This window comes from Gavia stellata, chromosome 6, assembly GCF_030936135.1.
Source record: "Gavia stellata isolate bGavSte3 chromosome 6, bGavSte3.hap2, whole genome shotgun sequence".
NCBI lineage: Eukaryota > Metazoa > Chordata > Aves > Gaviiformes > Gaviidae > Gavia > Gavia stellata.
The window spans coordinates 33,352,295-33,496,473 of NC_082599.1; the positions used below are offsets into that span (position 1 = coordinate 33,352,295).

The 144,179-nt window shown below is 38.6% G+C and overlaps 1 protein-coding gene across 1 annotated transcript; it reads left to right on the forward strand.

Moving 5' to 3' along the window:
* The first annotated feature begins 35,447 nt into the window (after positions 1 to 35,447).
* Positions 35,448 to 103,148, forward strand: AHR (aryl hydrocarbon receptor). The gene is made up of 11 exons (XM_059819055.1): positions 35,448 to 35,503; positions 43,362 to 43,549; positions 78,496 to 78,611; positions 82,339 to 82,428; positions 84,221 to 84,344; positions 89,268 to 89,398; positions 90,250 to 90,452; positions 92,134 to 92,243; positions 93,719 to 93,860; positions 94,651 to 95,917; positions 100,042 to 103,148. Exons 1-11 carry the CDS (start codon positions 35,448 to 35,450, stop codon positions 100,195 to 100,197), a joined length of 2,583 nt encoding a protein of 860 aa, XP_059675038.1. The 3' UTR covers positions 100,198 to 103,148.
* The last annotated feature ends 41,031 nt before the right edge of the window (positions 103,149 to 144,179 follow it).

Here is a 144,179-nt window from a genome sequence, read left to right on the forward strand (position 1 = left end):
CAGCCCGGCAGAAAAGGACCTGGGGGTGTTGATTGACAGCCGGCTGAAGATGAGCCAGCAGTGTGCCCAGGTGGCCAAGAAGGCCAACGGCATCCTGGCCTGTAGCAGAAATGGTGTGGCCAGCAGGAGCAGGGAGGGGATCGTGCCCCTGTACTCGGCGCTGGTGAGGCCACACCTCGAATCCTGTGTTCAGTTTTGGGCCCCTCACTACAAGAAGGACATTGAGGTGCTGGAGCGTGTCCAGAGAAGGGCAACAAAGCTGGTGAGGGGTCTGGAGCACAAGTCTTATGAGGAGCGGCTGAGGGAACTGGGGTTGTTCAGCCTGGAGAAGAGGAGGCTGAGGGGAGACCTTATCGCTCTCTACAATTACCTGGAAGGAGGTTGCAGAGAGGTGGGTGTTGGTCTCTTCTCCCAGGTGACTAGCGATAGGAGAAGAGGAAAAGTCCTCAAGTTGCACCAGGGGAGGTTTAGATTGGATATTAGGAAAACTTTCTTTACTAAGAGAGTGGTGAGACACTGGAACAGGCTGCTGAGGGAAGTGGTGGCGTCACCCATACTGGAGGTGTTCAAGGAACATGTGTATGTGGCATTGTGGGACATGGTTTAGTGGGCATGGTGGTGTTAGTTGATGGTTGGACTTGATGATCTTACAGGTCTTTTCCAACCTTAGTGATTCTGTGATTCTGTGATCTACGAGGTGCCCTTCCTCTCCGTACTTGACATTTTATGGAAAATCAAAGAGGAGTGTGTAGCAGAGTGCCCAACTTTCAGACATATCCATGAAAACCAAATCAGTTGCTTTGCCATTCAGATAATGTTCCTGGATTTGGTTACACTTACTCTGACTGACTCTTTACCATCCTGGTTTTTCCTCAGCTTCATTTTATACTTTGATTGTTACCGTCTTTCCTTCCACATCCTTCCATACTCTTTTTTTCCATTTACTTTAGTCCTTTCTCGTCAGTAAGGATGTTAACATGAAAGTGCTGCCTTCACACAGCTCAAATATATAATTATTTTACCACTTCCTCTACCTTGGGTCTTCCCTTTCTATTTACTTGATAAGCTTTACAGGAAACCTATGTCTCTATTTATATAACTGCTAGACAGAACAATGCAGGGCTGTGTTCTTTATTGGCCCTCAGGCACTGCCGAAGAGTATCATAATATATGTTCTTAAATTAAGACCTATACTTTGATGACAGAGAAACTCACCTGCAGAAGAGTTTCTTTCTGCTTTCTGCTTTCTACTTTCCTCCCAGATCAACATGCAAACTTTTAAACTAAGACTATTCATCTGAAATCACGGCGTTACATGTTTCACAGGCTGATCCTTAAACCTTCATTTTGAAGCTGGTTTACTTTGTCCTGTTAATGACCATATGAGAGTTGGGCACACAGTGTAATTACACCAGCATGTCAAAGTACTGCATAGCAGCAGAGGCAAAGCAGGTCTTTGTAGGAGAGCCTTTAGCCTGTGACGTGCATAAAGGAAAGCAACCTGCTGTAATTCTGTCAATGTCATATTGTACTTGCGAGTATTTAGTCTCATCTTTTATATGCTCGATGATAGTAGATTCTGATTTTTTGGGGGGGCAAAGGCTGTTTTAGATCACTCATGTAATAAATCAAAGCAGAGGTCATCTGCCTTACCCTCATTTTTTATTATTCACCGAAGAAAGAAGACAAGTATGCTTAGCCAACACTTTTTGAAGTATGCTTATGTTTTGAAAAGTCATTAATGTAATAGATCAACCCAGATGTCTGAGACAACCTTATTTCACATACCAGCCACAGGATTTATCTGGGAAATAGCTAATAAGGGTTAGTTTTGTGAGCCTTTGAAAAACTGTAGGGTATGCTGGCAGCAGTGAGAGTTTAGGGTGTAAGAAGAGAGACTGGGGAAGGAGACATGGCTGGAAGAAGAGCTGCGGGAAAGGGTGGAGGTGATGTCTGAGAAGTCACCTGTTGATTATACTGTGCAGATGTTATGTTGCCTGGCAAGCTAAAATTAAAAGAAATGACAGAGGGGGGAAAAAAAAAAAAAAAGAGGAATAATGGCATTTCCTTCAGTCCTGTGAAACAGAATAAGCACAGTTATCTAGGCCATGCTTTAATCTGAGTTATTTCAATGTGAACAGAATTACCTGCATTGACTGGTTGTCTCTGGAGCACAAAGGCAAAAAGAGGTGGGCAGCAGCTGGGCCCTGCTGGTGCCTGCACTGAGCTGTCAGTGGGAAAATTCTGGGCTTCACCAGGAGCTCCGCTGAGTCTCAGACTGGTTTGCATAGTGAAACGGTAAATTCTAGTTTCTGTTAATTTTCTTTTTACCTAACTGTTGAGTTATACCTCAGGTTCCCTTCTGAGATATGAAAGAAAACAGAGGAACTGGAAAGATTTTTCTTAAGTCAGAGGGGTTTGTGGGTTTGTTGGGGGGGAGACTAAGGTAAAACGATGTCACATTTTACTGAGAGACTGTCATTGATGATAATTTAGAAATATCTGGAAATAATTGATTCTTTTTTTCATTTCCCCCCTGAGGCACTCTGCACTTGTGTCCCTTGGATACATTTGTAAAGCTTGTTGTCTTTTGTTATCAGTTCCCATTCTTTATGTTTCCCCTTCAGGGAAAAAAAACTTCTCTTCAAGTGAAGAGTCAGTCTTAAAACAACAGAAACAAAAAGCAGGTGGACCACTTATTGTAGATAAAAGGATATATTCTTGAAAGTAATTTGGTTTGTCTGTTTCTGTTGCTCATGTCAGGACCTATTTACTTCACCTGGAGGAGTAATCCGACTTCAGTTACTTCCACACTTTGGGCTGAAATTCTATCAAAAGACAAAAGCACAGGTGTGTCTACTACAACTTGCACCACAAACTTTGTAACAGGCTCAATAAAGCAGTGTGTGGATGTATTCAGCTTTCAAAAAGTAAATGTTTATCTCTTTAAGGACAAGTGTTTCAAAGTTTCTTCCTAATTAGGAAGACAGTATTTGCAAAATAGCTAAGTAAATCAATATATACTCATAAAGCTTGCTCTTAAGCATGAGGATTGATTACTTTTATTCTGGAAGATTGTGAAGACATGATCGTTATTGTTGGGTTCTTATTCCCAAGCAAAATAAAACATTTTGCTATTTTTTTACCTTCAGTAGAAACATTATCCTTTAATGTAAAATACAGACTGTTACTTTCTCATCGCAATACCTTAAATATATGGCCTGATCAATGACGTGTTCCAAATAGTATTTGTGTCACTGAGAAACACATTTCTGTGATGTTTTCTTTAGTTGTGTGTGCACAGAACTTCGTCTGGGCACACAATCTCCTGCTTCTCATCATGCTGGGGGCTCTGCAGATAAATTACCTGACTTTCATCTTTCTGCTAGAGAGGGGGGAAAAAGATTACTAGGAGAAAAAAAAAGGCTTAGTAAGAGTATTTGTGTAATAGTTGGAATGTGAGACAAAGATAACCATTTTAGGAAAAAAGACTTTTAAAAGAGCAGAATGGAAAAGGAAGATGAGAAGATAAGTTATGCCTTCTTTTACGTTTACCTTTGAACTTTCTCCCCTACCTTATAAAATTCTTTAGGTTTTATTTCATAAAATGTACCATTTTTTACATGTACATTTATTAAATGTACTATTGTTACTATTAACCTTCTGATGGATAAACAAGTCTTAGAGAAGAATTTCAATTTGGCTGGAGAAGAAGGAAGGGAATATACTAATCTGTTTTTCCTTTCTTTTGAAGCAATGTTAGGAAGTAATGCTCAAGTAAATTAGAGAAGTGTGAAAATATGGCATAGGATCTAGTTCCTCTTCCTTGATATAAACAGGACTAGCCTTCTTATCAGACATGATTATATAAGGCATTTCATAATAAAGTAGAGCAGAATCTGCCCAAATGATGCCCAAAAGAAGATCTGGAAAATTCTATTTTACTTCATCTATTTCAGGGACTGCCAGACCTTGAATATGATGTTCTTAGACTAAAAGTTTCAGAACATTTCAGAATTTTCAGATCTTCCCCCCTCCAACATTTTCAGCATTTCAGAACATTTGCTTACAGTGGCTGTCGTGGAGAGAGAGGGATACTGACCTCCTCTTCAGCTTTCCTGTGGGTGGAAAGCTGCTTCATCAAAGTTTTGCAGGAAAATCTGAGAAGTCTGATACACTCAAGTGCGCAGTTAAGTCTGATGGAGGTTGATACTGCCATAGGAAGTGGGTAGTACTGGACGCTTCAAACTGGAGAGAATTGAACCTGAGGTCCAATATCTGTGTCCTAACCACAAGGCTGAGTAGTAGCCTGAGTGAGATGCCGTTCTGGCAGTTGAAGCTGATTCATCTGTGATGCCGAGAATGGAGGTGTTGTGGGGTAAAAAGGAAAGCAGGTGAAAGAGAGCCTAGTCTAGCAGTTGGACTATCCTGCTAAGGGACACAACTAAAATGCCATGGCTAGGATTATGTATGCACTTATATTAGATCATCACTGAATAAAATCAAAACCAGTCCTGGAAGTAGGGGCTAAAACCCCAACCTTTTGCTGAAGCTACATCTGAAATAAGCATATGAATTAGACAGAGTTATTTCCATCACTGTCAATTTCTTAACAACTGTGTTATTTGAAATCTTAAACAAATGCTATAAACATACCTAAATATACATAAAAACACGAATGAATATAAAAGTAGTAATTTTTTAGCCAGTATCACCTGCTAAACTGTTAAGTCTTCATTGGTTAAAACAGGAGACAATCTAATCACTCTGTACTTTGTATTTCTGTAACTACTCCCAAGTTTTCTTGAGAAAACACTTGCCAGAAACCTGTGGTTTGCTTATATCTCAGAACTGTATTGCCAGTTACTTGTATTATGTGGTGATGTTCATTTTGACTGTTAGATTCCAGCATCCCTTACTTCTGTGATGCATATTTACTAAAAGAAGTCATCAACCCCCTCCAAAGTTCTTCAAATCGCTTGCCTGGATTATTAAGAAATGTAGTTCCACAATATCACAGGACTTCCCAAATTCTCTTTCTTCAAATACTATGTCCTGAAGTTCCTTTAATGCTGTTCCCAGAAAGTCACTAACGATTCTCCATTAATTATGAAAGATGCTAACTTCATGACTGCACTAAAAATGTGTTTTTCTCTTCTCACCATAGCTTGAAGGAAATATCATTGCCAAGGCCCTATCTCTAACACTGATCTCGTACTAGTAGTGTACATGTAACCTTTTCATGATTGACTCTTTAAAGCCTAGCCAAATGGGTTTTTTTAATATATTAATGCAGACCTTATTTAATTTCAATAGACTACATATTTAACTGCATGAATAATTGTAGACATTTAAGGTTAAATATTAATGTCATTAAAAATGAAGACAAAAACTCTCTGACTGTAGGGTGGACAGCATTTTCCTCTGTTCATGCACAAATTTATTGCTGATACAGCACATGGGGCTTTTTATTATTATTGTTTTTTGCACTGTAATTATCTGAATACTATTACACTGGAAGTAACCTGTTTTTGTGAGTTTGATGGATAGGTTATCCCAGTGTCAGGAAGTAAATGGGAATATTCCAGTGTTAGCTTCAGATACATTCTCCTGGTATCACCAAGGGCATGTCTGGAGAAAAATCTTGTGTTTGTATAGAGATGGTAAGTGGAGCAGTTCATATTCTTAGTTATGTTATGCCCTCTGGCAAGCCTGCCAGGAGAGTGCTGTGCTTGTTTTGTGAAGAGAAACCTCCTCCACATTCCAGCTTGAGCATATCTGTTGTTTTCAGACATAAACAGATGTGTTCCTTACCTAAGGGAAGCTCTCAAAAATATGGAAGTAAACCAGAAGAAACTGATGTGAAACCACAACAGTATTTGACCTGTCTGCATGCATTAATAATCCCAACTTTAGCTGAAGGCAGAGGTCGGTTGCATTCAATTTTATTTATTTGCTTGTTTTCTGCCCTGCAGTATGTAAGAACAAGAAAGGATATAAGTATTAACTTCATGTTTTTAATTTTGATTAGGATTTTGTTAAATACATACATGCTTACTACGTCATTCCTAATCGTTAAATGCAGGATAATTCAGATTTACTTAACAAGAGCTGGGGAAAGGAGGGTAAACATATTCTTTGTTCTGCCAAACCACCCTCTATTCCTCAGGCCAAAATCCCAAAACTTGTGATGAGACCAAACTATAGATCCAGAACAGAGCTTTTTCTAATAATTCTGATAGGATGGATGAATTTTATTTGCATGCATCTCTGCTGATTGCTAACAAAAAATATGTGTCTGTCAAGGCTTGGATTTTTTTACTTCTATACATTTACTTTCTGCAACATGCTGATCTGTCTTTTCTAACCTTAAACCAATGTCTGTAGGACGTTCAGACGTGATAGACTTTAGCTGTCCGTGGGAGGTAAAATGATAACCCACAAGTGGGTCAGGTTTATAACTCCTTCATGAAGGCAAGGCACGGCAAACTTGTGTAACTACTGGGTGTGCACCTTCTCCCTTGCATGTTACGTCTCTCTCCTCTCTCTCATCACCCATCTATGCCACAGTTACAACACAGACTGTATGATGAAATTAGAAAATGCTAATATTGAGTAACTACTACAAGTACTGAGAAAAAGTACCGTGTGTTGGAGAAGGACAGCAGGATGACCTTATCAGCAAAGGGGAAGAAAGGGAAGTGTTGAACACAATGCAAGTACAAAAGAAGGGGAGAAATACTGGAGAAGGTGCAGTACCCCCAGCACAGCACTGTACTGGAGCCATCTCTAGGCACACTGGGAAAGCAACACGTCACAGCACAGCACTGGCCGATACAGCATCTCTGCAGCACACCATCTCTGCAGCACACCATGCTGCGCTGATGCTGGTGCCGCCTTCACTAACTGTGTTGTATTGCAGAGCAGGTGCAGCTGGCCTGTGTTAAAGACCTCCCTGCAAGGTTACATCTGTCTGCAGAATTAGCAGCTTGGATGTACCAAACCTTATTTAAAAGCAAAGATGCCCAGAACTCAGATTTTTAAATTATTATTTTTTAATCCACAGACACCAGACAGTCAGAATAGAAGCTGGCTGTGACTCCTCAGCCCTGGAATGGTGAAACTGTAGCGCTACAAGAAGAAAAGTACAAGAATCTAGAAAAAGGTATGGCAAAAAGAGATTGAAGGATTCAAGAAGTAGAAATTACCTTTATTTTTAGATCTTGTAAATTCCAAAGTATTCAATTTTAAAATTTAAGTGCAAGTAGCATCTCACTTCCATAAAATTCAGTGAGACATAATTTAAAATAGAAGGCTAAAGATAAACTAGAGCTACCTGAAAAAAAGGATAATTAATGGTTCAAAACCCTTTTACTCAGAGACAGAAGAATTTAATGAGTCTCATTCATAAGTAAACGGTAAAGTTTAACTTGTTCATAGAGCAAGCAAGATTTCCTGTAGAAATTCTTAAGAATTATAGTTATCATGATAGACTGCTATCTTTGTTCTTTACTTGTTATTTCTGAATGTGCATCATATTAAAACCTTGGTTTCCATGCTACTGCAGTGTGATTCATATCTTGTGGTTAAAAAGACTGGCTTTTGTTTCCATAATTTCTGCTGTGAGAAAACATCTGCTGAAATGTAGATAGTTTGTGATGTGTGGATGAAATATATATTCTTTACAACCTCCTCCAGTAAGAATAGACTCATCACAAGACATGTGACAACACTATTCACACAGTTGCAGTTGAGTTGGCACATCACCCACTAATTGTATGATCAAACTTTTTTTCTATTTAGAAAGAAAGGTTTCACGTAATATTTGCACATGCATGATTTGCATAATTTCCAGGTTGTAGATGTATACATTACTTCTGTTGCAGGACAGACTATTTCTATCAGTTAAAATTATATAATCAAAATTATTATTCCATAAAATATAATAATTTCTATTACATAGAGCAAAGGCTCCTTACAATACCAAGAAACACTTGTTCAACTGGAAATCCAGCTTTAAGTGCTAAGAGCACAGAGTTTTTCTTACTCAGTTGCAGTTTATTGGGCTGTAATGGGAGCTGTTTAACATGTTACAACATGAGTACTCATTGACAGGAGGTACCTATTGCTGGTGGCATCTCCCAAGCTTCCAAACAGAGTTCATATATCTAGACCAGAAATACACACTTGTGCATCCCTATACTTCTCTACCCCCTTTCTCAACTGAGGACAACTCCCAGAAGGAGTAGAAGATCCCCAACCTTTCTGTTACATGCTCCATGATGTCTACCAAGTAGCCACCTTACCCTCTTCAATACTTGATGCTCAGGCAATTGTCTTAGATAAGAAATGCAACCTCTTTCTCACCAAACTGGAGCCCCACCTTGTATTTCCAATCCCAAAGCAGCCCAGGCCTGCACCATTTGCAGATTGCCTAGAAGCGCACCCATGCCACCTGGAGAAAGACAGAAACAGCTCTTCCTTGCTCTGTACATACATAAAAATGAATTGTTTCCTTTGCAACCAGTAGAATTAGTATCACAGTTCAACACCATCTTTCTGGAGAAATGGTATTACTGTTCACACTACAGAGTGGTGGATACAGACAGGCTTCCTAGAATCCCTCTTGGCCGAGACAACGTTGTCATTGTGTCTTGTAAGGTGGAAGGGAACTGGAATTCCACAAAGTTTTAGTGTGAGAATTTTCATAGAATCAGAGAATCATTTAGGTTGGAAAAGGCCTTTAAGATCATTGAGTCCAACCATAAACCTGACACTGCCACGTCCACCACTAAACCATGTCCCTAAAAAACCCTAATATATTGTGATGGACAGGCAACTTATGAGGATTTTTAAATTCAGGCTGCCTTAATTGGATCACTGTATATTTGCATATCTTCAGCAACTTCAAAATGTTTGTATCGAGTGCGAACATAGGTAATGAAATCATTAATACACTGTTATCTAGCATTTTTTAGCAGTCGTGAGGAAGAATTTTAAAAAGACAAAACTTGTGCCTTTTTTATTTGTGTCACAGTATTTGATATCATCAGCTGCTCAAACAGCTTCTATTACTTTCTCAGTTAAGGGCTTTGCCAGACTGTACTATTCTGAAATACCTCCAAAATGTTTTTATTCTCTACTTCAGTACTAATTTTGAGTTGGCAGAAAAATTTTGCCTAAAAATTGCTATCACATTGCTCTAACAGGTTATATTTCACTCCTGTTTTCAGTGGATGAACACTGCAGTAGACCACTGACAGACCTACAGATAAAACTACCCCTCCAATGGTTTTTTTTAGCTGTCATGTCAGTAGGCAAATGTGGATGAACAGGGAAGAATGAGCTATCCGTTCACCCACAAAAAGTGCAAGCATCATGTAGGAGCTTGTACTGCCACTTTGCGTGGAACACCTGTTTTACAGAGAAAGATGAGCCTCCAGCTTTCACCATGGTCAAGGGGTACTGCTGGAGTGCACTCATTCTGCTAGAAATCGTGATTGCACTTGTGCTGAAGAGGATTGTTACTCTGGCAAAGGGAAAACTGGAAACTCATTACAGAATGCCAGTGTGACTATAATACTTCTTACCAATAGATTTCTTCTTCTACATACACATACAGTCTTTGGGGATGTACATTGCTTCCTCTAAATTATTGATACTTTATTTTAATGGCACAGATATAAATGGATTGCTTGGCTATCACAGGGGAGAGTAGAAAGCATAATGAATTGCTTTAAGATTGTAATTTGTTCCAATGAAACCTGAGTGTTGTGGTTTTGATTATATGTTTAACTGCATTAGGGAAAGCACCAGGTATGCAGACTGGTGATGAGGGAAGGGAGAGATTTGCTTCTCTGAAGTGGTTACAGTCTACAAAAATCTGTCAGAGTTTTCTGGTATTATATACCTTTATTGGCTGTAGTTATTCAAGCTGTTAAATTGCTGTTAGGCTATTTAGCTTACTTATTTAATCAAAGGGCATATAACGAAAAAGAAATGTGCTTCTTGCATAGTGAAAGTGAAAAGAAAGACAGGGGAAAAGTGAAAATTTGTATTTAAAGACAATTATCTTCCTGCCACAAATTCTTCATTAGAAAACCAGCTGGCAGATGCTTAACCATTTCCCAACCATCTCTAAGGGTAAAATACCTCTTTGCAGCTTTGAACAAAGACAATAACAAGATGAGCTATTTACAGGAGATTGTGGTATTCCCAGTCAGTAAACAGTCAGTACTTTATAAATCAACTCTTCTGCTGTGTCTACCCATTTTCTAAGTTTAAACAATACAAAGGCAGATGTCTGTGAAATCCATCCTTGTATTTAAGTGGCCCCCTTCAAATTCTTCACGTGTTCTAGCCTGAGTGAATTCTCAGAAGAAAATAGTGTGCCAGCTCCTAGCACAGTTACAAATTTCCCTGTGTGTAAGTATTCCTCAGGCGTCACTAAGGCAAACTTTTCATCTACTTTGTTAGGTATCCCAAGCAACTCCACTGCAATTGTCAAGAACAGAGGGATAATGCCACAATGTTTGCAATAGACTTCACTCTAGATAAGTACGTACTCATCCAGTCAATGTACATAATTTCATACTTAGCTTTCTTTTTCCTGTTTCTTCAGCCTCACACATTTAACAGAAATTTCACGGATCCTCTTCACAATCCCCTCCAAAAAAACCCAGATGCACATGCTCCCTTCTCCATATACCATATAAAATACAATTGAAAAGAAAGTTTTCCCCAATATCATGTTAATGTTTTGCAACACAGGCAGAAGTTACACAAGAAAGGAGACAAAAATAGAGGGGCTGAAAATACCCCTTTACTCATATTTAAATAAGTTCTTAAAATCAATGTTACACATAGGGATAACACATAGTACGCTCACTTCTCCCTAGGAAAGCTCATCTTCATTTCTTAATGATTAAAATTAAACTGCAAACTGCAGTCTAGATTTTAGAGAATACGGGGAATAAAATATGTGGTCATATATCCTGGATAGTCCTTTAAAACATGTGAAAATGTATTCCCACAGCTAAATATTTAATGGAACAGATGTCTTCTCTCATCCTAGACTGATTTTTTTAATTTGGCTGCTTCCTACTACTGAAAAGCAGAAATATGTATTATGTTTGGTAAGCAGAGTGCTATTCAAAGACTGATGTATTCAGCTATGACCCTTAGAAAGATTCTTTCATCATTGGTTACAACTTTCCCTAGTGGTGGTGTGCCATGATTTTCTCTAACTATTTGTCTTTGGATTTCTTTCTTTTTTACAGTTTGAAATGGAGTTCACTTTTGCACAGTTTGTAGGAGTATCATATATGTTTTCTTGATAATAGCCAGCACTAAAAGAACGCTTTTGGTTTGAGATGCTTGAAGAAAGCAGTCATGGAGTGAAGTGGGTGTTCCCCTGTTCTCTGACATTTTAATAAGCTGAGCTAAACTTTACAATCATATATGCCTGTTACCTCAATGGGATTGCTCTTGCGTGGAAGTGATCAGATGCTCTTAAGAGGGAGCCTCCCTTGGATAGGGAACTGACAGTCTGATCAGCAGAACATATGCTGCCTCTATATGTAACTGTGACCTCATTCAAAGCCCTTTGTGGAACTTATGGTATTGGTGACATTTTGAGAAGTCATGTTTCCTTGACTGTCTCTCACTTTTATACACATGACTGCTAACAGTCTGCTTATTCAATTTTAAAAGAGGCTTTTTTTTTTTTTGGTAGACACGGGGGAAGTCATGGAGGAAAATGATTCATTTAGTTGCTCTGTGTGGGTGTGTGAGCCTATGGATTTAAAAAGCCACAGGAGTACAGAAAGATATAGTGGGAGGAGAAATTGCTCTGAAGATTTTGTCAGCTTCAGAAGCAACAGGTGTAGTTTCAGATCTATATTTCTCTATTTCACTATATCAGTGAGAACTTGGTATTAGAACAAAAACATGATTTTTCAGTCATGGTTGGATTTCCATCATTTTATCTGAATAAAAGATATAGTAATGTCTTGTCTATCAAGTGATTTAACTTCTCTGTGGTATAAGGGTCAAGAAATGGCAGAAATTTTCACTTCTGAGCTGATATGCCTGAGAATTCAACTCTGCCAAAAATGGTAAGGGTACAACCCCTGTCTAAATTAGATGGATGAACAGATCAGAAGAGTAAGCCTTAAAGCATTACTAGGCTGCTTTGGTCTGAAATATATCCAGGCAAATGCACACTGTGCCATGGCGGGGGTTGTATGAAAGGGAGAGGTGTGTGGGGGTGTCAGCTACCCTTTTAGGGACTTTTTAGAGCCTACCAAGAATGCCAAATTGAAATGCCAACACCAAAACAGAAATGCTTTGCTGCAGTATAGCAGACCTCAGTGTCAACATGGCAGCACTGAATGCAAATCTGCCTTAAAAGACTAGTGTTTTCTGCTCACTATACATCCACTCAAGTATAATTTTAAAATTAACAATAATAATCACCCTGCCCCGAACACTGGCAGCACATGTGTTTTTCAAACATAGCTTTAAAGAAAGACATTTTAGAGACAAGTGCTGCTCTTTCTTGCCAAGTCTGCCTAAACTGGGAGTAATGGGAACTATTCCTGATCCCTGGCTCTGTCAAGAGACAAGGGAAGCATGCCTTCAATACTGAGGTAGCCTTCTGGCTTACAAAGCGAGGTCTGAACTTCTCCCCCGCGAAGCCGATGATGTTCCCAGCAGAGGGAGCTTGCCTGGGTGCTGCGGGAGATAAACCGGGTTTCTGGACTATGAAGGATTCTGGCTGCAGGAAACACCTCACAAACATCAGCTAAGGGTCGTTCCTTCTCTCTGGGAAGCGTAAAGAGCCTCTTAACTTTCACCGAGGGCCACAGTGGCTTTTGGTGGAAGCTTAATCTGACAGCTTGAAAGTAGCAAAAAGCTCTGCTTTCTCAATCCTTTGACCTGGCTCTTACACTGCAATGTCCCAAGGCAGAATTAATTATTTCTTTGACACTAGTAAATGTTTACATTTCAAAGGTATCTTGGAGGCCCTTCAACTTGTACAGAAGTTGTGGCTTTGAAGAATGGCTGAAGACTGTCTCCCCACACTTGCCTTTTGTTTTGATTTCTTCTTGTATATGTGAAGCCACCGACTTGTAGTCTGACAAAATAGAAATACCACCTTCTCTTTTTGTCAGATAGGTGGACTTCTGAGATGAATATTAACACCTTTTTTGTACGAACATGCAGGAAAATGTTAGTGTGCTAATATTCAGTGCCTCCTGATGACTGTACTAGGCCTTTCCATGAGAAGCTAACCGGACAAAGAAAACCTGAGTGATCATTTGGTTAAAAGGCTAACGCTAAAGTCAAAGGCTAAGCTGAAGAAAGAACTGGAAGGCAAGAGGGTAGAGAACTTGCTCTTGTTAAAGGCCAAAGGAGCCTTGCAGACTCATTTGGTAGGCCATAGTTACATGTGCATCACCCTGTACAGTGCGGCAGAGGAAGAAACCCAAACCCAATGTGGCCACAGGATTCACAAAAGGGAATCGTGGACCTAGACTGGTGCCCCAGGTCAAAGGTTCTCTAACAGATTTAGGAGCCTACAATTAAAAGCAGGTCAGGCTCTGTAAATTTTCAGTGCCTGCAATTAGGGAAAATATAAGGTCATGTTTTCAATTTACAATTTGTTCCTTGCAGTCTGGCATTGCTGATGATACTTAAGTAATGGTTCTTTGAATAATTTACTCATCATGCTCAGATCTGGCTCAAGACTTCTTTCGTATTTGTATACATTTAGAGTCGCCCATGTCCAGTGTTTGTTAATTACAGCTTTTGAATCTGTTGTCCTCAGCATTGCAGAGATCCTTTTATTTAAAATAACAGTAGGAACATAATAAACAAAGAGAGAAAAATAATCAAACACAACTGCCTTTAAGCTGATCCAAATCATGTTATGTTGGATAACCCATCAAAATAAAAAACACTTAGAAAAGAGTGATTCTTTTACACCAGTGAAAACCAAATGTGTTGAACTTCTTATTGGAATTAATCAAATTGCATCATGTTGCTGCCTTAATCCCATTAGGGCTTAAAGAACATTAGTTTATTCACAGCCTTCTTTCATCTAACACTAGACAAAGCCCTGTATTAAATCATTATTCAGAGTCCCTTTAACATTGTAGATCCCAGTTCCATGTTTCTCACTCGCAGTGAAAATGGCTCATTTTAAGAACTGACAGATTAACATTCATACTTCTAGCAAAGTAGAAATAACTTTTTTCCCTACTTGTCATGTAATTAATAATGTATTAATAAACTCAGTTGTTGTCTTTACTAAGAGAGATGTGTTTTTAGCTTATCTGCACACTAAGGCTTTGGAAAATCACACCTACTTCTGTTCAGTCATATTCCTAGCAATGCCTCTTCTGTGGTTCACCCTTTTCCCAGAAGACTCATGGTTTAGCTGTTCCATATTGTTACCAACACAGAATCTTTCTCAGTCCCCAGAAGGCTTGGTTTTAAGCCACTTGTTTCCAGTTTGTTTCAAATTTTTGCCCACAATATCATTCTGTGCCATACAGAGCAGCTATTCACCAGATGCCAGATGCATAAAGTGCTCCTCAGTTGGCTCCTTTCCTCAAAATTACTGATTTCTGTGCCAAACTAATTTCTAATTTTTGGACTTCATAGCTGCTGATTGTGCTGTTTCCTCAGGGTAGTTGTTACTGGAAATAGTCCCAGACGTCAGTGACTACTGTCACAAAACTTTTGAAGAAGTCTTAATATATATTCTCTTTCTCATGTATTTTTCCCAGAACTTCTAAAGGTGAGCAACCAGACCTCAGTAGCAGTAGGTAATTGTGGAACCCAGAACTTGCTGCAGAGCCTAAGTGTCACTTTCATAATCTACGAGAGCTACATTTCAACAGCTGCTTTTACATCCTAAATAACGTTCTTTTAGCATTTTTTCCCAGACATTATTTAAACATATATGATGTTGTAGGTATATTCCCTGGGAATTAGTTTTTCTTGCCTATCCTATTAGGCCTCTTGGCATTTTTTTCAGAAGACGAAAACATGCATAAAGCTACATCACAATTGCAAAGTTGCTCCGTAGCTGAGGTGTTTTACAGCTGACAGTTTGAGGGCTATCCGAAGTTTTATGAGTTATAGAACTGAAATATATGAAGATAGGACTGCTTAGTGTAAAATGCTACACACTACTGAGTCTAGAAGACAGGCTTTATAGTGCAGGAAAAGATACCAGTAGTGTTATGCTGCATTTGTATATACCAATTACAATACTGCATTCAATTACATGATCACATGCTATCTTATTCCACAGCACTCTATGTTTAGTCTGACCTCCCAAGAATTACATAAGAAGGAAGATTTAAGTTTTCTCATACTATTGTAAATCCTAGAATTTTTACTTTCTTGCTTTGCAGTAAGCTAAATTTTATTATATTTTTGTATGTAATAATGGCAGATATGACAGAAGTATCTTTGGTAGTTTACAAAACTACATTCAAGCAGCATGTTAATACTGCTTATACATTTTCTAGGATTTGTCTTCTCCCTCATTCTTCTTTAGGCCTATCAAAAGCCTCTTTTTCTAAGTAAGCACTTCATACCCTACAGCAGGTGTTTTGGTCATCCTTTTCTCAGAGAAAGAAGAGAACATAAAAGAAACTACTCCCCGGGAGCACAATCTGATCCCTTTAAGGGTTTACATTAAGCCTCCCATCTGAAGGATTTTGTGGGAAAGCACCTGAGCGGAGTGAATACTTCTGATTTGCAGGGAGCTGCTTTTTCTGGAGAAGTGAAGATTACAGCCAGACGCTGGGAAGTCTGTTGTTCCTCCCACTGTTCCAGTCACAGGAACAACACAGAAGCACAAAATAAAGGTCAGAATATCATATTTGACAATATTTACGTAGTGAAAAGCACACACAGAAGCCCCATAGGTGATTGACATACACACCTGTGTTGGGTAAATCATTGAATAATCCCTAAAATACGCATCAAGGTACAGGATGCCGAAACAACAGTTGTTCATTTTCCTTTCTGCATTTCAATTCATTTTACAGGAGATACTCTTCCTGTATTAAATATATTTTAGAGTATCTCTGATATCTCATTTTTTAACTGCTACAACCTCTGTCTGGTGACTATACCATACATTAGCATAGGGTTGGATTCTCTAATCTATAATCAGCCCTTCCTGTTTCGAACTACTATGATCAAATAAAGTTAATTTAGTTTATATGCTGGCTATTCTGCTTTAGGGCCTGCCTTCCTCAATGCTAATGGGATGGTTACAGCTGTCCAGTCTTCTCACTGCCAGCCCTGCAAGATCAACTGCATCCAATTGTTTTGGACAGAGATGAGGAGAAAGAGAATTCAGCTTCCTCTTTGTATTGTTTCTTATCAAAAGATAGAATGCTCTTGCCTGGTGGTTAAAGAAATAATGTTGCCTGTTTTACACATTCCCTGGCATGACAGACAAGTTAAATGACACACTAAGAGACATTGCATCTGCTGGAGAAACTTCCGAGAGTCTTCTGAAATCCATCCCCATTTGGGAAAGCATAGGTCCAAATGTCAGTGTTGGGGCTTTTTTATTATTTTTCTTTTTTCCCAAAGGTAAATGTGCATATGATCAGTATTCCTGAGCAGAGGTGCTGTCCTCATTCAGAGCTTTAGAAGGGTCTCCTGCAAAACAAAATGGTTAATGTTTTAGATTCTCAAAACTATAATAAAAATCATTAAATACAGATAGGCCTTAGCCATCAGTTTTTGGTTTGCATATCAGCCTCTTTGCTGTGAGTGTTTAGGTTAGGGTCAGTAGACATACAGGGATTTTCATATCTGGACTTGAATGTGCAGAGATCCTAAGAGCGTTTGAATAGCAGGTTTGGATCTCAGTCTTCTCTCTTTTCCCTTCTTTCTAAATAGCTGTTTCATATTGCTGCACCAAAAAAAAAAGGCCTTCTTGAACTACTTAAGCTATAGTAGAAATCTTTTCAAAGTTAGGAAAAGACTATGACTATAATTTAAAAGTGTATACAGTGTAAAAAGCTCACTTTTTATTTTGTACACACTAGCCACAGATATTTGATGAATCTCTTGTGAAACTAGTGGACTGGAACATCTTTGTTATTGTTGTTACCATTTTTATTATGTTAAAGGAAAAAGAGAAGTAAACCTGAATTGAGTGGACTTGTCAGCACTGCCAGTGTGTTTCTGTGTGGATTCTGTGTGAAAAAAGACAAAGACATTCTGAGAAAAAAGAAGTCTGACAAAGTCCAGGAAACACTCTACCTCACTATTCTTCCTCTTTTTTTTTTTTTTTTTTTAATCTTTGCTTGGTTTCCCTTGTTTTGGTAAAAATAATAAAATGAGCAAATGTATCCAGTTGAATGAAGGAATGACTATTTATAGTCACCTTCTTTTTTTTTTTTTTCCATTCTCCCTTGCTAAGTAAAGCAGCTAAGAGACCTGAAGTCTTGCAACAATTAGCAGCATTTGTTTGACATTACAGTCTCTTTAGATGAAATACAAAAGTATTATGATGGATACTAAAGTGGGACAGGCAAAATTTTCCCTTTGAAGAAGAGGTAACTCCCCAGCATGGTGGAAGCCTTTTCTTCTTGTGCTTTAATCCTCAAAAGGGCTGACACCCTTACCCAAGACATTGCCCTCACACCCTCACATTGGCCTTAGGACTGTATTTTCCCAACTGCCTAACGCAAAGAGGGATCCATCTCTCCGCTGCTCTGTCTGGAACAAGCTTTAGGCTCAATATTTCCCCTGTTTGCTAGATTTAGTGTCCAGTTGCTATAAAGGCAGTAAAAGGAGAGACAACTGGTGTCTTGTTTGGAGATGGGAAGTGGTTGAACCTGGTCACACAGCCCAGTCAACTCAAAAGGTCTGCATAGGCTTATTCACTTGTGAACTGTGAGGCTCCACAAGTTTTCCCCAAAATAGGAGTCAAATGTATTTTTCAAATGTCAGTTCAGCAAGTTGCATAACCATGAAAACCACACAAATGAGTTTCACTTTTCTGCAGAATAATTCACACACACACACAAAACTATACAATTACATCATGACACAAAATCCTACAATGTTCAGATCTGTTCACAACCCTGGTATTTTCTATTGTATAAGACAAAGAATGCAGTCTTTAAAAAAAAAAAAAAGAAAAAAGAAAGCAAATACTGCAGAAAGTGCACTGGAATGCAAAATATACCTTCAGTTCTAATAATTCAAAGTACTATGGCTACCTCGCATAGGCAGCAAATTTTGTTATTGATATATGAAATAGTCCTACTAGAACTGATCTTTTATAGTAGGAGAGAAGATGGGACTCACATTTTAAGGAAATTTAAGAAAACCTTTTAGGAAAAGAAATCCAGATTCAAAAGATATTGTGAATGTATCTTAATAATAGTAGCTACGCTCCAAAATAAATGGCTAATTTAACCATAGGATGTCCATGCAAATATTGAACCTTATGGTTAAACAAGGTTTTAAGAATATATTTATACATACAAGATCTTTCTGTCTTTTGAATAAAAGGCTGGCTGCTTTTTCACAGGAGATTTGTCGATATACTCAGAAGTCACCTTGGGTTTAAAAAAAGGATAAACAGACCTACTGATACTTTGTCTTTTTATATACTGCATACCAGCTACAGACACAGCCTTCAACATTATTATAAGAAGTATCTATGAGCTGTCTTCTTTCCCCCATCTCCCTCCCAGAAAGCATTATTACTGAGAAATTTTTACAGGTGGGAAGAGAGTAAGGAACTGTTTGAGGGTTTTTATTTTCAAGTCACTGATAACTTATTTTAATTAAAATATTTCTGAAACTGCATTTGAGCATTTAGTGTGTGTAGAGTGCAGTACATACTGTGCTACGCTGTGGAGTGTTGCAAAAGGAAAAAAAATGTATCCATGCTTTGTAAATGATTTTTAGTGCCTGGAAAGTTCTCTTGCACAAATAGTTTTGTGTCATGCCATGTGCTGACACCTTTGAAATCTTGCTTTAAGTAGTTTATAGCTTTTTCTAAATTGGGGTATTTGCACATGATGGTTTATACGACGACGAATTACTCTTCGCATGTACAGGACTGCGTATAGTTGTTAGGTTTAGCTCTGCTATATAAAGCATTAAGCTTATTAAGCCCAAAAGAATTAAATTATGCTGAGGCAATGTGATGAGTTGTGTCCAAAGGAAGACACAACTGTAATGAGCTAAAAGCTTGACGTGAACATTGTTAACAGTAATACATGGTAATCAAAGACAAGTATTTGCTTAACTATTTTCATTAAATCTATTTTCCCTTTTATTTGGTCTATTTGCTGTTCTTGTAAAAATGTTATTTGAATTCCAGATGATTCAAAGCATGAAAGTTGATTGAGCTTTCTAACCTTATTTCAGTGTTTATACACACTATACACCATCTTGTGTTCACAATCTGTATCAGAAATTCTGGATTGTTGGACTTCTTTCAAAATGTTAAATTATAGGCATCTTCATTTAAATTTTATTGAAACATCCAGGTCTGTGTATGAATTGTGATACGAAAATTAAATAGCACCTACTCATTTCAGTCTGGCAAACTTAGACCAGTCATGAATGGAAGCTGGTTGATATTTCATTAGCATTATTTTTAGTTGAAGCAAATGGAAAACCTTGTGGTGGTCTGCTAAATGCTGAAGAAGAGAGAAGACTACTGAAGCAGTGAGGAAACACACTAGGCAAATCAATAGATTCCTGCAGAAACAGGTTATTCAAAATCAGCATCTTACCTTCAGAAGTGGGTAGTGATGCAGTGATGGCAAGTGATGTCTCATGGGCAGCCTTCACAGCAGAGCTGTTTTCAGTAAGATATAATTTAACAAGCATTTTCATCTCAGCACAATTTAGCATATTTTTTCCTTCATAAGTTTTAATTCCTTTTAAGAGGTATGATCCTATCAACATAAAGGGGTCATAAGGATTGCTGCATGATCAGATTAACCTGTCTTCTACTCCATTGCCTCCAAGCTTTAGATCAGTTCTGCTTGATTTTGGAAACAGTTTGTGTGCTGTTTCCAGGCTACTCTTTCCATTTTATTGTCATGATACTATATTTATTTATTACTATCTATTACCTTATTTATATTAATATTTATTGACCCATTTCTATTATATAGCCTGATTCTATGACAATTACATATCAGCATTATATTTTAGGACTTTTCTATCTCTTAATTTTTGTAACTTTTTTTATAACTATCTAGTTGTACTATACATATAACATGGATTTACACTGATAGATGACCACTGATAGGTGAACAAGCACCTGTTAATAATAGGGCTGTTTGCAGTATTTATGCTGAAATCTCAGAGCCATTGGAACTTCACCTTAAGACTAATGCTATATGGATTTATGAATTTTAGCTCACTCATATAGAAGTTTTTAAATGCTTGCTACAGTGGTTGGTGGGATAGATTTGGATTTCGTACCGTGGTTGCCCCATGAAGTTCCTTACAACAACCCCTAAAATCCCATGCTTTCTCACTGTCTCTGTTGAGCTTGAAACACCTGATTCCTGGAGGTCCTATGGGGAGAACTGAGGGAAGAGATTGGCTTTGTTTCCCTCCAAGGTGAAAATATGGAAAGAAAGCGAATGGGTATGACTTAGTGTTTTGCCTAGTCAGGGTTGGTGCAGTATGTTTATGGTTCAGGAACTATTTATTAGTTATTTAAACTACTGTTGTTGTTATTACCCATATGCTTGCTTGTGGCATAAGCACTTGAGAGCAACCATTCCTTAAAAGCAACATTTCCCTGGGAACTCTTCTCCTGCTTTGTATTGTTTTCCACCCAGTAACAATAGCCCTTCAGGAGCAGTTTGGCAACTGGGCATCAATATATTGCTACTGGGGTTTGGTTTTGGTTATGTTATTACCTGTATTGTGTGTTAATTGTGTTATTTGTATTTGTAATATGGTATGTTAAGGAATGTAAGGTATTCCATATTTGTTAGATTTCAGGCAGGATGTTCAGTTTAATTCTGACTTTTCGAGACTCAATTTCTCAGGATAATTCAAAGCTATTTATTAATTATTATGCAGAATATAAACTGATGCCTATTTATTTCAGCTTGATAGCTTCAAATGGAATAGGTAACACATGGAAAGTGTGCCTGAGAGTCCATTCAAAATATGAGCCTGAATTGTGTTGGATTCATTTTGCATGGTACTGCATAAACCTATAGCAAAAAGCAAATTTGCATCCATTTGGAGTAGAGCCGGATCCAAGTGGTTTATTTATTATGTGTATGAGATTCACTTATTTCAGCAAATCCACTGAGCACTAATCCTGACTTTGTTTCAAATGACATTGAAAAAAAAAAAGATGGCCATGCTTTTTAAAGTATTTACTCCAAAGGCTGGAACCTTAACCCATGCCTAAATGAAGGAATTTTCTTTTGGAAAAGAAACTTGGAGATAAGGAAGTGTTCATTTTTCTAGCAAGTCGGGATTATTGCTGTTTCAATTCAACACAGATCAATCATTTTCCTGATTCTCTCCCACTTTTCTTTTTCCCTCTAGAGAAAACATGAGCCTAGATTATAAGAATAAGTCTCAACTTACGCACTACACCTGTAATTTTCCATTGTGTTTATGAGTCAGTATTATTGATATCTTCTAATTTCAGCTTCTGTATTTGTTTGCTAACACAATAAGAGTCACAGCAGGTAAAACTGCATGTAAGCATTGCCATAAGAACTATTAAAAAATAAAAGTATTTATTTTAATTACATCTAATATCACTTTCCCTGTATTTTAGACACCTTAAGCATTCATGCTTGAAGAATACAGTTTAATTTCAGTAAGAAAGCAATTAAAGAGGATATTTCTGCTCCTGGCTTTTTCACTTGTTTTGCTCTTGTTGCTTGTTTTCCCCATGCCTTCAAAATAACCAGAGTTGTGTGTGGTTTCATGAATGTGTCTTTGTGCAATGCGCAGCTGCAGAATAAAAAAAACACATTCTGATGAAGGGTGATGGAGGTACTTTCAATGACTAATGTGTGTAGCTTTGTATTGTTGCGTGCCTGTTCAACATCTAAGAGTTAGATAAAAGAAAGCAATAAAAGAAGAGTTAAAAAAGTGAGAAAGAAAGGTAAAATAATGGTACTGGTAAAACCTCCCCATACCTCTTCAAAGTTATAGAGAAAAGTGCTTGTACATTGGGTATATTGGGACAAGAGAGCTTGGGAGGAATACAACATACATAAGTCAGTAATCCTGGGATCAAGGGGAACAAAAAATCTGAAGAATCCTTCAAATAGGAGGAAGCTTGAAAAGAAAGGAGAAGCTATCAAAAATGTGCCATTGATATCTGTTCACAAAAACAAGGTGATTTTTTATTTGTTTTCTTTGCAGTGGTGGGATTTGCTCACAAAGAAGGTTTATTTATTTATTACTTTTCCTAAAGGCTTTTTACCTTGCAAGAAGTAATATAAATTACTCTCTTTCTAAAGGCCTCTGTCAGCACAAACATGCCATGACAAGTTCCCCCAAGGAAAGTCCTGTAGGGTCCAAATCGCAGCTGAAATTCCTGAGTGAGCCACGCTGAATGTTTGAGACTGTTACCCGATTGCTGGTCGGAGTGACTGGATTGCAGAATACAGATTTGAAAGGTACAAAAGCCCGAGGATCTGTACATCTGGCAGTACAGGTGGCTGCTCATCAAACCAAAGAGCACCAGTGGGGGTTTTTTTTCTGAATCCTATCACTCCTCAGAAAAGTATGATGAAATTGTAAAAGTACTCATCGTTGGTTAGCTTCTGCTAACTTTAGATTCAGCCATATGTCTTCCTGGATTGCATTTAGACTACTGACCTGGAGTAGTTTGTAATTGATCCTGCAGTTCAGCTACCCTGATGCACAGTGCACACTGGCTTTCCTTCCTATTGGTGTTTCTTCTTCCAGTGGAAGCTGGAGCATAGGAAATAAGGGAAGAGAAAGAGAGAAAATTATATTCAATGGCAGCTCACCTCGTCCCACCACAGGATGCAGCCAGCACCTGCACCCAGGATCAGGGACTAACAGCACCTGCTGTTTGGATGAGCCATTTCAACAGAAGCCCTTGTAAAGCAGCATGCTGCTCAGAGTTGATGAAGAGAGCCACTTCTCTTAAATTGCAGTGATTTCTGAGAACAAGATAGGCTGGATATTAGATAACCCCCATGGAATCCATAGTTCTTCAGAAATTAGTATGATTTTCCTTCCTGTATCACCATTGCAATAGTTTCTGTTACAAGAGAGGACAGGAATAGTGTCACCAGATTGCTGTCTTGATTATTCTCTTAAACAGCAAGCTTGAAAAGGACTGACTTGTTTCCCTCTGTGTGCCTCTGTACATCTGTTATGCTAAAAGGATTGAAGGGATTGGGAAATACTACTGGACTAAACACTGTGATTTCTGTGCTTTTTATAGATGGAAATGACCTAGCTACTCAAAAATAATGTTTTATTTCATAAAGAAGACATGGGTGAGTTAGAATATGGAGTACTGTTCAAAGTTTATTCTGTAAGTTATGTCATTCTTATCAAGTATTTCTGAGAATAAGGAGTATCTCTGCTGTTCAGATACATGTGAATATATTATGAGTGTGAAAGAGGCTCAATTAAATGAGCACAATATATCAAATACTACCAATATTGGCTGTTCTTACACCATGTGAATATCAAGAAACTCCATTAAATGCCTAGTGTTTAATAATAATAATAATAATAATAATAATAATAATAATAATTCAACAGCAAAAAGGATATCATATTCTTTCCTTTCCCTCCCCCGTGACACATTGTGGCTTAAACCAGAATTGCTTGTTCATTTGTAGAAAATTCTGCTCTAAGTCTGCATATAGCTTGATATTAGAAACTATTGTTTTTCTGACTGTATGTTAGGCATATATGAATCTTTGTCGGATACTTTGATGCATATGTATATATATTTGTCATGCAGCTTGCATGGCTTATGGACTGCAGTTGTAATAAACTTGGAGATGATCACAGTAGGTTGTTCTAGCCACCACAAACCTAAGCTATCTACAGCGTCATCACCAAGTTTAATGTCATTAATTGTGTCTGTGTGAAATTACCTTATGGTAGCAACTATTCAGCCACTTATGGGAAGACAATACATAGATGCTGAAGGAACAAACTCAGCAAAGTCAGAGCATCAATATCCATAACAGGTATAGAATAGCATAAACACATCTGAAATTCTTGTACTTAATGTTATTTTCATCTAACACCAGCAGTTCAGGTGACCCACAGCCATGATTTTAATGTAACCATATTTCCAACCATCAGGAACTGTAACGTTTTCGGCCAAAAATCCTAAACTGGCAGTTGTCTTTATTCTACTCTGTCTACAATAGAAAAATTTGAGATGAAGGGCAAAAAAAACACTGAGCTGTGTTTCTTCCATCTGTGTAGCTACAAAGGGAAAGAAAACAAGGGGAAAACACACACAAGGTAACTACCAGGTTCTGCCCTGATCAAGATAACTGCCTCATTGTGTCCATTATAAATGTTGTCATGACTTTAGTTCAAACTTCGGCCTTAAACAATGGAGACCACAAAATACGTATTTGCTACATATTGAGAATGTTATGGGAATGACCTAAATATTTTATACAAGGGTAGCAATACATCTTGAACAAACATTATCTAGCCATAACATTCTGGAACATGGACTGCTGAAACAATTGTGGCTGGGGAGAGGTTCCTACAGGAAGACTAATATCCCAAAGTAAATTTGTTTTCAGGTCTCCATTTTTAGAAAGGCTTTCTTCTTACAGTTTACTGCAGGAATCTGTGGTGGGGGAGGTGGAGGTTTCCCTGTGTATGCCTTTCCCTGAGGGCTTCACTGAGGAAGAATTATTGTAAATTCACAAGATGTTCTATGGAGCCAAAAGGCCACCAGAAGACTCTACGGGAACAAGCTGAAGATTATTCCCATATCTTTCCCTTTATTTGTCCATTTTTTGGACTGTTTGGTTCTAGAACGTGGGCATAAAAGGCAACGTCTATCTAGGAAATTAAGTAGAGCCTAGATGTTGGCAATGACCCAGACACTGCAGCTCAGACATACATACACCTTTAAATTTGTAGAATTCCTTGTATGGCTCTCTGCCACTGTAAGTACTGCCATGAAAAACTCTGAGAAAGGTCGTTTTAATGTAACAACATACTGATCACTAGATCCTACAGTGACTTTCCTGAATGAACTATTAGGGACTAATAGCTTCCATGGTTCTATAAGCTACTAGTGGAACTTTGTGATTTTCTCTTTTGTCTCCTTTTTCCAGACTTTTTTTTATGTCTCTATTTGGTCACAAGTTTCTCCTTAGCCATTGCCAGTTTTCTCTTCAATAACCACCTCTTTTAACTATTGACTTATTGTTCTTTACAGATTTCCTTGTCTGCTGTGCTTATTCCCTTTCCTTTTCTCCAGTTTCATCTTCCTGTTCAATTCTGGTTGCATTTCTAGGAATGTACTATATGAATCCCACTTTTAGAGAGTAAGACTTTAAAAGGTCTGTGACTTTGATAAAATGCCACAAGACTTTTTTGTTATTAAACATCTCAAGATTGTATAGAGTCGCTTAATTACTTTAGTAGATAACAAATGTATAATTGCACCAAGAACAACATGGTCTTCTCTTACTACTTAGCATGACAAGACTATTTGCCAGATTTTCTGATCTGATTGAATTAGGGAACTGGTTGAAATATAGACTCAATTCACTGCATATTGTTATAACTATTTATTTTTTTTAGTAGGGATACTAGATTCTGTTCACTAGAAAACAGAAAAAAGAAAATGTAACATAGTTGTTGCATTTCATTCAATAAGATAACTGCAATAACCAAAGTAACTTTCAGCTGTAACTCTTGATTCTTTTAGGGTCGAGGTAGCAACAAGGTCAGAAGTTATTTCTTCCATCTTTGGCAACACACTTAAAACAAATCACACCGATCTTGGGCCATTATGCAGACCACAGCCCACCTTAAGCCAAGCCTGAAGGTTGGCTGAAAGGTTCAGACAGACCAACTTGCAGCTGTTTGTTTCTTTCTCAACACGGATGAGAGCACCTCACCCAACTTCTGTACTTATTGTTTGGTTTCTTTTCAAATTCCCCTCTACTTCAAAATATTGTCATGTGTTCCTTGAAAGGATTACCAACTACTTTTGAAGGACCATCTATCATGCTGCCCATTATTAGAGAAACCTCACCCTTAATTTTGTAACCTGAAAGAGCCCATATCCAAACTTACCAAGTGTAGAGTCAGGCAATTGTTATAAGATAAATCCTGGATGAAAAATTCATGCTTGTTGAGTCTTGCTGCCTCTGGGACATCTCTTTTAGTAAGCCTTCCTTATGAAAGAAGCTGCAAACTGGCTCCAGATATAAGCCCTCAGAAATAAACCAGCAATATTTTATACCTCTGAAATGAGCAACTTTTAATCTCTGGCAGATAGACTAGATAGCAGCTCCAGTGACTATTTAGGGGAAATGATAAACTTCTAAAGCTTTGTGGTATTGTGGTGACGCAATCTATTGTAGCTATAGGGACGCACTAAGAATATTTGTGTGAAACACTGAAGAAACAGTTCTGAACACTATTGTGCTGAGATCACTGGAATTGCTAAGAGCACTGACAGTCATAAAAACGGGCATTGTGCAGATTTGGAAGCTGTTTTTATCTACTGTTTTCTAGAAGATTAAAGACATACACTAAAAATAAGCACTTCTTTTTAAAAGATCTTTTATTACAAAGAATGCCCAAGATAGCTTTTTTCCCCACTTCGGTATTTTATTTGTCAGGGACATTACAAAGTTACATATATAATATAGAATACAAATTATACATAAGGCAACTTCCTTTAGAAGAAACAGAACAGCTTTATCACCAGACAGATAGTTTTGTAATTCAGAATCTTCAATGATATTAGTGTAAACAGAAAAATATTTAAAGAACATTCTGAACTACAAAAGAACACTCTAGACATTGGTCTGTTTTTTTGTACATCTATAATATACAAACATTTAAGAGACAGCTTCTACATAGCTGAGATGATTGTTAAAACCTTACTTTTCAGGCAGCACCTGAGGCTCTACGTTGAAACTGATGCTGCATAGCTAGTTGTGAAAATTAACAAGCAAGTCACTATAATTGAGGAGCTAAACATTTATCTTGCATGCAGGGCACATTGATTAGAAGGTTTTCAGAAGACTCATCACCAGCTAGTGTTAAATACTACAAGTTATTCTGTGGGCTAGACTGAATTCAGAGAACTGAATGGGACTATAAAGATGATATGTAGCTAGCAACAGTTGTGGCTTGCTTAGGAATACATGTAAACACAGTCTGGTTAGGACACTTAACAACAGCATAAATGTGGAAAAAAAGAAAGGATAAAGCAAACAATATATCAAATGGTTTGTGGGCAATTTTCAGTACATGCACATTCTGTAATGCTGAGAAATAACATGCCATGACTACTATTTGTAGAATAAAAGTGTTCAAGTGTTTCCATAGCAAAGATACCTGCTCCTGTTACCAGTTCTCCAGTGTTATTGTTTGCTTTATGTAATGTGGTAGCTCTCTGGATTCATGCTGGCTTTAATTCTCCAGAGGCAGTTGTTTCCCTACTTTCCCTAACAGACTCACTGTCCTCTCTCATCTCTTCATTTCCTCAGGTGTCTCAGTCACAGCTGAAATCAAAGAAAATTTATTGTCAGAATGCTGGAAAATTGTAGTCACTCTGGATGGGAAAAGATGTTACCAGTCTAAACTACAAAACCTACAAATACTACAATTGCTCATTAAGAAACAGTCTCTGAGAATAAGCCCTGGACAGGAGGCTGTAGTCTCCTTGTGACAGAAGGCTGTAAATGATGGGCAGGGCAATTAGCTGTCAGGCGTGACACAAGTGCGTCTCACTATGCTTTCAAAGAACTATGGACTCAGTGAATGACTTTATTTTGTATCCCGTCAATGAAAATAGTTTGAATAGAACTAACACATAGCACATTTTTGTTCTCAGGCGGGCAATTTCCTGAGTAGGTATTAAAATCACTGTGTTTGGGCTTTCCTGTTTGTTTATTTGTTTGTCCTTGTTTATTATTAATTACGCAGTACATTCATGGAAATCTCTCTGTGTGGTTATACAGATTTTGTATTGGTTTAGCCTTGGCCTTTGGCCTTCAGACATCTGTGTATCTATTTGCTATTTTTTCATATTCTTCTCTATGCATACCTACTAGATTTGATAGGGAGGCTCACTAAAAGGAGAGAGAATACAATTGCCATTCATAGCAAATAATTGCCTGTAGCTTGTCTTAGTCACAAAAAGGTTTTATAAGGCTAAATTAAAATTCATGACAACTAGCCATATTTATTAAAATTAGCTCAGGTTTGTTGGTACAGAAATTAAATTCTGGCTTGGCAACTGCATTGTCACTTCTAATTTAGATCTTTTTTTTTACTTATTGGTCTCACTTTGTGTATACCCTTTCCTCTTAATGAGAGCAGAAAGAGAATTTGCAGCCTACTGAGTTAGACATCATAATTGTAAGCTTGTTTCAGGCCCTCTCAAACCACAGGTTTTGCTAATATTTTAAGCCAATTTAGTGACATAGCCCTGTTAATAAATATAGTTCAGTAGTGTTGTCAAAGCAGAAGTGAAATGATCAGCTCTTTATGTATTTGTTCTGCATATAACAGCACAGAAGTTCTTGGTGCAGCAAGATCATACGTTAGTGCAGCTGGATCATATGCTGCCCACATTTGCTGATTGTCATGGTGATTTACTGTTGTGACCAAAACTTTCCTGCTTCTGCATACTAATAATTGTAGGCTATTTGTTTCATTTATGGCCAAACATGTTGGAAATATACTCTGAGGTTATATCTGTACTAGCAAATTTAATGAGTGCCATGGAACTTCCTGGACATTAAAACTCAATCATCGGTAGTTTTAAATGGTTAGAATCGTCCTTTACACAGTTTTGGCATGTTCCCACATCATTCCCAGGGGCAGTTCAGGGCTTAGCACAGGCCAGTGGCCATTTGCAGTTTGCATGCAGCCCCCTTAGTTTGGAAACTAAGAAAATACAATAGTATGGATCTGATTCATTCTATGCCAGTGAGCCTCGGTGCCAGGGAAGGATCCTGGGAACAGAAGGTATTTGCTGATCCTGATTTGACTGTCAAAAACATCATACAATGTATGCAGAAACAGTATTTTTCTTTAAATGGGTTTGTAGTTGCAGACATAACTCTTTGTATATTGACGTAACAAACATAAACTTACTCCTTCAACAAGCAAGGAAGAGACAAGGAAGAAGTGGTGGTTGGTCATACAGGTGTCTAACTGCTGGTGTCTTCGTTAAGAGGCTCTATGAGGTCCTCCTGACTCGCCCTTGGGAAGGGATGACTTGTTACCGCTGATTACTTTATGGCTCTCAGTACCTGACAGGGAGTGGATTACATAGGATTAAAATAATGAGTGGCTCTTTACTTTTCAAGACAAAAACATGAAGCTCATTGGGAATGATAATGTAAGACTATTTTAGCCATATAATAAAATTTAATGCTTGTGGGAGAAGAGAGTTGCTGAGTGTTTTAGGCAGGCAAGGTTAATTAAGTTGCTTGCTATATCCGTATAGCTCTTCAGAAATTTTTTGGTTTGGATTAAAAAAAGAGAGTTCTCTTGAACTGGCAGTTTCTGTATAAACTTGTTCTCTTCTGCTCATTTCTGTACATGAGAGAAAAACCTGAGAATAATAAGCAATGTACTGATTTTTATACTTACTCTATGATGATATTGTTCCTTTATTCCTGTGGTTACAGGTGAAACATGCTTTTCATTTTACATATCACAGGATCTGAGCAGAATCATGATCCTGCCTCACAGATGATGTTTATTAATCTCTCAAATTTTCTCCAAGTGGGAAACTCTTGAACACTGTCTCTGAATGTGGTTTTTGTCTTCTCAGGATTTTTTTCCGACCCCTGTTGGAACAATTAAGACTATAGATTTCATTGGATGAGTGCAGTTCAATGAATTTAAAATAACTGAAATACCTTTATTAACAAAGACTTTTCAGCACTAACCATTATGTGCGGATCATAGTCTACTTGCCCAAATATCAATTATGTTTCATATTTTTCACCTTTATATGGCTCTTCAACTTCTGGAAATGCTCTCCAAGTTAAATACTCAAGAGAAAATTGGGTGTAATTTTAAACACTGGCATATCAGAAGCTCCTGCAAGGGTCGTGGGAGTGGGAAGCCAGGTGTGGGGGCAGGAGAAGAGAATAAGAATGTGCTGGTTCTGTCCTATATTGACAAAAATACAAATAGCAGGAAGAAAAAAGTTTCTTGTCAATCTAATTCTCATTAGAACTGTATACAGTTCAACTGGTACCTGCAAATGAGGCTTCTGTAAGAAAAGACAACATAAAGAGTGTACTATTAGTCCCATTACCGAGTTTCTTTTTTCTAGATATAATTATTTCTGTTTAAGTTTTAAAAAAGTGGGACAGAATTTCCCTCGATATTCTTGGTTCCTTTTTCCACTTTTTCCTCACAGTAAAATGTTTGTGTGACCTTCCCAGTCACTAAAGAATCAGTATATAGGCTATTCACTGACTCTTAATTCAAATCCCCTAGGTGATTAGTTCCCTGAATTGAGTATGAAGAGAGTCATTTGAGTTACTGTAGATATTCTTTCTTAGCAGAACAAAGGTGCTGTGGAAAATAACACCAAAATCAGTGGTAGTTCTATATATGCCCAAAATTTGAGCAGCATAAATCACAATTTGAGATCACAATCCTCTTTCCTCATCTCCAGGGAGGCAGAAAAGAAATTACAGATAACCAAACCAGTTTTCTTCTGTGTTATTTGCACCAGAAACAGCTAGAACAAGTCAGCACACAGAATTAAGCTGAGGGAAGTAATATTTTGGCCATGGACAAAAAGAGTAGGATAAAGGCTAGAAATGAGTCACAGATGACCCTAAGATAACAAGCAGTGTTTATAATTCTTACAAATTCCTCTCAAATGACAAGATTTTTGTTGGTCCCATGGTCATCCCATGAAACCGTAGCCCACCCAGGAATTTCTGTCTGTTTAGTAAAAGTTCCCTCTTCCAAACAGCTCCCACCTTGTGAAATGAGTGAGGGGCCAGGAGACAGAGCTGAGGAGGGGACTGTGCAGGGCAGGAGAAGCAGAAATGGGGCATAATGGATGCATGGAGCAAAAGAATATCGCTCATTTTGGACTCAGAGCAGCAGATGTGACTGCTGACAAGCGAGAGTTCTGGAAGCTTCAGAGGATGATAACCACAAAGCATACTGGATACAGAAGAATGTGTTCATTAACGTGGCACCTCACACATGCTGCGGGTAGGGAAAGGCACGGTTCACTAGATGCACAGAGACATTTTTCTTAAAAATCTCATCATTGGGTAGCATCACGATTCATGACTGTAAAGGCAAAAATGCTGGATTTGAGCAATGAGGAAAAAAGTGATCGCTAATGGTTTGAGAGAATTTGTTAAGGGAAGATATGATCTTTAGCTTAGACCTAGTAAGCCAGCTGGGTAGTAGCCGAAAGATAAAATGAGCAGCAACTAGTTAGAGCTGTACAATACACTTGAAAGTGATCCGCATAGGAATTAAATCCTTTTAATTGTCCACATGACATCAGCCACAGTCATCTTTTGCAAGACCAAACATGTTGTTAAACCTGACAAAATACTACTTTAAAAAAGAATAACAATAAAAAGAAAAGCCCAACAAAAAACTTGTGCTGTAAAGAAGGCTCTAAGATTGCTGAATCATGGTTATATAGTTTTTGCTTGTTTTAGATTGAATATGAGGCAAGATCTCTACTGTACCCAAATTATCAAATAGAAAAGAAAATACTGAGACAATGGATTAGGCAAAGAGACAGCAAGAACGTCAGGAGAGGACAGATTTGCAAAAGCTGCGGGTAATGTGATATAGAAATTTTTAGGTAACTGTGTCTAAAAGGCCCCAGTGACACATAAGGAAATTCCCCATGCATTCTGTGACTCTCTGTGTTCTGAACATCTGAAATCTCCTATTTGTGGTTAAATAGGTGGCTGACCCATAGAAGTGGACTTCCAATAGCAGGCAGCGGATTGCAAATGTACAGAAGATGTGGTTTCTGCCTAGCAGCGTGAGTTTTCCTTACTCTCTATTTCCAAATTAGGGAGCTGAAGAGTAACCACAGTACCTCACTGGCACCATGCAAGTTCCTATGGCCCCAGAAGGGAACTGGGAGACAAAGTCCATCATGGGAGGCTAAAGCCTACTTTCTTTTTCATGTAGCCCCCGGTAGATTTGGAGCTGGCAGACGAGACAGAGTAAGTATGTGTGTCTCTGACAGTATCTAAGTAGCATAAAAGGTCAAGAAACAGAGGTCCAGTGGACCTCCAGAGGTCCTGAGGTCCAGTGAAGTATAAGAAGTTGTTAGAGACTTTGTTCAATCTCAGTGAGGAAGTGAAAGACAGACTGGAAGCAATTAAATTAAAAATTAGAAGAAGAGGAGCCTTAAACAATGCCTGCAAGCTTTCAACACAAAGATAATGTAGCTGAAGAGAAGAATGAAAGCAGAGCAGCAATTTATGTTGTGTATGGAGTGATCACAGCACATTTGTGTTGACAGAGGAAGAAACCAGTGAGCAGGGAGAGGCTAGGGGTGAAAAGAGTACTGAAAGGGACTGGGAAGTTTAGGCTGGAAGAAACTGAGTGCTTGGATAGATGGGTGGGTTTGGAGTGAAGAAAATGCGTTCATTGCCAGTTTCAGCCCTAAAATTGAAAGAAGAAAGGAACTGGAGAAGAGAAGGAAGTAAGACATGGCGTACAGTATTGCCCACCTTTTTTTCCAGGATGCTGGTAAGATCTTGTGAAGAGAGTGAAGAGGAAAGGGAGTGAGGAGAGACAGAAGCTAGCGAAAGGTTGATGTCCTCTGCAAAGGTGTTTGGCCAGGAATGTGACTGCAAGGCACTGACCTCGTAAGGTGTAGTGATCTGTTACTATATTTTTTCAAAAAATTTGTTTGCTGAAGACATATTTTTCAAAACATCATGTCATCAACTCCTGGCGTACTAGCAAGCACACTAGCGTCGTGAAGGTTTAGTCAAATTAATTTTATCTGCATATTGTGTCTTCGGCAGACTTTGCATGTGGGATGGCTTCCCAGGCAATTAAACCCGAGCAATTAAGCTGGTAAACAAGCGCGCGTTATGCTGCCTAATGCCAGCTGTGAGCGCCCGAGGAGGAGGAGGCCCGGGCGGCGGGACGCCCCGTCCCGCGGGACGCAGCGGCTGCCGGCGCCGGAGCGCTGCCGCGGCCGCGGCCCCGGGGGAAGCCGCTGCGCTGCGGGGCAGGCGCCGCTCCCAGCCGCCGGTTGGCTGGGGCCGGGCTTTGCGCAATCCCAGGTTTTTACCGTGCGGGAATACCTGGGCCACGGCTAATCACCTCCGTCAGCAGAGCGGAGCAGAAGCGCGTGCGTAACCGGGGCTCCAGTAACCGGCGAGGGAAGGTGCGAGCTGGCGGCCGCTGGTGCGATGTGCACAGCACGGCCAGCCCCCGCGGGCGGGCGGGCGGGCAGACACCAGCACCACGGACACTGCCTCAGGCTCCCGGCAGCCGAGCGCGGGCAGCTGCGGGCGGACCGAGCCGCAGGGGCCGGGGCGGAGCCCGCAGCTGCGGTCGCTCTCCGGCGGCTGTGCTCGGCCGTCCCCCGCGGGACGCGGGTGCGTTTGAAGGGGAGAGAGGGGAGCTCTTCCCGGCTGTCGTCTCAGCCGTGACCGCGCACAACTTGTGTTTACACAGGGCGACTGCCAGGCTCCCAAGTTTAGCGTCGAGATAAAATTTATTGCGGTTATGCCGGGGAAAGGGCTCTGCTGCTGCGGAAGGAAAGAGAAGAAGAAAATGGACGGGAGAAGCGGCGGCGGGTCAGAAAGGCACGGGGGCTCTTCGTGGATGGTTGTATTTGTCAGCAGTTTGGCAGCACCTCTTACTTTTTGCGACGCTGCTCCTCACTTTAAAATAAGTGTTTAGCTTAAAATGTCTGTGTGATAACTCCGAGGTTTATCCCCCAATGAGATATGAACCTCGTCCAGTAAGCCCCGTCGGTCCTCTCGGTGCTTAGCGAGCGGCAACCTCGCCCCCAGGGACTTCCTTTCGGCCCCCAGCTGCCCCTGTCCCGGGTTGAGCCTGGCGCCTTTCCACTCCTCCCCCCGCGGGTACTCCTACCCAGGGCTCCCCCCACCCCTATTTCGGGCGGTCGCGTATTATTCCTGGTTTCTCTGCTAGGCGGTCTGCGGCCGTGACGGTTTCAGCCCGGGGGAGGTGGCAGGCCTGGGGGGGGGGGGGGGGGGGTGACAGGCACAGGCCTCATCTTGCCGCTGAGGTAGTGTCATCTTTCTTTCAAAACTGAACGCTGTGATTCCCCCCCACCCCGGTAGTTTTTGTTATTATGGCTACACGGGCCCTTGGAGCTGACCTTCCTTCCCACTTGCCGCGGGAGCACCCCGCGCACCCCTCCCCGGCCACCACAGGCTCGGGGGTTTTCCCTCTCCGGCCCCATCCCCGAGCCCCTCCGTCGCGGTCCCCGCGAGCCGCCGGGCTGCCGCGCCGCGCCGATCCTCCCTCTCCTCGCGTGACCTTCCCAACATGGCGGCCCGGCCGCCCCCTCCTCCCTCCGCCGCGAGGGGCCTCCTTGGCGAAGGGGCGGGGGCGGCTGTCAGCCGGGCGGGGCGGGACCCGGCCGGGGGAGCTCGGCGGCGGCGGGAGGAGCGGGCGCGGGGCTGGGCCGGGCCGGGCTGGGCTGGGCCGGGCGGGGCTGCGCGGCGCGGCGCGGCCCGGCCCGGCGCCGCGCACACTGACAGGCGCTCGGCCAGCAGACGGCGGCCGCGCCGGGGTGCAGAGGCCGCCGCGCACCCTCCCGCCGCCGCAGAAGGAGCCGGCCGGGAGACGGCGTCGCCTCGGTGGGGAGACGTGGGGCGAGCGGCGCTGGAAAGCCCCGGCCGCCCCCACACCTGTGCCCTCCGGGGGCGGTGAGTGGGTGTAGCCCCCGCCGATCACCTGGGATCCCCGCCCCGTAGCGCCTCCGCCTCCCGTCCTCGCCCGGCCAGGGAAGGCGCCACCGCCGCTGCGAGCGAGCGAGCGCGCGCGGTCCGGGCGGCCGCGGGCAGCAGGGCCGGGGCCCGCGGGCGAAGCGAGGCGAGGGCTGCGGCGCCGGTGGGGCTCGGCCCCTCCCGACAACCGGGGCGAGGCGGGCGGGAGGGCGGCCGCCCCCGGCCGGCGGAGCCTGCGGCGCGGGGCGCTGGAGCCGCGGGAGGATGAACCCCAATGTCACCTACGCCAGTCGCAAGCGGCGGAAACCTGTGCAGAAAATGTAAGCGGCCCCGCGGGCGGGAGGGGAGAGAGGCAAGGAGGGAGAGACCGGCTGCCCGGCGGCTGCCGTCCTGCCGCGCACCGCGCCGTGGAGGCCCGGCGGGGGCGGCCGGTGGCGCCGTGCGGTGGAGGGGCGCCCGGCGGAGGTGGTGCCTCGGGGTGCCGCAGGACTTGTGTTGGGTTTAGCTTTTTTTTCCCCTTACTAAAGAAGGGAGTGTCGGGGCGCGGGGGGTCGAGGCGGTGGAAGGAGGGAGCGGTTGCCGGCAGCGCGGCGCAGCCGGCTGACCTAGATTGGGAGGCATCTGAGGTGACGGCTCCCGAGCGCTGGCTGCGCGCACCCCGCCGGACCGGGTCCCGCCGGTGGGTGCGGCGGGTGGGTGCCGCGCCGTCCCGGGCGGGCCCCCGCGCGATGGCTGCCGCGCTCCCGCCGCCCCCGCCCCGCGCTGCGGCGCGCCCGGGCCGCTCCGCACCGCTGCGCGGCTGCCTGGCGCTCAGGTGACTCTGCGGGGAGTGCGGGGTCGGAGCCGGGAAAGGCTCGGCCGGTTCCCACCGTTTAGGGCTATTTTTAGCCTATCTGGGAGGGCTGAACCAGCTTTAACCCTCCGGTATTACATTAGATGTTCTTATTTGTTCAGCTCCAAACAAACCCAAGTGCTGCAGAGCGGTCGAAAGAGGCAAAAAAAAAAAAAAAAAAAAATCTGGCCGTATGGTGGCTTTTTGTTTACTAATTTGTCTTTTTGAAACTCTGGGAACAGCTTAGTACCTGAGTAATTTCATATTATGCACCTGCTGTAGGTTTGATTCATAGGCTTTGCATGCTCCGCTAAAAGGCTGGTCTCATGAGAGTGATTTTTCAGGCTAGAGGAGATGCTTAACTTGCACTTTCAACTGAAAGTCAAGAATCTATAGGTCATAAAAAGTAGAAAAGCTAAACTACCGAGTTGCAAGAAAAATAAGCTAACTGTGATGCAAAGCTCAAAAAATCCCTGTGTATTTCTGCAGGGTACCTTTGTAGTCTTGGCAGTTATTTTACATCTACAGAAGCATTAAAGGATAGGATGACAAATATTTAATGAAATTCTATTGTGAATGATATATTTTTAGATTTATAGCAGACAACTGTCTTGGGGACAGGGGAATTAGCTTGAGTGCTCGTTTCTTTATGGTTGGAGTTGTTAGAATGAATGCACGTACATGGGTTTTCACCCTTCAAATAGAAAGTCTAAAAATGCTTTTTTTTTTAAAAAAAAATTACCTTGCTAGAAGATGCATTCATTCTGAAAATAGCAGTGTTTGCTTTTTTGACCATGCGTTTCCAAACAAAAATGTAGAGATACTGAATTAAACTGACGTTGTAGAGCTGGATTTTAAGAATTAAATGAGTGGGTTTTTGTGAAGAAATAAAAATGTATGGGTGGCATTTGTAGACTAATAATAATTGAAGGCAAATCATAAGTTCTGATTGTGAAAGGGTGAGGTGTTCTGCCTTGCTGGTAAGATCGCTTAATGTCTGGCTTACTATTAAATTCTGGTTAGTCTCAGAGGATGTGAAACTCTCTCTTTTATGTCACTGTAGTATCTATGTAAGTAATCCTTTTCCATGTATCTCCTTTTTAAGTTGGCTGAGCGTCTCTGATTAGTTGAACTTGAAGGCTTTTTTATTACTAATGGAAATCATTTAGCTATTGAGGGACTTTGACCTTTAGGACCAAAGGGAGAAGTAAGTGTTTCTTCTTAAAATAAAAATACTTGTATTAAAATAGTTTGCTGACCCATAAATAGAAGAGGAGGCTGATTATTAACCCACCTTGCTTCGGTTACTAGAAATTATTTTAATGCAAGATTAATTTATCTTTCATGTATCACTTATTCGTTTCTTTCCTCCTTGTAATGGCTGTGCACTTTGATTGCTTCTTCTGTTAGACCAACCTTACTCAACATTGCTAGTGGGTCAGAGGGCTCTGATTTCTCGCATAACTAATTACAGTCCATACCTTTAGGCCAAAAAAAAGTGAGAGAAGCAATAAGCTTTCGTAACTGATTGGGGGAGGGAGGGAAGATGTACTTGCTCCTAGTTAATAAAGATTTTAAACTTTATGAACAGTCCCAGTGTTGTGTTTTCTTATCCTACAGTTTGACACTACCATGATTTTAATCTGTTTGAAGTTGATTATTTCCTCCTGCTGGTAGAATTCACAGCTCTTAAAAAAAAAACAAAAACAAAAACAACCCACCCAAAAAAAAGGTGATACATTGTTGGGACTAGTATCTTTCATAGAAGAGACTGTTTCTGTAGATAGTTCTTCTAATGTTTTATTTGCCATATATGTAACTTGAGTGGAGATGATAATTGGTAACCTGTGGCAATAGGCAGCTAGTTTATAGATGTGGAAGAAGCTATGCATATAATGCCATAGTTGCCATGGAAAAAACTGAAATAGAAGAAATACTTCTTGCTTCAGGTGCAAATAACTCATTAAAGCCATGGTGGTAACTCAAAACCAGTTTAGGAAGCTTCCCCCTGCAACTCCCCGATTTTGTTATGTGCTGTGTAAAGGACTGAACTTGAGAGGGAATCTCGGACTACTGCTTGACAGTGCCGAGTGTTGAAATGTGCGGGTATTTTTTTTTTAACTCAGTAAGGAATTACAGTATCACAGCTGAAAAAGAAAAGCAATCATGGGGGAACTTAATAGGCAACTGTTCCTGCAGTTCATTTTGTTATCTTGTCATCTGCAAAAAGGAAAAAAAAAAAAAAAAGCCCGCTAAACCATGTGCACTCCAATTGCATGTAATATGCTACAGAAATCACTTTCTTAAAACCCTGGAGCTTTTAAATTTCCTCTTCATTTACTGTTTGAACACTGCGAGTCCTCCTGGTGGCAGCACGTCTGTGGGGTGTTTGACACTGAAACCTGGGGAGCAATGGGTGGCCCCTGCTTTTTCTTTTTTTTTTGTTTTTAAGTCTTGAATTCCTTTTCTCTAGTGATTAACTGAACTGCTGAATTAATACACTAGTATTGTAGTAGGAAGGATAAAATGCAAATTTTATGGAAGTGGGGTTTACTGTAGATAGATTCTAACATTAGGTGAAGGATATTATATAAATGTAGCTCCACCTTGTAGTTTTTATCTTTTTCTGCCTACTAGCTCTGATTTGCCTTGTTCTTTTTTTTCAGTGCTTGGATAGGAATTGTTTTGCATAACTGGATAAATGTAATGGACATGGAGTGAGGTGGGGAGGTCTAAATGTTTCACACTGTGCAGCTGCTAAAAGTGTAATGGCATGTTTCTTCAGCAGACTAAGTAAGAAATTATGATATGGTTTTGTTCTCTGTTAGCTTAAATGTATTTATGATATTAGGTACTCCAGAGAAAAATGTTTGACTGGTTGATCCTTAATTATGAGTAGACACAGTAATTTCAGAAAGCAGTGCAGAGATACTTCAATTTAAAAAATGAAACTATGTATTCTTTCAAGGCAAACAAACAAGAAGTGCCAGAACAAGCTTTCAAAATGGAAGTTCATCAGAAAAGAAAAATAATCATTAAGATTCCTTTGTGTAAAGCAGTATCTGCTACAAACAGCAGTTTGCACCTCTTACTTGAAGTGGAAGCAATAAAGTTGTTACCTTATGTAGAATAAACTTACTATATAGAAATGATAGCCTTGCCAGTCTTGGGGTACCTGTATGTTACATGTAGACTGCTGCTTAAATTTCACTGGTTTTTAAGGTTTGTCCTTTTTTTTGGTTGGTTGGTTTTCAGTCAATGCTTCTTGCAAAAGTATACTTTTTAGAGAATTTGCAGCAAATGGAGATAGACAAATGTAGATAGCATGGTCAGTAGATAGGAATATACTTTTTCTTTCCTCTTTCCAAATAGCCTTGGCCTGTCATCTTAAACAGTAATGAAATATGTTAAAACTGAGTGTGAAACTTTCATTCTTGGTTGGTGTTCTGGCTGTCTCTATCACTCTGGCAGAATCCTTCATACACCAAAACAACCTGAGCAAACTAAAACTCTGTTTGCTACTGGAGGACAAACAGTTGCCCGGCATTAACGAGTATCATGCTGCTGATTGAGGTTTTTTTAGTAAAAACAACTTTACCCCCTCAGAGGCCTAAATCTTTGCTGGTTTCATTGCCCCTTCAAGATAGGGGGCAACAACTTTTGATCCAAGAGGTTGATAGTCTGTGTCGTATCTGTTGCTTCCAAAGAAATAGTCAGCTGAATTTTCAGTAATCATAAATTCAGTGTGGGAAATAAAAGAGTAAGTTCTTAGAAGTATTTTTCAATTGCTAAAGTAAATAGAGAATTTTGGAGGATGTCACCTATTGTAATACTTGCTTAGTGGTAACGGATGCATTTCATATACCTGATCTACATTGAATTAAATAATATACATAAGAATAGCATGTGTTTTTGCATGGACTGCTAAATATGAGATGAAAAATATATATAGCTGAAAAGATTAAATGCATTACCTAGGTGACATGTACGTTCTTCCTTATGTCCTTTTTTCTAAGCAATAGAACAGTTCTGATGAACTTTGAAGTCTGTTTAAAAAAAAAACTAAATAGGTTTTTAACATGTCACTGTATCTTTAGTGCTCTTCTTGCACATTCTTCTATTTCCTGACTTCATTTCACATTTTGGTCTTGTTAATAAGGTATCTTTTTTTTCAGTGCTCGGCTGTTGAGTTTTTTCCTTCTTCACAAAATTTTTGTTTTCATCTTATAAATAAAATAAATTTGTGCTTTATTTTCATTTTCTCAATTGCTTCAATTTCCCTTTTAAAATATACAAATTAGTATATAAACATTGAAACTTATTTTGGCCTTTCAATAATAATTAAGACTCAGGTACTTGAGCACCTTCCTTTTAATAATTTAGTGTTGTTAATGTCTGTGAAGGAGCACATGGTAAGCATGTGTAATGAAAAATTCTGATTACGTAGTCTGTAGCAGACCTGTGAAAATAGTAGTCAGCTAATGTTATGATGGCAAATCCTTTAGAATTGTTAAAACAAGAATTAAGAGCGCTTGCTTGTCTTGCAGCTGTTGGATAATAAGAGTTGTAGCTCAGTTTGGAAGCACTGAGTGTACAGAGACCTCTGGCCTTTGATTAGGGAATTCAAATTTCCTGTGAAAGGTAAAAGATCAAGAACTGAAAGATCAGCTTAAAATCCATTCCCTCCTTTAGTCTTTTTTTTTTCTTTTAAATAAAACACATGCATGGATTTAATCTTGACATAGCACATAATTTTCCTTGAAGATAATTTTCTGCAACGCAGCTAGGGCTGTCTTTAGCATCAAGGGTTTACATAAGCGGATGGAAAATGATTTAGCTTCCTACTTATGCCTCCGGCATTTCTGCCTTTATTCCCTTCGTCAGTGAAGGCTCCATTTATATATAATGGATTTTAGTAGGGTTACAAAGGGGAAAATTAGGGAAAATCAATGTTTGATTTGGAAGGGGAGAGAACATGGTAAGATTTATGCTGCAGATACTGGTAACTTAATATTCAGAAATGTTGTACACTGCACTTAGAAAATCCTTATGATTTGAACTAGTTAGAAGAAAGAGATAATTCATTAGAAAGTAAAGCAAAAACAATTAGATGTAACTAACAACTTGAGGTAACTGCACAGTTGCATATACTTTCAACTAACTTGTCACATTGCTTATAGAAGTTTTAAGCAAAGTGGAGGACAGTTGTGAAAATAGAAAATCTGCTATTTAGTGCTGATTTATTTGGAAAAGATTGCCTGTTTTGAATGGTTTCCATGGGGACCTCCACTTTTCAGAAGCAGACCTGTTTGATTTGATAGTAGTGAGCTGTTCACTGATTGTTTTACAATTGTTATCTCCTTAAAGTTTGGAATTTATTATTCTGTCTCTACATTTATTGCAGTTTAATACATAAAAAATATTTATGAAGTAATTTTTAACGTTACTGGTAATGTTTGGTGATTTTTGAACTTTATTTTGTTAGGGTTATATTTAAATTGTGTTAATCATGTGGCTTGTACAAGTGAATATTCTGCCAGAATAAGAGAATGTGAAGAAAGCTTTACTAAATTATTTTAAGTTTAATATTCGCCTGGGGATATGGTGAGCTGCAGGTCTCGAAGTCAGGGCTTGTGACCAAAGTACACATCTAACCAAATATTTAGTTTGTCATCCATTGCAGTTGATGATGAACCGATGTTTATTTTCAAGAGATAATTTTCATATTTCTTGATTTATCTGTTTTCCCTGCTTTTCCAATGTTTTTAGGATAAAGCTGTACTAGAACTGTGTCCTAGACAATCGTTACTCTGCAGCAAGCTTAACTTCACCCATCTGGGAAGCAAGTGGTTGCTGCTGAGATATTATGTTTCTGTGTGTTAACAACATTTTGTATTACAGCATCTTCAAGTTTCCAGGCTCCACATAAGGAACATGCCTCCTTTAATGTGCAAAAGGGCAGCCATAGTGTTAGGGAACAGGCAGCCAGACTTGAAGTGCAAATTTTTGACAAGTGACACTTGAATAAACAATGCCTGTAAAAAGAAGGGCTTGAATTTAAACTAAGAAGTGTAATTGAAACATAAAGTAAAAACAAGCTAAAAATAGGAATATCCACTCTATCACTACTTATTTGACTGAAAATACAAGATGAAATTATTTTTCAATGTGGTTTACTTTCAGCAGTGGCAAGAATAACTATTAGAGCTTTTGCAACTTCTCATCGTAAAATTGATATAAGGATGAAGCTTGGAAGCAGGTTAAATGAAATACTGAAGAAATTAACTGCTGAAAGTCTTTATGCTCAGTGTTTTTGCGAGTGATACATCTTGCAGAACCAACATTCCTATGAGAGCAGCACAAATTGATAACTGCTGCAGATCTCAAGTAGAATTACATGCTGGAAAAGTGAGAATGAATCACTCCTTTAACTAGAAAACTGTTTAATAAATATAAAATCTACTATGCCTTGTGCAAATAAATTATTTGGTTTCATTATTGGCTTGTAATGACTAATTATAATTCAAATGAGGAGGGGTTTAAACCTGTTCCTAGACTTCTGCATATGTGTGAATGTGTGAGTATCCACGTATCTGGAATTGGAGCTTAGGGTGAATATGAATGGAAAATAGCAAGTTTACAGAAACTTTAGGTAATTCAAAACAGAAAGCTTTTTAAATTGTACTTTTTAAGGTACAAAGGCATACCTTCATCATGCCGTACTCAAATGAAATGCCTTCAGCTGAGAGGTGACTTAAAGGATGAGCTCAATAGTGTTTGCTACAAATATTTTACCTGCTGACTGAGCTGTATCTCTTGTTTTCTTGTGGAGTTTTGGATGGCTCGTTGTCTAGTAAGTTACTAAAACTTTTCCTATGTTCAGTTGACAATAGCCTGTTCCAAACATTGACAAAAACTAAGGACACCTGTGAAAAATTGTAATTGAATTGAAAAAGTGTACTGTCAAATGTATTTATACACAAATATTACTAAAAGTTATTGGATTATTTGTAATATGAACATTTGGAAGAATTCAAGTGACATTTGAGTGAGAGTGTAGGAAACTTTTTACAAAAAATGCTGAATCTCAAAGGTTTCAAATGTTCATTACATGTTCAAATAGCCATTGTAGCTCTAACTGCTTCATTTAACAGTATGTGTGTTGGAGGTGGGGTTAAACCATCTTAGATTTTTTTTTTTCCCAATGGGAAACAGAATTCACTTGGGAAAAACATTTTGTTTGTTGAAGTTTGAAAGACAATTTGTAACATTAGGTTTGGCAAATATTTACCTTCATTTTGGGAAGGAACTTACATTTATATTGCATTTGGTTTTTTTTGCCACAGAGTAAAGCCAACCCCAGCTGAAGGAGTCAAATCCAACCCATCCAAGAGACACAGGGACCGCTTGAATGCAGAGTTGGACCGCTTGGCTAGCCTTCTGCCTTTCCCTCAAGACGTTATCGCCAAATTGGATAAGCTGTCTGTGCTTAGGCTTAGTGTCAGTTACCTGAGAGCCAAAAGTTTTTTTGACGGTAAGGGTTGGGAATTTATTTGGTTTTGGACTGCTTGTAAGATTCTGTTCATACTGTATGTTGATTTCAGCTGTTTAAGTACTTAAAACTGTTAATTTATCCATATTTTAATGGAACATCCAGTTACATGAGTATGTGCAGTGTAACTGTATAAAGTAAGCTTTCCAGTTTCTTGAAAACCAAATGTAACTACTTACATTTCACTTAAATCACTAGTCTTCCAAAGCTTTGCATTTGGAAGTAATACTGCCCTTAAGTCTTCCAGTCCTTTTCCTTAGACTTTCAAAGACACTGAAGAGATTTCTTTTTCCCCCCTCTGAAAATCGCCTTCAGAAAACCATTACTGTTCAAAACATGTCAAATGAGTTCCCATCAGCTGTAGTTTTTGATGCATCATTAAGCAAAACAGACTTTGTTTTGATATAAAGTAATAGCTAGTGCCCCTTCCTACAGTTTCTTGCAAAGGTGACTTGTAAAGAAATAGAGGCAAAGTCTTTCCTGTGTTCAAGCCCTGATTAATGCAGGGCATGAAGCATTAAGATGACAGTTAAGGTTCTCCAGTTGTATGGGCAGGTTTTCCCTGGCCCCAGCCCTGGCAAGGGTAATACAGCAGCGCTCGGAGTAGTAATCAGACCAGAAGCACATGTTCACTTACACCATCTCAGAGCTGACCAAGGAGTCCTACCCCTCTCCTTCACTACTTGAGTTGTTCTGTAGGGTGAGATGTGACGGCTGGCTTCATGTCAGTTTCTTCAAAGGCAGAAATAGTCTGGTCCTTTTCATTGCTGGAATAAAGCAGGGAACTTGTATTTAAATAATTGTCCTTCTTTTATTAGTTAGTGAAGTTTTACAATATAATTCTATCTTCAGTATAATATTGATCAGCTGTAGCTAAGGACTCTTGCTTGCAATGGAGTTGATACTAAATTGCAAGGGGGTTCTTTACAAAGTTTTTTGGACATTAAAATAACCTCTGTCCTCATCACTTTAAGATTTAGTGTTTCGGCCTCTTGATAGTGACTCCACACCATGGATTAATGGACTGAAGAAACCTAACTGCCTAAGATAGCTTCGCTTTTTCCTGCAGGAATACAGAACATTTATTTTCATTTATTGTGTCTAGTGGCTTCAATTTAGTAATGCTTATAAATTTATATCCTGTCTTTCATTGCTTGAAGAATATATGCAAGTGTCTTGATTTCTATGCTTGTTCAGGACAATTCTTAGTATGGAATCTACTCAAGGCTAGAGTTGGTCAAATATTTCTAGCAGTGTTTTTCCAAATGAAAATATTTGCTCCCATGAAATGAAAGAGTTCTCTTGGCACATCAGTTTCATCAAAGTCTTTGTGAGATGTTCTTGGGTTGTCTGCTGTAAAACAAATGATTTGGCTTGTCTGTGCTGTCTTGGTGAATTGAAGAAGAAGTTCTAGTCTCAACTAAACTTTTTTTTTGGAAAAATTATATATTCTGAAACAAATATAAGATTGGAAGTTTTTGCCTTACTTGGGATGGAGTGATAATAGCAAATCTCAATTTCTCATGCAATGGAAGTGCTTGATTTTTGTTTCTTCCCCACACCCCCAACAACTTGCACTTGAAGGTCCTACAATAAAGGGGTTTAAGGCTATGATTTCTGTAGAGGAAAAAAATTCATGGCTTTAGCTGTAAAGAGACAGCCAGAATGACTTCACACCAAAATGTACATCAGTTGCTTGTTTCTAATTTGAACATGAAGGTAGCTTTCAGCCATTTAGAGTGGTGATGAATTAGATGTGTTTAGTGGCAGAGAAGTTAAAGTGCAACCTGAAATGCAAATATAACTACTGTGGATCCAGAATTCAAGCAAACTTAACCTGTGTTTTCAACTCAGTAGCGTACTATTAGGATGGTATCCACATCAGGCAAACGTATGCAGCTAATGCTACCATACTGGACCACAGCTGTAGCATATAGGGTATTTGTGTTATAATTAAGTAAGTAGCAGAATTTGATTTGCCTCATAGGAAAGGACTTTTCAAGCAACAAGTAAGTGCATATATTAGGTGCATTACAGCAGAATATTTTTCCTGTGCTCTCCATAAAATAAAAAAGCCTCGTAAATATGAAAAGATAAATAATTTGATGTTGCTTATCTTGTGCAAGACATTTTGAACAGTGTAAGATGAAGCAAGTTTAACTTATACCTTCAGATAGAATAGCTTCAGTAGAAGCTGTCTTAACCTTTTTTAGCAGAGAGAGGCTTTTTGCTACTTCTTTTCAGGCCTTTGAACTGTAGGACTACAAATAAGGTTAGTAATCAGTATCAGTCTGAAGGTGTTTAAAGGCTAACATCAATGACTAAAGTGAAGATAATCAAGAGTAACCAATCTATGACTATGACAGATCTACTATTGAAAATAAGATCTTTTATATTATTTTAATGTACTGAAATAACATGAATCTATTTCCATTGGAACTTACCCTCCAAAAGAGAAATTAGTGTTTTGAAGTACAGAATTAACAAAAATACCCTGAAAACCCCTAGGTTAGAGTTTCACAATCTGTCTATGCAGTGTTTCTCACAGAACTGCTTTTTTGAAGGAATGTTTTGTGTGGTTAAATACACACAGAAAGCCCTATAGAATAAATCTGACAAATGCAAGAGTGAGCACTGATTGTCACCTTGAGTGCCTAGACTGAGCTAACAGGTCCACTTTATTAATGCAGCATGCTGAAGTAAAGGGAAACGCTAAATGAATAACAGGATGCAAATGGGGGGGTGTGTAAATTCCTGCGGAAAGTAAAATATAAACGCGTAATCATATGATCTTGCTTGAAAGGAAACCCAAGTTTTTGCTGTAACAATAGATATTTTTTCAAAGAAAACACTTGCATTTTTCCAAGTTTAAATAATCCAGAATGAATGTCTGTTTTCTGAAGGCGGAAGTCTGGGGCGGGGAGGGGGAAGAACTGGTTTGTGAAAGACATCTCAAGAAGTTACATCAATTTGAATAAATGTCTACAGGGTTTTTTGTTGTTACTTTAAAAGCTAAGTGTAGATATAAAAAAAAAAAACCACAAAAAAAAAACAAACAAGAAAGCATCTTCCCCTGCCTCCCGTCATTAAGATGGTACAGAATTGTCTCCAGAGCTAAAGACAGATGAGTTTTTCCATAGTGTTGACTGAAACATGGTTAGACTTCTGCATGCTTACCATACTTCAGGTTGTAGGAAATAGGTGTACATTTTTTTTCCTCTTCCACAACCTCAAAACATTTTATGTTCTTCTGTTGGTGATTGTATTCTGTTAAGCGGTTCCTTTTGATTGTTGTAGTTTGTTAGTGAAGTTATAGTGCTGCTCAGTGATCCTTATGTATCACTACCCTTTAGATACACTAGTTCTGTGTGGTCAGGTTAGTCCCAAGTCCACATGGTGTCAGAAGGCTTTCTGTGCCCCCATGTCAAACACTCTGGCACGCTCTTACGTGTACGAATTTGACCTTGTAGTCAAGAAGAAAATTTCAGTAGGGGCTTAAAATAATGTGTCTCAAGCCTCTTTCTTTATAAAGTCAAAGTTCTTGCATGGTGAGTCAAAGCTAAGAAGTTATTTAGGGTGGTGTTGCTTCTTAGCTGTGGGGTGCTACCTGCCTGTACTGAAGTGGATTAGCAGTCCTCAGGTCAAGCAGGTTAGCTTAAATCACCACCTGAGTATTTATTTTCTGCATGTAAGATACTTTCTGAAAGTGGCTTAAGGCAAGCTTTTTATTTTTAAGGATAAATCAGGCAAGTGTCTGCTGACAGTCAGTAAAGAAAGACTTTTTATGTTGTCCCGGTATTATTTCACTCTGTTTTGATGCTAAGTGCCCATACATGTGTGCATTCAGCAATGAAAAATATAGAGTGGAATATGGGACAACAGCTCTTTGTATGGGTGCAGGTTAGTGTGAGTTCAGTATCTGGATGATCATTTAGGCATAGCCTCTGTTCCCCATGCATACTAAAGGAAAAAGCCCTTCTGCCTCTGGCTTTGGTCCTTATATGATGAACTGATCATTTAAATACTTTACTGCAGTAAGGAAGAACATTTATAATGAGTCGTCTTGGGGATTTGGTGAAGCAGTTAGATTAAAGGGACAAAAGTAGAGTTTGTATGATTGATCATTTTTTTTAAATGTTAGGGGAATGATCTTTCTTTATAAAGGTATACTGAGAATTAAGGAGAGGCTTGCAGAATATGAAGTAGCTGTGCTATGTGTGTATATTGATACATTAGAACCAAAATTTAACATGTTGCTTATTAATTATCCTTTCATCCATTTCACTAAGAATTCTTGTGGTTTAAAGTATGTGTTTTTTTCCCTCTTGCTTATTGGACATTATTCTGCAATTACAGAAGAAAGTTTCTGCTCAAAATTAGTTTAGAATTGTTTTCTTATGTTGTGTGCAAGTGATTCTGGCAAGCACAGCAATAACAAAATAATTAAGAATTTTTGCCAGTAAGTTTGCATTGCCTAATTTTACTTTGTAATATAATTAACACACGTTCCTTGGCATAACATGGCTTAAATTTGTAATGCACCCATTGTCATCACATAGTTTATATTAAAGAATATATTTTATTTTGCCTGTTGTTCTATCATACTGTGTATTGGAGAGGACAGACTGCATGTGGTTCCTGCTCTGGAGAGTATAGCCTAAGATAAGATGTACAGATGGGAAAAACAGGCAAAGTGGGAGACAATGTATTTATTCTGTCACATTGAGAAGAGCTGCAACATACCCACAGTCTAGTGGATACAGATAACACTTGGCAGAAAGGCTAGGTGGTGGTCTGAAACAGAAACCTGAAAGTGCAAAACAACTGATTAAAACTCAACCCATTTAGGCTGGGATAATACAGCAGACCTGGCCTGACTTGCTTTTATTTCAGACTGATACTGTATTTACCTGGCTTGTTTGTGTGCAGCTTTCCTCATGTATTTTTTGAAAGTGTGACTTCCCTTTCATGTCACCCTCTTTCCCCCCTTCTCCGGCTGCATACGTAAACACTCCTGACTCCCTGGTCCAAAAAGCCAAAGCCCTCCAGGGTAGAGCAGTGGAGTCAGGCTGTACTTACTGCTTTCAGGTGTTTATGTTGATGCTGTATAGGAATGTACTGTTGCTAGCAGCTTCTGGTGGGCTTGACTAGTTTTATCTGATTCATGACTCCGTCTTGAGCCATTTTTGTACTCCCAAGGTAGAAAACACCCCGTAGTTTGAGACAGATTGTTTCTGGTTTTTATAGAACACCATCTGATTTTGATGTGAAGAAGTTAAATGGAGAATCCACTACATCTCTTGGTGATTCTTCCAGCAGATATATCATCCTGTTAAATATTATTCAGATTTAAATTTACTTGGGTTTCCAGCCTTGGAAGTGATGTTCTCTGTCTAATTAGCTTTCTATATTTGATTTCTACCACGCATATGAATTCATTTTCACGCTTTTGAATGAGCTGCTTTGGGGAAAAAAAAAAAAATTTGAACATCCCCCCCCAAAAAAAAAGAACAAACCCAAACAACTAACTAGGTTTCCTTTTGTACTGTCTTCTCCCTGGCCCCAATCCAAAATTATTACAAAATGTGAACCTTGGAATGTATGGTTATTTCAGTATTAGATTATCGTACCATTCAAGTTATTTCCTAATCCATGCTTGTTTTTTCACACTGCTGTACTTGTCTCCCCCCCCCCCCCCCCCCAAACATTTCCCCCCATGCCCCCATCCCCTCGGATTCATACTGAGCATTTGTGGCTGTCTGCTACAGGCTATTTTAGCCTGTCTTTTACATAACAGAACATAAGTAGGGATTTAGGCTTTGAAGTCCTAAATTCTGATCCTCAAAAATGATGATTAGAGCCATGTAGCTGTGACATCACCTTAAATCTCAAAATGTGTGTTTTCATTGTTACATGTGCATTCTTAGCTTGCTCAGAAACATTTAATTTTTAGTCGTCCTGTGTCACTAGGAACGTCATGCAGCTCAGCATCCCTGTACCCCTCTGGATTGATATAATTGACATTTAATATACCCCAAACTGAACATCTAAAATTTAAAATTCTGTTTATATCACAAAGTAAGAGCTTAGTATGTCAATATATTTGTAGGATAAAAAGGAGAAACCGGGTACAAATACTGATGATTAATGTATTCTTCGGATTTTCTTTTCCTGTTGCACTGTAGTATTTCAGTGATTAATGTTAGTCATTGTTAGAACTCCCTTTGCAAGGAAGAGAAAGAAAAGGTTATCTCTTCTTCTCTGCCCTATATGTGTTATTTAATCAAAAGCATATGGAAAGTCAGTGTAGGAGCCTCTTATGTTCCACAAAGGTGTTGTAAAATTTCTTGAAAACCCTGTTCCAGTATGCAGACCACTTATCTTTTCTTTATAGCCCTTTTTAATAAGGAGATTAGTTTTAAGCATACTGTTCTGGGCTTTGCTCTGAATACCTGTTGCAGTGATTATTCTCTCGTTTGCAAGATCAGAGCCTAAAATATAATTTATCCTATGGGAGCCATATAACCGTTCTGGAGATTGACATTGTTAGGGTTAGTATGACATTCAAATCCAGAAAGGGTAGCAAGATAAAAAGCCTGGCCTCAGGAAGTACTGCTGCTTCTCTGACACTGTGTATTCCAAGTAATCTTTGTTAACACTTTTATTACTGTACTGTAGCACCTAAAGATAATGAAATTTGGAGCTTTTTGTTTTTGTTATACAAACCACAGTAACTGTTGATCCCTCCTCCAAAGACAGTCTGAGTGGAGAAGTATAATTAGAGGTAGCACCAGGCTCTCAACATCTGTCTTCCATGGGCTTCGTGATTCATCCGTTTGAATTCGTACAAGTAGTTTGCTTGACTACGACCTTAAAAATACACCCTGGTAATTTAAGACTTCAGTATGAATACACTTTAAAAATATGTACAAATAATCTATTAATACTGGAATAGCTTTTAATGCTCTGTGTACCTTTATGACTCAGCAGTTTTCCTCCTGTGTGTGCTTGTTGATAGGAGAAATGCCCTAGCTTTTCCTGTTTGACTTCATCTGTATTCTGATAAGGAAATAAGACTTGCTTGTATGATTGAGCTCTGTAGATGTTTACAGTTCTAGTCAGTTATAACACTGTTTATTTTTCCAGAGTAAACAAAAACTTTAGCTCTGTTAAAACAGTTTCTGCTCCATACATGCTTTGATAGAGCACCAACTAGTTAAAGAATGATCGCTTTGTGAATCGTTTTGGAAATCTAGTTAGATAACTAGAAGCTAATTCTAGTTACCAGAGCTCAGTTGTTGTAATGGATTAATTTATCCTATGGTGATTTCTTTTTAAGAGAATCTGAAAAAGGTTAAAGAACCAATTTCAAAAGTGCTTTTCAGAGTTTCAGATGATATATTGATAAATGTTTCCTGGGAAAAGCCTCCTGGGAGTTCCTGTATCGCAGTGCAGTGATGGGCTGTCCAAGCTGTATGTTTTAACAAGGCATTATGTTAATGATAAAACTTGCCATAGTTATTCTAGAAACTTAAATGAAGTAAACTGTAAGAACTACAATAGACTTATCTGAAACTGCCTTAAGAAAATGTAGGTTTGCTGTTTGCCAGCTGTGAACATTAAAGGGGACATACAAATAGGAATTAGTCGCCCTCAGTGATGCATACTAAGCTCTGTTTTTAATTGAACAAAGAGATGTTCATTTTTTTCCACTGAATAATTGCCTCTTGAAATTCAACCCATGTGCCTTTTGAATTGCTCAGTACTGCACACTTTATGCGTGGCATCATATAACATCTAATAAGCTGAAAGACATACATACTTGGCCCCTCAAGACAAATTGTAACTGATTGCATAAAGTAGGAATTCACTGGAGCAAGTCCATGGCCTGGCTGGTCAAATACTCTGACTCCCCCATCAGACTCCATTGTCACGTCTTCAGCGGTACAATCCCTGTGGGCCAGCACAAGACACTAGCTTTTTGTACTGAAGTATTCAGTTTCAGTGAATTAATTTTTGCCTCTTGGAGTCTACGTCAGAGTTACAAACTGAAGGATGATGTCTTTCCTTTATTGTTTGGGGTTTTTTTCCCAATGTGCCACCTTTTTTGGAGGAAAAGATAAGGGTAGCCCCCAGTCTCCTCCTTGCTTATACCATTTGTTGTTTGGTGTACTTTTATCAGACAATAAGAGGTGTGCCTAGAACAAACAATGCCAGTCTTTTCCTTCTTGTCCTCACAACTGCTCTTAATTTTGCTTTGATACCATCATGCTCTGTAGGGTGCTAATGTAGTATCTTACCAGAGACCAGGCTGTTGATTTGATAACAGAAAAGGATGTAAAAGTGCATCCGGTGTCATACGGCACACTGATACTGAAGGCTTTTGTTAATATGCTTTCTTGACCTATTTGATGGGAAACTGTGTAGACAGGTAGAGCCTAATATGTATGATTTTGTGTTTTGTAGCTGATCCTTCAGAAGGATAGCCATGCAAATATGAATTCCTGGTCAGTATGCTAATCAGGTGGCATAAATGCTGATAAGTTATACCTAGGGATGTGGAAAGAAAAAAAGTTGCCCTTCTTCATACACCCCATCAGCGTTTGAAGGTAGAATGCAAGGCTTATGCTCTCCTGCAGGAAGGGTTGAGACCTGTGGCTGTAAGAGTTTTTAGGAATGTATCAGCCTGTGTATTTCTGAAGTGTCCTCTGCTTGTCTCAAGCTGTATTAACTGACTGTGGGCCCTCTGCTGGAACGCTTGCAATTATCTTCAGTGTTAGAAGCGTCAGCTACCCTGATTCCCTCAGTGTTTCCTGTAATGTGGATGTACTACTCTGAAATGGTTACTGCCTTAGTTAAGTCAAGAAGTTCTTCCTCATCTTTTACCGTGTGAGAATACTAGTCTTATTTGTCTGTAGACTATGGGCAAATCATGCCTGACAAACCTGACTGCCTTTTATGAAGGATGCTTGGTTTTGTGGACCATGGAAGAGCAGTGGATATTGTTTCCCTTGAGTTTATCAAGGTCTTCAGTGTTGACTCTCATTGTTTTCGTGTCACCAAGCTGGTGAGTTAGGGTCTCTTCAGCGCACCCCTCCAGTTCTGTCCCAAGCAATCCATTCCTCTTCCCCTCTGTGTACTACAATTCAGATTTAACTGTGTCGACCTCAACAGCAACCTGTGAAGTGCAGGGGGTGATTAGAGGTTTCTGCAAGGGACAAGGAAGGACTCATCTTTCAGACTGAGGACATGCATGTGGCTTTAACAGGATACGTCCATGGGCCTTGACAGTGAAATAAACTGCGAATAAGTCCCATATCCCAAGTAGAGAAAAGACAGTCTTGGGCTGGAAAGGAAGCAACCCTCCAAAAGCCCCCTTGACTCCCTTGCCTATGCTTCAATCATTGCAGAAAGTCTTCTGTTAAATTGCTGAAAAGTTTTGAGTTGGCATAAAAAGACAACTTAATCTCTTTTGGTGGAGTGTATGTTTTCTTCCTCGATTTAAATAAGAGATATTTCTGTTAGAAAGTGTTTATTCATTAATACACGTGTATAGCAAGGGTTGGACTTGAATGGTCTTGTAAAGAAACCTCCCAAATGCACCTCCATACCCTTTTAATATAATAGAGGCAAAACTCAACATTGCATTTTACTAGTAGAGTAATTAAACTGTCCTGTTTCATACATGGAATTTAATTGTCTGTTTCCTTTTTTCAATTAAAATCATAGAGAAATTCCCCAGGCAAAAATTCTATGAAGTTGCTGTTGAGCCATCTGTTGGGTGAAGCCAAAGTTAAGGCATTGTTTCCATAGGGAAAAAAAAAATATATGGATTTGAGTTAACCATTGAGTACCAGGTCCAAGTTTGAGTGAGATGAGTTCCTCACTGAAACTGATAGGTAAGAAAATAGCTGTGAACTGTAAAGGGAATTTAAAAATCACTTTAGATTCCTAGGCTTTAAAATAAAAAATGACTACTGATATATATTTCTACAAATCAAAAGCATAACAAATGGATGATGATTTTTAAACTGTATGTAATGTGTGATTAGCTTTAGGCATATAAATGTTCTGCATTGTTCTAACATAAGGTAAAATTAAGTTACAGGAAAAGACAACTGTTTTAGGAACCAAAGGTTAAAAAACCCAAAAATATGATAGGTAGGCACCTCTGTGCATCTAGCCTCAACTTCCCATAGATCTCATTCCACAAGGAAGTAAATAACTTCACTTTCTTTTTTGACTTTTCATCCCTTACCTCAAAAAATCTAGCAAGCTTTTTACCTCCCCTTTTTGTGTCTAAAGCAGTATCATATTAATGGGTCTGATGGTAAGTTACAATTTACAAGCATGCACTTCTCGCTGACTTTTTTCTGTAGAAGCAAGGAAGATGCACCCAGACAAGCAATGGAAGGGGAAATACCTCAAAAGAAATGTGGGTGAGCCAGGATATGGTTTTGGTGATTCAGCAGGTGACTGTCATCTCTGTGATAGTTATGGAACAGGAGTTCATTGCCTCTAAGTCTGGAAACCACAAGCAGTATACAGTTTAGTATGTGGTTGTTAGGCTTCAAAGCCTAAGTGAGAGTTGACAACAGTTTCCTGAGATTTACTTTTCTGTTTTAAAGTAAATGATAAAAGCAAAAGTAAAGTTTTATACCCTATGTGTGTTTAAAAAAAATAAAATCCTGAACTAAAATTCTGGCATCAGGTGACTAGGTACAACTGGCTAGCCATAAAAGCACTGCACACTAATTGCTATTCTGCTGCATTATAGCTGTGTCATGTACAGTCATTCTTCAAGGTTGTTTTTTCTCAACTCCAGGCTCTACTTTTAAGTTGAGGAGAACTACCACTAATGCTCAGAAATTTCCAGACAGCATATAGATACCATTGACCCTCTTGGACAAAGACATAATAGTTCATTCCTGACCCTACACTTCATGGTACTGTAAGCTTCTGTCTACTTCTTGCTCTCAGAAATGGCTGTTTGCCTTTCAACTGCCATATAAATCTTGTTCTGTCTCCCTTTTACGTTCTCCCAATCTGGGAGCCTGATGAGGGTATTCTGAGCAAGAAGCACACACATGCTTGTAGGCTTTAAGGGCATGAGCTTTTATTGCATAGTGGTTGTGACAGCTTTTGACTCTATTTTTTTTCTTTTATTCTCTTTTTTTCTGCCCCACCCCAACTCAGGAGCAGTGGCTCCTAATGCCTACCATGCACATAAAATAACTTTGAAGTGTCTTCCATAGCACAGTTTGGGAACATCTGCTTTAGGTAGTGCAAGTGTTTGTGTGAACAAAGTCTCGAGTCTTCCAAATGCAAAGACTGAACTCTGAGTTTTGGAGGTAGGCACATGTTGACTTAGTGTGGTGTTTCTAGAGTGATTGATTAGCATGCTGTGAACTAAGTTCAGCATCACTCAGTCACTTCAGGAAAAAAAATACACAACTTGGTTGTTGGTTTTTCCTCCTACTTAAGAAAACATAGCAGTGTGTTAAGTACCACTTTGTGGCAACTGAAGATATGTCTTCCATTTAAGGGAAACTACTGCATAAACATTTAACATTCCACACTTAATAATGCTGTCACTCTTTCTTTAAAAAGCAACATTAAAAAGGATAAGAACATACAAAAAACCTGAGTTCAGCTGTCTTGTGTAGCAGAGCTTGAGTTGGTTTTAATCTGTGTTGTCAGCAATTCAGCGGTGTATAATGGTTTTTCAGATCTTTAACAGGAGATTTTTATATTTATTTTGATCTTTTAACAGTCTTAAAAGAAACACCTATCCGCTTCAACCAAACAGTTCAGGGCTTGCTGAGCTGCATTTTGGGAATGGGTCGAAAGAAAGTATCCTATGAAAGTTGAGGAAAATCTCATACACAATCTGGTTAAATTTCAAGTTCTTGGGTTATGTGAATGTTTTAAACAAGGTTTTTATACCTTTATGGTATATACATTAAGCAAATCTAGTCAAATCTAATGGTTTTTGTTCTGTAAAGTGCTTTTAAAACCAGTAAGTGTGTTTCTTCAATGTCATAACTTCAGCCATGTTTAAGAATGCCATAGCTACTGTTACTGCTTTTAAAAGAAACACTGGCTCTATGTGGGTGTGATATTGTAGGAAAAATAGTTCAATTACTCTGCAACTTAAATTTTGCAAAGGGTTTTGCTTTAAGCACGCAGCAGGTGTTTTTGTATAAGCCAGTAGGGTTGATTAACATCATCTGCCATATAACTAACTTGATAAACTGTCCCTCTTCTGATGTTTACATGGAGAATGAGAATATTATGCAAGGTATTGAAAATGGAATTAATTCTACAGATGTGGAAAAAACCCCAATTCATTACTTTTGGTCATAATTTTTTTGTAGCTGCTCATAGAACTTTACTGTTTGGTAGCAGTAAATTTTATAGACAGTTGCAGCTGTGACTTCAGGCGCGGGATTTAGCCAACAGTTTGTAGATTTGTCAGGGTGGGAGGAGGCGGACAGTAAGAGCTCAGGCATTAAACTCTACTGAAGCTCATGCTAGTTTTCTGTTTTAGCGTATCTAGCACTAGAACGTTGGGGTTTTTTTTCAGACTTGTGACATTTTTGATACATCAAAAGTCAAGAGATCTCTGTCAAGAAATTTTTGAGAATAAACTGGTGATACTATGAGATTTGTATATTTGAGCTCAGTTAGGAAAAGTTTAGCAGAAGGTGGTCAACAGGCTTTCCAATTGCATTTAGTCTAATTTGTATATTTTGAAAACATTTTAAAACCAGCACTTAATTCTTCAGTGAGTTAAATATTTCAAGAGAAAAATAGACATTTGCTTCTCGCAAGCCGTATCAGAAGAAAAGGTTACTAGGCAGTTTCAGTTCATGGTAAGTTACGGTGTTTCTGTTGCTGTTTTTAAAATTTTTGCATTAGTGATACAGAAAGAAACACTAATTGGAAAACATTTAAAAAAAAAAGTGGCTAATTGCTTGGACTTTTGAGTACTACGTTGTGCAAGGTGGTTTCCTTTTCAGACACAACTTCTGCTTGCTTAATTGAAAGTGCTTTCCCACCCTCCTCCCCAAGATCTTGTTTTGCTGTACCGGCCAAGTAAAGGGTTAACTTTTTCATAAACTGTAAAAGACCTTGATTGTAAAGAAAAAAAATATGTGTGAGAGTGGGCCTGTGTGTGCAAGCAGATCACCCTTCACCAAATGGATCTGAGCTGCCTGCTTGTAAAATGTGATTTAGGGTATGCTCAGAATCAAAAGTTGGGGCAAAATTTTGAGAAGTTATGAATGCACGAAAGGGATCAGTTGTATTTTTGACCTCTTTGGCAAATGTTTTTTCCAGTAAAATATAGAGTGTAAAAAAAAAAAAAAAAAAAAATTGAACTGGAGCCATGACTGGATAAAAGCAGAGGACTTTTCTACAAAATCATCAGGATGCTTAGTCAGAGAATTAAACAAGACAAGACACCCGGTAAAAGAGAGAAGAAGCTATAAAATCTGTGTATACAAATGAGAAGTTTAAAAGCATAGTTAAATTAACAAAGAAGAACATTTTACATTAAGCAATACGGAAGCCTGGAAAAAGATGGAATGGTGGAATATTGTAATAACTATTATAAGCTATACAGGGGGGAAAAAAAAACCTTAAGTAAAGACTTGCATTACTAATAATGTAACAAATGTGGTGAGCTTTACACTGCCTCTTCTAGCTTAAGAGAAGAAAGTATTAGAAATACTAATGACAGAAGCGGAAGTGCCTAAGCAGGCAAACTTCTAAAAATAATATGACATCAGGCTCTACCTGCTATGTGTGCGAGAACACCAGAGGAATCATAAGCTTTTTTCATGCAGGATTTGAATCAGTCTGAACTAGACCAAAACAGAAGAATGCAACAAAAAACTTGCACAAAATGGGGGAACATGGCTGTGTTTGAAAGGAACCTTAGCAAGTGTTTTTATTTCACACCTTTCAATTTCAGATTATTTTGCTGTCATTTTATGTCACCTGCAACATCCATTCCAGTCTGTGTTTGTCTAGCGCAAAGGCGATGCATTTACTTACATTTCCAATCATCAGTCCAAGTAGCAGTGCTGAGGAGCCGCTTGCATTGTGAAATGCATCTCATCTCTGGAACAGTATGGCTCAAACGAGTCGCTGCATCTATATACAAAGACATGTTTTTGGGAGGGCTATTACATTTTATAGATAGTTTTCATTCTGTCTGTTATTGGAGAGAGACACAATCTGTCCCCACTCTTGCACTTCAGATAATCTGATGTCATACCTGACTGTTAGTGACTAACCTGGTGATAAACAGCTAAGGCTTTCCCTCATTTTTTAGGCCTTCAAGTTATTTTCCCAGTTTAAGCTCCTAAGTGTCCTATGAAGGAATACAGCCATGTTCATGTTTGCCTTTTCTCTCCCAGGAAACCCATATGTACATTACTTTATAATCTCTTGGAGAGGAGTTGTCTGATTGAGAACGTAAATGGAAATGAAAAGGGAGGAAAGGCGATGTCAGGTGGAAGGGGGCAGATTCAAATGATACACTAGTAGTTGTTTATAACTGTTCAGAAAACACTTCTGCTTTAAACCCGTCTCAGAGAAAATGGACTTTGCAGAATCTTTCAGTGCTATTCCAAGTCATGTGCTGCTTGAAATTTTATGGGATCTTATCTGTGTGAAATCATATGGGAAAAGATCGGTCTGTCTTCTGATTTGGTAATGGCCCCCAAGCCTACAGTTGCTCTGTTTTGTAAAGTGGGTCACATTCCTTTCAGGATGAAAATAAAACATGGGAATTTACACTGTATATAAATATTTTCATACTTGAGGTATCTTTCAAGTATTCTGAAGATTCTTTGGCTGCATTAGCCAACCCTATACACACAGCCATATTAAAGTGAATGTCGAATTAGAGCCATATTAAATTAAATGGAAGGTACAAGAGACTTTTTGAGGAATTGCCTTAATTTAGCTCTTTTTTTTTTTTTTTTTTCAGCAAGCTACAGCAGGGAGAAAACAGCTATGTTTCAGACATTTTCAGATTTTCTAACTCAGGGTTTCATGATGGCACTGTCTGCACAGCTACGTGATTCTTACAGGTATCCTTCTAGGGCTCCATGATCTTTCCCTGGCAGGAATTCCTGTCTTTATATAGGAGTTTACCGACTTTGTATGTCATGACCAGATTCTCTCCTTTCAGTTCACCTTCTCGGATGGAAGAACCTAGTGGGTGTATTAGGACCCTTCTTAGCTTCCCCCAGGGCTCAGTTTTGGGGCTGGTCTTGTTTAATATCTTTATTGATGATTGGGATTGAGTGCTCCCTCAGCAAGTTTACAGATGACACCAAATCGGGCAGGAGTGATGATCTGCTCGAGAGTAGGAAGGCTCTGCAGAAGGATCTGGACAGGCTGGATTGATGGGCCGAGGCCAACTCATGAGGTTCAACAAGGCCAAGTGCCGGGTCCTGCACTTGGCTCACAACAACCCCATGCAACGCTACAGGCTTGGGGACGAGTGGCTGGAAAGCTGCCTGGCAGAAAAGAACCTGGGGGTGTTGGTCGACAGCCAGCTGAAGATGAGCCAGCAGAAGGCCAATGGCATCCTGGCCTGTATTAGAAATAGTGTGGCCAGCAGGAGTAGGGAGGTGATCGTGCCCCTGTACTCGGTGCTGGTGAGGCCGCACCTCGAATCCTGTGTTCAGTTTTGGGCCCCTCACTACAAGAAGGACATTGAGGTGCTGGAGCGTGTCCAGAGAAGGGCGACGAAGCTGGTGAGGGGTCTGGAGCACAAGTCTTATGAGGAGCAGCTGAGGGAACTGGGGTTGTTCAGTCTGGAGAAGAGGAGGCTGAGGGGAGACCTCATTGCTCTCTACAACTACCTGAAAGGGGGTTGCAGAGAGGTGGGTGCTGGTCTCTTCTCCCAAGTGACAAGTGATAGGACAAGAGGCAATGGCCTCAAGTTGTGCCAGGGGAGGTTTAGATTGGATATTAGGAAAAATTTCTTTACTGAGAGAGTGGTGAAGCATTTGAAGCAGGCTGCCCAGGGAGGTGGTGGCGTCACCCACACTGGAGGTGTTCAAGGAACGTGTGGACGTGGCATTGTGGGACATGGTTTAGTGGGCATGGTGGTGTTAGTTGATGGTTGGACTTGATGATCTTACAGGTCTTTTCCAACGTTGATGATTCTGTGATTCAAGAATTTGAACTCCATGTTCGAGGGACTTCTAAAATGTAAATCTTATCATTAAATGCTCGTAGGCATACTTCAGACCTATAGATATGTGGAAGGTTCTCTGGGAAGATATGCAGTCAAGATTATAGCTTTCAGTGTTACCACCATGATAGGACACAGGAGGATTTCATCTCCCTTAATTAGAAACTTAATGCTTAACAGAAGTTGTAGTTCATTTAGCAGCATCTGTGAGATGTCTAGGGAATCAGTTCTGTATTTTAATAGCTTTATATTTTTGCTTGTGATTTCATCATTACAATCAGTAGAAACCAAAGCACTAAAACATGGCTACTTTTTGTCAAAAATCAACCTAGGAAATTAAAAAATCCATATTATAGGATATTTACTATATTTATATAAATACTAAGGCCACAAACCGAACTCTTTTCCTCTCAAGACATTGATAATAGCCTTAACCGATTTGTACTTAAATGATGCTTGTGCAATTTCTGGTAACTCAAAAATTAATCTCAGCCTGGTAAATTGTTAGCTGATGCAGTAAGTTCTAATATAACATTGCTACAGCATCACCTTTTCCATGTACTTCTCTGAAAATAAATGTTGTTGTCTCCTCTTTGAATGTGATAATGGACTGCATGTTTTTCAAATTGAATTTAAAGATGAATTGTCACCCTGCTTAAAGGCTCTGTATAAGGAAGTTACATGCATAAGATAAATGGAGTTAAGAGATGCAAATAATAAATAATTTTATAAAAGCTGATTATTTTTGTATTTTTGTGCCATGCAACAATGAAAGTTGTAATCAGCTGTGATATCCAAATTTAATTTTTGTTTTATGAGCAGGATGAATTGCTTATAGCAGAAGCTTTTGCTGTTTTGCTTGCAGAGTAAGTTGCTTCCAGGGAACAGGTTGGATGTCAAGTATTTTGTCACTTGAATTTATTCTGCAAAGCTGGCAGCTATATATTCATGTATACATAGTCGGTGTAATACTGCTAGACATTTGGAATGAAATAGTATTTTTTGGCACTACGATGTAAGGATGGAAATGGCATTTGGTACATAAAAGCAGAAAGCTGTTAATTACTACAGTACTAACTAGACTAAAGACCCATAGTTCCTTTCTTAAGAAATACATTACTGAACTCCATCTAGTTTATTTATAATTTGCCCTTAAATTATGCCAGTTATGTCTGAGGAGAGAGGCAAGTATCTGTAGTTTTCACAACCTTCCATGCATGAAGAGCAAGAAAACAAATCTGGTACTATAGACACTACTTTTTTGATAAATTCTTTTGTTGCTAAAGCTAGAAGTAGGCTAGGAAAGTTCATAGCGATATGATAGCTTTTTGTCTGCCCTAGAAAGCCAGGAATGCCTGGCAATTTTGTGTTTGTCTTTTATGAGACTGAACAAGGTCAGCTCCATCTCGGAGGTCCTGGATATGCTTTGTGCATAACAGACCACGTCTATCCCACCTCCTATTTTAGGTTTGTAGAGGTCAGTACATTCCTCTGCTCACACATTAGTATAGTCATCTCCAGTAATATGCCTTTTTAATTGCCTTTTGCACTTGAACTTTTGTGTTTAAACATACCTGAGACACCAGTCAGAAGTTATGCTTTTAGCAGGGTGAATTATTTTTTTTTTTTTGCTGACTGAGTAGTTGATACACGTATGTACCACAAAACTGGAGACAGTACAGGCTCATTTAACTTTTCCTGAATTGGTAAAATAACGCAAAGCACTAACTTTTCCAGCAGCCTTGCACAGCCTTGTTGCTTTAATTGAATATGTTTGTGTCAGAGAGAGTTAAGAGCTGTTTATGGAATAGGGAGAAAGATAGTAGTGGTCATCTGTTCTCTTTGATAAATGTAATGTTGGATTCAGTGACATTTAATATTTGGCCATCACATTTGCAAATATCATTTAATGTATGCAAAGGGGGCTTACAAAATTGGGAGGTTGAAGTTGATGTTGCTAAATATGTTCTATTAAACTTCATTCGGGCTCCTGGCTTGCATTAGCAGTTGAGCTCTGTAGCAATGGCTGCAGCTGGGTGGCTCTGAATGTTGAGTTGCAGCAGTCTACTACTCACCATATTAAGGAAGTGCTATTGTTTTTGTTTTAGATGAGCACCATACACTGTGAACCATCATAGCTTAAAGGCAAATATGTCCCCTGCTAAAGCTACCCAAGTTGTAGAGCTAGTGATGTCCAACTTTCAGGCAGGAAAGCAAGCTGGGGGTAGTGTTTGATGGCTGTCTTACCTTCACAAATCAAACCCTTCCGTTCTTTGAACCGTGGCATTTGTTTCCATCTTATTACTTGTGTTTTGCTATAAGAATGAGGATCATTCAACTTTATACTCATTTGGAATGCAGATATCTGACACTGAACTGCAGAATTAAACAAATTTTGGATATAGTTTATATGTAAGTGCTATCAAACTCTTCTAAGAATTTTTCATATCTCTTGGAGAAATAGAAACATTCTTCTATTTCCTTTTATAAACTTACATGATGTATTAAATGTAAAGGTAAAATTAATTCCTTAAATTATGATTGGCAGTTCTGTTACAGAAATGGTCACATGCAAGGTAGTAAGGGGGATACATATAGCTTTTGCCAAAATTCTCATGTTGCTGTTCCTTCTTTTGTACTGTAAGATTAGGGCGATAGTACGAAGCTGTGCTCGGAATCAATCAGTGCTCATTTCTACAAAACACTTCATAGCAGCAGTATGTTTGAAAAAAAATTATTATCAGAATATGATGTAGTTTGCAACCACCAAGTAAAACAGTCTTGATGAGTTCAGAATTCTCCTGCGCAAAGGCCTGGGATGCAGGAAGGAAGTGGTGTTCCTATCAGTAAAAGTCACAGTCTGAATTCTGGGGAGAGCTCTGTGTCATCTTGTAATCTGTCCTCTATGCGTTTCCCTCACTAACGTATTAAAACTAACAATAGTTTCTCATTCCGTTTTATCAAAGCTAATCTTTAGTTAGGTGGATTAATTTTAGAACTAAAGCAAATGTCTTAAATTATAAACATGGGAGTAAAACTTTCTATTAAAAGATTAAACAGATGGTGAATAGTTGCAACTGCACTGGATTGTTTTATATAAAGACATATCTTGTCATTAATGACAGTTGTCATAGAAATATATTTATGAATGTTGTTGTTAATAATTCAAAAGACCTAGTAAAGCGGATGGAATCAATTGAGTGAAATTGTCAATAGAGTATTTTAAAGTATTTTTGCACAATTTTCTCTCATTTTTTAAACTGTTAAGCTAAATACATATTTTTCTGGAATTATGTGGGGTTTTTTCTGGTGAACATTGTGAACAGAAATAGTTAATATAAATCTTTTTACCTAAGAATCAATTGTGCAAAGATAACTTGACGCACATTTTGGGGAGGGACTGGTCAACTACCAGAAGTGCTTTTGCTTTTCTTCCTGGCTAAATCCCAAATATTCTAAGCACACGGAACAATTTAGCCGAAAATACTTAATTATCAAACAGATCTGTCTTTGCCACCTTGAACGTTATTTCTTCTGGCAGGGTAAGTGAAACCTCATGTTCAGATTTTATTTCACTTGATCTTCCGCTGTATTGGCAGAAGATTACAAAAAAAAAAAGACAAATGGCACCATTAAAATGAGAGTTGATTTGTGCTTACTGTAATAGGAATCTGAATATACTTGATAAAGGCATGGCACAAAGTTCTAACTGAAATTTTGAAGCAAAGAAACAAAAGTACATTTATCTTGGTAAGAACCTGAACAATCTATGTAACTGTAAAAACAAGTTTAATATCATGCAGGTGTTCACAAGCAAATGTATGCACATTATTACATTCATTATAAATAAAGCTGCCATCAAATTTTGGCTCTAAGCTTGTTTCTGTTTTTCTTTTCTATGTGGAAGCCAAAATTCTAATTTTCCATTGCAGTGTTCACTTTGTGGGCAGATATCCTTACCGATGTTGTAGCCTTATCTATAAAAAAACCTTTTTACTTTGTAAGAAATGTGCTGTCAAGATTGATTCCATATGCTCCCAGTTAAATGACTTCTGATTTCTCTTAATTAACATGCTTGATCTAAAGCCCTTCCAAAACTGACTAGGTTATGCATTTCCCGTGAAGCATCCATCCCATAAAAGAGGGGGATGGCCCTTTCGACAGGGACTGGATCAGGGGCTGATCTTGTCCTTTGTGCTCAGTGCCCCAGCTGGGTACCTGCTTTCTGATTCTAACTTTCAGGCTTAGGAAAATCTTTTATCCTTTTCTGTATCATAGAAAAATTTCAACAGGAAGAGTAGGTGTTACCTGTACCCCCAGCTTTAAGACTTACTTCTACTGCAGTGGAAGAAAGGAGAGGGGGCAATGAAACCTGGGTTTGCCATATCCTGATACTGTAAAAAAGGGCTATGTAATTTTCTCCAGACATACAGAAGAATCAGTGGCTACCAGCTGTCAGAAGAACCTGGATTTATGACATATGGGGAAGAGTCAGGAGAACACCCAGTTTCTGGACCATGCTTGGGGTCAGGGTGAAGTGGGTACCAAGCCATTCTTTCCCATCCAGAGATCGGTATGGCAGCTATACATGGTGGGGTTTACGGTGAAACTTAGGAAACTGAAGTACATATAGTGTTTAGATTGTGAGGTTTCTAAATAGTATATTGGGTATAGAACCCCAAATTTCGTGTGTCAGGTCCTTTATATGGATCTGGCGTTCTGGAGTTGAGTTGTACAGTATTCTAGCCTATAGCCATATCAATCTCTATTACAATTGTCCATGTTAAAACAGTATTTCCTATTATGTAACTGTTTTCAGAAGTCTGGGAGCCAGACAATAACCGTTCAAACCACCTACTAAAATGTTAAGAGTATTTTTAACTTCAGTAGCTATAGTTAATAAATGCCGATGAAAAGTATTTTTATAAACTTGTAGTTGTTCTTGTTTCAGCTTTTCTCGTGGGACTTACATACAGTGATGGGGAGGACTGTTCATTAAGTTGGACTAGTTGTCTTTTGTTTCTTCCTTTTGAAGATTTTGGTGGAGTCTCCTGAAGCAATCTTGGAGGTAGTATTGGATGGTCCATTCCCATAACACATGGTTACTCCGTTTATCAAATTCAACTTAAACCAACTGAGATTCTCTGGAAGATCTGAGAGAGAGCGATGTCATTCAGTTTGTAAAATCAAGTTAAGGTCTTATGAATACAATTGGAACAGGTGCAGAGAAGGCCTAGAGACGTGTATATTACAGGAGATGACTGTGAGTTTATCATGTTTAGCGTGGCAAAATGAAGGCCAGGGGTTATGATTGCTGTCTGTAAATATACCACATAGGGTAACACTGAGAAGGAAGAAGGGCTGTTGAAGTTAATGGGCAGTGTTGTCACAGGAGGACATAGGAATAAGCTGGATATGATAAAATGTGCACTGGAGATTTGAAGGTTTCTAGTAGCAAAATAAGCCTTACTAGAATTTCAGAAAAAAAGAGGATATACTAACTATTCTTAAGATTTAGCCTGATATTTACTGTGGCAATGTGGTCCCTCTCAAGTCTTAAATTCTTACAGCAGTTACTGACTGAAAATGTTGCTTTATTTCCTTTAAGACATTGCACCTTCCAGCTTAGCTTTCTAATGGCATTTCAGCTGCAGTGAAGGTTGAATATGCTTCAAAAACCATTTTGAGAGGAAATGGTAATTACTTATGTACAGCCTTTGAAATGTCAAAGTTTCTTTAGAAATAAGAATATATGGAATTCCCAAACAAGAAAGGAATGGGTGTGAAACGAATAGTCAGTGAAATGGGCTGTTCTTTCTGTGCATCTAGCAAAGTCTCATATTTTCTGTAAAACTGGAACAAAGTTATGTGGAAACGGGTGGAAATCCCTTTTAAATTGTGGTGTAGAATTGTCAACTCCAGGTATAAAAGTACACATCATGGGTACCTTATCAGCTCCGTGGCCAGGCAGTGTCACAGCTCTAGAAAGGTCCCTTGTGTTGTCAGATACTCACAATAAATTGTATGTCTAAATAGTTTGAAAACAAACAAACAAAAAACCCCCACATTATAAACAGAAAACAAAAAAACCTAAACCCTCAAAACCCCTTAAGCCCTCCCCTCCCCAACCAAAAATACTCTGCAAGTCCACACAAGTCAGGTAGTTCTTCTAAAGAGTGAAACTGCAACAAGAAACTGAAATCTTGTATTAGAAGTCTGAGATACTATCGCTCATCTTTTGTTTTTGTGTGGTTTCCCTCCAGGGGAATCTTCTCAAGGAAGGAGCTTTCTTTGTTTATGTTTATCAGTGGGTCAATTAAGTGGTGATGCTTAATGAATACTGTTTGATTATTGATCTTGATTTCTGAAACAGTTTATTAACAGTAGAATGGAAGTATTAAAAATATTGAGAAAATTTTATGTAGTTTTTTTGTTTACTGAAAAGCTTGTGTTGTGAAAGGGATGTATCATTTTTGTGTTTAGAATTATTGGGAATAGAGCCTTAACTGGATTGATTATTAATATCATAAGTAAAACTCTAGATTAAATTTTGACTCTTAAAAACATAAAATATGTTAAAATATTTTTAAGGAAAAAAAAAAAGGTTCTGTCTATGAGAACCGGTAGATGTGCCTGGTATCAAACTAGCCTTTTGCTTTATCTTTACTGTGGCTGTCTTCATACACTTCCCACTCAATTGAGCAGTTACTTTTCTGAAAGACTAGTAAATGAGTTGTCCAGTAGCAAGTGTGTGTTAATACTCAGTGTAATGTATCTAAGGTATAATTTTAATATTTAGTATAAAATCCTCTAATATTAGAATTAATGGAATAAGCTTTTCAAAAATTACACCCATGGTTTGTCTGTGGCTTTATCAGACCACGTCTGTCTGAAAATGGAGGCATTCACAGGTTCACTTGTAGATGGACTAAAACAGACCCCCTGTGAAATGCATCTCTGTGGGGGAAAGCAGATGATGGGAGGCGGAGGTTCCTATTTCCCTCAAGTCCTCTTCTTCCAGAGTTTAGCCTGTTTGTTCCAGTTCCCCATCTTTGCAGCCTTCCTTGCCTTTCTCCTTCCCTCCTTCTTAGGGTTGTAATGAGTATATAGATTTCCTTTGCATCACAGTCTAGCCCTTAACAACATAAGTTACATAATGCTTGCTGATGCTAATTCTGCTTGCTGATGCTTGATCAAAAATACAGGTATCTGTCCTGTGTGACCTCCTAAGCACAATCTTCAGTAAACGTGCCTAGGATGAAATCCAGTCCAACCATTTTTCCTCTTTTTCTGCTCTCTATGTAGAAAGGCATTTAAATTTTTGCCTTGTTTGTTATATTTAGACTATAACCATTCACAGGTCTTTAATTCATAAACTTACTTCATACACAGTTCAGTATAACAAACTAAATTGTCAGGAAAGATTCTATTGAAATATTGTGCAATCATAGGCTTTAAACTATGTATTATCTAATACTGTTTTTCATGTGAGGCACTAAAATCTCTCCCGATTAGAGAATCTGAACTTCTAAATCTTTACTGCATTTATCCTTGCAGTGCCGCTGAAGTTAGAAGTGCTCTTATTCCGGTTTCTTAGTTAAGTAAATGAAGTGTACGGTTCTTGTATGATTTCTACCACATCGCAGAGGAAGAGAGTGTCAGAACCACGAAACCATCCATCCTCTCAAATTTTAGGATATTTTTCATAACTTTGTCCTTGTCTTCAGCCTCTCTGTCCTCTTTGTTGCCTGCCCACCACACACCCTGCCCCATGTATACGCTGTAGTGTAGCTTATAATCCTATATTTACTTGAAAAGTATAACAGTGTCTGTTACATAGTGAAAAATATACCTAAGCCACAGATGCTGTACTGTTTATTGCCTTTCTCATTTTTGTATAGTAGTACTGCTGCCTTAAAACGCTGCCATGACTGAAGCCGCGGGGAAAGACAGCTGTTTGTTTGGAGGCTGTTGCAATTAAACCGTCATTCTTTTAGGATATTTAACTATGAAGGTTGTGGTGTTGCTCCAAATTCAGAGTGGAAACCCAGTGTCTTGTCCAAATTCTGGCTCAGGAAGTTGCTATGCATTTAGCCCATCACAAATAAACTCATTAGGTAAGATCTAATTCCTGTCCTGGTTACCTGCCGTTACGTATTCAGCTTTCCGTAGGAGAAAAAGGTTAAGGTTCAGTTCTTCTAAGAGGCTTTCTGCTGGTATAAAAAGAATACCAGGGAGAGCTGGAGCTTTTTAGTAGAGGCTTTACCATATTTCAGGTGGTAGAAAGAAGGGGTTTATGGTTTTCTTCTTCCTCCTGTGTAGTATTTACCCATGTAGTTATGCACTTAGCAGAACAATGGATTTGTCAGTACAACAGACTACTAAAATATATCTCCTAGATTTATTATGAGTTTTATGATTGAAATTGCAGTTCAGTAAACACATAACTTTGCATGCAGTAAAACAGCATGTAGATTACTGTCTTGGTTCACCTTTGTATAACTTTAAGACACTTCTAAAAGTTGGCAATATGCATTTGTATGAAATTTTTTACAGATATACCATTTAATAAAATTATTTAAATGACAAAAATGACAAATTTAAAAATCTTCTTCTATAGAAGATACATATTCAAATACATACTGTGTTAAAGTATAAGATATCAAAACCAGACTGAAGAAAGGGAAGGTAAAATACTATGTTACAGTATTCCAGGATAAAGTGGTTTATCAACAAAAGGTGTACAGAAGGGTTTTGAAACCTTTTGAAAGTTATTTTTTCTGGTTTGGGTGGTGTTGGTAAATTTTACCAGTCGGCAGTGTTAGATTTTTAATTATTTTTTTTTTATTAGAACAGTAAACTCATTTACTGTCTCATAAATAATCTTGTGATCCAGAAATGTAATTTCTGGGAAATTCGCCGGCTCCCTTTGAGTCTTGGCCAGTGAAATTTGATTGAAGTTTAGGTAAAAAAAAAAAGGTGATAGTCCTGCCAAGCTTTTGTCTGTCTTATGATTTATAACTCTGAACATTGGAACTGTGTCCTTGCCATAGACCTGGAAACTAAGTAGCGCTGGTCTGAGCTCACAGACATGTCAATTTTGAAAGGGCAAGCAACAGACTTCCTTATGCCAAAAATAGCTTTTGTGCTAAATTATTTAAGCATAGTGTTTGATCACAGATAAATGGAAAATAATATTTCGCACTTTGGACTTTTTTTGTATACTGGGGGAAACCCAAGGTAATTTTAAAATTAAATGTGTTTTGTTGGGTGAATCTGAAATATCACACGTTCAAAAACCATGGTACTTGGCGTTGGGAAAAATGTTATGTACTGGTTTTATTTCTCATGTATATTTGTTATATAGTAATTGCAATGAAGAGAATATTTTAGACTCCTGCAGCAGTTCAAGTAATGCACTTCTGCACTTTTCTGTTGTTGAGTGTAAAATATGTATGAAGACATGTCTGAAGTGTAAGTACAGCAGGCCCTTGGGAAGTTCTGGAGCTGTACCTTGAGTAATTTCAGTCCAATGCTGACAAAATATTTACTGGTTTATTTTTGGTTTGTAAGTCTGTTTTCATCCATGGTCTGTGAAATGTTCAAGGACGCTTCTTAATGGAACCTTAATATTGGAAGTTCTTTATCTTGATTATGCCAAAAGTATAAATAGTTCTCTTTAGTCTAGCAAACAAATACTGCTTTATTGTAGTAGTTGCTTTGGTGGCAACCCCTACAGGTTTCTAATAGTTTCTGTTGAAACCTTTTGTAGTAAGGCACTTTTAACCCTCAGAATCGTCCACTTTTAGAGATGAAAATTTCCTTTTTCTGTGTTCTCTCTACGCTAAGCATTTTGGGGAAAATCCCACATTTCTTACTCCCTTAAAGGAAATTTCTTGTATACCTGAACATCCTCACAGCTGGGTAGACTTGTGCTCTCTCTGCCATGTCTGATTGTGTAGCTGATGAGTTTGCATTTTACTTGGTTTGAATTTGGGTTAAACTAGAAAGTGCTGGATGACTGAAAATTGAGGAGTGCACATGTGTAGAACTTGCATCGTGGACCTGAGGGACTCTGGTTTGAGTCACTGGAACGAAATTTGCATTGTAAACAAGACGCATGCCTGGAAATTCGTGATTTCTAGAGATTTGTACGCATCAGTAGGCAATCTCTATCTGTACAGCGATTAAGTTACTGACTCTGAAAAGCCCAGGAAATTGCCAGAACCTGACCACTTACTTTTTACCCTTGTTCTCTTCTCCTGTTTTAATTAGCTGAAATAATTTTTTTCAGGTTTTTTTTCCCATCTCTCTTGTTAAAACTTGTTCTGGTAAAAGTGTTGTTTCCCCTCAGTCTCTTTTTTCTTCCTTCACCAGCCATAACCTACTAATATTTCTTTGAAAGTATTCATGGTGGTATGGTTTATCCTCTTGTGATAGCTGCTTCATGGCGTTTTTCTCTCTCTTGAACCATGAATAATTTCTTTGAGGCCAAATCAAGAAATACCTGTCTCCCATGGCTCATAGGTTCTTCCAATTGCTTTTCCTAAATATGTAGACATGTTTATATGTCTCAAAATTAGCTGAAAGTACGCTCATGAATCAAAGCACCATGTCCTCTGAAGTTGAAGTTGTTTGTTACTCATTTTTTTAAACGTTGTTTGGCTTTTGTTATGGAAATACCAAAATATAGGCGGGTCCTGCATATGTTTTATTGGCATTTTTCTGCTTTAAAAGACATATTCTTTGAAAGCAATTCCAGTATTGTCATAATTTGGCACATTCAGTCATTCACATGCTTAAGAGGAAAAAGGTATCCTTTGTTAATAGTCACTCCCAAATGTACAATGTCACCCTCATTTTACTTAAGTTTACAAAATCTGGTTATTTAACTTCCGTGACTAGGTTTGTAAATTGTTTTCTGCATATATTGCTTAGGATTGTGTCAGAATGGTGATGTATTTTTTACATTTTTATTAATGGATTTACGTTTTGGTGTTTAGATACTAATGGAAAATACATGTTGTTATATATCCACCCATCCACAGTTTACTGTAATTTACAAGCTGTATTGTAAATTGTAATACAGCTTACAAGGAAGACTGACCTTAAATTGTTTCCTCTTCAGACATACAAGAAATAAAAATGCTGATGCATGTCACAACTTTCATATTTAATTGTTAATAGATGGCATGGTAATTGGAGACCAAGGTACTGGAATTAGAAAATGAAAATATGGAACTCTTCAATATTAAAAACTTGTCAGTATTAAAAACAAGGATGTGTCAAAGATCTGATTATGTGGAAACTGTGAGTGCATGAGAGCAAGAGCCAGCTGACCAAATAAATGACAAAATTTTGCTAAATTGGTGGAATAACTATAAATTTAATTGACTTACCAGAATCTCTGTGAACAAAGGTAAATTGTCTACTATACATTGCCTTTTCTTTTTTTAGTACTTTGGTGTAAATGCTTGCTCAGCTGTTAGCTTTATATTGTTTATTTATATCCTACTATCTTGAAAATTATTCAGAATTAATAAATGAAGGGATAGGAAATCCAAAACTTAAGTATGCAAAATATGGTGATAACTTCTTTCCCCCATATGTAACATGTTTTACTTGTACGTACAGCCTACACAGAAGTCTATCTTACCTCTTAGTGTAACATAACTAAAACTTTAGAGATACAGTTATGATAATTCTGAATTGTATTTATTTTCTCTTGTATCTCTACAGAGCAAACCTTAGCAAGTTTTATTAATGAAATGTACAGTTAATGCTATCTAGTAGAAGTGTAGCTATTTACAAAATATGCAATGAATGCATGTTTTATCTCTCTAAAAACACCCACCGTTAATTGCATTTTTTTCTTTGTGTTACTTAATAATTTTTATAAACATTTTTCCCTTTACAGACTCAGCGGGTGCAAAATGTTTCATATAATCTTAAGTAATGGAGATAGCTAAGGTTGCATATAGATACATGGATATATATAATATTTTCTCCCACTTAAAATGGATCCTTTGCTAGTATAAACAGTTTAGTGTATGTTAATGATTTAGGCAAGAGTTTAATATTAAACTCTGTTTTCTCAGTAGTGCCCTCCTTCTCTTGTTTTGTCTGGTGAACTTCGTGTTGGAGGTTAGCATTTGTTGCTGAAGCGAGTAAGACCACCCCCCTCACAAGAACGGTTGTTTTTTAAAGTAATCTAGAACAGACTGGTTGAATTTATAATTCTACTGGAAAGGTTATGAAACAGTCTAAATTGGCTCTGACTGCAAACTTTGACCCGTTTGGCCGAATTGTGGGAACTGTGCCAAAATTTGATATAAAGCAGTTCTGGGAAGCTCTTTAAGATTAAATTCCAGGACTGCATGACTGATGTGCTAACGATATACTTGTGATATTAGGCAAGTGTTACTTCAGTACAGTTTTAGGCTTGAACAGATCATTCACCTAGAAGTGAAAATTATCTCTGGCCTGATTTAAGTAATTTGTTGTATCTCAATATGATTTTAAAAGGCCCAGTTAAAATTTGGCATCTTGATATTCCTTTCTCTACACCTCTCTGCAGTGAGCTACCCTGGCTCCTCAAAAACTTTTTGCTATGCTTTTTCTTTGGGGAAGAAAAGGTAAGAAAGAGAAAAGGTTCTAACCGGAGAGTATCTTGGTATGCTTTCCATGAAGCTTTTCAGCCAACAATCACAGGATCAGTTTGTATTCAGCACTCTTATAACACCTGGCTGGTTCAGGCAAATTTTGAGATGGAAAGTCTGTTTAATCATACATTTCTTCACTCCTTTAATAATAATAAGAGACATTTGGTGTGGGAATCCTCAGGTTTCAGTTGAGAAAAATCTCTCCAGCCTCCACAGCTGAGCACCAGCAAATGTGGTATATTTTCTTCGTTTATGTTAGAAAAACTTCTTGATTTGCCCAACACAGAAAAAAATTAACCTTTATTTATTTTTTCTTGTTTATTTTGTTCTTCCTGATGCTTTGCAAAAATGCACTTTTTTCAAATTAAGTAGCTTCTAGATTTGAGGAAAACAGTATAATAGAAATTGGTTTGGCTGAGTTGAGTATTGCCAATGTCCTGATATACTCTACTAGGGATGCTCAGGTCTTGTTCTGTGGCCAGACAACTGAATATTCCATAAGACATAGTCACGTGCAGGTTAAAGGCATTTTTACTAGATTTCATTTTTACTGATATTCCTTTTGATTATTTGTCCAAATATTGTAGGTGTGTCACTTCTTTCATGGAGAGGGGAATTGGAACTGTTTTTGAATGCCTCACTATTACTTTAAGAAGCTTAACTGCCAGTATTATTTTCTTAAAGTAATACCAAAGTAGACAAGTATTTGTCTGTTAAATCAGGTTTCTATATGAATGCCCGTCAGAAAGTTGGCTAGATAGCTGCTGACATATACTTTATGCTGAATTCTCTGCATCTCCAGTTTACTTTATTAACTTTACAACAATTAGTACTGGTAGTGCCCTCTCGAGTATGTCAGTAGGGTGTATTTGCGCTTGCTCTGTGACAATTTTGTGGTTTTTTGGTGTTGTACCTTCTGGTAAACAGAGCAAGGAATCACCTTTTACAGGATTCAAGCTGAAGGTGCTCTGGTAGCTACAGGTGGCTGCATGGTCATTGATTTTGCCAGCAGGACTAGATGAAATAGTGGAGAATGGGACTTCAAAGCAGCTGGCTCTCAAGTGAGGAAATGATGGCAAAGGTTCTTGCTGAGAACAGGAGTGACAGCCCAGAAGGGAGGACACCAGTTGTTGTGGGTTGCAGCTGGGGGGAGCATATCTACCAAAAAGAAACCCTAGAGATCAAATGATTGAAGGTGTGAGGCCTTTTTCACCCTGGTCTAGGGCCCCTCTTGGAGGACAGCATGGAGATTAAATGAGGTGGTGGATAGACTCTTTACTTAAAAAAAAAAAAAAAAAATTTCCTCATATTTTTTGCTATGCTTCTGTTGTTAGGAGTTAAGGTTATTGCATTACATAAAATTTGCTAATTTGTTGATCACTGCTCACAGCTAGCGAGGGAAGGACTGGAAGGTTTTGTTTCCAACTGGATCCACTGAGTAATCATAGTTGATGTTAAGTGTGTCTTAGTTCAGGGATCAGGTTTTAAGAGAGGAAGAATCGGAGAATTTTCGCCCATAAAAGGTGAAAGTGATAGGTCATTGAGGGAAATGCGTTTTAAAAGGCCGGATAGGACCTAGATGTGGTGTTATTCCTAAAACTCCAGCAGCTGCAAAGCGTACTGATTTTCTGCATAATAATGAAGAGAATAATTTCTGAGTATCTCAACAAATAGTTCATGAAATTCATCTATTATGTACTATCAGTTGATTCAGCATGCTGCCTGTAACTCACGCACTTTAGGATATATCCCAAAGCACTTTCTCATACTGACTGTTACTCCCTGGAAAGAAGGAAGACTGCTTACTAGCTGCTCTTCTTAGGTATTGAAAATAATTTTTCAATAAATACTTACATGGGTTTAAAATAAAAGATGGCTTTTGGCAGTGGTTAGAACTCCATTGCTTGAATTATGCTCTAGACCCAAGGAAGTAGTTGTATGTCAGATTTATTTTTTTCCAAATATATTGTTAATCTAATGAAGTACACTACATCTCCATACAAGTCTCACATCACCTGAATGTAACAGTTAGAACCAGAGATAAGGAGCTGGTAAACACCGACGTTACCATTGTTATTTAATTTGTCTTCATAGATATAATGTAAAACTCACCATCTTTTACTGGTTTGGGTGCTAAAGCATTTCACAATTGTAAAACAAATGTACCAGAAAGTATAATGTTGTTCTGTGTCTAGAAAACCTATTAAAGGTCACTATCTAGTTTTGTTGTCTTTGGGATTTAGCTTTTACTTCAAATCAGGAAAGTCTGGGCAAAGGAAATGATGCTTGTTGCTGGACATAGGATTAAGTGACAATCATTAACCTACTTGGAAAGCATGTGATTACAATCTAGCCCTCTTACTAAAATTGTGTAGCAGAAAATATATATATATTTTTTTTTTTACAGGTATAAACAACTGTGCTTTATTTTTTTGCTTTAACGTTATTAATGGGAAATTCTGAGAAGTAGTTTGATCATCTTTCATGTCTTTTAGAGTATATATAGAGTTTTTTTCTATCCACTCTATGGGAGTATTCATGTTTTAATTTCCTGTGTCTGAAAATTAAGTGGGGATAGGTTGACGTGTTGTACTTAAATCAGAGACTCAAAGATTATAAAGCAATGAACTATTGGGATTATTTCATCTGACTACATGAGTAACATAGACTATGACAAGTAGCAGAATACATGGCTGATTTTAAACCAGGTGATGTTGACTGTAATATTTCCTTTGGATGAATTACTCTTTTTAGCTTAGGTCTACTTATCATCATCTGTTACTATACCTTTAGCTGGTATTTCTGAGGCCACAGCATCGTGTGCTGTGACTAAGTCTTTTCAGAATTACTGCTTCGCAAGATGATCCTCCCATACTGTAAGGCCAGTTGTTGTTGGGATCTGGTAGCCTGCAGTTTGACTGCATTGAACCCCACATTGCACGTTTGCATCCAGGTAGCTGGGGTTGCTCAGTGCCAGGGGCCCGTGTTGTCTGTGTGGTCTGTGTTTGTTACTCTCATTGTATTTGTGTCAACCTAAAATCTTCCTAGCAGTTTTTTTTTTAATGTTTGCTTGAAGAGTATTGATAGAGAAGTTAAATCACACAGGGTTGGTAATTACCGTACCTTAATTATATTAACATTGTAAACTTTACAAGTTACATTTATAATTTCTGTAATAAAAGTTTATACTTGATTTGAATACTGATTTATTTATTTTTTATACTACCTTATTTCAAATATTTATTATTTAAAGTTCTGTGTCATCCATTCCATTGTCCTGTGTCCTCAGTAGGAAATTCAACAAGCTGTTGTTAAAATCTTGACTAAAATTTATCAAGTCTTGTTGATCTAAAATATCCATATTCAGTCACTTCTGTTTAGCTCTGTTGGACTAAAAGGATGTTCATGGTGAAATGTGAATATCTCACTTGTTATTCTCAGAAGTATTAAATAGAAATGTTTGGTCATCTTTCCTATTTTTTTCTACATTGTTTATATTTTTCTCAGCTTCCACATAACAACAAACCAATTTTGTCGTTGCAATTTCTATGTGCTCCTAGCGGACTTGACTTTTGATTTTTGTGAAATTGGCCTTTTCTAGTACCAGCTAAACAAAATTTGGGGTTTATTTAACAAATGCAGTTTAGTTTTTATGAAATCAAGGGAAGACCACATCTACCTAAGCAACATCTGCACTTCAGTTTTGATGCCACTTTATTAATTCAGAAGAGGGATGATAAAAATTTTCCTTTCCATAGATGGAACAGTTAATATTTTTCCAACTTAGTCTTTAAAAGCGTGTGGGTGTTTTACAGCTGTCACTTACTGTTGCATCTCCAAAGTCTCAGAAAGTCAAGTCTCTTATAGTGTGATGCCTTCACCCTACCAATGGCTATTGAGAGAGAAACTCCAGTGACTGGGTGGCTTGTAGCAGGCTCTAGCAGGCCTGTGATTTATCTGTCAGAACAAGGTGAACTTGGGTTTGATTTTTTTCAGGAGTTGTACACACCCAATGATGTATACAGCTGTAATGTCCCTTGTCTCTTCCTTTTTTTCCTTACCCCAGATTGTCAGCAATTTTCCGTCTGTCTCAGTTTACAACAGCTTGATTTCATACATGTTCTGATTTCTGCAAAAGGTGTAGGTTCCAATTTAGCAAAATATGTAACTTCACATGTACCTATACGCAGGCTTTGAAAGTTAGGAGGACTATAGCCATACCAGTGTGTAGGCTGTGTTTGAGTTCTAGCGCTCTGTTACTTGATAGATGTAGAGCAGAACATCATTCACTAGTCAAACACCTGTAATTCCTCCCCCTCATTTATTATTTCCACATTCTAAAAGAAAAAAAACACCTGTGTGTAATTGTATATGGTATTTTTCAGAATGGTAAGTGTGATTAGGTATCTTTACTTGCAGCTTCCAAAGCTGAATGTGGACTTTCTCAATAATCATACAATATAAATTAAAAGGATAATAAGTTTTATTCTACTGCCAGTGGGCTTCTTAGTGAATGTCCTAGATATCCTTTTAAAATAATGCTTAGGAAAAAAAATATTGCTACATCTTACACTCGAATTTAAAATTAATTTGCAATTGCAACTCTGTGTGGCCTGTTACAGGACTTTTTGACTATCTGGTAGGAAGAAGAGCATTAAGGTTTTAATTTCGAAGCAAATCCTTGGATAAATCCCTGACTGATTAATCAGTTAATGTCTTTTTAGAACATGTTTTTCCTCTGTGGTGTCTTTGAGGGATATTTTAATGAAAACTGTCTGGCTTGAAAGTTGTTAGCTGCAGTTATAGCTTAAAAAAACCTGAAAGGCGTAATTTATCTTTCAGTTAGTGTTCTTAGTGTAAAATATTATTTAATCTAGTTGAAAAGTGAGTGAACAGGAGTTCTTTAGGATTCTTGGCTAAAGTTCTCAGTAGCTGAAAAATGAAGGTCTTCAGCAGGTTGAAAAATTTGGAATTTAGGGTGAATATTTCATTGTTATGAGATAAGCTGTTGGTATTTTACAGAAGTGCAGTTGCTTTTATAGAGTTCCCTTGCATTGCAGTTTAGAAGTTTTGGGGGTGGGAGTGGTGTTTAGTTTTATAGTAAAGTTTTAAGTTACAATTACTCAAGTAATTTTAAGCTGTTTAGACACTACAGGCCCATTCAGACTAATTTCAGATTTGGAGACTTTTTTTTTTTTCTTAGAACTATGTAGAAAGTAGATAAATTCTGAGTTACAGACAATCTTTGAGTATCTAGTTTTACTTGACAGCATCCTGTTTATTAAAAGACACAGTGCAGAGATGGGAGGTAGCATGTCTTTCAGGTACTTTGTAGCAATTTGGTCTGATTCTTCATTCCGTATTCATTGAGTAATTTTCTTCTTTCAATTGGATATATTTGTGACCTGAATAATGATGATTCATGGTTATAGTGTTTTATCTGAAATTGTAAAGTTTGCTTAATTGTTTAAATGGTTAAAATTTAACTATGGCAGGAAAAAAAAAAGCCTTTTTGTTTGAAATAGCTTTCATTTAGGGTTCCTATGTCTTTCCTTCCTTTCTCTGAAGGGAGCTTTAGGTCTAGAGCAGGCTTATATCTGAGGTACCGTAATTTGATTTCTGAAATTAGATGGAATAAGAATAAGTGTAAGTGTTGTCATACCTTAAAGCAGAGTTGTTATCAGGTTATAGGAGGTTGTTGTATGAAAACAAAAATGTCCTTTATTAACAACGGTGACAAACTAAAAGTGAGCCTTATACTAAAGAGAAGGAGAAGGAAAAAAGGAATAAAATAATTTTGTTTAATTTCAATAATACTGGTCCTGTTGTGAAAGTATTATAGTTTATAAAGGAGATGGATGACAAATTTGGGGGTTATGTCTAAAGTTAAGGAAAAAGTCTGACATTGAAGCAAAAATCTTTCATTAGGTTGACTTTTTATAAGCATTTTAAAATACAATTTTTTCTTACACAAAATAGCACATTATCATATAACTTTCTAGTGAGTCTTTCAAAGATTGCTCAACTTTTTTCTTTATTTTTTCTAGTTGCATTAAAATCTTCTAACTCTTCAAGACCAGAAAGAAATGGCATTCAGGAAAACTGTAGAACAGCAAAACATGGAGAAGGGATGCAGATCCTGGAAGGAGAACTCTTACTGCAGGTATGTTTTGCAGTGGTTGTATTATACAAGGATTTACATGGGAAAAAAAAAAATATATTGTATTTAACATACCAGTTATTCACTGGTGAGATTGAAAAAGGAAGTTTTCTTATTGTCAACTTCTTTCCTCGTTTTCTTTAGGTTAATATTATAAAGCTCTTGCATTTTTCTCTGATGGTAGTAATGACTTTGAAGAGCGCGTGTTAGACTACAGGGTACTCTTAACTTTTCCCAAGTAATTTCTTAGAGTTGTTTTTTCCGATCTCTTTGCATCTATTGTTAATAAAGATATTAATATAAAGAAACAATCTTCGTAAAGGTCAGATAGGTCAGTTATCTACTGTAAATTTGGTGACTAATTGTCTAAAAAAACAATTTCTTTTTAAAAGATCTTGGCTTGCTGGAATATCTTGCTTTCTCAGTGGTTTGAAATAACCCAGAGTTCATAGTATAGGTTCAGGACAAATTTTTAAACACTTTCAATAACTTTTAGCAATGTGAACTCTGGAAAGTATTAGTGAAAAATAGGGGTTTTTTAAATGATGTAGTCTGTTTTAAAGTCTGTTTTAATGTCCTAGATTGTCAAAGCTTATGAAATATAATGAGATAATACTAGGCCCAGATTAAACTCAAGAAAAGACTAATGTAAGTATTTTAATGTTCTAATTAGTTTCACAAAATAGATGTGACCAGCAGCTCCATTTGAAATATGTTGATAATCTGTCTTGTACACAGGTTTCCCACGAATGTATCAGAAATGTCAAATCATTAGGTCAGTCAGAGCCAATGGTTTGCTTAGAGCAAAATTAAGTGTTCAAAGGGTAGAAATGAAAACAGGTTCTAAGAATCCCACAAAACAATTACTGTAAACTAATGCTAGTGGAAAATTGTTTCCTAACTGACTAAAAAAGCTAGGACATGTATGTAATTTTCTAGCCTTAATAAAAGTATGACAAAGAACTGTTACGGAGTTACTGCGGGTGAACAGCTTTCTTTTAAATGGAAATTATCTAAAAGGGTACAGTATATGGTTTATATTGGAGGCATCTATTTGATGTGAAATTTAGTTATTTTTTATGACTTATGAATGGAAGTTATATGAGGGAACTGCTATAGCAAACTGCTTTCCAGCATGAAAATTAAATGGGTGATATACTTGTAACTGTAAATTCTGCCCCACTTGGGAAGTAAGTAAATGAACTGAAGTAGTAAATGAACTTTCTTAAATGTTTGTTTTGTAAATGTTTTATATATTAAAAAAATAATATGAGAATGAATATGCAGGTAGAGTTTTCTTAGGGAATGTAGGAAATGATAAGTGATGAAGTGGGAATTTTCTAGAAGGTACTGAGCATCAGTAAGATGTAAATATTGGTAAAATCCTTCCCTTCTGCGTAAGCTCAGAAGTCTTTTGTGTCACACAGGTTTCCATAAATTATAACTGATGATGAACGTTTCCTTTTTATTCTCTCTCAATTTTTTGCAAAGGTGGAATGAATATATACCATATGGTTTATATTTGCTTTTATTTGATCATCAGATGTTTTTTCTTGATTCCTAACAAAATCATGTCTTTAATTTCCAACATAGAAACTGTCTTACCAAGTCAATATATTGTGGAAGTAGAGATATAATACATAGATGTACCTTCCTTAAAATTAAGCTATATCTCCTTTAAAATTATTTAAATTGTTTCAAATTCTTATTTTAGATACATAATCTATTACAGTCTAAGCAAGTTTATGATACGAAGTGCAAGTCAAATGACGACCTCTAAGAAATTTTTAAAACATCTTAATTGTCACCAGTAATGAACAGTTTTGTAATTGCCTTTGTATTAGAAATATTGAGAGTATTTTTGTAGAAGCACAAATATTATTCTGGAGCATTGGAAATAAACTCACTGAGAAATTTCATTATGCCTTTGAAGATAATTATTTTAGGATCGCATTTTGCCAAAACCTCCATCAGAGCCAGTCTCCCATTTATTGGTATATCCTGGATACCTGCATGTTTTCAGAAAATTCTGGTAATTTATTGCATTAGATTTTTGGGCAAACAACTTTCATTTTGCAGAATTTTTGCCTTACAGAAGGCATCTGATTTCTGCAGTAACATTCCTGTTTCAAGACGAACTGCGTACCAGAGCCACTGTAAAATGTGATTGAATTCCAGGTACAGGAGCTGTACATAGCTTTGTATAAAACAGAGCAGAACAACCAATTTTAGCATGTGGGCCAGTATTAGATACTGTGCAGCTTGAGGACTTTTTATATCAAACACTTGAGGTGAAATGCTCTGCGGAATAGGTCAGCAGAGGACACAAGCACCTGCCATTGTGGCATTCTGCTCCCTTGGAATTACTGTGAACTTCATCAAAACCAAGGATTCTATGTAACTAGTCAAGATTTCTTGGATTGGCTACGTTATTTCATTTCAGGTTGGTTTTTTTTGCTCATACAGTATTCAGGTAGAGTTCACTAAACTTATATATAAGGAGTTTTTATAGAGCTCACAACTGTTTATGAGAATAGATTAAGAAATGTCTACACATTAAATAGGAGTGATTCACAGCGTTTAAAGACCAGTCATTTAATCAGATATTTAACTTGACTTAATTAGACTGTATGAGTAAAAGAACAAGAAATAGTAAAACCATAACTCTGCAAAATACAGAAAAGCAACTATGGTGGTTACCATAGCGTGGGGCTATGGGAGTGGATGTTTGTGGATGGGAGTGGATGTTTGTGGATGAATGATGTTGGTTTATAATATTGTAATAAAAATGTTATTATGTTGTTACAGTAAGATATAGGATATCCTTCACTTACTTTACATTTTCTATGTTACAATGATTTTGTATGATACAGAGTTTTAAAAAAATGTGTTTTGAGTATGCTGGCCAAATTTGCCTTTGAATGCAGCTGAGGAAATTAAGTGGCACAATAGTCCCTCGAGACAGCCTTCTGTTAAATCTTGACTGAAATCCATAGAAGTAAATCAGCACCTTTCAGATGAGCTGCCAAGTCACAAATGTACTGTTTGCTATCACAACAATTGCCATGAACCGTATTGATTGGGAGTTCAGATAAATACCCTTTGCGTGACTTTGAGTAAGGAGCCACTTAGTCTGCTGCTTCGTGAAGGGGGAAATCTCTTCAAAAACATTGTTTACTTGCAACAGTCTGCTTGTGCAGAGGTTTTCTATTTTAAGTAAGATATAAAATGTTTTTTTGGACTATATATGGGATCTTGTTCGCTTGATTTCCTGTCCACTTAGGCCCGTCTGCACTATGAATAGAACAGATTTTGGGAATGGGTTTGTGACACGGCTCCTGTTCGTGATGCGGGCGACTGGGTGTACCAAAGGCTTGAGCCACGCAAGCGTTGTGAACTATGGTTGTTGCTAGATAAACCTGTAGCTGTTCATACTGCTGTCCCTCATCTCCTACAATCAAGAGTAAATAAGTCATCAGCAGGCTTTGGCTTCTCCCCTGAATTTTCCAAAAGAACGTTTTGTTTTTTTTTTCATTAGATGCAGTTATTTTCATTGTGCCATGTATGTGAGATGCAATGAAGAATCCTTTTGTTCATGCTGTTAGATAATGATATGTTTTTGCATGCTTCACATTTTATTGGGAGACTGGTGTATAGGTAGCCTTACAGCCACAATAATTATCTGGAATTTTGTCTGTGAAGCTGACAGATTCATGTGTTTCCTCCCCAGGCATTAAATGGTTTTGTATTAGTTGTTACAGCCGATGCTCTGGTTTTTTATGTCTCTTCTACTATCCAAGACTACTTGGGGTTCCAACAAGTAAGTTTATTTTTTCCTCTATTTTTTTGCAGAGGTTTTGCTTAATTTCAGAGAGCATCAGTGTTCATATTTAGGGGCTGATAGTTTGTGTAATAAAAATCTCAGATAGGGACTTTGGGTTGGATTACTTTTGAACCATATAACTTTTCTGTCAGCTTACATAGCTGAAATGGGACCTCAGGCCAAGCACAACAGGAGTATAATTTCCAAAGTTGAGTTGGGCAAGATAGGAAATTTTCACACTTAATTAGTCTTTACTGGAACAACTGTTTGAAATTTATACTGTGGTGTTACCCAGTTTATGATGCTGAGTGAGACGTAATTCAATGGGAAGGTAATTATTTTAATAGAAACCTTTCATACAAAATTAACTACATATGCCTTGAGGTTTTAAGTATCAGCTGAGTGATTTCAGTGTTTTTAGAATTTTAGTGTTCTCTTGCTTGTATTTACTTTCTTTATTTACTTATTTATTTCAAAACAAGCATTTATTATTTACATTTTATGGTGCAGATCATGTATGGCTAACTTCCTTGGGCTTGCAAGCCAGGTACCGAAGTAGTAAAGACCAAGACCCAGTGGGTACATGTTGCCTTCCTTAGAGAACTCCTGGGATTAGTTTATGTTAAGATGATAGAAGCTTAGCTATAGTTATCAGTTTATATCTTTGGGTAGTGGATGATGATAGATTCAGTTGCTGTCTAAAAATAGGGAGAAACTCTGCTTGGTCTGCAATTTTAGCTAACTGATAAGAGATTGGGGAATGTTTGTGTAAAAAAAAATATTCCAAACAAAACATTATTATTCCTGGGGTTACAGATACTTCCGGTGTTGGGGAATGAAGAAAAAAGCTTGGAAAACAAATTGGATATAAAATTTGTATAGTAATGCCAATAAATCCAGTGCATGATATAGAAGTGAAGTCTTAAAGTTACAAAAATTAGCATTTCTGGCAATTTATTCTGGAAAACACTGATTCTTTTATGAAATTCATCAAAGCAAAATTTGAGCTAGGCTTCTGCTTTTGCCAGCTCATCTTCATTTCTTTAGATCTGTTTTATTTTAACTATTTTCTGTTTATATAACAGTTGGGTTTTCGATCCATGCAGAAAACAGGCAATTTAACTTCTCTCAGTTGACTGAGGCTTTTCTTGAATATTTTGGGAGGTGTTTTTCCCCTTAATTTCTTTCAACCACTGATTCTGGCCGTTGTAGCTTTGTTGTTTAGATCACATTCCTAACCACGCAATTGGTGGTGATATGAGAGCTTAATAATTTTACAGATTTTAATGCATCCTTAAGGAATGACAAAGCTTTCAGGCAAACAAAACCAATGTTCATAATCTACTGTTTGGTTCAGGGTCTTTGGCTTCTTTTGTATTCCTGTAGCAGCTAGTGTGGGTCAGGCCCAAGTACTAGCTGGCAAGTACTTTATTTACCAGTATGTAAAATTAAATGATTTAAACAAAACCTAAGCATAATGGCTCCAGGCTTGCTTAGATAAAAGCAGGTAAAGAAATACTTGATATAATGTTATTTTTTTCTAAGGTAATTCTTTTATTATTATTATTTCTCATGTTTGCAGTCATGGGTGGGACTGTATTCTTCTCTGTGCTGCTAAAAATTGTTTCGCGAAGCTTTGCCACTTGCATGCAAATGTATGTTTTTTGTCCCCGAGCAAAATGGATTTTGCTATATCCATAGCAGTGTTGCCAACCAGACAACTTATATCATGTTGTCATATAAGTTTCTTATTCTCTTTCTTTCCTGCCTTTTTCCTTTTTGTATGTAGTCTGATATTATACACCAGAGTGTATTTGAATTGATTCACACAGAAGACAGGCCTGAGTTTCAACGACAGCTACATTGGGCATTAAATCCTGCCCAGTCTGCAGATTCTGGACCAAGTGTACAAGGTGAGAATGCAACCAACTTCTGTGTTTGCCTGTCTGGTTAGTTTTTTGGGTTTTTTTTAAATTTTTGTATGTCAACAAGTTTAGATTCTTTTACACAAACAAAGCAAGGAATAACATCTTTTAAACTTATCTGAATTTTATGGATCTGTTTAGCCAACAGTGGGAATTACTGTTTTTTTTCAATTTAAATAAGCACTGCTATTCATAGCACAGCACCATTAAAATACTAATTTTGCTTTAAAATGGAAGACTTTAGTTTGGAGCATAAATGACTGAATATCTCACATGTCCGATCAGTAGTCCTGTGGTAAATAGAAAAACAGGTAAACCTGCATGTTTGTGTTGCAAACAGGGCAGTCAGAAGTGGACAGTGTCTTTTGGTGCCATAAGAAACAAGGAAGTTTGATTTTTCTGTGTTTGCCCTCAGTTATACGTCTCGTCTTTAATCACTGCTTGAATGAGAAAGTGATTTCTCTGAAGTAATCATCTTTCTTTTACATCTGCTACTCCTGGTTACAGATCACAACACCAAATTTATTAGCTTAGGAAGGCCAGCAGACAATTGGGTATGACAGCTTCTTTAAGCTCTTCAGGCTGGTAGATCCATTCCATGACTAAGAATGTGTTAGTTACAGTGTTAGTATATGGAATAGTGCATTCCTGGTCATGCAAGTGTTTGTCTTCCACATCTGTCACTGTTATATGCAGGATGCCACATAGACCAGTACTGCTCTTGGGAGTAAAAGGGGAAGAGGAATAAAAGATTAAATAGATGAGCCTTTAAGACTAAATAGTATGCTTGTTAGAGCATCAGATTGTCACATGTTATTGACTGATGCTTAAGTGACCTGCTATATTGAGAAACACGTTGCTTACATATTGGAACAGGGATGTGTTGGTACAGATAGTTATGTGTAATATGGGAAGCATATGCCTGCCTGATAATAATGACAACTCTGTTGACACAACTGTAATGCTCCATTTTGCACAACAGTTGTTTAAATATGTAGGCAAAGCCCTGTGTTACTCTAAGTTACATGGTTATAGATGATTATTTTTAATCCATAAAAAGTCCAAATTTTTCATTTAGTGGTCAACATTGTTACATGATCTATGGATCAATCTACACAATCCAGTTGAAAACATGCTATGGAACTAGTTAATATTACAATTTAGTATAGCAAACAGCTGCTGGCACTTAGAAACCAGGTTTTTATCTGGTGGCTTACTGTTTGCTTCAGAGTGAAACGGTGTTCTGTAGCACTTATGCAAGTGCATATGAATTTACAAAAGGTTGTGTTTGAAAAGTATGATGCCAGATTGACTTGACATCAGGTTTGACCGAATGAATGAAGTGCTGAGCAGGAAAACAATCATTTGTTTTGTACCTTGTGTTCCTAGCTTACTAGAAGCTGCTAATTATTTTTGGGCCTCAAGTAGTGTAAAATGTTTGGACATTGAGCCTTTTTAAACTGAATTTGGATTTATAACAAAGGCTAATGCTATTATCAAAAGGATCCTCCCCATTTTTGCTAATTTAGTCCATTTCCTTTTTAATACATTCAGATTGCATTATGTAGATATTTATAGACATAATATAATTGTGCTCAGGCTTAAGCACAGATTCCAGCCTGAGTCTGGGAACTAATTCTGCTTCAGTTAGTTTGGACTGGTGGCTTCTCACCCAACTGTCACGTATGCCCCTAGACCACTGGTCTCCTTAGCTGTTTAATGTGCTTCCCAGTCACTCCTCCCAGCGCTGTCATGTTCCCAGAGAAGTTTGCAAAATTCAGATTTTTTCAGTCCCAAATATCTGTTTTGCAGCCTCAAGTTTGGGTTATCTTTTAAAGTCTGCTTGCTATGCAACCATGTATGGTCTTGAGCTTAAAGAGAAAGAAAAGGACTTAATGCACAGCATTTTCTGCACATTGCGCCATGGTGTCGATGAGCTCCAATGTGAACTTGATGAGGAATATGGGTTCTACCCGCTGTAGCATTAACTGGTAATTTTGCTCCAGGGATTGCAGATGTTCTGTGAGACTTTGCCTTCTTACAGTGAGTCACTTCTCCAGGATCCTGGCACTGAAACCTCTCTCCCTCCTGTCTACCTGGAAAAGTGAAGCAGTATTCCTTTCACAGATGTAGGAGGCTTGGGCTTGAAGCCCATTGCCTCCTGTTTTGATTTCTGTTCCTCTCCTTTCACGAGCTACAGACTATGTTGCTTCTTCCACCAAAGCCTTGTTCGCTCTTGCGAACTGCCCGTTTTACTAGGGAAGTTGACAGATACTTGAGAGAATCCAGATAAGATACCTGCATTCAAATTCCAGCTCTGTATTTACCAAAAGAATATCACTGAGTTGCTGCTGTGGCAGAAACGCTGAAGGGCATGCCTGCCGCTGCCAAGGATGCCAGCAGAAAGCCTTGCACTGCTTATTGGATGCTAGAGCTACACTCGGTAGGCACTCCTCAGCCACAAGATTTAGGAGTTGGAGAACTTAATCAGAACCCTTCGAGGAGCCTGCTACTGATGATTAAAGTCTTTCCATACATCCACTCCAAGAAGTTGCCCATAATTTCATTAATCTCCATGAAAGAATTGACTGAAGAAGCACACAGAGGACCTTTAAGGCACCCTAAACTACTCAGTGCTCAGTATGCTCCTGCCTGGAGGAGCTCTTCTAGTCAGCTCTTCTTCTGACAGTAGCCAACTGTCAATACCAATTTTCTTTCAGCCTCACTAGCTGGCATCTCTCTCAGTAGTAGTTGGTCTTGCAGGAATAAAGTTGTAGCAATAGAAAAGGAACGCAAATATTGGGATTGCTTGGAAAAAAACCAAAAAAAGTATTTTAGTGGCTTCCTTGGTGCTGATACTTGTGAAACATGAAAGTTGATATATGCAGTGTATTAACCGTTTTGAGGAGACTTCGAGTAATGTATATGCAGGGATTTTCAAGGATGTCAGAGTTGCCATTTTTGAAAGATGAGTTGGGATTTGCAGGCTGTTTCTTTGGTGCTGTTCCTTCATAATCATTGCTTCTTCAAAGAGCATCTAACCTGTTTCAGGACCCCTTGCAGAAGCACTGCCTCAGAATTGTTGACAATTCTAATCAGCAGTTAGGCAATTAAAAATAATCTGCAGCAGTAGGAAGTAAGGAAGTAAGTTTGCTTTTGTCTGTTGAGAACCATCCATATGACAAGTGTGGGAATTTGTTGTTTTCTGATATCAAAGTTAGGTGGTAACTATCTTGGACTACAGGTATCTGAGTTTCTGTATCTGTGGGATCAGCTCCTAATGGTGGCTTTGGCCAATACACAGTTCTGCAGATGCCTGTAATTTCAGATTATCCCTTTTCATACACAGTATCAGCTAGGGCCCTGTTTCTTTTTCTCCATACCTTGAAGTTTGTTCAGCAAAAATTGACCTTGCATACCTTTTTTTTCTTAAAAGAACTGCTATCTCCTGATTTTATCTGAAAAGCTGGATAACTCAGCATTGTTGTCAGATTTGTATGGCCTTAGGTTGCAAGGCCTCCTGGTGAGCCATCGGCGATCTCATTTGACTCCAGTTCAGTCCCTTGAATTAATAGGAGATTAAACTGAACTGGCTTTTGGTCATGATTTTTTTTCCTTTGGGTTTGATTTGCCATTGTACAAACCATCTAGCCTATCTGTAAGTTTTTTCCAGCTGTCCAAGAGACAGAATTATGTTCCAGAGAACATAATGTGGCGTGTGATTAAGTGACATGCTCTCCCTGACTTCCTCTCCAAGTCTGGAAGGTCAATACGGGTTCTTTCTTAAAATCTTTCTTCTTCTGTCCATACATGGCAATTAGTTCTCTCAGAGTATATGAACTATTTTTTAAATTAGAGAGAATTTAGCACTCTAAAATAGCATTTTACATTGTTTTCTCTTAATTTTCTGCATGTATGAATTCCTACGGAATGACCAGTTTGTGGGTTTTTATATGTATTACAAACAAAGATCACTTTGCAGAATTTGCTGTGAGTAGACATGCTCTGGTATCTATGAATATGTAGTCTCATGCAGACCATATGTATTCTATCAGAAGTTTATTGATTTACCTTCTGTTTTTACTTTATATTCCAAATGTTTAAGTCTGTTTTCTAAATGCCACTTAGCAGCAAATGCTTGTCCTGAAGTAGTAGAAGAATATCATGTTGTTATCCTAGTTGTCAATCATGGGTTTGAGTCTTTTTTTTTTTTAAAAAAAAAAACCAACCAACCAACCAAAACCCACAAAACACAAGTGCTCCAGATTCCTCTGGAGAGGTAACTGTGGTGTTTTCTTGATCAGCACAGCCCAGAAATATTTTCACGATTTAGTAGGGGTTTTTCGCATCTGTTAGAGAAAGTACTTACAGTGATTTATTGTGGTGGTTCCCTAAAGATGCTTCTTTTTATTTATAGCTACAGCTTTCACCTGGCTGTCTAGAAAGTAAGAGTTTCACAGTTTGATACCATCTGCTGAGCTTTTGAATACTCAATTCCTATACTTACTATGCCTTTTGCAGATCCTGCTGTTGCAGAAATGTGAGTGTGCTCTCTGTTGAGAACTCTGTTCTCTGCAACTGATTCAGAATCTAGATTGTTGACAAACATAATGAATAAATTAAAAAAACAAACAAAAACCCAAAACAAAACCAAAAAACACTACTTAAAAAAAAATAAATTGCATGCAGTTTTCAAATACCATAGCCTGTAAAACATAATCCCATCAGAAGAACTGATACTTAACCTAATGTTATAATCAGTATAGGTTCTGAGGATGTTTCCAGTTTACATTGTTCTTGCTCAGGTCATGACCTAACGCTTTGTTTATGAGACGGAAGATGATTTGTTATAGATAGCCTTCACTAGGTGTTCTTCTAAAAATAATCCTTATAAATAATCCTTTCCTGTAGGAGATAATAGCTTTTCACAGCCAGCAACCTATTATAACCCAGACCAACTTCCTCCGGAGAATTCTTCCTTTATGGAAAGGAATTTTATCTGCAGGTTACGATGCCTCCTGGATAATTCATCTGGGTTCCTGGTGAGTATGGAGTTACATAAAAACTTCCACACATGCTTGCAAGTTGGAAATCTGCATTATCCTTACAATATGTACAGCAACTTAATTTATTAAGTCTCCATAGATATCTGAGCTGCTTGACCCAGTATGTTTCAGTTAGTGACACTAAATGTGTCCCCTTCAACATGTTGTTACAACCAGGTGCAAGTTCTCTCATTTCTCATGGCTCAGTTTCCTCAGTGAAATACGAATAAGCATCTGCTTTTGCAAAGTAAAAAAGCATTACGAAGATTATTTGCTGTTGGGTATCTTGAGATGCAATAAATCATAATAACTAACAGAACCATAGTTTTCCCTTACTTGGGAAAGTCTGTGCTTGCTCTTTTTAATACATTTTTTTTGTTTGTCAATGCTGTGGATTGTAAAAGAAACATGGGTTTATCACCCTCTAGGTGACTTCTTACAAATAGAATTGTTTACATGGGATTTTGCAATTGTACACATTTGCATACTTTATACAAACGCGTGACAGAAATGCAGCAGAAATAATGTTGTATGTATGTATAATGCCATGTTCATTAGAATATTAGAAGATCCAGCTGGCATTTGCTATTACAAGTTTGGGGGTTTTTTTATGAAACAACCTTTCCATTAGTTCTTCTTCCAGTGAGTTTGTTAGTAGATCTCTAAGTGACATGCTCAGGGATGTAACAGTATTCTGTACTTGTTAGCTAACTTTTGTTTATGCCATGCTACAAGGCTTGAATCTGATGGGTCTTAAAAAAAATAAATATATATTTCACATCATAACAGAAATATCTTACTCTTAAATGTCTCCAACATATAACAATTACTTTTTTCCTCATCCTAAGGCTATGAATTTTCAAGGACGATTGAAGTTTCTCCATGGACAAAACAAGAAAGGGAAGGATGGTGCTACTTTGTCTCCTCAGCTTGCTCTGTTTGCAGTAGCTACCCCCCTGCAGCCACCATCTATCCTTGAGATACGAACCAAAAACTTCATCTTCAGAACTAAACACAAACTGGATTTCACCCCTACTGGCTGTGATGCAAAGTAGGTGTAAATTATTCTGCATAATACTCTAATAATTTGCTGATGAGAGTTTTCAAGTATGTATTTGAAATATAAAGCTGGCTACTGTTTCAGTCAGTACTGATGATTGTTTAGGAACCATTAGGATTTTTCTCTTCAGCCCTGCTAGTAAATAAAGAGAAATGGTCATAGTGTACTTCCTTGAAAGGGCATATTGCTTTCTGACTGTCAATCATTAAAAAAAAAAAAAAACCCAAACCCCAAAGCACCAAAAAACAAAACAAAAAACCCAAAAGACAGAATACTAATTAATTAGGGAAGAAGAATAGTTTAATGTTTAAATCTGGTTGAAATTTTGTTTTAGAACTGATAGAACAAGTGTTTAATTTTGTTCTACATGCATGTTTTCTCCTTCAGTTCAAATAGATGTAAAAATACAATGGAAATGTTATTTACTTCAAAATAAACAAATGAGTCCTTTTTTATACTATGACTTCTACCTGTTTCCAAACTATTCTTTTCCCTATGTGAAAACTGGAAACACTATTGCATTACTAGATCAACGTCATGTAACTATGCATCAACATGGCAAGAAGCTCATTAAGATGCTTCTTTATCAAAAGAAAAGTCTCTGGCCTCCTTCCTTCTTGCCTCCCTTCTGTTTTTGACTGATAATACTTTCAGCTTTCAGACTCATTTTCAATGGAATCTCTCATATGGATTTCCATGCCTACTTACAGAATAATATAGAGTGAAATTACTTGGTATTCTGTCTACTGATAAACCAAAATATTTTTCTTGGGTTCTATAAACTGATACGAGTAAAAGTTAACAAAATATTAACACAGGCTTTTCTTTCCTCTGTCTGCTTTTTTTTTCATTATGCTTCACTGAAAACCTTCAATTTTTGTCACTTTTTACACTTTTGCATATATTGTTCCCCATCCCTACTTTTTCCCTTCCCCCCCCGATCTTTGGATCTCCATTTCTTTCTTCCAAATCCTGTTTCAGTCTCTTTTTGACTATTTCATTCTATCATGTATCTCATAGTGCTCACACAAATGCTGTTAAGTTCTTCATCTCCCTGACCTCTAGTAAAGTACTCTAATTTTAGCTACCAGTGTCAAACATGACTCTACTGCCAGTACTCCTCTGAAAGCTTAAATGCAAACACAGGGGTCCCAAACCACTCCATAGCAAAAGGGATATAGTTCTGAGAGATGCCCTTTTTTAATTTTAAGCTACTAAAAATGCTAATTTAGGCAAGAAGTTTTAGATAACTAAAGTTAAGGCCCTACTTAATTCTACGTGCAAGCACCTATATGTAAATGCTATGAAATAGGGCGAGGCAAACAGTGTCTTTCATTGCAACAAATGGGAGCTGCCTGCTATAAGGGAATATGTTCAAAAGTATGGAATTAAGATTCCAGCTGACCTGTAGACTTTTTTTTTAATGCTCTAATAATTTTGCAAAACCATTCGTAGGCACTGAAGGCAACCTGGGGGACTAGTAAAAATTTTATGACTTGTTAACTGTATTTTTTTCTTAGAACTGTCATGCTTCCGCATACAATTGATAATGTAACAAAATGTAGTTAGCATTTATGTCTAAAATGTTCTAGCCATAATTAACTTGCTTGGCATTTGTTCTGTGAGTTGGTTCATCAGCAGTGTCACAATTTATTTTTTTTTTACCTTCCAGAGGAAAGATTGTCCTGGGATACACTGAAGCAGAGCTGTGTATGAGAGGAACAGGATACCAGTTTGTTCATGCGGCTGATATGCTTTATTGTGCTGAAAATCATGTCCGAAGTAAGCTTCATTCCCTAAGAAAGGCTGAAAAATCAAAGCATTATATTCATACTGAAAAAATACTATGAAGTACTCTTTTTTTAAAAAAAAAAAAGGTTGTTAACAAAAAGAACACTATTCATTTCATGTGATCTTTCCTTCCCTCTAAAAACTTATACTGGATGAAGAAATATTTAATACTCCTATCTAGACCCTTTTAGTTTGTATATTCCAGTTTCTGTCACATCTTGCTCTTCTCACTTCCTTCTCTGCTCAACCCAACTTCTGTTATTTCAACAACTTCCTTTGGGCAAAGGGACTATTTCAAAGATAGCTTTCCTGTCAGGAAGTTAAATAAACCCCAGTGTAAGATTTTTAACAGAAATTAATTTCTGATTTAGCATGCTAGTGTCCTCTACGTTTCTGGTTTTGATTCTTGGCAGCTTGATTTGCTTTAAGAAACAGCTTAAGGAGAAAAGTATAATGTTTTAAGCTAAGGAAATAAGTATCAGCTATCTGATATGTAACTATATAGTGGACTTCTTTCTTTACTTTTTTGTTAGCTGTAACATATTTGTCTTTGGAAGTTATGGTGCTTCTTCTTTTCTACTGACTTCTCTTGAAAAACTGTTTTTTCTTTTGTCCCCTTATATGCAATTAAATAATCCCCCTCAGTAGGTTAGTTCTCAACCTATAATAAGCAGGTTTTCTGTTTCAGGTATAGCTCAGTCACTGTTGCCTATCAGTGCTTTTGTTTGTTTGGTAAGGAATAAGAAAGAAAATATTTCCAGAATAGAATGGGATGAAACTTTGGTTTGAAATTTTGGTTTGAAACTTTGTCTTAAAACTGGTTTTGCTCCATTTCTGATGCTAAGATAAAAAAGAAGTATTGTAGCAAAGATTTTTGGTTAGGATTCTTAAACTTTCCTAATATTTTTTTTTATTTACTTTTCTGTCTATAAATGCAGCGTTTTCAGCAACGTACAATGAAAATGTAGTATGTTTATCAAGCATTGCTAGTGAAGTGATAGTGGGAGTGAAAAATAATGGATTTTGAAGTACCTCTGCATTAACCAGTCAAAATGTGAAAGAATTGGATTCAGAACTAATGTGTTTTCCAATTTCTTAAGTAATAGTCACTTTTCGGATGTAAAAGAGACTCAGGCTTTTGTCATTTACATGTTCTAGTATTTATTAATTTCTGTTATTGCAGAAAAAATGGATGAAGCTCCATGTAGGATGTTGCCAATCTGTAGTGGGTGTCTTAGAATTGCTTGCAGTTTTGGCTTTTATTTTACCAGTAAATTAAAGTAGACATCTTAAAGTGGTCAATCATTCTGTTTTACTAGGAATACATTAGTGCCACACAGAAATGGGTGACTGAGGATATGAGAATTGTAAAATTGCTCTACAAATGGGATTACTTTCATGACATGCCAGATTTTCCTATTTTTGTTCACTGGAGAATAAACGGTATGCTTACTCTTTAATTCTAGTGATGAAGACAGGTGAGAGTGGAATGACTGTATTTAGGCTTCTAACCAAAGAAAATCGATGGGCCTGGGTACAGGCAAATGCACGTCTTGTCTACAAAAATGGAAGACCGGATTACATCATTGCCACACAAAGACCTCTTACGTAAGTCATCATTGCATAAAGCAGCATACTTCAAAAACCGAAAACTTTTGAGCTTGTTTATATTCAGAAAGGAATTCTTTATTTTTAAATAAACCCCCTGTAAATCCTGAACTCCAAAAAGAAAACCTCTTTCATTTGAAAAGAATTCTGATATTTCAGTACTTACATGGCATAGTCCTTTATATGTAAAATTAAGACATCTTGATAAAGAATAAGAGCAGCCATACAAGCATCAAGTTATTCCATCCAATGTATTTTTAATTCAGTATCCCCATTAGCAAAAATTAAGAAATCCAACTGCAGTTGTGTAGAAGAAACAACAGATAACATAAAGAAATTAAGTCCTTTATGGTGCTGAACTAAATTCTGCATAATATGGAATTCAGCATTATTATACAGGTTAAATAATTTTTGCTAAGGCGTCTGTAAAATGGAGAGAAAGAGATACTTCAGTATTGAAGTATTCATTTACTTGCTATGCCAAGAAGAACAATGCATGGAACAAAACCCACTTATTTTCATTTCAGTTCACAATGCACAGAAAATGGTGTATGCTATCTAGATTTAATTACAAATGTAATACGTAAAGGTGGTATTACAGTCATAAGCTCCTTATTTCATAGTCTGCTTCTTGGTTTAACTCAGCCAAGTTGAACTGGAATAGCTAGGAATTTGAAAAATGCCTACAAATAGAATAGTTCATTTTTTTAATTTTAATTCCAGGGGACAAAAAGATTACAGTAACTGTTTAGTACTGCAGTATTATGCTATATGTCTGATTTATTTTCAGAGATGAAGAAGGGGCAGAACATCTACGGAAGCGTAACATGAAGTTGCCCTTCATGTTTGCCACGGGTGAGGCTGTGTTATATGAGGTATCTTTCCCTATGTCGAGCCTTATGGACCCCTCTCAGCTGAAGAATAAAAGCACGACAGGGAAAGGAGCCAAAGCAATGCTACACAATGATTCCGTGGATCCAAACTCCCTCCTAGGTGCCATGTTAAGGCAAGATGAGTCTGTGTATCTCTGCCCTCCAGCATCACATAAACTTTCCTTTGAGCGGAACTTCTTTGCAGACAGCAGGGATGAACTGGGCGGTGTTGTTAGCAGCTGGACAGATAATCTCCTACCTGCTGGAAATCACAACATTCTCAAGCGGGAGCTAATGGAGTGTTCCCAGGACAGTACTATTCCACTTCCCGAAGACAGTGCAGCACTCTTTCAAGATAACAAAACCAGTGATTTGTACAGCATCATGAAAAATCTGGGTATTGACTTTGAAGATCTAAAGTGTATTCAGCAGGATGAGGAGTTTTTTAAAACTGAATTATCTGGTATGGATGATATTGGGGACATAGACATAACTGATGAAATTCTGACTTACGTTCAGGATTCCTTAAATAAGTCAGATTTCTTATATTCAGGCTGTAACCAGCAGCAGCCCGTGGTCCAGAATGAAGGTTGCTTGGTACAGCAAGAGTTAGAGCCGCATCAACTTCATCAGCACCAGAAACAGCTCGTGGAGCAGCAACAGCAGCAGCAACAGCAGCAGCTCTGTCAGAAGATGAAACATATGCAAGTCAATAGGATGTTCACAAATTGGAGCTCTGGCACCAGCATGCCTCCTAGCTGCTCACAGCAGCAGCCCCAGCAATATGTACTCCCTGGCATGCATGCCACTACATCTGAGTTCTCTTACAAATCAGAAGTAAACACTTCCCCTTATGCGTGTAGGCAAGAGTTTATTCCTCACAAGCAACCCACAGCGATGATGCCACAGCTTTCTAATTTTGCTCAAATGGATTTCCCCATAGCAGGTTTTGACAGATCAACCTATTCCGCTTCTTCCAACTTGGAGGATTTTCTCAGTTGTTTGCAGCAAGTCCCTGAAAATCGTGAGTGTGGGATAAACTCTGAGTCGGTTATGCTAAATCCTCAAACATGCTATGCAGGCGCTGTTTCTATGTACCAGTGCACGCAAGAACCACAGCCCAGCTGCGTGGATCAAATGCAGTATGATCCTATGATGGCAAGTCAACAGACCTTGTTGAACAAGGTAAGGTAAACAGCATTGCTACACTGCTTGCATTTTGAATCATGTTTTTATTGTTTTGGGCGGCTACTAGTACGCAGAGTTTGTCATAATTGAATCACAGAGTTTGAAACTGATGGGTTAGCAGTGTGTGAATGTCCTTGCTTTATTTCTTCATCAGATTGAAGAGAGTTGCCTTTGGTCAAGTTTTCACGTACACGTATCCACATCCTGGTAGCTCTCTTTGGCAGTATTAAAGCAAGAGTGAGTGAACTAGTCTGTTGTACCTACTAGTAATTTTCCCAGTAGGAGCAAAGGAAAAGCAGATTGGTCAAAAGCTTGGAATTTGCTTATATGCCTTTTTTAGAGGAGTGGAATGATGTCAGTAAAACTGTCTGTTACATTCATTTTCATGAAATATGTTCACAGAATCACAGAATCACTACGGTTGGAAAAGACCTGTAAGATCATCAAGTCCAACCATCAACCAACACCACCATGCCCATTAAACCATGTCCCACAATGCCATGTCCACACATTCCTTGTAAGGATCCAGAAGAATATCTTGTTATTAAAATTTTAGTGTCCTCTAGCTACTCAAATTCTTCGATGATTTTAGGATTGCTTAAAGTACCAGATTATAATATCATATAAATAGCATGAAATATTATAAACTATTGCATTTCTACACATGGTGATACTGCAAAAATGTTTTTATATATTGCCGTAAGTGAAAGTCAGCTTGTTCCTCAATCTGCTGTCCAACTTGTCTGCTGAGGACAAAAAAGCAGGAAAAAATCATATTTGCAGTAGATAAGTTGGACCTTTTTCACACTGTGCTAAGGCGAATGCACAATAAAAGCTGTAGAAGAGAGGAGCCTGGCTGTAGCACAGACTACAGTTTTAAGCACAGTTCTTCACAGGTAAAATTAACTTAGAAATATATAAATTCAATTACTAAGGCAGTTCCTGTTCTGAATAATCTTTGTTGAAGTGCTTTAAATTGTACCATTTATTTCTGTTAAAGCTGCTCAAGTACAGAGCCACAATTTATTTTTTTTATCTCAATGAGTTAATGTTCTAAAGTACTGATTCTACAAATGCTTATGCATGTGCATAAGCATTTACAGAATTAAAGTATTAACTGGCGTTTAACCTACGCAAGACAGAGGTGAGGAATGCAAGTAGAACATAGCCAGTTTTTCAGTATGCTTAATACAAGTACAAAACGTATCCATTTTAAAACTGCTTCACTAGCGGAAAAAATACAATTGCAGAATTGCAGAAATTTAGGTAAAATATAGGACAGTTCAGCAAGATGAATAGCTTCTGCCCAAGTGCCCAAGGACTGAAATATCATGAAGTGACTTTGGCAAACTGCAGTGCGCAAGCTTGCACAGTGCTTGGCTGTATGCTGCCTGGCTGTGGTCAGTGTTATTAGTCCTTCACAGTGCTTGATAACAGGGTTGCAAAGCAGTTCCAGGGCCATCCAAGTTGATCCCAATAATAGTATAGAATTTTTTTTTTCATAAAAGCTATACTGGTGTGGTGCATCAGTTCTGAACAGACAGGACATAAGCAATTCCATTTCTTTCTTTTTAATGGTTGGTTTCAAATACATTTATTTTGTAGATTATTTTGTTGTTATGCTGCCTTAATCATTTTTGTTAAGACCTCTTTTTGTTATTTTCTTGCTTAGTTTTTCTTCTCATCTATCTGGAAAAATTTTAGTGACTAAGGGAGCATCTCTGAATGCAATAAATGAATACATCTATTACTTCATATTTACTAGAATGCTGTACTGCAATAATACTATTGTGTTTAGCTTGTTTGTCACAAAAAAATGAACAAAGGCCACTTTGTGAAAAGTTATCCTTACTTAAGTTGTTCAGAGGCAAATTCAGCTCCTCTTGCTGTGGTATACCTATGCTGTGTGGATCTGGGTAGCATTGCATAAGCGGAAGCCTAGTGCAGAGCTGATGTTATCCTTGTGCACGTTAGCTCCTGTTTTACCTCTGAAGATAACTGCTGAACGTTTCTGCAAATGAGCTTAAAAGAGGAGCACGCTTCTTGATGAGTTAAGGAAGGATTATTCCCCTAACCCCTTTTCTAAAAAAGTGATCGTAGATAGCTGATAGCTGTCTCCAGGTCCTTGTGGGTCCAAAACTTACTACGTATGCCGACTGGGTGCAGTGAAGGGTGGGAAGAAACTGCTTGTTCCTAAACCAAATAGCATTGACTTTTGCAGCCCGTACTGCTATATACTGTTCGCATGAAAAAACTCAACATCTCTTGTATCAGACTGTACTGTTTTAACGTCTAGTCACATCTGCCAATTAACATTTTTATAGATTGAGGGCAAAGTAAGGCTCTATGTAAACCAAAGTTGTTATGTTGAGAAATGTTTTAATGTTGAGACTTTTTTAACCTAGAAATGTCATTGCTCCAGGGGAAGTAAGCCTATATTTATATACGCTTATATTACAGAGATTGTATTTAGTCTTGTATCAGAGGAGTTAAGAACTTTAAAATATGTGAACCCATGGAAACTAGTAAGTCAGAAAAATAGCTACAGCACTTGAAGCAATCTTGTAAAATATCACCTGTGCCAAAGCTATGATGGCAAATAATATACATTTCTTTATTGTAAATAGGGAGACTCTATCACTGCTTATGGTAATAAACTCAAGGTTTCATTTTATTGCTAATTGGTAACTATAGCAAGGATGCAACTAAGCAGATAGGATACTGCTGTCTGAGCCTATGTTCACACAGCCAAACCAAAGTAGGGCAGTCCTTGTGCCTGGATTCAGCACAGTGACATCCCTGTCAGTGGTTGGAGTCTGGAGAGAGGACAGACATCGCTATGCAAGCCATGATTGCTATCCTTTCCTCAGGCTTCTAAATCCCATCGATTTCTATGTGAAAGGACTAGGGGATTAGAAAGCTGGAGGGTCTCTTGTGGTCATCTGCCTTGACCTTCTGCCTAACTTGTAATTGCAGTAGGATCATAGCTAATGTAGTCTAAAAACACTTTCGGTGATGGAGAAGGGCAGAAAGGCCTTAGATAATTTGATTGCTTGTTTAAGATTGGTATTCCTTTATTAAACAGGAGAAACCTTGCTAATTACTAGATTCTGTGTTGAGAACTTTCTTAGAAATTTTGATAAGCGTGCTCACCTTGTTAACGAAGACTATTGAAATAATCTGCTTCTGTCAGAACTAATCCTAGCTTATGTTATTCTAGCTGTCTTTAAAAGTATGGCAACTGTGATTACTAACACAGTCCACATGGCTATGGTCTTGTTGTTAAAAACTTTAGAAGAACTGTGTGCAGTTAGTCAAATTTCAGTGTTTGCATAGAAGGGAAAAACAAGTTTCCAAAATACAGCATATTTTGGTAGATGAATGAATGTATAATACATGTTTTTAAGGATAAACCTTGAATGAATGAATGAGTACTTACGATATAAGCTACTCCTGAAGAGGTGATGGAAAAGTTTAAAACATTTTCTTGTATTTTCTTTGCATGACTGAATAGAGTATTTTGTAGATAAAGTGACTTTTCCATAGCATGACAGGAAGCATTACATCAGATGATTAAAATAATCCTATGAATAATTATGTCAAGACTGATGAAAGCCATTCATTGCTCTTAGTTGGCATTGTCAATATGAAGACTGTTTGTCAAAAAAGCCCACCCTATGACAGCTCAGCCTGTGGATTGAATGCAGTACCCTTCAGCTTATGAATAGGACTTCTTGTGCATTCCTGGAAGAGCTATGAAGTCTGGATCCCATTGCAGACATGAAAACACGGATATAGGTTGCTTTTAAAAATTAGGAGTGCTCAGTCAGACTGTACTTCCTACAAATGGAAACTATATTACACTTTAGATAACAGCGATGTTTCTTTACTTAGCCAGAAGTAGGACTCCCCCTGACTTCAGCATGGGTAAGTTTCACTGATGATTCAGACCCTACTTTAATGCAAATTAACTTCTCATCATTTAAAAAAAAAAGTTTAAAAGCTATTCATTATATTTTAAGATTATTTCATCCAATCTGTGTCTTTAGGAGGATTTTTTAAAACTTACAAATAAATCAGTTTCCCATACTAACCATTTATATTGCCTTTTTTCCTTCCAGTTCCAAAACGGTTTCAATGGAGGAAATGTAAATGAAGCATATCCCTCTCAGTTAGATGTGATCAGTAATGCACAGACTGCCACACATCTTCAGCCTCTTCATCATCCAACAGAACCCAGATCCTTCTCAGATTTGGCGTCTAGTGGATTTATGTGATTCGGCTGTAGAGCTCTGTCTGTGATTTTTGTCTGGGCGTCAGGCTGCTCCAAGGAAAAGCTTGATAAGTCTATCTTTGAGTATCGGACTTTAACAGCTAAATTACATTTTGAGAATATGAGGTTGGTTGCACTATATACTGCTGGATATGTCCAAGACCTTGCTTTTTAGAGCGACAGGTGGAATTAAAACTTCTGACTAGAAATACGCATGTGCTGTTTTCCATCAGATTGACTGTGTCATTGCAGTATGTATTATATATGTACTACAGACTATGTCATGCTATACAACATAAGATAAGGCAAATGGTTTTGTTGTTTAGAAAATAATTGGGCACTTTACAAATAGCATCAATGGCACAAGGAAGATGATTTCACACGTGGATTATTTCCAGACTTTTATTTTTTAAGAACTATTAAAAGGCTCTGAATTCATAAGAATCAAAGCACTTAATTTTAATGCATACTAAGCTCTTTAATCACTTATTTTATATTTAAATCCTTTTGTTTTAAGTCTCCATTTCTAGCACTTTAATAGAAGGCTTAATACAAGGATATGATATGCAACTTCAGGTTTTCTATGAAACAGACCCCTTGCATTCCTCGTTTTCTTGCCAACCTTAAGTGCCTCACAATTTAGCTACCTTGTTTCTGATGGGAGCTTATTTTAGCAAAACTCACTATAAATGTCATCCATATTATGTGAACTTTTATCTAACATCTACAGTGCTACTGGCTGTATCTTTTTTTTGTTTTTTCCCCTAAAGACAATTTGTTTAGAGAATGATTTAATTCTTTATCTGTGGATTTGTTACACTATTATCAGGAGTTATTAATGTTCTGAGTTTAGTTCAGCTAAAGAGTTTTGGTTTCTTCTATACTGCTTTTCTGCTTTCTTCAGGTAATACAGGGTATATTAAAAAAGCAGATTTTGCTGAGGAGGAAGAGCAGATCCTCAGGATTAGTTTTAGATTATCAATGCTGAAAAACATGTGCCTTATCTTGTGTTAAAATACTCATAATGTCCTTTAGAAATAATACAAGGCTGCTCTATGCAAATACTTTCATTAAAAAGGATATTGAAAAGGATTGCATTTTAAAGAAGGGGGAAAGGAGTATCAATAGCGATTGGTATTGACATTTACTTAGACTGCAGTTTTCAGTGTTCATAGGGGGGAAGGGGTCAAATTTGGTTTAAACTTTTTCTCTAGCAAATTGCACTGCAAAGTACAGAGACGTCATTCTTTTTATGTATGTTGATCCGTTCGAAAAGCTTTGTGCAAAATATGAAATTGGGAAAAGAAAAAAGTCATTAGAGAAATTCTCCTTGTAATAAGTTTTATTTTCAGGAAAAAAACCCCACATCCACAGAAACATTCTGGGGTTTTGTTTTGTTTTTATCTGAGACGATTGTTAGAATTGCAGACACCAATGTTTGGTGCAAAATAATAATCTACGTGATAAATACAGAAATGTGTATATGTTCAAAATATTTCATACTCTTTTGTGTTGTATAGTTCATACATAATAAAATGTCTTTGTAAAATATGTTAAACCAGTTAATTTTAAAGTGTTACATCATTATATGTTAAGAACAATTTTATTACATTTGTTATATGTAATATAAAATGGCAATTTAGCCAGTTTAGAACAGCAAAAGTAAATTGGCTTCCTCCAGATGGTTGTTAATATTGTTTAACACAAGGACAATCGCTTAAACTTGGAATCCTTTTGTAGTTGAAACATGCTTTCATTGAAGAAGAGCATGTTTTCTTCTATTCTGTGTAGTATGATATGCTAGGCCAAACTTCTAATTCAGTTACAACTTTTCAGACAAATAACTTCAGCAGTTCTTTTGAGTGAAATTACCATATATAAAAGGGCCATTAAGGAAGCAATTACTATTCAGGAAAAGCCCATAAAGACACTGTGGGTTGTATTACAAGGTTGCTTTGTTTTTTTTAACGTTTCAGATTTTGTTTTCAGCACAAGACATCAGTAACAGATTTAATGAATATCATTTGTGATTGTCATTTTTTTATTGAAGGTCTTGTTTTAAGCCAATGTCTGAAACGTCTTCCATTCCTAGCTAGCGTATCATGTTTGCATTTGAACTTGAAAATTCAAAAAATGCTGTAAAACCGGAAGGTTCAAAGGGATAACGTGTGTTTTACATCTTACAAGCCAGTATGTATCCTGTTTATGAATTTAGTTAAACCAAATACATGCTGTCCTATCACTAAGTGCCAAGGATGCAGCACTACAACTGTGCTGCCCTATTTACTGTAAACAAATTAGTTGTTTATATGCATATCAGCGTATTTTGTGCATTATCTTATGTGTACAACATTGACTGTATTAGTGCACTCTTGATCTGCACCAAACTGTACCTACAGTGCACAGATGTTTCTAACTTGGATCTCTACTAGCCCTTCAGGTCTGTTATAAGTAAGATTATAGCCCAGTGTTAGTCAGTATTACTGTCCATTTTTGTACAAGTTTTCTTAGCTTGTTTTTCTTTCCAGTTCTTATCTCTCCTTTGCTATGCCTGCACATACCATGCAATACACCTCTTGCGTTAAGGTATGGGTTTGTAGCGCTCTTGCTCATCTCCACTAAAGTTTGTAAGACATAATATATGGTAATAAAATAATCACTTGAATGTAGCTGAAATGTATGTTCTTTTACTGCAAAAATGTTTGATTTCAGCAGTATACAAAAAGATATGTTATCATACAGTTACTAATACCTTTGGAGAGCTCGTCATCTAATAGTTTACAAAACTATTGTTATTTACGTCACTGTGGACTTTGCACTTCTCTGAGTATTAGATGCAAATACAATGTATATAATTTAGAGTGGTGAACAAATGTGTATTTGTCTATGGAATTAGTATTTTATACTTGCATGAAAATGAGTTTATAAATAAACTTTGTAAATAGTAAGCCACAATTAGCAGTTGGAAGGCTTCTATATTCATTGCTTAGTGATAGTAAACCCACAGTTGAACAGTACTGGACAGGAATAGATTTCTGCATAGATGCTGCTAAAAATAAGAAGCATTTTCTGTTTCCGGATTTGTAGCTGGCCATTGATAACCTATTTACTGTTTATTGCTATTTCATAAATAGTGATTTTAAGTTAAGAAAACAATTCTTTTAGTTTATTTCTAATTACTGATATTACAGTTTCCTGTGTGCTATATTGGCTTTGCATGATAATCTTTTAAAATCAGTTGTAATGCTGAATCGGATGTTTCACTGTAATCCCCCATGCAGTTTACCAAATTTACAATAGTTCTTTGGTTTAGTGACATGATGGACAAGAATTTAATTGGTTTCAACTGTGCTATTATCTTGTAATGTATTAAGACACGTCTTATCCAGGATCAGTACTAGGCTATGAACTCTGTGTGTAGGTCCTCTTCTTTATTCTTCTTGCATAGCACACAAAGACAAGCTAAGATACAAGAGTAAATGAACAAGGCTGCAAATCTATTAAGTAACATCTGGAAATAATCAGGCAATAATATAAGCAACACAGGCCATCCTTTTTTGTAGCCTGTTGCATTTGTTAAAAGGATACCTTCAAGCCACGTATCAACCTGTTCCCAGAAGTGTAAGACCTCACTGTCCAGTTTTTTTTGAAGGAGGGAGATACTTTCTTCTGGACTAAACCATTTTCTTTATGACTTACGGAATTCCACTTCTATTTCTAATTCAACATGAAAGTTAACAACCATGGTGGTATCTAACCTGCAGTAGTCCATTGCGTCATAAGCTCAGGGAGTTTGTTGATGGAAGTCATCATCTTACTTGAAGCTCTGTCAGGGGGAGTCATTCCCAAATAAGTCTTTTGGAGATGCATTTTGCTAGTGAGGAACCACATTTCCCACTCACACACTTAAACTGAGAGCTGTTTTATTCTCAGGTGATTAAGTTAGGTTAAAGTTACTATCTAGAATAAGACCCTGTTTCCACTTCTAATATTTTTATTCTGTTCATTGATTAAGTTGACAAATTATCTTCCTTTCTTCTTCCCTCTCTGCCTAGGCATCCTTCCCTGCAAGCTGGTACTTCGAGTGCTAAATAAGTAACGCTAGACCAAAACAGCTTTAGACATCCAGAATACAAGTGGACATCTAAAATGAATAATGAAATTCCACCCATCGTATACTCTGCACAGTATGAACATTTAATGATTTCCAGCATGAGCCAGCATCCACTTTTCCCCCTTTCATTTCTGTTACCTCCACATCTATTCTTCCTCTCGAGGAGGTTCTGGTGCATTGATTTTTGTGGTGAACCTACATTTTATAAATCCTCTTATCTCTTGAAGTTGATCTTCCTGACAAGTAGAGAGGGACCATAATAGCAAGGCATCAGCAGCTAAGTGCAAAATTTTCAAAGATTCAACCGAATATGTGAAATCAAAGATGTGATCAGTCTATGGGACAACGAGGTTTCTTCTTTATAACCTAAATTTTCTAGTCAAGGTCCAGCAGGCAATGTTATTAGCATTAAACAAGGCTATATACAATTTAGTTTCCAAAGTAGCCAGTCTTTGAGAAAGGGAGAGGTTTCTCAACATTAAAGTTACTGTGGTTTTTATAATCTGTGCTGAAGCCAACAGGCTCTTATCTTCTCTTGAATCCAGCCTGGCTACAAATAACAGTATAAGCAATATTCAGAAATTAACTTCAACAGATTTTTTTACACCATTTTGAAGGTTGTGTGTGATCATAACTGTCTGGATGTCTAAGACCCATATAAATAAGTTTGAGAAGTTTCATTATTAAAAAAAATAGTTATAAAAACAGAAAAGGAAGCCTGAGGAATGTTGGGACTAATTGGAATCCTTCATACTGCATAAAAATAATACTCAATATAACAGTTCCTCCTGTATTTACAGAATGACAAGGGAAAAGAGAAAAAAAATTTGATCAAATTTTCCCCTTTTCACTGACTATGGGCATGAAGACTTCCCTCTTAATGTGGAATAGTGGGCATCTGTTGGTAGGTGGTATGAGCCAGAGGAACTTGGCTCCTTGCTAATAAAAGTAAGAGCTAAATTAGGAGAAACTATTGAATTTACTTTGTGACACTAATCAGTGAAATTTTGAGAGGGAAGTGCAGGAAGAGAAAGGATGGTCTCACCCTTAATGTACTTGAAAGATGTCTGAGGGTATTTGTATTCTTTTCTAGTTTCTGAATAATCATCCATACTTTTTTAAAGAGCAAAATTTAAATCTTCAAAGTCTCTACTCAGCTGCCAACTACCTTGATTCTTCCATAACCACTCAGATCCTGCAACACTGAGCTACTTGGCTACCAAGCCCTCGAAGTTGAATACGAGGTGTTTCCTGCACCTCTGTGAGTCCCAAACCAGTAAGTGGTTTCAGAACATAGTGAACAAATTTGTCCAAGAGAAAGCAGCCAGAAAGTCTTCTGTCAAAATGAACTAATGGGAAAACAAACCACACAAGTTAGCTCCCTCTTCTACCTTGTTTGGAGTTAGGATGTGAGTGAAATCAAGGTCTCTAAAGTGGTTCATAGGATATCCTGAAATGAAACAAAGTCTTATCTTAAGTTGTTCTATTTGGTACAAATAGTTCATGAATAATTGGCACAGTGAGAGAGTGAGGGATGCATCCTTTTGTCTAGGAGCTAGGACATTCACTTAGGACAACTGGATTCTTCAGCAGGAGGTGCTGGGTGCCCAGGGCAGTCTGTGGCCCAGCAATTAGGGCACTCATTCTGCTCTTCACCAGCATCTTTTTCATTCTCTTGAGAGGAGAAGTGTCATCAATTCTGAATGGACATTTAAATGTAAAAGCCCCAAAACAAAATAAACCTGGCCTGACCTTCATACCTGCCTGGTTTTACATCTGCAGTAGATGAAGGATCTCTGTAGCTGAAATACACTATAGATGGTCTTACCAGAGAGGTAGTCCCTTTTATTTTAGCTGTCCATGTGCCATATATGGTTTTTAAAGCACATATTTTCCAAGTCCTCATCAACATTATAATCTTCAGTGTCTCTGAGACCTGTTTCTACGGAAGCTGCAAATTGCTCTTCCAAGTTATAAATGGAACTGTAGAGAAGAGAGAATGACTTTCTACTAGTAGAGCTTCAAATACAATGCTAAGAGCTGGTCAGAGCTTCACAGTAGTGCCAATCATTATAAGAAATAGAACAGTCATTTGCTTGCAGAAGTCCCTAAAATTACTGGACAAAATGGTATAGCATTTGTGAGTCCATGGTGGGTGGTGGTAGCATTGCTGTGTAACATGCACGCACACAGAGCAGCCTGTGATCATGAAGGCACATGATCATGTGCCAAAGAATGTTTCAATTACTTTGGCATCTAATCAAACCTTGAAAAGCTAATAAAAGCCTGTGACACCTCATTCAATATAAAGAAGGATCTGCATTAAACTTCAGACCTAGACTTATAATCAGCATATAAACTTTTATGTACTTAGCTTTATGGCTCAAGTCTACTTTCAGTCCTTCAATAGTTCTTAATAAAATAAATAAAAGGAAATTCTCAGGCAAGGAAAATTTTGCTAATTTAATGCTTCAATTTTAATATTGCTAGGTAAAGCAACAATGGCAGGAACTTCAGACCAATAATATTATTTCTAAGCAGCAGAAATATGGAAATGATCAGTTAAAAGAATGTAGATAAACCTCATTAACATGCTTCCAAAGTCATGCTTTTCCCCCTGATATAGCTGTGTGAAGTCACATTTTAGTTGGTTCCACTCCCTCCTTTTTTTGCAAACATCTAAAACCAGCATTTAAAATGTTTTTTGCTAAAGATGAGAATGAGACAGATTTTCTGATTCAGCTGTGACTTCAAAACTTGTGGAAGTTCAAAGTGCTTTGAAGTCAGCATGCCAGTTGCTCTCTAATGATAAAATTTGGACAAAAGTGAAATGTGGCAAAAGATTCAGGTCTGAGTGGATGGACCACTGGAACGTTTTCCAGTGCTTTTATTTATTCTTAAAAGTAGGGTATTTGTGTATTAATAGATACGCTTGCTTGCCTACCCTTAGGAATCATAGAATATATAGAATCTGCTCAAATAGATGCTAACAGAATAAGACCAATTTAAGCTTATCATTTAGATGCTATAAACGTTGTTTGTGGCCTCTGCTGCTTCCTAATGAAGACAGTTGAGTAGCTTCTGCAGAAAGGGCCAAAGTATAGTATGAATGTGTGTTCAAATCACTTTGGTAGGTTGCTCCCACATGGCAAAGGCAGACAAGGAGTTTAGATAGCCTATGGGAGTCTGGATAGTAAGAACGGTTGCTTCATGGCTGGAGAAGTTGCTTGTTTCCTCAGGGAAGAAAGCAGCCAGACTCCTACTGCAATGCAGCACAGCAGCTGAAGTTGCTAACAAGACATGCAAAGGAAGATATTGCTCAAGGCTTTTAAACCCTTTATTGGTACTGCGGGGAGAGCCATAGCGCTCAGTACCGCTCACACCACAGGGCCCAGAGCTGACTGTAAGCTCCTAGACCAGACTTGTCTGAGACAATTGTGGAGAAACTGGTGACTCCCTTTTATGCAATAGTCCCGTGGTCCTAGTACAACCCTTCTGCCAGGGCTTGACGGGCAGGAGGAAGGACTGCATTCAAATGTAAAGCATCACAACAAACACACCAGTTGACCTCCCACCCAGCAACTTGTAATAACTAATCTGAATTGCTTGATGCTCAAAATGAGCTGACTTCCCTGTTTGCAAACACAGATCACTTAATAGTTGTTATTTAACTAGGGGGCAGGGAGAGAAAATTCCAAAAAGTTGGGTAAACAGGATGATTTACAACACCTGATGCCTAAAGCAAATACCAAACTATTTTAGAGTCTGTTTTTGTGTGATGTGGCAACTGTTGGGTCAACTCTTGTCCACTTTGCAGTATCACTTAAGCAGCAGCCCTCAACTGATAAAATCTGTCGGGTAACATGACCCAATTTGAACAGCTGCTAAGTTGCTTGTGTTAACTGCTTTTTTGTGCCATGCGTGTTTGCTACTGTTCTTTGCAGCTTCCTGCTGCTCTCCATGCCAGCCACTCTCTTTACCATGGCACTTTGGTGATTAGTTCCTGCTATGGCAACTCAGAGCAGGTAACTGAAAAAAAACCAGACATCTAACACACATGTTTATGTGTGTTAGCTTAAACAGCTTTTCCTACTTTACAGAATATGGGGGATTTTTGTATAATAGTCCTTTATTCACCTTTAGTGGAGACACTGATGGGTTTTTTTTAGACCTTGGTCATCTACCTTACAGCAGAGTTGGCAAGTAGGATACCTGTCTTGGGTCTGTCCCTTGTCATCACCGTTCCTCCTCTGCCTGCTGTGTGCTGGGAACAGGGACCTCGCCCCAGTGCCAGACTCAAGGCAATAGTTCAGCGCTCTCATTGCCAGTCACTTCCGAGTCATGTCTTCCCTCAAAGCAGTCTTTCTCAACTTTTTGGCCTGTCAGTCTTCATGCAGCCCTGAGTCAATTCTTCTGCCTGGGAGGAACCAAGCCACTGCCAGCAGTGAGAGGTAGGTAGCAATGCCCTGGCTAAGATAAACATACTCAGCCAGGTATTACAGCCCACTCATGTTCCCTTGTCACTTCCCACGTTAGAGGAATAGAACTTCGACATACTTTTTCCACCCATCACCTCTTTGAAGCCTTTTATAACTTCCTGGTTGTAACCCAAAATTTGTGAAACACTACTTTAAAAATAGCATGCAACAAGTGATGAAGGGCCTCCTTCCATCTCTCAAGAGCCAGTATTTGACTTTTTTTTTACCATACTACATTTTTAGTAGTATAATTTCAGCTACAATTACCTACACTCAGCTGCTTAAATCATGTATGAAATGCTTTTTCAGAGCCACCTTAACATCTAGCTGCTCGGCTTGCTGGAATTGGAAACCAGATAAGTTGGTTTATTTACAATATAAAATCAAACTGTGGGTTTGGTGTAGACTGCTATAATAAAGAGGAAAAGTCCCTTTGGTGTTCTTTAATCTATTACACACAGTAAAATGTCCAGGCACATTTTGCCTAGTAGCAGAAGGAGGAAAAATAGTAACTCTTGGCTGGAGATTAAAAAAGTCTCACCCACCATGAATATATTTTAAGATCCTGCACATTTGGGAGCAAATCAGCTACTTATCTGCTTCTGGGATCATGCTCATTTGCAACCACAGTGCAGGCTCTGTGGCTTTTAAGATTTTTTTTTTTTTTTGTTAGTTTGCCTAAATAAAATCATTCACATCAGATGAATGTCAGTAGAGTGACATTAAGATCACATTAAAGGGATCTTTAGAAACTAAAAATAGTCAAGCACTGTGAATTGCAACTATATTGTGCTCATTACCTTGCTCATGTAAAGTCTTGTCATCGTTCTGCTGGAATATTTCCTGGGGAGCTGCATGAACAAGCTATGACCTATGTCTTTCTATAGTTTGTGATCAGACTGTTTAATCTCTGCTTATCAGTGAGGAACCTTCAAAATTGCTATTTCACAGCAAAGCCTTTAGTAGAAGTACATCACCTGATTAACTTTAGTCAACTGCATCAGTAAACAGAAATATTACTAGTGAATCACAGAATGATGCAAAGACCTCTCACATCATCTCTCTCCTCTCACCGACAGAACAGGATTCCTTGTTGCTGTATAAAAGCTTCGTCTGTCTGACTAGGGCAACTGTGGTAAATCCTATTCACTCAAGAGCGTGATCAGCCTGTACAAGCTCTCCCTGGGAGAAAGATTTCCCTTCATTCATCCTATCTTTTCCTGCTCTTCATTTCTTCCTACTAGTCTCTTCATGTAGTTATCTCAAGATACTGCCTCCCAGACAGTCACACAACAAAATATTTCTTGACTATTACCCTTAGTAATTCTGTAGTTGAATAGTATGTATTCAGGGACTGGTATTTCCGTACAAGATGCAATAAAATAGTTGCTATGAAGAGACAAGGTAAAAGTGACTTCACCAGTGGCAGGTGACCAGCTACTATTTTTTCTTGAAAAGAAAGCAAATTCTTCAGTAAAAATCCTCAATCCTTTCCCTTGTAACACAAGGCCATTATTACTATTGTGTTTCCAAAATCCTTTCCTTTTAGCAAGCTGGGGGTTTGGGGGGTTTTTGTTTTTTGGTTTTTTTCTGAAACTGAATACAGTCCATTATGTCGGGACAAAGAGACATTAGTTGAACCAATTGTTCATCGTATTAGAGACATACATACATACATGGGAAAATCTCTTGCCTTTATGTAAGGAAATTCCTTATGCATGCCAGATTTGTATTAGTTTGGTGTTGCTGAATATTACGTTGCAAACTCATGTCAAATGTGTCTTTTTCTCCTTCAGTAAGAATTCTTTGTTTTCTTCATACCTTGAAAGAGGTGACAGTCTGCGTTTCCCAAACAATAAAGATAAAAAGGAAAGGGAGAACTGGTCTAACAGAAGACGATGCAGCAGGGAGCTGTTAGATAAAACTGTGAAAAAAAGATAGACCAAAATATTAAGGAAGGTTGGGGGAGTAATACAAGATCCAGTGATGAGCCCTTGGGGGTTAGTTAGAGGTGCCATTGTGTAGGGCACTCAGATCTAGACTGAGCTAGTTTGTACTCTAGGAACAATCTATATGACTTAATGGATTTCTCCCATCTTTTATTCATGACTCCGCTTAGTCCATGACTGGGGCCTTTCATTCTGTGGGAAAAACATGTGTGCACAGTCCAAGAGTGGATGTTTGCCTGTGTGTTTTTAAAGGGCTCCTAGCTGCCTGCCAAATTGCTTTTTCTTTTTGGTTTCATGTATTTTTGAAAATCATACAAAACCTTTGGAAGTGACTCACCCAAACATTTCAAAATCCATCCAGAAAAATTGGAAAGGGAAGGTGTTTACTCCCTAGCTGACAGCCTTTGTGTGTCATATCTCAGCCTGCAGCCCGTGTTCTCAGCTATCATCAAGATGCCCTCATAGCAGTTGAACGTACGTCTTCCTTTGCTCATTATATTATTTTATCTCATGGAACTTGACAAACTATAGCATAAGTTATCTGAGGTTCTTTACAAAAATTGCATGTAAATCCTTTATTTGCTGCTTCTAAATATTTCCAGCAACATTTTGTGGAATCCTTTTGGCCAATAGGAAAAACAAACACACACACACAGAGTATAGATTTACCCACTGACTTTCAGTCTTCCCCTCCATTCCTGCCTGTGTCTGTATCCTGACTGTTCTTCCTCACCTGGAGGCCCAGTCACAGTCAATTTAGTTCAGTCTGCAAGGTAAGAAAATTAGCTTGTTTAAAGCTGACAGGTGAGTTTAGAAGTGGCCTACCTTACTTAGAAACTATATGCCTCGGGAAAGAGATCACTTCTGCCTATCCATGTAGAAAAATACAGACCATATTTGTGAAAATAACTGTACTCTCCGCATGCACCTAAAACACTTCTGGCACTCTCTGGCTCTGAATTTCACCTCTGGGTCTCCTAATTTTGCTCCCATCCCAGCAGTAACGGTTACTGCCTCTGAAGGTGGAGACGATTGTCATTCATATAAAACACAGAAAAGCTCTTATGCCCATCTTAAAAACGAATATGGCTCAAGCTTGGAAAACACTGACTATTGTGGGTTTTTTTAACCTTAGTTTTCTGATCTGCACTACAACCTTTTTGGCACCAAAGCAGAGAAGATAGAAAATATCACATTAGAACAAAAAAAGAGGGCTCTTTCCACATTTCAGTCCTGTCACTACTTGGTCCATTAGACAGATATTTTTCATAAATGATGATATACTATTTGAAATGGTTGAGGAATAATTTTGTACTTTATTTTCTAAACACCTTTTGGAAGGTTATCTTTCCTACAGGTGGAGAAATCAGCATTTGTTTTTCCTTCTTTCTTTTTTCCTCCTTTCTTTTTTCCTCAGCCACTCAGCCTTTCCTCAGCATCTGTGTAGTTTCAAAGAATGTAATCCCTACCCTTCACTGAGAAATTGAAACCTTTGCTATATTAGCAGTCTACTGACACAGTCTTACTGGTATGCATCTTTTCCTTCTCGCTCAATGATAATGTCATCATCCATTTTACTCTTAACTCTGAGGAATGAGGAGGGACTATTTGAAATACTTCGCTGTTGCAAAGGGAAAGGATCTGTTACCAGATGTAATGCTAGAAGTAGATTTGTTCCGTATTTTACAGAATATCAAGAGCATGACTAAGGTATAAGATCAAGATCAGCCATTTGATTACTCAGGGTATACGTAGCTAGTGGTTACACAAATAAATCTTGAAATTCTGAACTTGTAAATTCTATCTCCTACCCACAGCAATGAATGATACACTGGAAGATATTCAGGGACCTAAACACAGGCATCTAGTGCCATTTTAGCTATAGGCTATCCAAAGAATCTACATGAGCGATCTCACAATCTTTTAGAGCAGCAGCTGGTAGGCCAGAACAGATTGATGCCTACGCCAGGCATATGAATCACTGACACATTGGGGCATCCTCACATTGTTGAGGAACACTTAGGAGGAAAAAAATTAATAAAGAATTACATCCCTTTTACATTCTGACATGACCAACATATGGATTTGCTTAGCACATTAATAGGCAAGCGGTTTGAATTACCTACCATCTCACAGACCTGGAAATTAGGAGGGCAAAACTGAATTTAGTAACATCTTATCTTTCTAATCCATCACCAGGTCATAGTCCTTTTGTGCTCATAACTGGTTAACATTGTACTGATAAAACTTCCTAAAATTTAAAAAAGTTAATTGTATCACTAAAGCATCTGGAATGCTGAAGCAACTTACATTTTTATGTGCAAAAAACTGCCAATCTCATCTCACTAAAGAAAATACCGTGCTTTTGTCCAAATGTGACCGCATGATAGCACATCAGTTCTGGCCTGTGGTGCTCAGCCTTCAACATAAAGCCATTCTGCTCAATTATCTGACACATTCAGCTAGGTTGCATCCTGCTTGTAAGTGTCCTGTGATCAAAAGACCTTGGGAATCATCCATTTGCTGCTGGTGGTGGCATCTTGCCTGTTCCCCTCTCTGTGACAGGGGATAAGAAAGTCGACCAGAAAGCTTTTACAGTGACAAGGTGCAGGCTGTTTGCCAGTACCACTGGGTGTTACAGCAATCAGTCCAGGCTGCCTTAGGCAGACATGGAAGCCAGATACAGTGAGCACAGCACTTCAGCTCTGCTGGAACTGCTGGCACTCAGCTCAGTTTTCTACGCTAATTCTTCTTCCTCCAAGTCTCTGGCCTGGTGAGTGCGGAAGAACATTTCTGAAGAGATATTTTTGAAGCAAAACTTTTAAAGTTGATTGTGATCCCTCAGGCATATGCTTTGCATGTATCTGGGTAGCATCAGCTAGCTGGAACAGTGCTGGATATTTTTCATACATGATGCATCCACTTCTCCCATAGAAGCTCTGCCATAACTGCTCCCCTCTTATCTCCTATTTCTCATTTTGAAGAGTCTTTCTGTTTGCAGATGAGGTAATAGGCCAAAGACAAGCTTTCTGACCAGGCCAAAAATTCTGTGGACAGTTCTGCACAGTTTTACAAACTGGATGATCTGTGACTCAAAAACTCAAAGAGCTGTGTGGAAAGGCTTGCCTGGGACATATGCACAAGATAAGCCCTCATATTAGCTGTTGCAAGTAATTAAATCATTCAGGGGAATCAGGCAGTTTTATCCATATATATATAAACACACACACATATACACACATGTACTCACAGGAACCAAATTCCCACTGAAATCAGCTTGCTGGAATAGATGCAGTAAGAGTCACAAAAAAAAAAGTATTGTATTTTATAAAGTCCTGATCTTTAGAAAACCCTCCTGTCATTTCTTCCAATAAACCTGCTCCTTTTATAGACTTCCTCCTGGCCAAATATATATTGTCAATAAAAGAGGTACTTTATTTTTAAAACACATGCAATTTACCTGATGCTTTAAATTGCCTTTGAAAAACTTTTTCTTCAAAGAAGTGCGTAATTATTATCCCACACCCATCAATAATAACTTCACTTTCTCTGAAAAGCAGTGGTACAGCATTTTTCTTTGGCTTTATGCCAAATGCAGAGGCATTCATTAAGGTTATACTGCCTTTTTTTTTAAACACAGTCTGATTTACCTGAAATACCAACATGATCTTTTCCAGAAAGGTCATTTACTTAAGGTTTTTTTTGTATGACACATTTTCCTTGAGGTCCTACACACAGAATGACTGTTCTTTGAAGTCATGCAGCCACTGACCATGTGTGCCAGACTTTCAACATCACAGATATATTCTGACATCTGGGTCCCGACAGATGCTAGGTAGGGTCAGGTCTTCAGAGCCCTTCTTTGCGTTTAGTATAATGACAGCATAATATTTTGTTTTCATCCCCTTGTCTCACTTAGCAGTCTTTCCCCATCACTTTGATTAGTTTTGCGAAAGTCCCCTCTTCTATTTGAATCTGTTTATCATGATTTATTCCATTTATTTGGATTCTGCTGTCTGCTGAGAGCCACTGACTTACACTGAGGAAGAAAAGAAGATATACAATGTCACATCAGTCAAAGAGCTAGCATATTTCATTTAGTTTCATAGTCTTCTTTGAAGTACCAAAAAGGGAACTAGAAATGTATGGTCACTTCCTCTGACTACTGCAGTGGAAGAAGTGTGCGTTGTCCACAAAATGGAAAAATGAAGGTCTAGGGTATAACATGATCCTTATAGGTCCCTTCCAACTTGAGATATTCTATGCTCCTATGATTCCATGATCTCCTGCACCAATCTCATTTTCAGTCCCAGGCTAAAAATAAAATGTAAATTAGTAAATGTAAATGTAGACTAATTTTAGGTCCTATTACCTATATTTCATTTTTCACTAGACATTTCCTTTTTTTTCTGTTTTCACAAATATGTCGAAATAGATTCAAAGAAATGTAGCTCATTTGATGTACTCACAGAAGTACTCTGGTCCTTTCTTTCCTGACAGAGTCAAGCTCAGCCAGAGAAGCTGCTGACCAGCAGCAACATTCAGTCATGGGCCAGCACATGTAACGTCAGGGCACACGGGGCAGCGGCGGGACTTCCAAAAACAGAAATTGAGTTGCCAACCACCTGAGACGGTGAGTATGAAGACATGCTGTCATGGTTGCCCCAGCCGGCAACTAAGCCCCACACAGCCGCTCGCTCACTCCCCCCAGGTGGGATGGGGGAGAGAATCAGAAGTGTACAAGTGAGAAAACTCATGGGTTGAGATAAAGACAATTTAACAGGTAAAGCAAAAGCCATGCACGCAAGCAAAGCAAAACAAGGAATTAATTCACAGCTTCCCATCGGCAGGCAGGTGCTCAGCCATCTCCAGGAAAGCAGGGCTCCATCATGAGTAACAGTTACTTGGGAAGACAAATGCCATCACTCCAAATGTCCCCCACTTTCTTCTTCTTCCCCCAGTTTTATATGCTGAGCATGACATCATATGGTATGGAATATCCCTTTGGTCATTTGAGGTCAGCTGTCCCGGCTGTGTCCCCTCCCAACTTCTTGTGCACCCCCAGCCCACTTGCTGGTGGGGTGGTGTGAGAAGTTGAAAAGGCCTTGACTCTGTGTAAGCACTGCTCAGCAGTAAAGAAAACATCCCTGTATTATCAACACCGTTACCAGCACCAATCCAAAACATAGACCCATACTAGCTACTATGAAGAAAATTAACTCTACCCCAGCCAAAACCAGCACACATGCACAGCAGGACTGGGGCAGGGGTGCTGTGGTGCTTGAGCAAGAGGAGATTTCGAGCAGAGGTGAGTGGTGAGAGAGGACTGGAAAAAATGGGAAAAAATCCATATCTGTGTTGAGGTTGCTGGTGTCATCCCCTTATTGCTGCCTATTCCCATCCCCTTTTTTCTCTTGCAAAGAAGTCAGCATAGACCATCTCTGGCAAATCATTGCTGAAGTCAGAACTGCTGAAGTACATTTCTAAACTTTCTGGTTTTCAAGACTGCCTAGGCAGACTTTGTCAATGCCACCTCATGAAATCAGGCAGGAAAAGAGGCAGGTATTACCTGAAATGGCGCAGGCACTGAGCAACGCCACACAACTACTGGAGGTGGACCTTTCTGGTCTGAGAAGGGAGAATGAGCAGGCTCCCACAGAAAAGATTGCTTTTTTTTTCTTTTACTGCCCTTGCAGGAGCAGATTTCATTCCAAAGTGAGCCATTCACCTCCCCGCATAATTATGACTAAATCTTGATGGAAATGAGGAACCTGCAGTCCTGGTTGCTTTCTTGTGAAGCACTGAGTCATGTAATGGGGCTGACCCAAAATGCTGAAGATTACCCCAGTGATAAAATGTAACTACTCTCTAGTTCCCCACTTAAATATGAGGCCTTTATTTTAATTAAGGTTCAGTAAAAAAAAAAAAGGTTTTATATTCCCTGTATGCAGACCTCAGCATCTGAGACCATTTTACTGAGCGTTTGAAGCTTCTTTTGATTTACAGATTCATGGATGAATCAGCATGATCCGTGCCAGCTAGTCTGCATGGTCCTAACTTAGTGCTGTCTTGACTCATACGATTGAAAAAGTGCAACAGAAACAACAGCAGAGTGAAAGGGTGGGGATTCAGCTCCAGATGAAGATGCCTAATTTTAGAATCTACATGTGAGCTTGGTGTCGGTACTTCAATCATTATTGTCAGCAAAGATCTCAACCTACAGTCAGTGAAATCTGGAGAGTGATTCAGATATTGGAATCTGGTCTAGTGTAGACAGAACAGCTCTCCAATACCAGTTGAAGAGGACTTCTGGGTCACCAGAGCTAGCCCTTCAGTGTTAAAGGAATCTGGTCATATCATCCCACGCACGAAGTTATCAAGCACCATTGAATTTTTCTGACGGCTAGGACAAATTTTCTAATTACTGGCCTAATCATGGACGGTCAATGATTATTAATCCTCCAAAGCAGGGGAATCCAGATCATACAGTGATAGAACAACAGGACTTAAGGGCTTGCCCTCGCATCATGCAGTCACTTAGGTCCAACTCTTCTGACTACTACAGTAGTTTCAGGCTCTGATCCGACAATTTTTTCTGGATGCCTTCCTGCTGTAATACTATTGTCTTGCACTGCATGGAGCAACCAGAGGTTCTTCATCAAAACAGTGGAAAACAGTGCTATTGACTGTATTTACTTTCACCACTTTACCTCATCCTTTGAACTTTCTTTGTGCTGGCCGGTGACCATAATGACTGTGTATGTCATTCTGTGCTGTAGATTATGTTTGCACAATGATATAGCTTGTGTAACATTATGCCCATCATCACATCTATTCTGCCTTTTCTGAAAGTTCCAGATAGTTAGATGTGCTTCTGTGTCAAAACATGTTACTGACTTCTTTTGCAAAATATTTGCAAGCACTGTGCTTTTGGGTTTTTTTATTTTGCTCTGGAAGTCCTGTTCCAGAAAGCAACCTGACATCCACTTTTTCTAAACCTATTTGTAAAGCCTAGCAAATATTTTCTGCCTTAATCTATTCTTGAAAACCAGAAGTTCTGCTAAATTTTTCCTTATGGTGTAAGTAATAGCTTTCTTATTAAAAAAAAAAAAAAAAAGGCACAGGACATGTCCTGCAGCTTTCGTGTTGCAGAAGATCGATATCTCTTCCCAATATAATACAGTATCTCTAAAATAGGAACAAAGTGAAAGTTTTGAATCAATTTCTTCAATGACAGCTGAAGATAGCCAACTGTCAAAATGGAGAATAAAATAAATGGAAGACGACCGAGACAGTTCTGAAATATGCACTTAAAGTGCATTTTTACAATTATTCTATTTTGCTCTCTTTATGCTTTCATACCTTGAAATATTACACCAGTTGTTACATTCTTAAATAAATTATTTGAAGAATCATTCACAGTCCATTTATTGTTATTCTGTACAGAGATGTGATGAAATCAATGTACTCTGCACCACAGGCATAATATAAAGCAGATGGTTTTTCCTCAAGCAATAAGTACATTAAAATCCAGACTATAATACAATGTATATAGTGCTTCTAGATTAACGCTCTTGCATGCCAGATTTGTAGCTTTGATTCTCTCTGATTTTAGCGCTTACTAGGCTTTATTCCAGTGATTCTGCCCTTGGGCCAAAATGAATCAGCTTTTATCTAGGATGATCATATACTGGCTAAGCCCTGTAGCTTTTCCTTTAATAAACATGTAACTTTAACCTACCATTATATGTACATAAAACATTACAAATCAAGCTTGCACACAACACTATAGTCAAACCAGAATCCATTAGAGTTAAAAATGGGGTTCATTTGCAGAATGAACACTTCTAGTATGTGTCCTTTTAATTTCTCTGATTGCCTTCTAGTCAGCTTTCTTATAATCAAATTCATTCTTGCCCAAGCTTAAGGCTGTTTGTGGGCACCATACAAACGCATCTTTAGGCTCCTGCCTTTGGACTGAAAAGTCGTTATAGAGTTGCGATTTCTGACTAGAAAGTGACATTGTCATGTGCGCAAAGTGACTCTCTGATTTTCTCATCTTCCTTGGTAACATGAGCAGCAATTTTCAAAAAAAGTTTATGTATCTATTTGGCTTATTTTCTTAAACCTCTTCGTTTTTCAAAACTTCCAGGGCTTTGCTCATACTCTAACAGATTAAATTTCCTGAGTCTGGAATTATTATTATTCTTTTCCCAATGCTCCAAAAATACATTCTGTACTTCAAAAATAGTCAAGCAGATCCTCTTGTCCAACATACTCTTCTATCACCATTCAAGAGCAAAACCAAAAATCTGTCTCTAAGGCTCCTGTCTGTGATACTTGCAAGAGACTTACCAGTTACAGAGTTAACTTCATATGCTCCCCTCCTTTTGGTCCTCAGTGCACATGATGTGATAGGGACATAAAAGCAAGAGGGCAAGTTGCCAGCCTGCTCTAGAACATTTTGGTTTTCTCAGCACATGAGAAATTCCTGCAGGGTCATGTTCAGGCTGTAATTGGAGGGCAGAGGGTCATAAGCAATCCTTGCCACCAGTGATGTTTTCAGTGATTCTTTGAAAACATCCTGAAATCTCTGGAATACGGGCTGGTTCTGATTGGGAAGATACTTACAGAATTTGAAGCTAGAAGAGAGTAAATGAGTATCAGGCATGCAGTATGGTCTGCTGTCCAAAAATTTAACTGATTACTTCCAGGACAGTCAGAAAATAATTCCTTCTCACCCCAAATTGCTTTTACATATCTGTCTAGACTACTCAGAGGCAGGAGGAGTCTGACTTGAGATATCACTGTGGCACAAATTATATGCTCCAGTTTCACAAATTTAGCTCATTAACTCAGCTATTGCCTGAGCAGTCCCACAGAGAAGCTCTCAGTAGGAGGAATAACATTTAGATAGGGCTGAGCGATTCAAGGTGAGGTGAAAAAATTGTTTCAGCCAGTCTACCATGTTGAAGGCTGTATTTTACTCAGGTGTGTCCTGCACCTATTTGCACAGGGATGTGCCCTGCTCCTGCCCTCCCACCAGCCATTCCTCTCTTTGCCACCAGTTTTGTAGATCTACTTAGATTCACTACTGGGTGTCATTTCCACCACTGGAACATCAGCTCCTCAACAAGACTACCTCAAGCACCATGTAACATGGTAAAAGAGAAATACTATCATTCATACAAATAAATTAGAGGGGGTTTCCCTCCTGCCTTTTTCTCCTACATGCAAAACAGAGGCCTACTCATCATTTCCTGTAAGTCTTGCAGCTCTGAGGGTTGTTTGACTCAGAGCAAAATCATTTACACTAATAAAGAAAGAAGGCAAAGCTTTCTCTCTAAATTTAACGCAGACTTTTTCCTGACTGGTTCAAATTCAGAAATAAGCAGTAGAAGGTTCTCACTGAGTGTTAATATAACTCACTTATAAAAGACCAACCAACAGAAATAGTGCAAAAGGTGAAGATAAAGCAGAGTCTTCCTACGCTCTCCGGTTTCATGTTAAGATCATTCAGCATGTGACTTACAGTAGATTTCCTGCAGCCTTTAAAGATGCTCAGCAGGTCTGTAGCAGGTCTGTAGCAGGTCTCAACAGGTCAAATAAAAAAGAATAATTATTTGAAACAATTTGTATATTTTACATGTTAATTTAGCAGGGGTGACTTTAATGCTGTCTGTCCTTCAGACGTTCCCACAGCAAGCTTTCCCAAACCTGTCCTTCAGGGGAATATTTCTAGGGGTGAGAAGTGAGTGCACAGTACCGAACGCTAAACTCCAGCTCGGTGTGCTGGGGCAGCCCGCAAAACCCCTGATGACAGTGAGAGATTTACTGGGCCATGGAACTGAAACTGCTGCTTCATTTCACTTAGAAAACAGACTTCAGAAGATCTTTATCGAGGACAATAAAAACTTTTGGTTACTACTGACCTGGGCTGCTTCAAGCCAGCTATAGAAAGATGAAAGACGCTGTCTCGCAGTACTTATCTACTGAAACCTTCCAGTCTTTTTTAGCTCTGGATTGAAATATGATCGGTTTTAATCACCATATTGTTAGAACTTGTTCACCCTGCCACAATTAATACAACGAGAATGCATCTGCACAGCAAATTGTTTGATCATTATTTCATTTTAAATGGGAGATATAAAATTACTGCAATGCAGAAACTCCCATTTTTTTTTATTGAAGAACTCATTGTTCTCCGTGAGATTAACTATGACTCTCCCGTATTTTTGCCAACATTTTCTTCTCCAGTTGGAACAGTGTTTTTTTCTGACTGGTAGGAATTCTATTAACCTACATTGAGCATTTGGCTTCAAAGGAGTAATAACAAATAAGATGAATGACTGACATCTGCCTGCACTAATAAATCCCATGTCTAATTCTATTTTAGCTAGAAAAGTATTGTAATTCCCTAATACATGGAATTCAATCCTTCACAGAAAGAAGATTGCCCTATTTTTTTTTTAGAATCTCAGGTGAAATAAAATGTAGAATTATGTATTCCGATCTTGTTTGGGGTTTTTTGTGCCATGTACAGTTTGTTTCCAAACAATTCAGAAATATGACTTTTGGACAAAATTATCTGTTTAGTATAAACCTATACTAGAAAATGATAGAAAATAAATGTTTTTTTTACTTTTGAAAATTTCAACAGCTGTTTAAATTTGTTCAATCCTCCTTCCCACAAAGGAATCATTTTTTAAGAAGAAAAAACCAGAGATAACGACAAAGTACAGCATGGAAAACATACTTGTTACAGAGGTTACTTTTGAGAACATGATGGCATGATTGCCTGTAAGTGGTAGGGCATGGTCCTTCCCTCACTTGTACTGACGTAAATCATAGGTAACGGCTGTGTAATCAAGGATATTATAGAGAGAAATAAAGTTCAGGTTATATTAGCCAATGTTATTTTATACTTGTGTATGTATATATACATATATAAATATATTTATATAGTCTCCATTGTAATTTTGCTGAAAAATGTTCATGGAGGTCATTTTCATTTTATCCCACCACACAGGCAATGTAATGATTCTGTGGGGCAGTAATGGTTCCATTTGGAAATACGCTGTGGTTTAGTGCTGATTTCATTTACTGTTTGTTTAAATTTGCTTTTCATTGTTTTACTATGTAGTTAAACATGTATTTGAATTACAGTACAGCTTAGTTATGGTGGCTTCTATATTCAGGGAAAACAAGGATAAATAAAACTCAAAATAAAATAAAACCATATGCCAAGTATGAATGCTTTGAACCTTTGCAACAACAGAGGAAGTGAAATGTGAATTCTTTCCTGTGAAAACATTTGGGGAAAGTATGAAATCTGGAAAATGGTTGGGTTCTGCGCCCTGTTTATTTACCAAAGCAAACACATAAGTGCACCAGGTTATGCAATACACTGTTGCGCATTACCTGCAGTCCCTTCACAGAGAAGACTTTCAGGAAGGAAACACTTAATAAAGAAAAAAAGGTCCAAAAAATCTGCAGTTCCCACATAAAATCAGCCCTTTCTTGTGGAAACTAGTGCTTGCTCTACAGCTCTGTGGAAGAGCAGCAGTTGTTGCTGGGACTAGAAGATCATGGAGGGATCCTGACTGCGGCCTTAGAGAAAACCAGGAGATATTTGGGGAATAATCTGAGGTAGATCAGCCGCAGGCGTGGTGCATGGCCGGAGCCAGGAAAGACCCTGGGGAGGGAGACTGGGAGGAAAGGCCAGGTTTGGACAAGGTCCTGGCAGGGAGGACTGGGAGCTGCCAGGGTGGGACCAGGCCTGCGAGTCAGAAGAGGAGGTTGAGTTTAGGGGCCAGGTGAAGGGATGGAGTCAACAAGAGGTGAAATAAAGGAATATAAGCAGACAGAGAGGTGAAGAGCTGTTTTAGAAAGGGAAGGGATGATTCTGTGCACCAGTTAACGCACTCTAAATGGGTCAGATGCAACGAGACCCTGGATGAAAGCTAGTGGTGTCAAGCAGAATTTGGGTGGTGAATGCAAAATTAAGGCACCGAATACCACTGCACAGCTGCCACATAAGCCTTCAGGCACCTAAACACCAGAGACGCTTTCCTCTTTCACTGCAATTCCCCCATGCCAGGGTTCACATCTCAGCACGTTCCCAGAGCGGGCCCATTTCTGACAGGGCCGAGCAGCTGGGAGCTGGGGCACCAGGCATTCCTCTGCCTAAATCCCTGAAGGGGCATGATCAGAGAGGCATTTGCAAAGCACGCTGAACATACTCGTGACTGCCGCTTTCCTTTAAAAACTACCAAGAGCAGAGAGGCCCCTTTGCAACACTCGCGGGGTTAAAGCGCGGCTGCAGAAGAGCACCTTTGTTTCCCGAGTGACTATCTCCAGGATCTGGGAACCCAGCCTAGACCTGCGCTTATCTTTCCTCGCTGGGTCAGCAGGCAGGCTGCGGTCCCTGGAAGAGGTGTTGGAAATAAGTTTGCATCCAGTTCGTAGGAGTATGTGGGCCCCACCTGGACTAGTATCTGGTACAGATCTGGGGGAATCGCATGGCTGCAGAGACAGGGAGGAGGACGTTCTTGCGAAAGAGGGGGTGAACCAGCCCGGCAGCATGGCCTGCAAGTGCTGCTGTGAGCCATGCTGGCTGCCATCACCAAGTGTTTGCTGGCCCCCATGCACTGCTGGGGAGCCGCGGTGCAGATGCCGGGGTGCTGGTAGCTAGATTAACGTAGAAAAGGAGGCCCTTAGTAAGTGTCAGAGCATAGCTGTGTTGGCAGGGGCAGACCTTGGCAGCAAAGGCAAAAGTGCGGTTATGAGCTCTACCTGCTATTATGATCCACACAAGCCAATTCCTATTGCTATTTATTTTTGCAGTAAAAGCACCAAATAAACCTGGTGGCATTTTACACAAAGTTGATTTATAGCTTCACCCTGTAAGACTCATTTCCTCTTTTATCTCTTCTTTATTGATTTTACTTCCCTCAGTGGCATACCATAGATGAGAAAACCCTAATATTTATTACACCCACATATCTTTATCATATGTCAATGCATGGCTACAGTAACAGAAGGCAATAACAAAGGAATAGTGTTATAACAACCACGGTGTGTATAGTCACTGCAATAGCTTCTTGATTATGTTATTAAGTACATGATTTACTTAACGACATATAAAATGCAGTCTGCATTCTCCATGTGTCGTAGTCTTTAAATCCTTTATCCTCACTCAAAACGGTAATACCTCAAGCTCTGAACTTCTGGCCATGTATCCACTGTACTTGGCCAGGCTTTCTTCATGGCCAGACTCCTCTCCATGTACTGTGTGCCTGCAGATGTGACCCCAGGCATACCTGGAGCCCATAAACCGGGCTGCCTGCCCCAGCGAGTGTGACCGTGCTGCCTGGCTCAGCCAGGCAAGCTGCCTGTGAGACACAGCTGTGGCAGGAGGAGGCTGGCACCTGAGCACCGCTCAGCCTCTGCTCACTGTCATGACTGTCTTGGAGATAGTATTTTTCCACCAGAAAAATATTTCCCCACTTCCTCTCAACTCACATGCTGGACTATGCAGAATGGGAGCCCATTCTCTTTGACAAGTGCTTTCATAAGTTAGTAATTTATTTCCTTGTACTTTCACCAGTCTTTCTGTCCTGAGATGAAAGTGAACAAACAAAGAACTTTTTTATCCCTTTTAAAAGCTGTCAGTTATTTCTTACTCAAGCTACTGTTCCACTGATAGTGATAAACAAATGGGAGGAAAAGAGGATGAAAAAGGCACTGAGATGGGCTTAAATTGTGGCTCACCATTTTATTTGTAAAGGGGAGGAAACATAGAAATCTGTGAAACATTTCTCCCAACAAATTTATGTATCCCAAATTAGGGATTACCACTGGGACCATGCTGGGAAATGAAGAGGTCTGGCCCATAGAGATTGGACAGAGCTTGCACCTCTGCTATAACCTTTGGACTGAAACACCTTATTTTTCCCCTAGTAAACCTTGGAATCTCACCACACTTGGATTCATTTTGAGCAAAATTGACAAGGAGTCTCCCCATCACCACCCAGCACACTGAGTGCGAGATGAATCCTGATTTAAAGACATGAGAGGTAATTAAAGCACAACTGTAAGAGGTGAAAGTACTGGTGAGAACAATGTATACAATCCATCAACACTCCAGTGGTAACCCTTCCAGGCACCCAGTGGTAACACCTTCCAGGTCTCCAGGCAAACCAGGACTCTGGTACAACTCTGACGGCCTCAGTGTCCATATGTGTAAAGCTACTCAACAGCCTTCCCAACCCCAAATAAGTGTTAAGTTCCAGCTCCTTCCTGACACTATCCTTCATCATATCTGTCTGTATATTCAGTGTCCTGAAAAAATAACCTAAGCCATGTGCAATAGACATTGTGATCCTTCCTCAGGATAAAACCTGGTTTTGCTGTTGCTATTGCAATCTCATCAGAATCAGGCCCCACCACACACCCCCCACATCATTTCCCCTTGAATTCCTTTGTGTTATTCACCTCTCTCTCCATTTACTGCTTCTGTATGTGTCTTGGCATCGGACTCTACACACAATAAAAAAAGACTGTGGAATTTCATTCTCTTTTATTTATTCCATAAATCTAGATAGGGATATCTTTTTATAGATAGGAAACCTTTTTTAAGGAAAGGTAAGAGGAAAACAGATGTAGTTATTAAGTAAGGAATCAAAAACCATAGTAATAATGCATAAAAAGCTATAGCTCCTGGGGTGGTATAATACATTGTTATTAATTTTATTATGGTATAATACATAACTCTCCTGATATCATAGGAGTGTCTCAAATTAAAGCAGCTGAGAGTCTACCTACACTTTTTAAGGGGCTTTAAAACGGTACATAAAAGTCTAACTATATGACATGTCTGTAATCCATTGACAAAACAAAAATACAGTGAAAGTGTATGCCTGTAAGAAACACTGTACACGCTCTGCAGGCAGCTTCCAAACCACAATATCTTAGCAGCTTTCATTTTCCAAAACAAAAAGCAATAAACTATATAATGCACTGTTACACTGCCAAAATAGTTTTAACAATTATGGTTAGATAAGCACAAACACATCCAAAATGAATAAGGTTTGGGGTTTTTTTTTAATGTGTATATGCTTTAGAACAACCGTATTCTTTTTTTGTCTTATCCACAGGGTAGAAGAATTACTAACACTACAGTACACCACAAGTAGGGTTTACAGACAAAAACTTAGTCTATTGTATTGCAACTAGTTCTGTTTTGACTATTAGGTTTTGTTTTGTGGGTTTTTTTCATCTCAAGAAAAATAATAGGGCTAGCCAGTTACTCATTTGAGGCATGTCAATGATTTATTACTTGTTTTAAAAGTAAATGGGAAGAGAGAGGTGTCAGTTCAATTTGAAACATAATCTGAAGTGAGACTGTGTACGTTAATCATTTTGGGTTTTGCCAAGTGTGATCTAAAAATGTGTCCACACATTGGTGGTGCCTATTTGTTCTTTCAATCAGCAACACAGACCAGACCAGTTCATAAGATGCTACTGCTATCAATCCGTGTTGAGGGAAAATACACTGTGATGGTTGGCACAGCAATCTGGCCTGAGCTGACACATACAAAGCAACCAGAGTCAACTTGACTGTGGCGTTTAGCCCCAGGTCTATGTTTGCACCTTGGACATAATGACACTGATGTGTCTGAGGATTTCTGACCATTGCCTGTGACTGAGTGGAGATGGGCGCTCAGCTTGCCCTCATCTGGTCAACTTTATATTAATAATTTCTTTGTGATCTGGACAAGAGCTCCAAGTTAATGCTCTGTAATTATTAGTTACAGCTAAAAAAGTGCCCTTTTTATGGGAGAGTGTGAGGTGAATAATCCCATAAGTTTACATATGATATCCTATTAAACCTCACCAACAGAATTAATGCAATAGCAATGCACTGCACAGCTTGTCCCCCTCAAAAATTATTGTTGTACTATATGGCAGTGGGAAGACTCAGCTCACACTCCTGTCTCCCATCACCAAACTTACTCTCCCACCAAAGACATTTTTTCCCTTTACTTTAGATCACCATGTTTGATTGAAATGTTGCCTGACCTTGAACATCACCAAGCAGCTGCTCTTCTTGGCTACCCAGGATTTGGGGGAGCAGCTGAAAGAGCTACTTAGTACTATTAATCTTGTTCATCCATGGGCACTGCTAGCAATCACCAAGTTCAAATACTGATGCCTAATTGACCTTACAGCTCCCAGTGCCCCAGCCAGCACAGTTGAGGAGAATGGTGTTTTAGAGCTGTGAATAGTATCACAAACTGGCATGCAGAACTTTGTTGCAGACAGTAATATGCAAGGTAGAAACCCCACAGCTTGATTTTTCAAAAACTGGTTAAAATTAGCATTTAAGAAACACCTCTTTTTTTCTATACCCAAAATACAGGATTGCACAGTGCCATGTTTTCAAATCAACGCAACACTTTAAGGGAAAGCTTGAGGATCCATCAAGGGCATGTCAAATGAAAAAGGAAAATTGAAGGCCTTTTTATGCTACTCTCCCTCATGTTTAAACTGCTATTTTTCTTATTCCCATCTCTTCCTGAGGTTTTGTTGAGGCAGTTCTTGGTGAATGGGAAGAACATCAGTAACATTTTCCAATAGCTGAGACCATTACACCATTACTGGCGTGGCAGAAGCTGACACATGCACCCACTAACCATTACCTTGATTTTGCACCTTCTCAGCTGTCCCTGTTCTGCACATACCCATGACCTATTAAGACAGCATGATGTGAAACAAGGAGTTTTTCCCTGGCACAGGTTAATGCTTCATACTGCCATGCCCGGCATTTTTTTAATGGGTTGTGGCTGGAGATCCCAGAAAGACAGTGCTACATATTTTCCTGCCTACAATAGAGGTCTCTAGTCAAAACTTAACTAATAGTTAGCATGACATTTCTGGAAGGAGGTAACCCTGTAACTAAACATCTTTTAGTCATAATATAAATAAGCTTTAGGAGCTTTACATGTCTACATTCCACTGCAAGCTGGGTCTTTAATTCCGCTAAGTTCTTCAAAAATCCTAGGCTTCGTTCATGTGATAATCAACATCATCGCTGTCCTTCAAAAATTTGCAACTAACTAAGCCCCTTAATTTGGTATTAGCTCTCACTAATGCAAACGAAGACACAGGAGAACCTGATCAAATTTGAATCTGGGCCATTTGATAAATTCACAAGTGATCTTTAACTGTTTATCAGAAGATTGCTGCTTGTGTAATTCTTAGAAATTGAATCCAGCTATTAGCAGTAAGCATTAATTTCCCACGAAAATAATCTGAGTTTATAGGCCAAAATGTTGGGTTTTCAGAACAAGCTAAACATGGTTCCAATAAATTTTATGTTCTTTTAAATCGTTTGATCTCAGACTTGGTATTGCAAGTCCTAGAAATAACTACACATTTAAAGATCTTTCTTCAACTATTAAAGCATGGGAAAACTCAAAGTACACTTATCCATTTTTACCTACTTAATCCTTCTTCTGATTTCTTAAAAACAAGAAATTGTATTTATTGCCCTGAAGAAATTGGTACACATTAGGTACTTACGTTAACATACTCTAAATTAATGTGGTATTAATTTCTAATGTAGACAAGAAAGTGTAAATATTGACATTTGCCAGCTGGACAAGCTGAGACCTGGCCTTCCATTATCTTACAGAGGAACTCATGAGCACACGCTCACAACGTGGACCCCATCGCAGGATTTCAGAAAGCACTAATTGATGTAGTCTGGCAATCCAGTTCACTTCTTGCAGGAAAATCCATAAATTCCTTGGGAAAACACCTGGCAAAATGTCCAAAACCAGTTACCTATTGCATTTAGAATGGAGTTCTGAATGCTGTGGAATAGAAATATTCATAGCCCTGTGCTTAGTCACACAGTTGTGGTGTGCTGTGGGTATAAATGACAACCTCCTTTCACACTGTCTACCTACTATGTGTCAAGTGCTCTATCAATGTGAAAAAGCTGCCCTTCTATGGGTGTGGCAGAGTTTCACATATCTTTGGCAGACTAGGCAGATTTTCTTATTCTGGAACTGCTGATGTGAAAGAAATGATACGAACAGAAAGGATGGAGAATTGCTTACATAAAAAGATGGGGAAATTAAGAAAAAAATATATTGTTTCTACATGCTGCATATGATGATATTTCAAAGACAAAGGAAAAACCAGTATAATATTGACTTTTCTGATTAGAAAGATGGTGAAGCTGATCTGCTGGAGGTGTTTGAGTCCCTGAACATGGAAGAGAATTCCAAATTTCTGAACCACAGAAAAATTAATGATTTACCACAGATAGCTATGACTCCACTGAGACTCCACCTTCTCTTTTTGGTAGTGGACAATATACTATATACAAAAAAAACCAAATAGACATAAAGATCTTGAAAACAATGCAAACAAATATAGACAGCATATTCTTGTTCCTAAGTTTATCCTAAGGCTCCAGGTGACAAAAACAGGGAAACATTTGTTTCAAGAGGATTAAAATCATGAATTGTGCTCAAGCATCAACCTGCACCATGTTTTATTGCAAGCAGAACAAAGTCAAAGAGAGGTCACAGTCACTGCTTATTTATTTACTTGTATATTTTTGGAGGTAAGGAGGAGGATGGGAAAGGGATTGTGAAAAAAAGTAGCAAAGAATGATACACACAGATGAAGCAAAGGGGTAGCTAACTTGACATTAAAAGGACTAGAGGTTGGGTTTAGAGAAAGACTGTAAAGACACCATGGGCTCGAGGAATTTTTGCTGTTCCTGAAGTTTGTGGGATTTCCTGTTTGAGCTCTGCATCTTCCTATGGATTGCTGGCAGTCAGTTTTCTGCAATTAGCTGCGATTTTTTCCTTTTCACATCTGGTACAGTTTCTCATTCCTGACTTAAGAGTGTCAATGCTTTTAGCCTTTCTGGTGGGTCAGGACTGCATTTCTGCTGCATCCCACCTAACTGAGTAGGACTTCAGAGAGCCCACAGGCTCTCACGGAGTGCAACTGGGGTGAGGAGATAAACAGATGTGCAGCAGACAAGGAGGAGTTTGCTACACAGATCAAAGTACTCAGAAGTGGCATCACTTACTCCAAATTATTATGGCCTTTTGGTATGAAAGAGGTAGGCTTCAACAAGTATTTAAGGCACCATTTTGCAAAAGGTTTAAGTGTGTGTTATAATGCTGAAGCCTCACTTGAATCAACAGGACTTAAGTGTATGTCTCAGCATATGCATTGTGTGGTGTGGTGTGTTGTGAATATTTTGCAAACGTTGATGGTTCTGTGCCTATAGAAAGGCTAGCATAGCAAAAAGTATACTCCAACTACACAGAGGATGGGTATCCTTGAAAGTTCCTCATTGAAGTTTTGCTTTCAGAGACACAGATATCAAACATAATATAATCAAGCATCGATATAAAAACACATGATAAAACTCTGTGCAAATGGAAATGAAACATGATTTCTAATAAATAGTGTGCTTTTGGAAAAGTTCTTTATACTGTGTGAGAAATGCCATGTGCCAGTTTTATATATTCCTACAAACCATCATTTCCTAGAGGCAGTCATTGACTGAAGGTGTGTAGAGAAGATTTTTTTCCATGCTTTCAGAGAGATGAAATATTTTCCTTGTGGAAACTTCTGGGCACCATAATGTCTTCAGAAAAGCCTCTTAAAAATTATTTTCCACTTGGTGGCAAATATATCATGAAGGCTCTGTGATCAGCTGACAGTAATCCTGCTGTTGCTGAAGAGCAACAACTGGATGACACACAGGTGATCTGACCCCAGTTTAAGGAAACATGCTGCAGACGGGCATTCCTGTGCAAAAGGAGCATAGGCCAGCCATACCAGATAGGCTTGAGGTGATGGGCACATGCCTTAAGCAAAAATCAAGAAGTCTCTACTTCACATTTAGAAAGTATTTTTCTATGTTTTTTCATGACTGATGCATCTCCAACCATCCCAACTTCTGCCCACTCCCCATCCCCATAAGTCCCTCTTCAAACCCTTTTAGCCGTACACCAGCTCTAACACCCCTGTGCATAGTCTTACTTACGTGTGTCCTACCACAGTCTTCAAGCACCTCTTGCCATGTCACAGTGCAGGAACAGGCTCAGAAGCTGTTTCTGTGAGCAGGCTATGGCAGAGGAACTTGGTAAGAGGAGGACTGGATGGGACAGACTAAATAATCCTGTAGCACTCAAACACATGGGGACCATGTAACCATTTAAACTAGTTGAGCTTTAGGCCAGCTTTGTGTCAGCATTTCATTTTTCTCATAGAACAGATGCTTGTTTTATGTTGTATCTTCCATATTCTCTCAGTATCAAGCATTTCACAATTAACTCCATCCCTGACAAATAAAACCTGACAGAATTCAGTGCATGGGAGACAGATGTAAACGAGCAGCATTGCTTTGACCAGCTGTATCTGGCTGAACCTCAGCAGCAAGCTGTCTGTCAAACTCTGCCATTAAAAAAAAAAAACCTTCACATCTTGTGACCTGGTGTGTCTGTGTCTGTGTGCTGCAGAGGCCTGTGCTAGAATAGCAGTCTTGCTAAACGGGGAAGGAGAGAGCCTGTGATGGAGCAGCTGCTGCAACTCAGCGCAGCTTCATTTAGCTTTTCCCCCTCCCACAGCAAATGCTAAATCTATCCTGCTAAAGAGGAGTTCAAACCATGAAGATATTCCCCACAGAAGAGGATTATAAAGCCCTGTGATGACACTGGAATGAAATTAAAAATAGCCTGTGAAATGAATGTGCTTTTCTTAGTCTGCTTTGGGAGGTTTCGTGAAGGAGGTTTTGGTTCTCAAAGCAGTACATGTAATCTCTCATGGATAGAGCACAAGTTGTCCGCTGTGTAATAAATGTAGATGACTGTTCAAAAGGAATGGGGTCACCTTGTCTGGGGTCTTTTTTTGTGGTGCTGGGACAAGGGGAGCATGTGTGTGCATGTGAGTATGTGCATAGGAAAAGAAGGGCTCAGCCAGTCGATCAGATTTCATTAGGTTTCTAACTGCCAGCTTTAGGCTAGTGGTTTTGGAATATTACTTGGGATCATTTCAACTATTTTCAGCTTTGAAAAGCAAGTTGTTGTAGTTTCTAATTAAAAGAGAGGAAAAAAAGGCCCCTTTGTCAGTTAATAAATAATGGTCATTGACACTTCAGTTCAAAAAACAGGAAACTCTGGAGCTTTCCTTTCTCCCATCTCAGCTAAGGACTCCTGGCAAGAGGCGGTGTCCCCAGCAGAGGACCACCTGCGGCTCGGGAGCAGCCAAGTTCTCAAGCTGAGATAGAGGAATTTTATACATGACCATGATGTCCACTTCCACTCCAGGCCATCTTGAGACCAGATGCATCTCGACTTTCAAGATACAGAAGTGGAGGGTGCCAGATTTACAGTATAAAACACCTTCTTTTAGCATTACTCAGTCTGTGGGATCCCTGGCTGCTTATTTTATCCCTCGTAATATTAGAAAAGAATATGGATCCTGCCAAGTTTAGTAGTTTCATGTAAAGCACTGACAAATAACCTTAGATGGTAAATTCCCTGGGAGCTCTCTTATGCCTGAAAAGTACCATGCACTCTCCTGCTGAAGTATATATAACGTATTCAGGGCTAGGGAGAAGATACGCTTAAATTTTCTTTCATTTCTTGCCTCATTTGTGTCACTTATTCCATCCTGTGAATCATGCTCTCCATTCACTGATGCCAATAAGAAGGACAGATTTTCAAGTATATCTAAGAACAGACTCCCTTGCTCTGTGGCAACATGGTTGGTATGGGTACATTTTTAAGGGTGCCTACCATGATTTTATTCCCAAAAGTGTGGCAGCTATGTAGATACAAAGGCTGCTGAGGACTGTTAAGTCAAGTGGGATAAATTGCCCCATAGATGTTCTTATCTCTTTCTAGTGCCTGCAGAAGAAGCCTAGACAACCACCTTATAAACAGCAACTATTACTTACATGCCTAAAGTCATAGGAGATTAATCCAGCCCCTATCCCTAAGTTACTATGGAAAAGTCTTACCCTTGCCTAATAGCATCAAAATTATTTAATGTAGCTATTTTAGTATCTTCAGAAAGTTTGGAAAACAGTGACACCTTCATACCTTCTCCAGATACATGGATTTTGAGGTCCTACATACTTCACACTGCTAAACTGAAACCACAGATACAATTCATCCTCGGTTTAATCAGGGGAATAGGAAGTTGGTAGGACTTGTATCTGTTATGCTAGTGCTATGCACTGTCCTAGAACTCACTGTATGTAGGTGTCTGGAAGTTTTATGTGTAGAGATCTGCAGAGGCTATAGGTGAAATTAAAACCTAGCACTAAAATTTACCATGGCTAGAGAAAGCACCACACTCACTGGTTTTTCTGTGGCTCATGTGAGTATAAGTGTGGCCAGGAACAGCTAAGCTGAGCCTTGTATCACAATATGAGAAAGGTGGGTTAATAAAAATTTCTCTGGTCTTTCAGACACTTTTCTTCTCTATTCTATTTCTGTGATAATGATCCAAAAAATTTTGGAAGGGTCCCTTCATAGGAGTTTTACATGACATCAGCTTTTCCTGTGACCAGCTCAAAAAACAACTGTAAGAGGTATATATGGAAACAATAAAGACCTACTGTTTTTTATGGAAGTATAATGCCATCCAAATAAAATCCACCATCTATGGAAACTTTCATTAAAAACATAACTCCGAAAGACTCAGTACTAGTAATTCAACAAAAAGAACCCTTGTTTTCTAATGTAAGTGAGAGTCCTGTAATGTCAGGGTTATGAAAGAAAAAAAGAGCTATTCACAAACACATCAGAGAGAAGACTGAATGTGAAGATAATGAAGGACAGATGTTATCTCAGGGAATATGCTGAGCTTAAGATTTTTTACGATGGAGGCTCAAGAATAGGTGTTTTATGCATGATATTCCATTGCAAGGATACTTTTTTTTTTTTTTCACTATATTCAGTAATATGCCTGTACTTTACAGGGAACACAGAACAACTTGGGCAAGAACAAGCTCTCCATCAGCTGTTGACAATGTGATAAACTGTCCCCGGTTTTTCCTCTGTCTGAACATCTTTCATCTCCCTATACCCAATCCCCCGCCAGTCCCAGAGCACATCTGTAGGAGTTAGGAGAGGGGAGAGCAAGTCTTCTTGCCTGGTTAATAGGGAGAAGAAAGGAGGTTTCAGGGCACTCTGTGGGTAAAGGTGACCTGGGGGGAACTCGTTGCACACCACTACCAGGGGAATCACAGGCTCACCCACATGGAGAAATTGAGTACTACTGATGGAATTTAGTCCCGGCTCTACAGGGTTACAAATGTGAGTGGAAGAGGCTCTGACAACTCCTAGGAGAGCTGAAAAGCAATTTTACAAGAGCCTGAACCCTCATGCACACCTGGTGTCTCTCCACTGTGGTTAAACTACTCTTTTGTATCTTCCACACATGGAAAATTAAGCTCTATTTATCAGAATTATCTCAGTGTATGTACAAAAATATGATTGCTGAATAAGTGGCCAATAGAAATCCTGGAATGGCCTATAAAGAATTAAATGGCCTCTGAGAAATACATTTATTATTAAAGTAATGAGGTAATATTAATTCAACAAAGGGGCAACAGCATAAATGGTAAAGTTCTATCATGGGTAAGGATTTGGCTATAAAGCAAAAATAAATAGTCAGCTTTCAACTTGGGAAGCGATTATTAATGTCTATTTTTAATGAGCTGAAAAAACCACTACAGTGTAAAAAATTAGATGTCCGAGTGTAATTTAGATCAGAATGAAACAGACTCCTGGAACTGTCAAACTGAGGTTTGAAGATGACTTGCACTCATTTTAGATGACTAACTTGTTTATTTTTTCTGATGTTTTCAATTATGTTATTGAAGCAAAAGTTTTCATTTTAGTTGCATTGAGTAATAGAATGCCCACTGTGCTTTTAAGTAAGTGAAGAATTAGTCTGGGTCTCATAAACCATTATCTTTGGTGCTTTTCAGTGCCCAGACCTGCTAAAAACACAGCTGCTACATATCATCTGCTGACATAATTTATTTATTTATTTGTTTTATACTGGTGGGGAACCCTGTGAAAGGGTCTTTAAAACATTTAGCAGGGTTTTAGATAACTACGTTACAGAGCACTTACTGCTTACATGATAAGCACACAGGGTTTGATAGGTAATACCTTGCACCTACTGTAATTGCTTGTTCTTGAAGATTGCAGAGTAATCCAAAAAGAATTCTATAGTCACTCTACATTAACAGAAAACAGGAGAGGCTGCAATGTGTACATTCCTTCTCTGATAACGCAGGCATAACAAAAAAATTAAGTAGGTGTGCCACAGACCTGTTTATTTCCCACAATACAGGCTGGTTGTTTCAAAGCAAAGACATCAGACGTACTAGTGTGGAGAGCAGCCCTGGAGTAGTACAGCAAGTTCAGACAGGTACAGATAACAGCAAAACATATTTACTGCATTTCAGGTGCACTAGCTGAAGGCTTAATGTTGACACTACTCAGCCCTTTTCAAGGCTATTACAGAATAGACCTGAAATACATTTCGGCCTGAACAAGGTATTTAAATTTTAACAGTTTTGGGGGGTTTATCTGTGTTTTTTTAACTTATGTTCTTTTATCAGTTCATTTGTTTAATTTGTGTGTGGTACTTTATCAAACACTGATCTTTTTTGCATAAATAATTTCTCACAGTTTTTCTGGTTATATAAGCAAAATTCTTAAATTTGCCTATGGAAGAGAAACATGATTTATTCAAGAGGAATGAATCATTGTTAGCTTTATTCATCGATGATTTATAGTTTTCAGCTTTAAAGTTCCAAGTTGGATTCTTAGAAAGATTAGATGTAACCCACTATTGATTCTTAATTTATTAATTAAATGAAAATGTTAGTTTCATGTATCCTTTGACAATAGCCTTCCTGTAATATATTTACACATCATAAACCAAACATAGAACAGGAAACAAAATAAAAAAGCCTGTGCAATATAAGCACAGATGAAATCCAATAAGCAGCTCAACTGCAAAAAATAATTCATTTAATTGCATGCTTACAATTTGCTCCATCCCAAAACATTTTTATGCTTTGAAGGATGACTGAAAATTGTATTCAAAGAAAGAAACTTCTTCACTCATATTTGCAGTATGCACACAAAAAAAACCATTCATGGACACTTGCGGTGGCTGTGCTTGCAGCTGTGCCATGAACAGCACACTACCTTTGCCAGCTCTTATTTTGCTTGTGATCACCATAAAAGATGCAAGACATGCTGCCATAACTGATGGGTCAGCAAAGTATTTTGGGAATAGCCTCGCTGCACTGGTTCAAGTGTACTGCTGGCTTTCTGCTGTACTATGGTGAGCAGATTCACTGGGGCAAGACACATTCCTCTCTCTCTTCAAATAAAGGGAATGAGCAATAGCAAATGGAGCAGGGAGGTAATGTCCTGACAGAGTTTACCTGGGGTGAGCCGAAGCTTCTGCTTGGTACACAGTCTAGAAGACCACACTTTCTTATGGGAATGTGAAGGGATGGGAACAGGAGAGAAAAATGTGGATAACAATTTTGAGGGATCCAATACTATTTTCATTAGTATTTGTCAAGCGCAAGAAGTTCTGGAAACCTAACTTCACTCCATTTCTTAAAATCAGACCTTTCAAAATGAAAATATGGCAAGTGTACCGATCTGATATTGGTTATCCATAGTATTGCTAACAATCACCCCATACTTCAAATCTTGGCTACGGGTTTCTATTTGCACAGAAGGCGGCTGGCAGTACCCATAGCTTTTGCTTCAGGCTAAGCCTCACAGGTTGTTCTCCATGTTTTTCATCTTTCTAAACTCAGTCTTTTTATAAGGCTCCCTGATTTCATTCTTTCCATATGTTCTCTACTTGGCTTTTGCACAACCGCCTGATGTTGTGGGGCTGGGTTCTGCCCCAGGTGCTGTCAGAGAGAGGGGTGGGCTGTGCCCCACCTGGTGCCACCCCCTGGCCCTGGGGCTCCCAGCACTTTCCCCTTCCGGGCATTCTACCCCACCGAGGAGGCAACGTCTCCCTTGCTGTCATGCAACATCCAAAGAGACACTAGAGCCATCACCCTGCCTCCTGTCTGGCCTGAGCACGTATGGGAGAACTGAGTCTCACTGCACAAACGGGCAGTCCTTAGCAGCCAAATTAGTCCCAGGCAACTGATAGAGTACATTTAAATATCTGGAGCCCGGGTGGCTCAGAAAAGACAACCAGATGCATGTAAGGCAACTTAAGCTGGCCAACAGGGAATAGCCAGGCAAGGGCAGGATTTAGCTCTTTTCTAAAGGGTGGTTCATCTCCACATTTTTGAGTAGAGGGACAGAGGATTCCTTTAACATATACTTCACAGTCACAAATCATTTTCAGCAGTAGGGTAGATACAAAAGTGTAGTTTAAAAAAGCTAAGAAAGGAAGGCTGTCATCGTAGCTGAAATAAAACCATCTATTCCTTATGTTCAAGTTCTCCTTACATCTGATTTAGAGCAAGGCTTTGAAATAAAATTGCATTCCTCCCGGGAGAGCTCCTTTATATTTAGATCATAGAATAAGCTGAGCAAAGTCTTAGTCTGTTTGTTGAAGGTGATTCATTTTAGACACATTAGTAGCTGTATGAGCAGAGGCTGGGATCTAAATATAGTAATTTTAACACTCTGTCTAAGCTCAATGAATATTTAACTATTTTTTACACAGTGGGACAAGAGAGACTGAGAGGATACCAGAACTGAACATGTCTACTTTTGCAGTGGTAAGAGGATCTGGGTTTAAATCCCACACACAGACCAGGCAGAGGAAAGATCTGACTTTGGATGTCCCCATCCTGCCTAAGCCCTCTCAATATTGACTTCTCAGTGATGAAGGACAGGAGAAGATATGGGCTTTATTTCTGTGTGTTTTGCTTGAAAAGCATCACATAGGCTCCATAAAGGAGTTAAGAGGGAAGACATACTAACATATTTCTGCAACATCCTAGAGCTTAGTCATGAGTCACACACTTACATATTTTGTGATGTCAGAAACACGCAAGAATTTAGGCCCTGAAGATTTTAAGCGTCAAAGGTAAGTCAGGAAGGAGTATCAGCTGAATGGACAGAAAGGTAAGTTTAATCAATCTCTCCAAACTTTCCTAGCTGGAATTTGTAACAGAAGAAAGATGTCTTGATTTGCAGTTACTTGCTCTAGTGAGAAATCTACACTGAAACAAAAAGCCATTTAACCTCTGGCAAGAACTCTTGGGGTTTTCAAGAGAAAAATTCTCAGCAGGTTATAGAAAGGCTGTATCTCCTCATTTGAATTCTTTGGCTGCCATATGTTAAAACTACACACACACAGACTATCTTGAAAAAACACAATATTGAAAGCCACATAATCCAGAAGTTAGGAAATGGTAGACTTAAGGGCTGTCTTTGTGACCATAACCCAGTTTTTGTGCATATGCATTAAGGTAGGATCCCAGATCATCCCTGCATTGTCCAATGCTCAGCATGGATGGGGTGTCCCTAGTAAGCCGGTATTTAAAAATGTGTTTTCTCTGTGTGTTTAGCGTGTGGTCTCCAGATGTATTTACTGCAAACTGTTTAAATGCTAGTCAAGACAGAATTGGATTTTTTTCTTGCTTTTTCCTGTGATCCTCAGGACTATAGTGCCTACGTGGAATAACGTCTGTATATTTCCCAGCTCAGTGGAAGCTAGGAGCACACAGCAGGCGCTGGCATTGTCTCCAAGTCTCAACTGACAGGATATTGGAGGACCTGGACTTCTTCAGCAGAGCTCTTTCATCACCATCCTGTATACTTAACAAGTCAGCAGGTCTTGGAAGCAATTAAATTAGTTATTTAAAATCCCTATTGTCATATATACGGGGGGGTGGGGGAATGGGGTGGTTGTTTAGATTACTCTTTTGCATGCTTTAGTTGACGGCATTAATAACTTCATCACAGCTCAGTAATTTTCCTGCTTGCTTGTTTTTCAGGACAAAACTTTGAGAAGTAGCTGGTCCAGTATGATGCCACCTTTTAGCTATTTGAGGATCCCTTTGGATGTTTTCAACCCTAAGATCCCTCAGAGGAAGAGGTCTCCACATCTTCACATGGATAATAATGCTTTCACAGTTGGCTTTTCTGCGGTGCTGCCAACAGCAATGGGGACAGACTCTGTGCATGATCATCTCATGGCTGCCACTCATAGCACCTTCCCTCAGCTTCAGCAAAGACATTTTCATCATCATACAAAATACTCATAAAGCAGCAGTTTAAGATCCCAGCACAGATGAATTTTCTTGTCTTTTCATGCTGCTTCCGATCAGCCACGCCCATTCCAGCTATTTGATTCTTGTGAAATATTTTTTGTGATCCTGAGCATATGATAAAAGTAAACTCTATGGTTTCTTTTGTTTCTGATAAATCTTTTCATGTTTGCCCAAAGTACCAGATACATCCTATAAATTTTGCTCAGTACTTTCCTTGACAAATAAGGACTGGACTTCAAAAAGCAGAAAGATTTTGCATCTTTAAGCACCAATCCAAAGTAGAGATGCTCTGAAGAACCCACAATTTCTTTCTGAAAAATCTTTCTGAAGGCATTCAGGTTTACAAAGCTTAAAAAAAGAGTGGTAAAATTGTATGGTGCATCTCATTTGAAAACAGAAGCCTGTTGCTTCTTCTTTAGTGTCCTCTCAAAAAGGCATGAAAAGAGCTGATTCCTTAGGGTAGCTGAGCTCAGAGTACAGCTGAAGTTCCCTCCTCTGCCTGTGGTTTTTGATATCTCCTCTGTTCCTGTTTTTAATACATGGGCAAACTTAAGACAAGGGCACAGTGAATATTGTCTTGCAACTTACCTTAGCCAGTGGAGTCACGGTGTGGTCTGAAGAAGGGATGGCAGCGTGGCCTAAGCAGAGATAGTTTCTCATGGTATTTCTGGCTGTCTTCTGCCCTGAACTCAGGAACCACAGAGTTGTGTAGGAGTTATTAGCATGGGGTTGGAAAGTTTCAGCATTATTTTCTTCAGGTCAAGGGTTTCACCTATTAACTTCAACTTTTCCTGTGGAAAGTCTAGTGCCGGTGATTCACAGAACAGAAAGTGAAGGGACAGATTAAAAGAAATATCATGTGAACTGTTTGTTATGTACCTGGGCTCTCCTCTGCCACTGTAATTAATGCTCTTGTAATGAAAATCATGCTCAAACTCACATGGGAGAACATCAGACCCCTGCTTTTATATGAGGAGAAAGTCAGGTACACTTAAAGGGTATAATAACTGCCTGTTGCCTGGCAGATCTCAGCTCTGCACTGGTAGGTTTGTTGGTGCACATTTTGGTTTCCAATTCTTATTAATTCCCTCTTCTGTGTCCTACAACATTATCAGACAGATCATCCTAAAGTATTGACAGTTGCAGCCAGTTGGTTTCTGCATCTGACTGAAGTGGCTCTGGCCTGAGTCCCTTCCTCCATCCCCTCACTGAAGCCCTGAGCTCTTGGAGAAGGTTTGTCACCCTTACAGAGACTCTTTCTTGAAAGCTGCTGTAAAGCGAAAGAACATCTACTGAGGGTCTGGACTTACAGACCTTATTGGTTAAGGAGGCGTGATTCTCTGTGTTCACCATAAATCATTCATAAGTAAGTGCTGCAAATTACTGGCAATTAAAGCTGGAGTCCTGTATATTCTTACTCTTTGCTATGAAGATCTAATGAAAAATGAAACCAGGTTTCCTTGCAGATGTATGGGGAATGCAAAACCAAGCTGCAGTTTGAGACTGAAGCAATTGTGTGTCTTACAACAATTTTGGGAAGCTGGGCTTAATCTGGAATTTTCCCCATAGTAATTCAAATTATTTCTCTAAGTGATGTGAGTGACCTTTTTGTGGCAACACTCATGTTGCTATGGCAAGGTTTGTATTAATATTAAAAGGTGCTGTCAGACCACATGCCTCCACTGAGACATACAAACACTTGAACGTGGGAAATATGCCAAGATACTCTGCACAGTTAGGAAAAGGAATGTATGGTTAATCATTGTTTTGCTCAGAAGGAAGCCACAAGAGATACATTTGTACCTTATGTCTGCACCACACTTCGAGCATCAGAACAGAGCAAGGCCCAAAACTGCACAGAGTTGTTTGCAAATATTATTGCAAACATACTTGAAAATACAAATGGCTTGACAGGAATTTTGACCTACAGGTATCTAGGTTTATCTAGGAAGCAAGACAAAGCTCAGAAAGATATATTTTCAATCTCAATTATACCTAAGAAACTTCACTGACTTCACTGGTTTTGCAGAACATTTGGAAATGTGTCAAAAGCCTATGAAAGCAGAAAATAGAAAAAAAAAAAAAATTATAATTATTCTAGAAGGTTCTTTGCAATGTTTGAGGATCAAATACTGCTTTCTTAACTCTCTATGATCCCACATTTAGGAAGATATATTTTTCAGCATTACTGCTCTTTAATCTGAGCACTTTCTATACCCTGCTTTCTTTAGGTTTACACGAATGCCATCCAGTATATGTGGTTGATCTATGGATACATTTCATATAAGTTCCATAAGCAATAAAGGGTTAAACAAATACCAGATTCTGTTAATTATTTTTGAGAGCCACAAAACCTGATTTTGAGTTTGGCCTGGAGGCATAACTCTGGGTAATGCCCAGACCAGTGATGTGATGGATGGCAAACACTTCTGTATTTACAGTGGCACAGTGCCCAGCCTTTATACTGTCTGCTTCCTCCTCTTCACAGCCCATGAGGTCTTCAGTTATTTTTCAGAATTACAGTCCTCAGATGATACCAGAATGCCAGACTATAGCTGAGACATACATGTGTCCAGCATACCCTCTTATTTTATGGGAAATGTCAGTCTCTAGATAATGAGCCCCAATAAGCTCTAATTAGAAGAAAGCCTCATTATATCCCTAATAACAGAATGGTCAATTGTAGATCAGTAGATGAGGTCATTATTTTCAATCAGACTCTTCCGTCAAATACCAAAACTTCATGTCTAAGAAAGCAGAGACTTCTTACAAACCACTAATTCTCATTCACTTCATAAGTAGCTTAGCAGAGTTCACATGAACATATGAATCATTCTATTTATCTTCTTTCATCAATTTATTTTATAAGTGTTCCAAAAAAACCTCTTTTATAACAGTGATTTATAATGTAATAAACTTTCCAGTATGTTTTCATACTATTATTGTTGCAAAATGAAGATCTTTTTTTTTCTTACTGTTTTTGAGGAAGAGAGTATTTGGATAGTGAATAACTATTTCAGTCCCATTAGCAATGAAGTTCTGAATCCCTTTGGCTAATTCAATGAACAATGCAACAACTTTATGAACCAATATTTTCTGCAGACATACTTTTGGGTGGTAACAGACATGCAGGTAAAAAGAACCTATTTCTTGTTTAGGCAACAGGGTTTAGCCACTTTTAACACTTACAGAACAGTGAGAGTTTTTTCTTTGCTTTGACACTGTTGGGTAGGAATGGATTTCCTTAAGAACACATGCGCTTAAAATGTGTACCATCAAGAGCACACTGAGGACTGAAACTCTTTTTAAATGAACAGAACAGATGCAACAGTGCCGCTGAGTAGTGTGATTCAGCTGTGGTTTCCAGAGAGCCAAACAGGTCTACGATAATACTGCTGTTCTCATGCTTATCCTAGTCTTGAGATTTCAAATATAAAGGCCGACTGACATAATCTGCTGCATTGATTTCCGTTAAGCCTTGCTACGAATTGAAGAGAAATCATGACAACAGAGATTTTAAAGTTAGTGGAAGACAGTATCAATGAAAGAGAATGGAGGGTGAAGTCTACTCTAAGTTTTATGCCTAGAGAGTGCATGTCTGCATACAAAATGATCCTTGCTGTAACAGCATTAATATCAGAGTTTAAGCCACTTATGTAATTTGTTGATAATAACTTTTGGCTACCTACAGCCTGTGAGGAATATATATCCCTTTTATAACTTACAAGGAGATTCAATATGAGATAATTGCTTCTCGTATACGGTTGGGGGACAGTTCTGCATCAGGATTTTGCATTGATGGACAATAACAATGCTATTCAATGAAACTTTATTAAAGTGACTTCTGCTGGGTGGAAACCTGTGTTATACTTAAATGGAGTTCATTGTGCATTTCTACAGTTGTAATGATGGAGGAAGCAAACTTACAAATTATTTGGTTTCATTAAGAACAACAATAAAAGCAATATGCAGCAACTGCATATTACTGTAATATGCAGGAGGATCTGGGGAACTACAGGCCTGTCAGCCTGACCTCGGTGCCGGGGAAGATTATGGAGAGGTTCATCTTGAGGGCGCTCACAGGACACGTACAGGATAACCAAGGGATCAGGCCCAGCCAGCACGGGTTCATGAAAGGCAGGTCCTGCTTGATCAACCTGATCTCCTTCTATGACCAGGTGACCGGGATAGCGGATGAGGGAAAGGCTGTCGATGTTGTCTACCTGGACTTTAGTAAAGCCTTTGACACTGTCTCCCACAGGATTCTCCTGGAGAAGCTGGCAGCTTGTGGCTCAGACAGGTGCACTATTCGCTGGGTAAAAAACTGGCTGGATGGCTGAGCCCAGAGAGTTGTGGTGAATGGAGTGAAATCCAGTTGGCGACCGGTCACAAGCGGAGTCCCCCAGGGCTCAGTTTTGGGACCGGTTTTGTTTAATATCTTTATCGATGATCTGGATGAGGGGATTGAGTGCTCCCTCAGCAAGTTTACAGATGACACCAAGTTGGGCAGGAGTGTTGATCTACTCGAGGGTCGGAAGGCTCTGCAGAGGGATCTGGACAGGCTGGATGGATGGGCCGAGGCCAATTGTATGAGGTTCAACAAGGCCAAGTGCCGGGTCCTGCACTTGGTTCACAACAACCCCATGCAACACTACAGGCTTGGGGATGAGTGGCTGGAAAGCTGCCCTGCAGAAAAGGACCTGGGGAGTGTTGACTGACAGCCGGCTGAATATGAGCCAGCAGTGTGCCCAGGTGGCCAAGAAGACCAACGGCATCCTGGCCTGTATCAGAAACAGTGTGGCCAGCAGGAGTAGGGAGGTGATCGTGCCCCTGTACTCGGTGCTGGTGAGGCCGCACCTCGAATCCTGTGTTCAGTTTTGGGCCCCTCACTACAAGAAGGACATTGAGGTGCTGGAGCGTGTCCAGAGAAGGGTGACGAAGCTGGTGAGGGGTCTGGAGCACAAGTCTTCTGAGGAGCGGCTGAGGGAACTGGGGTTTTTCAGCCTGGAGGAGAGGAGGCTGAGGGGAGACCTTATCGCTCTCTACAACTACCTGAAAGGGGGTTGCAGAGAGGTGGGTGTTGGTCTCTTCTCCCAAGTGACTAGC

Coding starts and splice junctions, on each gene's coding strand:
- AHR (XM_059819055.1), top strand. CDS start 35,448: ATGAACCCCAATGTCACCTACGCCAGTCGCAAGCGGCGGAAACCTGTG. Junction 78,612..82,338: donor AAGGAGAACTCTTACTGCAG/GTATGTTTTGCA, acceptor TTTCCTCCCCAG/GCATTAAATGGTTTTGTATT. Junction 92,244..93,718: donor TGCTGAAAATCATGTCCGAA/GTAAGCTTCATT, acceptor CTTTAATTCTAG/TGATGAAGACAGGTGAGAGT.